Source organism: Ambystoma mexicanum, chromosome 2p, assembly GCF_040938575.1.
Source record: "Ambystoma mexicanum isolate Mex_15411 chromosome 2p, UKY_AmexF1_1, whole genome shotgun sequence".
Classification (NCBI taxonomy): Eukaryota; Metazoa; Chordata; class Amphibia; order Caudata; family Ambystomatidae; genus Ambystoma; species Ambystoma mexicanum.
Genome location: NC_090923.1, coordinates 634,962,940 through 635,107,118, shown reverse-complemented (window position 1 = coordinate 635,107,118; position 144,179 = coordinate 634,962,940). Strand labels below are relative to the sequence as shown.

General features: G+C 46.9%; 1 protein-coding gene across 1 annotated transcript; it reads right to left on the bottom strand.

Annotated features, from left to right (window-relative positions):
* Positions 1 to 23,777: 23,777 nt before the first annotated feature.
* TCTA (T cell leukemia translocation altered) lies at positions 23,778 to 104,589 on the bottom strand. The gene is made up of 3 exons (XM_069644167.1): positions 104,272 to 104,589; positions 97,906 to 97,960; positions 23,778 to 25,629 (listed from the first exon to the last, which is right to left on the bottom strand). Exons 1-3 carry the CDS (start codon positions 104,480 to 104,482, stop codon positions 25,587 to 25,589), a joined length of 309 nt encoding a protein of 102 aa, XP_069500268.1. The 5' UTR covers positions 104,483 to 104,589; the 3' UTR covers positions 23,778 to 25,586.
* Between the last annotated feature and the right edge of the window lie 39,590 nt (positions 104,590 to 144,179).

Here is a 144,179-nt window from a genome sequence, read left to right as displayed (position 1 = left end):
CTCCTCGGAACCAACTTGAGCGCCCTTGGGGCCTTGGAGACAGAGGAGCAAATCCAAAGGCAGCAAGAAGTTCAAAAAATTAAATACCCAATGACTGAAATTAGTATGGAGAAAGTAGTGGGCAAACATGGACACGAATGAACACTGCCGGGCTGGGCACCTCAGGAAAGTAGACAACGAGCTTCCACACTGTCATCGAATGTTTAGAAGCAACTGAATCTCAAGGGACGCCAGGGCGACACCCCCAGGGCATCTCTACAGTCATGAGGAGATTGTGTGGATTTTCTTCTTTTCTCGCTAATGTGCTTATCTTCTTTCTAGGGGGAGAGGGGTGGGAGGGTTCCCGGGGGTCCTACAGAGCTAGATGTACAGCTGACTATGTGCACTTGAGAGGCATAAATCAAGGAAAATAGAATCTTTCCCCCTACGACTGGCCATTGGCGATGTATGCATTGTGCTTTGATGATGGGGTGTGAAGCTATTAGGGTTGGGTCCCTGAATGTTAAGGGACTAAATTCCCCGCAGAAGAGATCCATGCTATTCCGAACCTTTAAGCAGGCAAACTTAGACCTTCTCTTTGTCCAGGAGACTAAATTCAAGCAGAGGGGTGAATTTGACTTATGGGGAGTACAATATGGGCCTCAGGCCAGAGAAGAAAGGAGGCGTGGGTATTGTTAGGGAGAATTCTCTGTTTAGGCTGAATTTCCTAACCTAGTGAGTCCCCCAGCAGCTTTCTGGATTTCTGGAGTTTGTTTTTTCCATCCTGCCAAGAGTGAGACTCTTTTTCTCCCACTCTTGGACATGAATGTGTGTAATTCCTTTGAATGTTCATGTGTTCTATGGGGTCTTTTACTCCATAGGGTCTCATATGTTTTGCTATGTGTGTTACACTGCACCCTCCGTGCCGGAGCACTGGGGCATCCTAGCGGACCTCCATCATAGACTCCATACCCGGGGACTGACTACTGTCTCCCGGGCATGTAAAGTCACCATTGGCTTTACTAGACCTAAATTTACTAACAGAACTAGTACAAACCATCCTAGTGTGGACGTACTAGTAGGGATAATTCGATTACTCCTGGTTCTGTTATTCGAGGGGGCACTGTCCCGTCCCCCCTCGTCGAGTTTTGGCTGGTGGCAGTGGAAACTACTTGTTATGTTCGACCCCGAATATAACCCTATGGGATTCTTCCCATTGTTGGAGATTCATACTTTTCCTTGTTAATCTCTAACATACCACCAGTTTACTTATCTTAAATAAGTCTATTGGATGGTATTTTCTGCCAGAACTCGGTTTTTAAAATGGCGTCTGTGTTCGTCTCTGTAACTCCTAAACCAAAGGTTGAGCCCTTTGTTCCACTTTTGGCGGGCTTCTGTACAGAGACCCTCCAAAGTGGTGCCATTCTGTCTGGGTTACCACAGGGGTGTGGGAGGGGGTTTAGGCACCCTGGACCTAGTTGCCTTGCCAACTCCGGTCGCACTCTGGTGTGATTGGCCCAAGTGGTGCGCCTCCCCGCACACCACTTAGCGTGTTTTGATTGACAGCTAGGCTGAATGAATGGGGGTTTTCTGCATAAAAGCAGGGCTTTTGGGACTGGATCTTCAGAAGTCGCCACAGGACCTACGAATCCGACGAGGGTAAAGCTGAGCCGACCTGCAACGACGGCACCTCCGGTGGAGCCCTGTGGAACCGACTCACCACTTCCCGACGACAGAGGAGATTTCCCTGCCAGAGAGTCTCTTCCCCTGACTGGTGGGAACAACCAGTCCCCTTTGCTTTTTCTTCGCTCCAGGACGCAGTGGTTGAATTGCCATGCAAGCACCTTGGCAACCGGATAGCCACTACCCCTGTACCGCGACCAAAAGGTGGTGCCTTGTGACGGAGCACTCCGCGGCTGGTCTCTTCCCTGGTGGTGCACCGAACTTCACTTTTCTTCTACGACGAGATCATCTCTACTCTTGGCAAAGACCCGACGTGCATCTACTACCAGGAACAACTGCCCCCGCCGGAGCTGTCTCTCCACAAACAAGGTACCGTGTCCCCCTGGCTTCCCTTTCTGCCGGATCGAGTGAGGTGTCTTAATCCTCGCCTTTCCATTGGGTCACCTCCAAGTTTTCTTTAACGTGTTGTTCTGAACTGGTCCAATCTTTCCATAACCATTTTGCGATAAAGACTCGAAGCGCATTTCCACTGAGACACTTTTTGGGACATAACGCCTTGCCTCTCTCCGAGTGGGCCTGGCCTCTGAACTTTGTGATCTGCAGTAGACCCTGCCTTACTTGCCTTGCATTTGTCCGAAAAGTATTGGTACCGAGTTGACTTCATAACCTGCCTTATTTTTCTCTCCCGTCCTAACGAATACTAGAGTACCATCTAGGTTAAAGCATACACCTCAGTCTGCAAATAAGTGATGCCGGTGAACCTAGACTTGGCAAACTATTGTTAGGGGGATTGATCTTTTTCTTCGTATAGTAATTGTGATTGAAGTTGTTTGCCGTATTAGTGCCAGAGTGTTTGCCATAGATGTGTTGTTATAAATAACTACCTTTATATCTTTACACTGCAGCCTTGTTCCGTGTTTGCTTGTTCTACTGTGTAGATTGCCCTATATTGTATACTCCACATGCTGCCTAACTCTTCTTGAGGGAAGTCTGACTGCTCAGCCACATCTACCAAGTGAATCTGTGTGGTACAGACTGCTACCAAGTGGGTTTACTGCCAAACACCTGTAGTCCTAAATCTTTTGCAGTGGTCCCAGAGGGAACTGCACAGGTATCCGCCTAACAGGTATCCTCTATCGCTCCTCCCTTGGTCTCCAAATCTCACACATAAACAGGGACCCAGCAGGGAGAGTGCTTGTGATACAAGGTTCCATAAGTTCCACACCAATTGTGCTGTGCTCAGTTTATGCGCCCAACACTCAGCAACTATCCTTCCCGAAAGACGTCTTAGCAGCGCAGGAGGGTGTAAGAACGGGGCCTCTGATTTGGGGGGGTGACTTCTACCAGATCAAAGATCTGGTTCTTGATTAGAGATCATACAGGGAGGGTGCCCTCTCTCCCCCCAGACAACAGCACCTTTCAACACTTAGTAACGACACACCACCTGATAGACGCCTGGAGATCCACGCACCAGCACAGTAAAGCCTTCATGTATTATTCCCATCCCCACCAAACATACTCCCGAGTAGACTATATTTTCTTAGTAAGTCATCTTGAACACTTAATCCTAGGTTCAGCCAATGAGGTGGTGGGTTGGTCTGACCACAATATGGTAATCCTTGATCTGGATATGGGCCGAAACACACCTGTTAACAGACGTTGGATATGTAATGACACATTGTTTAAAGATGCACTTTTTAGGGAATCTCTAAATGATGAGATTAGGGAGTTCTTTAAAAGGAACAACACTGGAGAGGTTGCCCTTTTGACAGTCTGGGAAGCTGCGAAAGCGACGATAAAAGGCTTGGTAATCGCCCAAGGGGCCTCAGTAAAAAGGCTGAAACTTTAAGGGAGACCCAGGTAAAGCGGACTATAGAAATAAAGGAACAAGCTCTAGCGGGTGAGAAAGGAGCAGCATCGGTAACCAGCGCAGAGATCGGGAAACAAGCTTAAAGAAATATGGACTGAGAAGGCGCTAACCCATTTACGGTAAAACAGGCACCAATGAGACCTTGATCGACCCAAAAGATATCACAGCCCACTTTGCCCAGTATTACAAGTAGTTCTAAACGGCAGACACGCACCTTCCCCCTGAAAGTACAGATGACTATATGGCTAAAATCTCCTTCCCTTTACTGTCAGTGGTAGATTGAGAGCAAGATCCAAACATAAGGTGGGCTCAGCGCCGGGCTTGGACGGTTTTACTCCTGCGTTCTACAAAAGATTTAGTGGGGGTCTGATTCCTTTCCTGACGCTCCTTTTCAATAGCATATGATCATCAGGTGAAGCCCCGCCCTCTCACAGAGGCCAGAATTATTGTCATTCCAAAGGAAGGAAAGGATAAAACTGAGTGCAGCTCTTATAGGCGGATCTCATTAAATGTGGACGCCAAGATTTACGCCAGCATTTTAGCGAATAGATTAAACAAAGTGCTCCCCTTACTCGTTCACAATGACCAGGCCGGATACGTCACAGAGAGGCAAGGAGCCGATAATATATGCAAGACTCTAGATTTGATGGCCTTGGTCACGGCTACAGATACTGATCCCACGCCGATCTCGGTTGACGCCGAGAAGGCATTCAAAAGAGTCAAGTGGCGCTTCTTGATTAACATCCTGCAAAAGGCAGGCTTGGGCGCAGAGCGGATCAGGTGCGCGTAGGCATTATACCAAAACACTAGTGCCAAAGTAGTAGTAAATGGGATTGCCGCGACCCAGTTTAAGCTAACAAAAGGAACGAGACAGGGGTGCCCCCTCTCCCCGCTCGTTTATGTGTTAGTCATGGAACCTCTAGCTCAAAACATTAGAAATAACACTAGGATTAAAGGGTTTCAGAGACACAGCAGTGAGCACAAGCGTGCACTATTTGCTGAGGAACTGCTGACCTATGTCGCTCACCCCACGCAATCGATCTCAGCGCTGCTGCAGGAAATAGAGGAGTTTGGCTCACGATCGGGGTTCCACATAAACCAGGCTAAAACAGTAATTCCCCCCCTCAGAGAGGGTAGCACCCAACCGGCACTAACCCCACCCCCCTGTCCAGGGGACTGCAAATTGCACAATCTAGCATTCGTTATCTGGGGATTACAATCACAGAAAGTCTGCAAGACCTGTACCAGGTGAACTATAAACCTCTGGTCAGCAATCCAGTGCAACCTAGATTAAATGGGAGAAGCTGAACCTCTCATGGGCGGGTAAACTAACCGCTATTAAAATGAACATTTTCCCTCGCCTTCTCTTCTTGTTCCAATCACTCCCGATCACACCACCAAAAGAGTACTTGACTATAGCCAAAAAAGCCTTACTAGCATTCCTCTGGGAGAGGAAGAAACCAAGAATCGGGTTCAGTACGCTTATTCTCCCTAAAGAAAAAGGGGGCCTGGCCTACCCAAATATCCATGCATACTATGCAGCTGCTAAACTACGCGTCCTGGTGCACCACATGAGGGAATCCAAGTCTAAACAATGGGTCAGCCTAGAGAACAGCCTCTTCGCCCCCGTTACTCTGGGTGAGTGGCTTTGGGCCCATCGAAAGGCAATCCCGCGCAGTGCAAGAGAATACCTGATTCTAGAGGCACTCTGGGCAATATGTTATGAGGAAAAACCCTGAAACGATGGGAATAACGGCTTGGCCTTCACCACTCAGTTGTATTTGGGCCCCCCAATTAGGGACTCCATTTTGGAACCCCTCCATTTTCAGCCCGAATATGAGCAGGGTCTATTGAGGGCTGGCCAAATGTGGAAGGATGGGACGTTCCTGGCCAAGGAAGATTTGGAAAATGCACAAGATGGCTTGCAGATCAACACCCTACCATATTTACAAATAAAAGGTGTCCTCGCAGACAAGAAATGGAAACGCCAGCTACAACGCCCCCTCGCCCCTTTTGAGCACGTATTGAATACACATCTAGGAACCAAAGGTCTTATAACATGTATTTACAGGGCACTCATCGGTAGAGGCCATCTCCCAACTCCAAGCACAAAAGGGAAGTGGCATTCTGAGCTAGGCCTGGAAAATTACCAGAAGGGTTGGGATGCCATATATAGGGCGGTATGGAAGTCCTCTATTGCTGTACAATACAAGATGCACAACTGCAGGATCCTGACTCAATGACATTTAACCCTCACCCACCCTCTTCCCCCCCCCCCCCAAAATGTACGAAGGGCTGTCCCCATATTGCTGGAAGGGGTGCAAACAAGTGGGTTTCAATTGGCACCAATGGTGAGGTTGCCCCTGTATGCAGTTATTCTGGAAAGAGTTGCTGGGCTGGATCCATCAAGTGGAAGGTATCCAGAGCCTTAAATCTGCTTAGTCCTCTTTGGGGTTGATTTAACGGGAGACGAGTACACTCTTCTCCCACACATGCCCAGAAATCTACTGCTGGCAGCTCGGGTCTGCGTTACGATACAATGGAAGGATCCAACTCCCCCATCTAAATCAGCCTGGCTGTGCAAGGCGAAGGAAATTTAAGAAATGGAAAGCCTAACAGCCCAGAAAATGGAAACACACACACACACACACACACATATAGACCAAGAGTGGCTCCCCTTCCTGCAATACTTCGGGGAAGCGCAGGCAAACCCAGAGTGATACCCCAATGAAACTCCACAAGCCTGAGCAAGATACACAACCACCGTCACTCCTACCCACAAGCTATCGCCTGCCCAGGGGAGGAAGTGACCCAACCGTAGCCCAGTCAATACAACCCTCAATCTGGTTAAGGGGGGGGGGATAGAGAGAGGGGAGGTAGATCGTTAAACCTTGTTCCTGAAAATGTCTTCATTGGTGATATGAATGTTCATTTGACTTACTGCATTATGTCATAATGTTGTTGTACTTCTAGATCACAATAAACAAATATTTCAAAATAAATAAATAAAGGAAATAGACCTATTTGCAACAGTCTTAAACAGAAAACACCCAGGGGTGGTGCCAGAGGGCCGACCAAGATGACTGCGTCTCTCTGAGCCTGGCTGCACTGAGGGAACCACTCGCTTAATATCCTGTCCAATCTTTGATCACCGGACACAGAGGAATAGCGATGCACCCATGAGCGCCTGCAGCACGATCAGCGAGAACTTCGGAGGGTTGTAGCCACTTTTTCTTCCCCACGCTGACTTGACTGTTCAGAGGGATCTGCAGTGATAAAGAAAGGAGTGGCACAGAAGCAGAAAGGGACACAAAAGGGTCCCCCATGCCAGCGGCGCAATCTAGAAGAGGACACTGCGGTGCTGTGTACTGGTGTGGTCGTTGCCGTATCTGGCTCGGCATTGGTGGATTCCATCACTTCAATGGAATCCGTAGAAAGCTGCAACAGTGCGCAAAAACTGAGTGGGTGAAGGGCATCCCACATGGATGCAACAGGCCACACCAGCCCTCAGTTAATGGATCACTGTGTATTTCGGCGGAGGTCGGATCGAGGAAACTGAGGGGGTGAAAGCGCACAGGGCCATGTTGTGAAGGCTGTGCATTTACTGAAGAAGCCGGGCACCGTTGAAAGGAGCCGACAAGCCCAGCATAACAATCAGGGAGGAGAATGCAGGTTAATCGGGGGGGGGGGGGGGGGGGAGGTAGAGGAAAAACAGGGGCGGGAATATCACAGCCCTGGCTGGTCCAACGAGGCACATGCCAAGGGTGCCGCTAACTCCTATGCTCTTTGCGCTGGTTATTGAACCGCTGGCACGGGTAGTTTGTAAGATGCTTGAAGCAATAGGTTTGTGGATTTCGGAGCAAGCAATATGCAGATGATGTGTTATGTACAAGACCCTGTGGTTAATTTGGGCTGAGTGATGGCGAGTTTGGGAAACTATCAGGGTTGGTGGTGTATCACTCCAAGTCTGCAATACACATGTTACCAGTAGGAGTGGGTAGGGAGTTGGAGCACTTAGCGATGGAAATCCCAGAAAGGGGATTTCGATATTTAGGTGTAATGGTGACGCGGATTGGGACTGGGTATACCGGCAGAATATAGACAAAGCGATGTATGCCCTCAGAAAGCTGGCATGCTGCCCTCGCGAAGAGGATTGTGTTCCCTAAAATGCTTTACGTATTCCAGGTGATGCCCATGATCATACCTGCGTCCTATTTCCAGGCCCGACACGGGATCATGACTGGATTTCTGTGAAAAGGGAACGTATCGACGGTGGCACTCGCCACACTACAACGGCTAGCGGGGAGGGGTCGAAAGGGGGCACCGGACTTTAGATCATATTACTTGGTGTCCACCATGCAGCACATGGTGGGCTGGTTTACCACCCAACACCAGGACCAACTCACGACTTTGATCATGGCCGAGCCGATTCATTCATGGGTACTAGAATTAAGGGCACGAGAAAGAGATTAGACACCTCTTAACACCGATAAGTACCATTATTCACACGTGGTGGAAGGCCACCAAGGTGCCAGGACAGTTTCCCATTTCTGGCTGCAATACCTCAAACATTTGGCAAGCGGGGTCAGGCAGCAGAATGGAGTGATATACGTAGAGCAAAACAACTGGGTCGAGGGGGTATGATTGGGGATATCTACAGGGAAGATTAAGCCTGTACTTTTGATCAATTTAGGGGGGCCCACCGGACGGTACGTCTGAACTTTAGAATGTTCAACTCTAATGTTGAGAGTGAAACAACGTGGGAGGGTTTTCCCGGCAGACCACGTGCACAAAGTGTAAATGTCACAATGATACAACTGGCAGATAGTGGCAGGACCGTCTCAGAACCATACGCGGCAGACAGAGCCAAGCAGGACATTAAAGTGTAGAGGAGCAGGTGAATGCCTAGGCAGGAAGTCCCGCCCCCCCCCACCTCCTGTATGTTGGAAGCCTGAGATTGTGCCATGTTTGACACTAGCAGTTGTGACCATACCCCAGAGAATATTCAAAAGAAGATACCCTCTGAGAAAGCCCCATCAAGTGTATTTTCAAAGAAACGATAATCTGAGGGAGGAACTCCCCGAAGGAATATGAGAAAGAGCAAAAGAGGAGCTGGTGAAGTCATAAGAAAGGAGTGTGATGCCCTGAGAAGACTGGTTGGAGAGAATGTATGGATCTCATAGAAACGGATGACGAAGTCAAGGATCAAGTAAACTTTCATGTGCGTGAAGAAAATTGCATATGTGTGACGCACTACAGAAAATGCAAACCGTTCAATAACTGTACAGATGCAGCAACGCAAGTAGACTTAGAAGCTGGCTATATGTAGTGAATAGACTGCAGGCGGAGCCGCCATTGTATATAAACTGGACATCGGTGTCACAAATTTAGTAAGCCTAGACCCATGAAGAGAAAAGTTCGAGAGTTGTGTCGCAGCAAGAATTAGCTGAGATAGCGGATACGAATGATGAGGCTGTCTGGCCTGGTACCAAAGTAGAAGCAAGCCAAGGCTGGTTATCTATTCTTGTAGGTGGTGAACGTGAGAAGCTGAATCATCCCTCGTTAAGGTACAAAGAAAGAACACCATGCGTGGCACGTTTTATTCATTTTAAGACATTTAAATGCTGCAAAATGGACCAAGGTAAACACAGGGGGTCTGTTCTGACGTATATAGTTCTGTGGACTACTTATTGACTGTAGTAGGCCTGGATTTTTTCTATTATGCCAAAAAGATGCAAAAACACTTTGAATGTGGAAATGCTCATAGAGAAATTCAGACAAAAATAGATATCAAGCTTGGAGCTTTTAATTTATTTTGCTGTTGGGTGCATTTCATAGTCATGCATTAGTTGTTTTTTCGAAGTATTTGGTAAATAAACAATGGTTCACAGATACAGTGTAGTTAATTTATAGTCTTAACCAATCCCTAATACAACTGTTTAAGCAAGATTAATTGCAGATATCCAAAGATAAAACAGGATAGTGCTTTGATAACACTGTAACCACCACCTATAGTGACAAGTGATTTACATGTATTTAATACACAACAACCAAACTGAAAGCAAAAAATGATGAAACACTTGGTTGTATGTAGCCAGCCTAGAGGGTGACCTAACACGTGGTCAGGTCACCCTCTAGTATTAGGGATTGGTTAAGACTATAAATTAACTACCCTGTATACACTGTATCTGTGAACCATTGTATGCACCATGAAATGCACCCAACAGCAAAATAAATTAAAAGCTGTAAGATTGATATCTATTTTTGTCTGAATTTCTCTGAGCATTTCCACATTCAAAGTGTTTTTGCATCTTTTTGACATAATAGAAAAAATCCAGGCCTACTACAGTCAATAAGTAGTCCACAGAACTATATACGTCAGAACAGACCCCCTGTGTTTACCTAGTATTCCCAGCCCATTGTTCTGCCGTTTTCAGGGCTGTCCCTCCAGTTACCAGCAAAACGGACCAAATCATGGTCTCTGGTCACGTGAATCAAGGATGAAAAAGTGTTGAGCGTTGAGTTCTGGAACTAAGATAATGCGTGCTCCCACTCACTTATATTCCCTGGGACAAGAATACACTGCAAGGCCAGGTTCAAAGACAATCTTCATGACAGAAGGCTTGAGTGATGAGACGTGCTAATTGGGTGGGGAGGTCACGTGCTGCTAAGGGTTACACTCACCTGGCTCCCACAGGGGTGTCGAGCGGAACTGGACAGCCACGGTCTCCACCAACGTGATGCGTAGTGCAGAGATGACTGACTGGACTGGCCCACCTAGCTTCGTCTGCTTGACCCGTAGAAGTAGTCTTCTAAAGACTGGGAAAGGGAATTAGCCACCTGTGGATTTGAGTAGTAACACCTCACTGCATCCCTACTTATCACTTCTGACACTCCCTTTCACAAAGCTCACCTTATAGTTTTGTATGATGAGCTCTCCATCCTGCGAAGATGGCTTGAGGCTACTTCACTGGCTTGAGGTTATAGGAAGAATTTGGGACAAATCTTGGATCCAAACCTCTGGGTGAAAGGCCGCAAGTATATAGTTCTAAAGAGTTCAAAATATCCGAATATTCACTCTTGTCCAATTCCTTGTTTCTTTTGCAGCTTAGACCCAAAAGATGATCGTCTTGTGGCAGCTGAAAGCGTTCGGGTAAGAGTCTGTGTTTTGTAACACTGTCCGGTAAATGATGCCAAGGTTCAACTCGCTGCTTTCTCTTTTCTTGCAGGTGCAGCGTAGGAAGATTTGGCGTGCTGGTGGATAATACCTCCTGCGGTAAAATCAGGTAAGCATATGGTGGCAAGAGATTGTCCTTGTTTGTTCCCTTGGCTCACCTTATTGTTTTCTTGTCCCCCTTAGGTGCTGGAATGCAGCAACCTGGTGATGGAGACAGCACCGGATCGTAGAGATGCTGCGAGGAACAGTGAGTATGGCGCGGCGCTGCTGCTGGCGATGCAACGCGTTTAAAATGAAGTCTGTTTCTGGTTCGAAGATGCGGTGAATCCGAAATCAGGTAAGAAATCCAGTAAAGTTCTTGTTCTAACCTTTCTTCTTCTTTCCCTTCTTTCTAGGCGCTCTGGACTCGAGGCGGGCGTGGCAGGATGCTAGATGCAGACTGCAGACACGGTGAGCGTTACGCTGCTGGATGCAGAATAACGCGAAGCATGTGCTGCTCCTCGGGCGTGGTTTAAATAGCCTTCAAAGTAGTCCCAGGTAAGTATTCCTCCACAACCAAACCCAAGTAACAAAATAGTTCCTAAGATGAAATAGTCCCTTCAAACCTCACATGGGCTTGGATGCTTGGATCCCTTGCAGCATGGTCTGCATCAGGTAAGTTTTAACATATGAGCCTGGTGCCTATGGCGCCAGGACTGATGTCCCATATGAGCCTGGCGCCAGGACTGTACCCAGATAGCCCCCAACAGGGTTTGCTGGGTTTGCTCCAGGTAACATGATGCCTGCTTCCGGGGTTGATGGACTTGGTCTGGATGCCCGGGGGTAGACATCATGACAGCCCCCCTCCCCTCCCCCAAGGCCCCTCCTAAAGTCGTTCCTCCCCTTGGCCTTGGTTTGTCTGGGAAATTCCGGTGGAATCTTCTCACCAACCTAGGTGCATGAACTTGGTCACTAGGTTCCCATGACCGTTCTTGTGGTCCGTAACCTTTCCAGTCGATTAAATAAAAAAGTCTTGACTTAACCATTTTGGAGTCCAGGATACGTTTCACTTCAAATTCGGGTTCCCCGTCTATAAGGACGGGGTCAGGTGGCTTGGTTAGTCTCGTCCCAGGTTATACTGGCTTCAGAAGTGACACATGGAAGACGGGGTGAATTTGCATACTAGCAGGTAATTCCAATTTGACGGCCACCGGGTTGATAATGCCCTTAATAAGGTAAGGTCCCAAATATCTAGGGTTAAAGGTCCGCTTTCCTTTTAGAGGCATGTGTTTTGTGGCCAACCAAACTTGATCCCCAATTTGGTATTGTGGAGCATCACTTCGATGCTGATCAGCATTTTTCTTGTACTTTTCTTTCGCATGTTTCAAATGTTTAGTTGCTTCCTTAAAGGCTTGTGTAATAGTAGCGTGCAGATGGTTCATTGCGGGCATTTCTAAGTGTTGAGGCGAGTCAAGTTCTGAGGTTCGAGTGTGGTGCCCGTATATAGTATAAAAGGGGTTTTGTCCAGTTCCAGAATGTACAGCGTTATTGTATGCATATTCGGAAATCCATAGAATTTCCTTCCAATTACTTTCAGTTTGGTGTAACATACAACGCAGGTACTGTTCAAGAGTCTGGTTGGTCCTCTGCGTTTGACCATCGGTCTGGGGATGGTGACTGGTCGATAACCTCACGTCGATTTGCACCAATTGACAACATTTCTTCCAAAAATGTGAAATGAATTGACTACCTCGGTCAGAGACCAATACGGAGGGAAATCTGTGTATTCGAACAATGTTTTCGAGAAATTCCTTGGCCAGAATTGAAGCAGAAGGTTATCCTTTTAAAGGAATAAAGTGGGCCATTTCGGAAAAAAGATCCACAATAACGAGAATGGTGTTAAATCCATTACATGGAGGTAGGTCTGTAATAAAGTCTAACGATAAGGTGTGCCATGGTGTAGGTGGAATATCCAAGGGTTGTAAAAGGCCCGCTGGTTTTTTCTTCTGACGTTTGTTTTGGGCGCAAATGCCACAGGACATTACAAATGACTTTACGTCTTTTCACCAGGTGGGCCACCAGAATTGTCTCTTAATTTTAGCTTCAGTTTTTGCGATACCTGGGTGCCCTTCCATCAGGGTGTCATGACAATTGGAGCTGACTACTTCTTGTAGTTCCTTATGTGGTAGAAATAGACGTCCTTGATAATAAGGTAGGTAATTGATGACAGAGTAGTCTGAGCCTTTCTTTACCCAGTCCTGCAGGGCTGTTGGATCGAAGAGTTGTTGGATCTTTACCTGAATATCTTCTAGGGTTTGTAAAGTAGTTATATCAAGAATTCTTTGTTCTGAAATTACAGGCACCGGCTCTGGGTTCGCATATACTTCTTCCATTTCTATTCGGGATAAGGCATCTGCCTTGCCATTTTTACAGCCTGGTCGATAAGTGATCACGAAATCGAACTCGGCAAAGAACAATGCCCATCAAAGTTGGCGTGATGATTGGGTTTTGGCTGTCTTTAAATACTGCAAGTTTCGGTGATTACAGTATTGGTATGCCTGGCACCGAGAAGATAATGCCGCAAAGCCTTGAAGGCAGATTTGATAGTTAATAGCTCCTTATCGGTAACCGCATAGTTTAACTCGGGTGCCGAGAACTTTCTGGACCAAAATGCAACTGGGTGAAGTTGACCGGTTTCAGGATCCTTCTGGGACAGGACAGCTCCCATGGCTAAACTGGATGCGTCGGTTTCAACTATGTATGGGAGTTCAGGACGCGGATGCTTTAATACAGGTGCAGACGTGAATTTCGCTTTCAGTTCTTGGAAGGCATTCTCAGCTTCTTCAGTCCACAAGAAGCGTTTGTTTTTTTGCAAGAGCGCTGTGATAGGGTGTACAACGTGCGAGAAATCCGGAATGAATCTGCGATAGAAATTATCAAATCCGAGCATACTTTGTATTCCTTTAACTGAACTGGGTGATGGCCGTTTGAGAATTGCGTCCACCTTTCAAGAGTCCATTCGAACTCCTTTTGGAGTCAGGATAAATCCAAGAAATTCAACTTCTGTAGTATGGAAAACGCATTTTTCCAATTTTGCATATAACTTGTGCTGGCGTGGTTTCTCAAGGACTGCACGAACGTGCTTCACATGGTCTGATTCTGAAGAGTACACTAGAATATCGTCTATGTATACGACAACGCAGACGTCAATGACATCATGAAGGACATTGCTCATAAAATACTGGAAGGCTGCTGGTGCACTGCACAACCCAAAGGGCATCCCCTGGTATTCGAATAACCCTCACTTAGTGCGAAAAGCAGTCTTCCATTCGTCGCCTTTCTTAACACGTACCAGATGGTATGCCCCTCGGAGATCTAATTTAGTGTAGATGCAAGCGTCGTTTACTTGGTCTAGTAATTCTGGGATCAGAGGCAATGGGTATCGGTTCTTAACCGTGATCTGATTTAAGGCGCGGTAGTCTATGCACGTTCTGAGATCACCTTCCTTTTTTGGCACGAAGAACAAAGTTAAAGATGCAGGAGACTTGGATGGACGAATTAAGCCATTGGCAAGGTATTGGTCCAAGTATTGTCGTAGGTGAAAGTTCTCGGGTTCCGTAAGTGCGTAGATCCTACTACATGGAGGTTGTGCACCAGGTATGAGATCAATTTGACAATCGTATGATCTGGGAGGTGGTAAGGTGTTTGCCTGTTCTTTTTGGAAAACACCCTGGAATTCTTGATATTCGTGCAGTAACTGCACAACTGGAGTAGCGACTGTGGCCAGGTCCTTGTTCAAGGTTTTTATTGGGTAACAAGTATGTGCACAATCCGGGAAGGTTATTCTCTTCTCTCGCCAATCAATACAAGGATTATGTGTTTCCAACCAAGGTATCCCCAGTATCATTTGGAACTGCGGGGCTTTGATTAAATCAAACACAATAGTCTCTCGATGCCCATCCTGACCCAATAATGTCATTTCTGCGGTGGAATGAGTTACAGGTCCAGAGGCAATTTCAGTTCCATCGACTGTGGTGATGACATCCGAAGTGGTCTTTCTGCAGAGAGGTAGATTCATCCTAGAAGCCAATTTGTGGTCCACATAGTTTCCTATGGCCCCGCTATCAATGTATGCCCTAACGGCGTGCAAACGTGATGGCTGCATTGGATCTATAAGGACCATTGCTATGATGAAATGCGAGGTCCGAGTATCCTTCTTCAAGCTTGGCAAGCTGACCTCTACGCTTGTCGGGCGTGGTCGTTTCCCCGAGTCAGGCTCCATATGGCTTTTATCAGCAGCTCCTACCACCTTCTTGGGTGGTTTTACAGGGCAATCCCATAGAAAATGTCCCGAAGTTCCACAGTATAGACATAATAGCATTTGCCGCCTCTTTTCTCTTTCCTTCTGTGTCAAGGGTCCGTTAACTCCTCTGATTTGCATGGGTTCTGAGGCATCTGTTCCTTTTGGGGTAGCGTTGGGTTGAACCACCACCCGGTTCTCGAACTTGGCTCAATCAGCCTTTCGATTCTGAAGTCTGTGATCTAACTGGACCACTAAATCTATATATCCAGCACAGTCTTGAGGTGGGTTCACAACTTGAGCCAAAATATCTTTGAGTTCTCCTCAAAGTCCCCGATGAAACAACGTAACCCGTTTTCCTTGGGCCATCCAGTTTCCACCACCAACCTATTAAAGGTTGCTATGTAGGTTAGAAGGTCTTGGTTACCCTGTCGTAGGGACAAACGTTCGTTATCCAGGGCCTGTCCTTGAGAGTGCCGGGCAAATAGTCTTTCCATGCTCATTTGGAAACCCTGAAAATCCCGAAGAATAGGGTCATCCTGATTGACTAGTGGGATGGACCAATCCGCTGCACTGCCGCTGACATAGGATAATACAAAGGCTACTTTGGCTTGATCATTTGGAAAGGCTCCAGGTCTGCATAAAAAGTGCAAACGGCATTGGTTCATGAACACAGCTAATCTTTTCGGGTCCCCCGCAAAGCGTTCTGGCGGGGCTAAAGGGATATTGCCTGGTAAAATCACTTGCACAGGGTTGCTTTGTGAAACAGGGTTTGGAATGGCCCCCACCCCCTCTCCCTCCTTCCCCCCCCCAATCCCCCCTCCCCCCCCCCCCCCGAGTCCCGGTAGGGGTGTTTGTCCCGCTTGGTTTTGCAGTAATTGTCAAGCAAGGGCATCAGTGCGTTCCTTCGAAATAATGAACTCTCTACTGAGTGTATTAGTTTCTTGGCAAGCGGCATGTACTTCAGCCCTAAGTTCCCCTAATAATTGGGTCAGTTTCTGAGGTCTCCATGACACCCGGGTGAGAATTTGTAAGAATGCTTCGCGTTCTGTCATGCTCACCTGGCTTCCACAGGGGTGTCGAGCGGAACTGGACAGCCATGGTCTCCACCAACGTGATGCATAGTGCAGAGATGACTGACTGGACTGGCCCACCTAGCTTCGTCTGCTTGACCTGTAGAAGTAGTCTCCTAAAGACGGGGAATGGGAATTAGCCACCTGTGGATTTAAGTAGTAACACCTCACTGCGTCCCCACTTATCACTTATGACATTCCCTTTCACAAAGCTCACCTTATAGTTTTGTATGATGAGCTCTCCATCCTGCGAAGAATGCAGGGGCGCTTTGATGGCCAGTTACTTCACTGGCTTGAGGGTATTGGAAGAGTTCTGGACAAATCTTGGCTCCAAACCTCCGGGCGAAAGGCCGTAAGTATATAGTTCTAAAGAGTTCAAAATGTCCAAATAATCACTCTTGTCCAATTCCTTGTTTCTTTTGCAGCTTAGACCCAAAAGATGATCGTCTTGTGGCAGCTGAAAGCGTTCAGGTAAGAGTCTGTGTTTTGTAACACTGGGAGGTAAATGATGCCAAGGTTTAACTCGCTGCTTTCTCTTTTCTTGCAGGTGCAGCGTAGGAAGATTTGGCGTGCTGGTGGATAATAACTCCTGCGGTAAAATCAGGTAAGCAGATGGTGGCAAGAGATTGTCCTTGTTTGTTCCCTTGGCTCACTTTGTTGTTTTCTTGTCCCCCTTAGGTGCTGGAATGCGGCAACCTGGTGATGGAGACAGCACCGGATCGTAGAGATGCTGCGAGGAATGGTGAGTATGGCGCGGCGCTGCTGCTGGCGATGCGACACTTTTAAAATGAAGTCTGTTTCTGGTTCGAAGATGCGTTGAATCCGAAATCAGGTAAGAAATCCAGTAAAGTTCTTGTTCTAACCTTTCTTCTTCTTTCCCTTCTTTCTAGGCGCTCTGGACTCGAGGCGGGCGTGGCAGGATGCTGGATGCAGACTGCAGACACGGTGAGCATTACGCTGCTGGATGCAGAATAACACTAAGCATGTGCTGCTCTTCGGGCGTGGTTTAATTAGCCTTCAAAGTAGTCCCAGGTAAGTATTCCTCCACAACCACATCTGAGTAACAAAATAGTTCCTAAGATAAAATAGTCCCTTCAAACCTCACATGGGCTTGGATGCTTGGATCCCTTGCAGCATGGTCTGCATCAGGTAAGTTTTAACATATGAGCCTGGCGCCTATGGCACCAGGACTGATGTACCATATGAGCTTGGCGCCATAGGCGCCAGGACTGTACCCAGATAGCCCCTAACAGGGGTTGCTCCAGGTAACATGATGCCTGCTTCCGGGGTTGATGGACTTTGTCTGGATGCCCGGGGGTAGGCATCATGACACTAAGTGACCCGAATGTTCCAGACATGGCACGAGCATGCCAACCAATTGTAGAGGGCTGTATAACAGAGGGCCTTATAGTTTGAGAGCCAATGAAATACTGTGTATTTAATAATGTTGAAGATGACACATTTTAGAGGTAGGCATAAGTTGTCCACCTGACAGTAGATGTCCAATCACAATCCCACCCCTTATAGAAAGTATACTTGGATGTTCCCCTTGAGCCTATAACAACCCCTCGTAGGTTTCTCATTTGCCACGTAGTATGATGTCACTTAGGATGAATTTTTAGTATATAATGTGTTTATGATAAATTCACTGAGAGAACTGAGCAAATGTCCGTTGTAACTCCCGCTTTTAGATAATTGATATTAAAGACAGAACCTTTGCCATCTTCCTGAGTTGGTTCGATTATTTGGTTTCAGTGTTATTCTGCATCTCATCCATTGTATGCGTGTTATCCAAAGTGCTCCAAGCTCAAAAGCGACAGGTTTGCAAGGTAACTGGAGAGTGATTATAGGGGAGTTGTTTTTGGATGGCAATTGGAGTAGGGTTCTCTTGTATGCCAAGCAGGTTTCTAGGAATGCACAATTCAAGTGGATACAGTATGAGATTGTGAGGAGAGCATATGTTACACCGGTGAGGGTGAATAAAATGGTCTCTAATGTGAACCCAACCTGCTGGAGGTGTCAGACAGTTGTTGGAACCTTTCTGTATGTGTGGTGGAACTGTGATGGGGTGAGAGGGTTTTGGGAAGAGGTCCACGTTGAATTGTCTCGCTTGGTGGGTGCAAGGGTGCAACTCTTGGTACAGCACTGTATGCTGGGGCCAATCAAGAAAAGTAAGCAGGTTAAGGCTATTCTTAAAGGGTGACCGCTGGGGCTTTTACTAGCCAAAAGAGCCATTGCAATTCCTTGGAAGGCAGCCATGGGACCCAGGATAGGTGACTGGTGGAGGGAATTGTGTAAATGTGTGAAATGGATATAACCTCACAGTTGCACATGTTGGAGGGAGAAGGAATGCAATATATGGTAGGGAACAAGGTTTGGTATAAGCTTAGAGTGCATTCCGACTTATGCCCACCATAGATCCATGGGGTGGAATGGGAATATGGAGGGGCAAGGGAAAATTGATGTAAGAGGGTGACAGCGGCTAAATCATTGGAGAGGTGGAGGATAAATAACTCACTTCCAACTACGATATTGTGACCTGAACAAGTGCATGGACATGGTTATCTGATGACTAAATGTTTGGAATACTAATTTGTATTAAAAATGTATGAAGTTACATTTTTTTTAAAGAAAATGCCCAAGCTTTGCATCCAGGTATCCACAACCAGAATCCCTAGGCAATGCTCTATGAATGAGCTGGTCAGGGATCCTTGCATGCACTTTAAAACACCACTTCTCCGGAAAGAAATTCACAAATCTCACTGGGAAACTTTAACGATGCTACAGTGGGCTCCAACATGGGGCAAGACAGCTGTAGTGCTCACGCCTGCTAAACAGTTCGGTCTCTACACCAATCAAACTTTAGTCAATTCACAATATTCTCATGCAGAGGCATATTCAGATAACACTCAAATCTGCAGACAACCAACTAACAGCTTGGCTCCTACGGTCAAAGTAGTTGGACACTTACAACTACCCACGCAGTGTATGAGTATATTTGAAGGAGGCAAGAATGCCAAATACCAGACATTATTATTCCACCAAGTGTAAAAGATTTGTAATCTGGTGTAAGGAAGATCAATCCAATTGATTGTTCTGCAATGGAGGTGGAGACCCATCTGCTTGACCGGTTACATTCAGGTCTAGTTTACAACTCTGCCAATGTATACTTAGCAGCTTACACTACATCATAACATCAAATATCATGGCAGAGAGTACCAGTAGTTAAAGCTTTCATGGAGCGAGTCAAACGTCTCTATCCACCATGGCTCACCCTTCACCAGGGTGGGATAAACACAATGCATTTTTAAGATTAATGGGCCCTCATTTTGAGCGTATGCATAAAGCTCTAATAAAAGGAGCCTTCATATAAAGTAGCCTTTCAATTGAAATCAAATCAATCAAAAGGATTAGATAGTTAAAAGCCCTGTAGGTGCCTGTAACACTACCATATATTTATGTGTTGTAACAAAAGATTCAACGACATCCTAGGTTTTCACCAAATTTCATGTTAAAGTGTTATGTTAGCAAAACAATTGAGTTGCCAGCTTTCTTTCAAAACCCACAAGGCAAAGGGGGGGGGGGATGGGGGAAGCCTTACAAGCACTTGACGGTCATCAGGCAGTCGTGTACTATCTGGATAGAACCAAGGCAATTAGAAAAACAGATCAATTCTACGTATCGATGGCAGAGAGGGTGGCCCAATCACGAAAGCAACCATTGCAAGATGGATTGTTCAGTGCATCAGTGCATACAAATGTGCAACATATATATACATATATATGTATAGCAAACAAGACACGTCCATTCATGCCAAGAGCACACGCAGTACTGGGTCAACTTTAGCTTTCATTGCAAACGTACCATTGGAAGCCATTTGCAAAACAGCAACATGGAGTTCCGCACATACATTCACACAGCACTACTGCATTGACACACAAGCAAGATCAGATTCTCAAGTGGGTCAAGCTATCCGCTCATCCACCTCCTAGGAGATACTGCTTGCTAATTATTCAAATTCACAAGCCCCAGAATGAAAACATTACTTACTAATAAAAGGTCTTTGTGGCTTGTATCTGCTTCGAATCACACATGCCAATGTGGGAGCAAAAGGAACATGGATATATGATGAGGTTACATCCAACTATTATGTCATGTGTCTTGTCAGAAATGAGAAAGTGTGATGGAATAACAGTACCTGCACACGTAGAGTAGGGAATAGTTTCGCAGTTATGCCCCAGTTAATGCCCATTTTTTAATTTGAAAAAAAGATCAAGCTATAAATAGTCTGGTGGCCTATGCAAAGCATGTGATTCTAATCGGATACAAGCCATGGAAAGAAGATGAATGGTAAGTAATAAATGCCATATACGATGTGTGCCTTTCGCTTTAAAAACATGCACACGGTTGGTTCTAATACACGCAAAGCTCAGTTTAGCAAAAGACCAGCGAGGGCCTCAATTTGTATACGTAGCAGGGAAGGGTAATACAGAAAATGACATTGCACCTTCGAAACGAGTGACATCACAGGGAGATGCATTAGAATTTAACAACAAGAGACTAATAACTTTGGGATGTGCATATGAAAGGTCATTCATATTTTTTTTATATATCAAATAGTTTCTATGGGCTCACAATTTCAGAAAATAAGGTACATTAATAATAATAATTTAGCATTTATATAGCGCTACTAACCCTAAGGTATCTGAGCGCTGCTTATTATTACCCACAGTGTGTGGTGCTCATTTATCGACCTCAGAAGGATGAAAGGCTGAATTACCCACAGTGTGTGGTGCTCATTTATCGACCTCAGAAGGATGAAAGGCTGAAGTTGGCCCTGCCAGGATTCGAACCTGTGTCAGCAGGCTCTGCAGAGATGCCAAAGCGAGCGCTCTACTCGCTGTGCTATCAGACTGGCTACATTAAGTGAAAATGATTTGCCCGAGATCACAGTCCAAGTGGAGAGCCCAGAATTTAAGCCCATTCGAAAATGTAGGTTCTTGACTGACCACATATGTTCTCAGCTCTGGTTTGTAAAGTTATATAACAAATCAACTGAAAAATGGATGAATCCATCAAGAAATACGTAAAATAAAAAGGAGTAAGATTGTAACTTCATATTCCCTGCTGTGTGAAATGCGCTCTCAGCCACCATGTGGTTGGTGGGAGAGATTCATACATTAGTGTATGGAAGGGCGCTGACCAGCACATCCTTGCAGTACTGTGCAGCCCCCTGAAATGCACAGGTGACCTTTGAGATGAATTTGACCTGCACGTTTCTATAATGAGCACAAAAGGAACAAAAAGGTGTATGCTCTGCTTTTTCATTTCCACTCATTTTTGAGAATTAGGCCAATTTTATACCACGATTCTAAAAAGTATGTGCAGCTTGGATGGCCTTGTAACTGCCTTATTTTTCTGAATCCATTCAACATCTGTTTTTTATGCCCGAGATCACAGATGTGGTTTATAAGCTCATGACATATGCAAGTATACACAATTGTGGGAGCCCCTCTACTGAGAACGAACACGGTTCAAATAACCAGTTCTATGGGAGCTATCCCACTCAGGAAGGTCTACACACTTTAGCTCACGGTACCTTTTACAGAGGAGAAATGTCCATTTACATATCAGTCTGATCCAACCCACCAGGGCAGTCCAGCAACCCTCCAGATAATCGTTCAACTGCCAAGCCATTACAAAAGGGAAAAGACCATATGCAATCAGGCTTGGTCCCACCTAAAAGTGGCAGTCCAGCCCGAACTGTTTGGTCACATCCCTTCTGCAGGAGACCACAAGCATCCCCAAACATGTTTGGCCTCATTGGGCATCAGTGAGGAGTAGCTTGGCTCTCTAGGCCCAGCAGCCACGGGACCCAAGACTGGGCATACCTGTCCCACTCGGGTTGACAATAGCAAAACAAAAGAGGTGTTGGCTGGAAGCTTTAGAGTAAATCCTAACCTCTGGCATTGCTCTGGGCAACCCTCCAGACCATCGATTTTCGCCTGCCAGGATTCATACCAATGTACTGGTTTCTGACGGATTGCAAGGTGTATGCAACTTGTGGCTGTTCTTGGGTACCCGCCTCATGTGCACAGACATGCCTTCATTTGGGGTTTCTTTAGGTTTAATCTCTGGAAACCTGGCGCTCCGTGCGTCTGCAAGGGAAATGCTCTCATAGCTAAACAATTGCAATTTTGGAACAAGCAGAGATGAAGCCCACGAATGCAGACTGCACGGGTGCTGGGTCTGGCAAAAAGGAACAAACGGGGTCACGCATCTAAACGATGCCACCTGCAAACGGCAGTATATGGAATGTGGTAGATCAGAATCAGGAGATTTGCACCTTAAAACTTGCTCCACACCTGGAGAACTATGGACAAATCAAAGTTCAGTCAGGCCTCCAAACATTCATGTCGTACCAAAACTATTTTATCAAACCTCAGAGAAGAGCTGCTAACATTCTTAAGAGGGTCTTGCATGCGGTCTTACATTGCCTAAGTGGATTGGTAGCAATAGCAAAGGCCACAGCAAATGGAGGAATAGCCCTATCCGCGCACATAAACCTCATTCAACAAGTTAAACCAGACTTTGCACATAAACCTACCAGCATCATCAACGATGTACCAGAAAAATCACCTTCACATCTAAATGGCCCATTGGCCTACATCAAAGCATAAAACATCCGCTCTCACACATTGTAAGACAAAGACCTACATCTCCACCTTAACCCAAAAGCATACTGTGGGGATTGATACCAACTGACGGGCTGACGGAACCGCTCTACATTCCAAAATAGAGATCCTGCCTATGGGTTCAGTGGTCCCAACAATCCTCATGTCAATGTCCAGACACAGTTGAGCCTCCCTTCTGTGCCCAAACTGTAGGTACATAACTTTGGTGTACTGCTTGACTGACACTCCCCTTCAAAATCAAATCAAAAAGCAGTATGACATTTGTCAGGCACAAGTTTTCCTCTTGCTACTACAGTTGTCACATAAAGTGCAGTAACCCTTGCAGTGGTAATGTCCTTGAACAAATGCGATATCATCAACACAGGGCTCCTACTAGCACCCAGTCCTCTACTGGCCAGTTAGACACCCAAGACAGGCGATCATTATTTTCTCACAATCTTAATAAGCACAGACCTGGTGGGTTTTTTCTCCCGATATCAAGTCTTCTCCCATCATAATCCACTACCATGTAGAATACTTCTGAAAGGACCGAGCAGTCTTCCCTCCATTGTGTCCCTTCCAGGACTTGGGAGCGTGGGAGAAGAATATTACATAGGGAATGGGATGAGTGACAATAGGAGCAGTGAAGGGTAGAAAAGGCACACAATGGCTCCCCACAGGTTATTTGTATGCTGGCGGTAAGCAGTCTACCCTCTTAAATAAAATACACTCCCCAGGCAACGCTCTACAAAATAAACAGAAATAAATATAATAAAGTTTGTTTAGATTTACTACCAGAAAACACTATGCTGAGAGCATTATGTGATATTGAAAAACAGAAATGTTTTGGACTTGTGGCAGAATAGATGACTGTTGTCCTTGTTTAAATCAGCGCGAGCTCAGGGTTACTTGGGCAAGAACTATTTTTCAATCCTCATACCCGTGAGCCCACCTTCACACAACAGGGATCAAGGCACAAATAATCCTCACGCTTCGAAGCAGCCTGCTTTCATGAAATAAATATAACTTCCGTGTGAAGAAGTTTAAGGAAATGCACACGACTTTATTTACAATGTTATTTTAATATATTACATTCAACACCAAAACTTTACATACATCAATTCTGACTCCCACAGAAAGTCAGTGATACACAGAAGGTAGCCATGTAAGGCAGATCTAAAGGCACATCCGAAAGTGAGGTCTACACCGAGTAGTAAAGCAGTTTGTCATTTATACTATTACATTTTTATTCAGCGGTCATGTTTTTATAAGATACAAAATATGTTTTGCTTGCGGGAGGGAGCGCATTTGTAAATCTGGTATGACATCCTGTATACGCAAGTACCACCAACCTGGGGACAGGTTAAAGTCTTAGATATCCCCAGTTTGGGGACTCTCGCAGACAGGGTGGCAAAATGCAGGCACTCCAACAGATCCTCCTGTTTAACTTGAACAAGTAGTCATTTGTAGTGTGCTAAACTGAATTAATTTCAGACAGCTAGAGCCCCTCTTGGCTGAGATGTAAGGGGAGAGCCCGAATTGCAAAGGCCAGCCCGCTGGCCTTAGACAGGCTAAGGGGACAGTGACAGGTGCCACTATTAAGTCAACCGCTTGCATCAGATTCCACAGCTGTGAACAGTTGGAAATTCCTCAATAACTTAAGATAAACACAAAATTCTTTATTGTTAGGCAAGGATTTTGAAGGTTTGTAAGTAGCAGATTTGCAAAGAATGTTCTATGTGTATTCTAGAAATACATATCTCCCATTATTACTGTATTACTGTAACTAAAGCGGTCTGTTGAGAGAATGTACACCAACAAAGGGAAAGTGAGATGAGCAGATAAAGTTGCATGACATAGTGTATCCTGAATTGCTTTAGTACACACCTGAAAATGAATTCCTTCTTTACATCGTTACAGATTCTACCTTTTTGTAATGCAACTATTTCCTTCAATTATCTTCTTCAGAAGAGTTTGTGTAAAATTTGAAACGGCTGTAATCATGAAAAGGGCTTCAAGAGTGCCATTAACTTATGAATCACTACAAGCAGTTACAATAGTGGATCCCCTGATCAGCAGATCGGACGGAGCGAAAAGGTAAGAAAAAAAAAAAGCATCGCTCTCAGGGCCCAGCTGAGCTTCTGCTTAATGTGCACGGATGGATGTAAACAAGGAACAAGAAACATGTCTGGTTATTAGGCGACAGGATATCTCATAGAAGCCCAGGGACACGATTGCAGAAAACTCGGTGTCTGGCAAAAAATAGGCAGACTTCAGTAACCACAAATTTTACTTGGGCAAGTGAACTGGATACTAACACCAATTACTTTCACTGAAATGGGCTAGTAGATGTTTTATTAACAAGCAGCGACATTTAGTGGCCCAATAAGCAGGATTAGGTTTGTACACATCAACGAATGTGTGCTGCTGATTTACAAATCATAATTGCAAAATCCAAGAATTTGTGACCTTGCTGCAGCCTGAATTTACACTTTTCTCTCCTGCCTTTGTTAAAAAACATTTTTTAGCAGAACCCACAATGCACAACGGGAACAAAGGCTTCCGTCTTCTCATACATTCAATCTGGTTTGGAGGAGCAGCAATTGGAGAGTTCCGAGCACTTCCCACACAGCATGCAAAAGATATTGAATCGGAGATTGCATGCAGATTCGGCCTCTTCTAAACACACTTCAATCACTGAGCACAAACAAGGCCAAGCTCATGTCCTTAACACTGCTCAAGTCTTGGCCTCATGCCTCCAGTTAGAGAGTTTATAACGATGGAAAGGATTGCTGAGGCGGCCATCTCAGGATGAAGCCAGCCCAGAAGCAGTCCTCACATCAGCAGCTGTTCATTCTCGATGCCTTTTTGAGCTCTCCGTGCTTGAACTTTCCCTGATAAAATATAAAAAAAACAATTAAGTTGACAACTTTTTTTTTTTAAATCAAATTTTATAACAAGTAGTTAAGGCACTTGAAGAAAAAGAGTAAAGATTTTCAAAAAACGATAATCGTCTTGTCCTTACTGTGTGTTCTTTACACCCCTGCCTCCACTACACCCCTCCCTCGGCATGTAACCCTTACAACCACACAAAAACCTTCAGAGGCAAATGTGTGCTCCTACAGGATATACACCAGATTTTGCAAAAACCGGTTACCACATTTCACCAACTTTGACCCTGGATTCATTGAGAATATATGTCAAGTATTCCATCTCTTAGATCGTTCTGACCTTCCTTGGCCATTCCCTTTCCGTGGGGGCTTTGTTCCGCTTCCAGAACTGAGCCACACAACTTCTGGCTGCCACCAGGAGAGTACGGGTCATGTGGTTGCCCTGATCCTCTCCCATACCCCAAAGAGGAGCCCCCGCCCCCCCATGGAGATAGGCTGCACGTGATCCTGTCAACCCCCTAATCCACGCGAGGAGCTTCACCCCCATAGGTTTGCATATGGGTGCATCCCCACACGTGGTAATCTCTGCCAGGGGTTTGGCACTTCCAGCATTTTCAGTCTGCTCCTGAGTACATTTTGGCCAAGAGGGCGCGGGGGGGGGGGGGGGGGTACAGGGTGTTGCCAACGGTGCAGGATCTTGATTGCCTGCATTCTGAACTGGAGGGAAGCCGTGGATTGGGAAGCCCTTCTACACATGGAGGCCCATAATTCATCCAGTATCTTTTTTTGTAGTTCCTTGGGCCATCTCTCCCTGGCTTATGGATCCTGCGGGGGCTCAGACTCCAAAAACACTTTATAGATGCTTGCTATTCGGCCCTTTGTGACCCGCCCCCTGCAGGGGCAGAGGTTCAAAGGTTGTAAGGTCCCTTAGTCGTGTCCCCGTCGTGAGGCCTTGAGAGCTCCTTCAATTGCAAATAACAAAATGGGGAGAGCTGGGCAATATGGAGGCGTTCCTCCAGGGTTTCCATAGACAGAAATCACCCCCCCCCCCCCCCCCCGACACCTGTCCTACTGAGCCCCGCATCGTACCATTCCTGAAATTGCTGTGGGTCCGCTAGAAGATCCCTTAATGGTGGCACCCAGATACAGCTGAGGGGGTTGGGGGGGGGGGGGGGGAGGGCAGGTCGTGATCCCTCTCATGTCGCTCACCTCCTTCCAGATTGACCACAACACTTCCGACAGAGAGCGTCGGAGGACCCAACTCCAGATCTACCAACAGGCGGAACTGGTTTGCTCTAGAATTTGTCCCCAGGTTCGGAAGATCCCCCCCCCCTTCCCTTGAGAGAATGAGAGTCCTAGATGCTATTCTGGGCCTCTTTCCCACCCACCGGAATTTCAGTAACCTGCTTTTGAACATGTTTAGAAAGTGCATGGGGACAAGCACTGGAAGCATCCGAAACGGGAATAAGAATTTGGGAAGGATGACCATTTTGATACAGTGGAGTCGCGCCATCCATGACGGGTTCAATCTAACCCATTGGTCAATATCCCCATTTATTTTCTCCCATAACAGGGGAGAGGGGAGAGCGTTCCTGTCAAATAGACCAAGGTCTCCCGGGATCTCCACTCCTAAGTAACGGAACCCATCCCCCAGCACCCAGAAACCAAGTCCCTTCATGTATTCCCCAATCTTGGGTCCCATTGGGTATGCCACGGACTTGCGAAGGTTCACTTTAAAACCTGACAGTTGCCCATATACCTCAAGCCTTTCAAGTAGTGCTGGGAGGGAGGACTGGGGAACAGGTTATATAAAAAGGAGGGTATCATCGGTGAATAGACTTAATTTATATTCTTCCTCCCCCACTTGCACCCCTCGGATTTGGCTGTCGGCCCTGACATCCATTGCCCATGGTTCCATGACCAAAGCGTACAGGAGCGGGGACAGGGGACACCCCTGTCTGGTTTCCCTTCCCAACCCGAAAGGTTGCGACTCTTCCCCATTCACCACCACTCTTGCCTTGGGACTGGAGTACAAGGCCGCTATCCAACGCTCCCATTTCTCTCACATTCCCACCGATACCAGTACCCCCTTTTAAGACTAGCAGCTCACGCATTCGAAAGGCGTCTAAGGATAGCATCAAGGCTCCCCTTTATTTAACCATAGGTGAGTGTAGCACATGAAGGGTTTTGCGTAGATTTTCCACCCCCTTACAATTCTTAATAAAACCGGTCAGATCGGGGTGGACCAATACAGGGAGAACCCTCTTGAGCCTGGTAGCCAGATCCCTCGTGAAAAGCTTAGCTTCTACATTCAGAAGCGCAATGGGCCTGTATGCCTGACAGTACGCGGGGTCCTTCCCTGGTTTGGGTAGCACCACTATTCTGGCCTCCAGAAAGGACACAGGCACTTTGCCAATGGTGCTACCAGAAACTCCTGAAATTGTTTGAAGAAGTCGGCTGTGTACCCATCCTCCCCCTGTGCTTTACCAGAATTCAATCCTCCTATGGCAGCCACTACCTCTTTTGCCGTCACCATTGCCTCCAGGGCCGCAATTTCCTCGGGGCTAAGCTTTGGGATCGCCAGGTTTTCCAGGTGTGTCTTGGTCACTTGGTCCCCCGGCTCCGGTGCACTCCTATATAGCTCCTGGTAGTACTCAGCAAAACACCCAGGGATACCGTCCTGTTGGCCAACCATACCACCTTTTTTGTCTCAGATCTTCTACATCAGTCTATCCCCTCTGCTCCCATTGACCCCACCCGATCTCCCCTTTCATAATACTGTTGCTTTCTGCATCTCAATTTCTTTAAGAGTTCACCCATAAGCATGGCATGTAAGGCCAGCCTCTTGTCTCAAATGTGATGTAGCAAGTCTGTCCTGTCCCCCATTCAGCTGAACTCTGAGCCCCTGGATTGCTTACCGTAACTTACTCTCGATGAGCCCTCTCCTGTTTTTTCCAGGCCCCGTCCGCTATTAACAGGCCTTAGCAGCGTCCGACACAATGTTTGGGTGGACCTCCCCGGTCTCATTGACCTCATGAAAAGGATCGGATTTCGTTCCCCAGATATTCTCTGAAAACCGGGTCCTGAAGTAAGACATTATTACAGCGCCACCCTGGGTTGACTCTTCTCTTGGCTTCAAATTGCCAGGATGCTGTCACCATTTCGTGATCTGACCATGTGACCGTTTCTACTGTGGGGGTTGCAATGTCCTTCACTTGTTCCTGTGGGATTAATAGATATATCCTGGTGTAAGTAGAGGGGGGAAGAAGAAAGTATATCCTCCTTCATGGGGGTGAGAAGCCCTTCACACATCTGCCCAAAAGTGGTCCACGAGGAGGGCAGCAAATTCTCGGTTCTCCTTACCCACCTGCTTAGTTGCTCCCCCTCTCGCTGACCACCAGTCCAACCTGGGGTCTGCCACGAGGATGAAGTCGCCCCCTACTAGTACGTGTCCCTCCCCCCATTCCCCCAGTGCTGGAAAGACTCTTCTAATACTGAATCTGGCCCACGTTGGGTCCATACACCGTGGCCAAGGTGAACAGGACTCCATCCACGTGGCCCTCGAGCGCCAGGAATCTACCTCCAAAGCCCCTCTTGATTTGAAGCCCCTTCATGCAAAAGCACCATGCCAAGACAATTCCTACCCCTTCCTTTTTATGGCCTCTGTTGGAAGACCAGAACATTTGTCCCACCGTCCCTTTCCATAGGAGACTCCCATCCCCTGTTTGAAGTGAGTTTCCTGCAAGAACAAGGCGGATAGCTTGAGGGATTGGAACATATTGTAGGTCAGGGTCCATTTATTTGGGGAGTTCAGTCCCTTGAGGTTGATGGTCACAACCTGCAGATCAACCATATCCCCGTCTAGGAAATTTCCCTGTGCCTGGGGTCGTTGCCCTTCCATATGTCACAGATGCCCCTTCCCTGTTAATGCCGGACCCCTCCCCACTCCTTTGCCCCCCCCCCCATGGTTCCCTCCCTAACCCACAACATCAATCCCAACCTCAAACCCCAAAGAAACAGGGCATAAAGCCCAAATCAGAACAGACACCTGAGTTTCACCAGGGTGTGTGGAGATTAGCCGTCGGCATGCCTGTCCTTTGCCCTTGACTGAGCCAGCCCTTATCCGGCGGCATACTGTCTCAATGACCACCGTTACTCCAACAGGTTATTACAACTACAGTTCACTTGGGAAGGTGGTGAATCTTGGGCCCTTGGCTTCCTAGAACGTCTAAAGCTCCTGTCTCTTATTTCCTCTGGGTTGGGCAAATGCACTCTTGAAGCGCTCCCTCAGCTGCCGCGGATTCTTTCTCTCCGGCTGCGCCTCCTCGCTCTGCAGTTCTTTCAGGAGATTGTCCGCGTCCTCGCCTTGATGCAGAACAGTTTTCACACTCGTTTGAACAGGAGAGTGAAAGGGAAGCGCAAACGATACCTCACTCCCTTATCTTGAAGCCATTTTGTCTGGGGCCTACATTTGCGACGTTGGGCCAGGGTGTAGGCCGATAGGTCTTGGAAGATCCAAATCTGCGCTCCTTACCATTCAATCGTGCCCTGCTCTCTTGCTCTCTGTAGGATTTCTTCTTTATCGGTATAGTAGTGGCACTTAGCGACCACCGAGCGTGGTCCCTCACTGGGCCCTGCTCCACTATAAACCCCATCAAATGTAACGTCCCTCTCGGGGGCGGGGGGCAACAGGTTATGCAATAGACACAGAAGGGACTTTTCCCGTTCCTGTGGTGTTTGTCTCTCGGCCTGGGAGCCCCCAAACGCAGAGATTGTTCCTCCTCTCTCTGTTTTCAATGTCATCCACTTCAGACCGCACCTCTATGTCCCTGCGCTCAAGCTCCTTCAGCTGCATCCCTACCTCCACGTCACCCATGTCTGTGGCACGGTGCAAATGCTCCAGGGCTTCCACTCGGTCCTCCACCTTCGTGACCCTCAGTGAGCGCACTCAACAAACCTTGGACCTCTGCCCTGAATGCACGTAGTTCTCATAGCACAGCGTGTATGCCTTGCTATATGCCCCCTAGTTCCCCCAGGTCTACTCCAGCTCCATACGCCATACTGCTTTTTTTGCTCTGCTGCGCACCTCCTTGTTCCTCCACTACACACTGCTCCCCCTTCAGCACAGTGCACAGGTCTGGGGCCTTCTCCATGGCTTTCCTCCCAGATCTCCTTTTTTGCAGGCTTGTCCTCGGCCCCAGCCCCTGTTGGCAGGGCCTGTATTGTAACTCTGCCCCCCTAGGGCACAGCAGCACCTCTAGTTAAGTGCAGCAGATTTTGTGGTCAAGGGTCCACCTACCTCCCCAGCGGTGCCCACGATTTATTTTTTATTTATTTAAATTTGTATAGCGCGCAAGCAGCCCAGGGGCATTGAGGCGCTCCTCTATCGTCTCATTTGCTGGGGGTAGCCACAGCCCAGTGCCAAGCTCTGTGCCTGGATCCCTCCAGGCTCGCTTCTGCGAGCTCGTGCAGGCAATGGTGTGGTATTGGGGGGGTAGGGGCGTCCGCCTTGCCGGCTCCCGGCCCTTATTCCCTCCTTGTAACGGTGCCAGCGCTTCGCCACAATAATTTCTATGCGGAGGTGTTGTGTGAGCGGGTCTCGCCCGCTCTCCGTTTCTATGTGGCTGCGATGTATGTTGGGGGAGGGGCGCCTGCTTTGCCACCACCCAGTCTTTGTAACGGTGCCAGCACTTCCTGCTGTTTCTGTGCAGGGGGAGGGGGTGTCGGCAGGGAGACTAGTGCCTTACTAGTTTATGTTGGCGGGTCTCGCCCGCTCTTCAGTTTTAGCGGAATCCGCCGCCAGTTTTCCCTCTCCGGCTCTCTGCGCAGTGGTGATGGCGCTGGTGCCCAGAGCCTCTGTGCCGGCGTTACCAAACTCTGGGCCCGCTGGTCTCTGCTAGCCCTCCAGGACTTGAGCCGGAGTGAGGGTTGTGTTCCCACTGCAGATCCCCCAGCTATCGGTTGCGTTGTCTTGCTCACAGGGGTATTCTTAACTTAAAGGCCTGGCCAAGCGTGGAGCGCAACACTCACGTGGCCATCTTCATCCGCGCCCCCTGGTGGTCTCAGACAACTTTTTAAAATCAAAATCTTTCATAATGATATAACGGGAAGGCTGTCAAGATCATTATTCAGTGAAAATGTTGCCAACTAAAATCTAGTTAGTAAAAACATTGCGGTGATAATACCTATGCAGTGAAAAAGTAGCAAGCAAAAATGCAGTTGAAAGTAGACAAATATATTTCGGCTGGGCAGATGAGTTTTGGGGTCAAGGAGGGTTAAATGATGCGATTGCTTTGTTTAGGGTTAGGATAGGGGTTAAAGATTTTGTATAGGGCCATGTTGGTTGTAGGATGGCTGGTGATGTTTGGGTGTGGTAAGTGTCATGGCAAGTATTAGGGTTGGGGTTATGCTAAGGCTAATAGAATAATGGTTTGGGTAAGTGTTAAGGAAAAGGATAGTGAGGCTGGTGACGTTGGCATCTGATAGTGGTTAGGCTATGACGAGTTCATGCTCACAGAAGTTTAGTATACTGAATAACAAACAATCTTTTTTATTTTTATTTATTGACTCTTGGCAGGTACAGTGAGAGACACTGGGCATCGGATGATTACTATTGAGGCGATAAAAACCAGTAAAGCGAAGCAACCCTGCTGGTAACGGCCCCACCACACTAGCGAAGTAAGAGTTCATTAACACGGGTGGCAGTCACATTACCAGCAGAGACTATGCGTCATGCCAGTTGACATTTGCACCCGTGAATTTAGGATGCATAGGATTATGTAGTTTGAAAATATTTTGTTTGATGCAGTGCTGCGTGTGGTGCACCGTGTCGCATGAAGAGAAACTTTTTCCCATTAGAATATAGTCTCCATAGGAGAGGGGAAAGGGCGCTCTTTACTGTGCCCCAATTGACATGCCTTAAGAGGGGGCGGGGGATGGGGCGAACTGTGAAAGCTAAAGTAAGGAGGATGAACACTTGGGAGAAGGGGGGATGTGTTAGTGGTAGAGAGGACAGCATGGGAAGGAAGAGTCAGCGCTGCAGGTGTGCACTGCCAAGCAGAATGTGGCCGATTGTTCGAGAATGTGGTGTAAATTTACAACCAGTACAAGCCAGCACTCTGTCTATATGCACCACACAAGATGGTAATTTAGGTTATGTGGAAAAGGGCGTAATGTTATAGGTGATCAAAAGTAAATGAGATTTACGAGATAGACTTGCAAATGATGCATGAACAATGCAGTACTCTGAAGCAAAACCAATGATGATGATTTCTTGAGGGAGGTAACTGAATGGAAAAGGATTGTACCGTGTATGCTGGAGAAGGGATAAACGTGCTACTCGGACTACAATTACACAAACGCTTGTAAAATGCCCAAGTATAAACGAGTATGCATCAATTTTACACTATGTGTGCATCACAGCATAACCTAATCTTCAAGCAAGACGTCTTGTCATTTATTCCGCTTCGCCAATATTTTACCAACGTTTATAAGTTCAGGTTTGGCAAAGATGCCACGCCACTAAAACATTTTCGACTGGGAGTTTACCTGCCATGTTAGCATAACATTTAAGTTCACCATAAATCTGTGTTTTCGATTCAATAGATGAATTTGGAGATCATCCACTTATATGGATATCAATAAACCTTCCAAGTTTATTTGAAATATTTTATTTTCCCTCAATACATTAATGTGTTAATTGCTTTGGTAATTTGCAGACCAAATTAAGCAAGCCTATTTCAGCCTCCCACAACTCTTCATGAAATGGATGCATGGTAGTTTCGCAGACATGCAATTTTTAGTGGTTATTTTGATCAACCTAATTTTGGTTGTCGATTTTCTTTTAATAGTGGGAGGAGGGTCACATATATATTAACTTGTTTCAAGGAAACCACCAGACTGCAAAATGCAGCATACCGCCTTCTGTTCGGTTTGTGGCATTTTGAACACATCGCCAATGCTTTGCGTAGCCTTGACAAGGTGCCAGTACAAGGGTGGGCGGGGGGGGGGGGCTTCTCACTTAATTCATATTAACTTAATTCACTTAATTCATATTATGTAAAAGGGCTGCCCTTGCATCTTCGTCTCATTCCCACAGTACTAAGCTTCAGAAAAGCTGCAAACATTTTTCTCTGCACGTTATCAATTTAGGAAACAGGGCTGCTACACATTCTTAACCAATCTGTCAATTGTATAGTGGTGTGCTTTGTAAGTAGCCATTTTGGTACCCCTTTGGCAATGGGACCAGATTTTGGCAACTATAGTGCCCTGGGTTCCATCCACCACCCATTGCTGGTAACACCTAGTATCTACTTTCTGTAAAACCCCAGTCTATACAGAAATGAAAGAATTTGAATCAGACTTCTGTAAATGCAGCAATCCTTTGTGCATTTACTTTGAGTTTCGTGCTATCTGCCGGCAATGTGCCCTGGCAAATGTTTGAGTGCAGGTTATGTTACAGTTGAATGCAAAAAGCAGACAATCCAGCAAATAATGTGCCTTTTGATGCAGAAGTTGAACTTGAAAGTGCTCACTTGCAACACAGATTTTTGGCTATGTAGGGTGTGGCTATACATCTGTGTATGCAAAGGGAGCGGCGGGGGGTGGTGATTGGTGCTGTAAGCCCATGCAGGATGGCAGGATGCCGTTCGGCCTTATGAGCCTGGTTGGGGAAGGGAAGTGGAGCTGTATGCCAAAGCAAGCAGGCTGGGCAGGGTTGTATTACAGTGCAAGTACGGTGATTCGGCCCACTAACACACCACCAATGTGTGTAGGTGGGTGGGCAGCCGGGCAGTTCCATCTGGGCAAGATTCAGGTTACTCCTTCACCCTCCAGATATTTTGGTCCTCATGCCCCATGATCCCTCACCATGGTCTATGCTGGAGCGGGATTATGAGAGTTGTAGATCAAAACATCTGAATGAGCAACCTGTCACCAAGGAGGGTTGCTGGTTATGCAGGAAGTGTGCGTCAGCTGAGAAGCACAGACGAGTAAGGTTTGTAGGTGTCTTGGTCCACCCATCAAGCCTGCCAGAGTATGGTGGGGAAAGGAGAGACCTCCCTCTTGATGCAAATGTGGTCACCTGTGCAAGCAACATACATTAATGAATTCCTACACAAGCAAGGTATGCAGTCTGAACACCTTTTTATACACAATGGGATGCCGCTAAGTCAGGGGTCTCCAACCTTTTTGTTGGCAAGAGCTACTTGTAGTTAAGGGCCAATAGGCGGGAGCTACTTGGGTGTTGATATTCATGAGCTTGAGAATTTCGACTAAGATTTTTGGCCACTTTATTTGCTCTTCATATAAAAAAGGAATATTGTATGTATTTACTGTGATATTAATATATCAATAACTTCGAAAACTTTTTTTTTATTAGATGCCGTTTCCTAAAAACAGTAGGAAACTAATTGGGACATTCAATGCAAAGGCTTAACCTGCATGCTATCCACCAGTGCTCAGTAATCTGGTGTGAAGCTTGAAACAGCAACAGCAGTCAGATGCTGTCGGGCAGAATCAAGGTTTTGATTTCAGGAAGTTCATCTTTTTCTTTTTACACTTGAACAAAACAGTTTCATAGTGGCAACTTGTAGCATGCACATAAAAGAGAACATATTAGTCCTTAAATTAACATTTTGAGCAAAGAGTATGGTTGTAACAAGGGGCGACTTAGTCAGAATGGATGGCGACATGCCATCCTGCTCCCTTTTATGAAGGAGGCAGTATAAAAGTGAACAGCTCACAGGATCGCTGCCTCTACCTGCAGGAATCATGTTATTCTGGTGCATGACCAATGGGCCATGCTTGGTTTGCACATGCAACTCTCCGACATTGGAATTGTTCATGTATTAGATAATTACTTATTTAGCAAAAACAGTGCTCATAAATTGCACCAATTCAGCCCAGTATTGAAAGACTGGAAATCCCTTGCAAGAATTTGAACATGTGTACAGGTTCCCCATAGATCTCTATAGATCTCCCGATTTGTGCACATAGCCAAAGGGGATCAGCCCTGTTAATTGTTCTCACATCCCATGTCTCACCTCTATGTTCTCTCCCTGTATTCACCACCCTATTCTGTACTGTGCTCTGTTACTTAGTAAGTAGGTTTAAGCTAAATGAATCCTATGCATCTCGAAATATATATATGCAAACCACTGCTCACATTTCCCACTTAATTCCAACTATCGTTTCGTAAAAACATCTCACATAATATTTTTCTAAGTGCTGGTATTGATAGACATGTCACTTTACATTCCTATTTAGTTTTATAAATATAAGTGGACAAACACCAGAATGCAGTGCAGCTAGAACTGGGAACTCGATATCTGAAAAGCGAAAAAATTATTCACAGTTTTACCATAAACACGCAAAGCGAGATGTACCTTTTTTCTTGCAAGCTGGGACTCACACGGATTTTTATTTTTCAATGCACACACTCACGCTAAGCAAACAATTACAGCTGTATCTTTCCCTTATTCTGATTGAAAGCCTACAATTACCAGCATGCAAAGTAATGCTAACAGAAATTAATCTAAAGAAACACAGTGAGGCTGAAACAATCACAGCCCAAGCTTTGTTTTACACACCCAGGCCCTTTCTAGTCCGCCATCATTTGCACCTCTTGGTGACAATTGCCACAACCACAACACACATTTGCCATTTACTTTTGTTATTGATAGGTAGCCCCATGTTGGGACGCTGGCCAAGCCCTTCAAGCCCAGATGCAACACCTACTCTCTACACACAACTTTTGACTCTTTACTTTACAGGAATAGGAGTGGGAGGGGCGGGGGAAAAGTCCCAGGGACTTCAGACACCAAAATATAAACACAGTGCTCATTCTGGTGTCTGATCAAAGAGCTACTGGGAAGCCTCAGGCAAGCTACCAGTAGCTCACGATCTACTGGTTGGAGACCACTGCTCTAAGTGTATAGATGACTCACTTCCGAAAGGTGCAAATGTTGACCATGCAAAGTGTACTGCAAGCAAAGTGCTTGTTGTTAGGAAAGATTTCCATGTATGTGTAATTTTCCCTCCAGTTTTGACCCCCCCCCTTTACCCCCACACCATTTTGCTGTGGTCTGACAAGCCAGGCCTGACTTTTTCCAGTGGAGCCCAGCCTTCTTTTGTGCTCCGCTGGGCTTTTGCTCTTTTTGTTATGGGGAACTGACATGCAATAGATAGTAAGTACTGGGAGATGTTGTTTCCCTCAATCTTTCACTTTGTTGCAATTCTTTAGCAACATTGTCACAGTGTACAATGTACCTTACAGTACAGTGCGCTGGGGTCTTCCTTTCATTTTCAAAGGCCATAGTCACCCTCAAAGTATTTTTCGGTGGAAGTACAGATGTGCTTTGGGCAGAGCTGGTGGCAGCTTATCGCATATTTTTAACACTTTCCTATGGTGCAAACAGCATTTACAGCGGTTGGCCCTGGATAGTGGCCTGTGCCCAAAAGGGCCATGCCACGAGGTTCTTTGTTCTGTCCAATGGCCATCTTGTCCCTTTGCCTTCCCCAGGTCAGGCAGAACCAGGAAAGTACTTATTGGTCATGCAGACCCCCCTCAACCCCACCCCCACGCAAACCAAAGCTTTCGCAGGCTTCTGCATGCATTGTGTGTGTGTCCCAAGGATGTGGGCTGGACCATTTAGTTCCAATACAGATCCTGGGTGCCAGAGAGAATAGTGTGCTTGGAATGACTGGGACCACTGTGGTCCGCGATTGGCCTGTCTAGGATGACTGTATGTGAGCAGATTTCTCATTGGGTCCTCTTCGTTTTGGCGCAAAGGAGATTCTGGATAAGAGAAGGCTTATAACACTCATTCCAGGTCGATCTCTTGAGTTCACACCAAATTTAGGATAGGAGCCAAGTCTCCTGAAACTACAAAGCAGAACCGAGGAACCGCTGGAAGGTTTGCCACCCTGAGCGCGCTGTTGTCCTATTGGACCCCTTGTTTCGGATTGAACTTAGAAGGTCTGCAAAGGCACTTCGACCCACTTGAATAATGGGACCAACTATTTACGGCACTTCCACCGTAACCTGAAAGCAAGCCTTCTCAGAAGTGTTCCTGGGCCAGCCAGTGAACGGACCAGCTTACACAGGATCTTTGCTCTGGAACCACTGCCGTCTTGAGCTGACACTTGAGACTTTGGGGATTGTAAGCATTAGCTATAAGGGACTCTCCTGCACAGTTTCGTACAGCTAGGCATCCTAGATCTGGAATTAGGAGAGTACGCCTGAACCAAAATGCATGTGGTCACCGTGTTGCCCAGCCATGGTGACGAACTTTGTGGGTGCCTTGCTGCTGTGCCCCCGTGCCCTCAGACGAGCTGCAGTGGAATCAAGCTCATCCCTTCATCAGGAGCAGGAAATCACCACTGTCCCGCCATGGAATCCTCCCTGGAACCCTCCCGCTGAAAGCTGCAGAGCCGCACAAACGCAGGATTTGAACCTGCATCCGAAGTGTACTCGACTACCGAAGTTTGGTCCAGAGTGCGCAGAGAGTCGGTGAGCAATTGCAACCCTTACCGGTGGCCCCTGGTGCATCCATCCATTTTTACACACGAGTGTCCCCTGAGGGCCACTCACCTTTATCGAGGTAGCCTGTGCCAACGTCCTATTCCCAACTCTTGGATCCTGTTCTGCCCTCTTGGGGCGACCCTCCTCGAATAGTGGGACCTTATTCTTCACCACCTCACCCACCTTACCGAGTTGATACAGCCCCTGCAAGAGACCCCGTTTTTCATTCGACCGCACGATTGGGTGCACCAGCACCGAATGTACTTTTGAGCACAAGGCTCCACTCTTCTTAGGGATTGGACTACCTCCCAGTTAGGGTTTGATTTGTGAAGGACTTCCTAAAAGATATTCACACTGTATGCCCTCTTTTCCTTACACGTTATGGACTATTACTGTGCACCATCCTTTTAGTCCCACTGGCTACTGTATATATGTTTGATATTAGTGTTGTGTTGGTTTAAGTATTTACTGCTGATCTTTACTTGCATTTGATTTAAAAGACCTTTAATATATATGTATTTTTGATATACACCGGATAGAGTAATTTGTAGTGTCTTTGCTATGTGTGCTCATTGTGGGCTTTCGATCTCCCTCACCCATCCTGAGACCTAGTCTCGACCACCAACAATGTGTACCTTGATTGTGCTGGCCTTCTGAACCTCTACCCACCAGGTAAGAGTTCAGAAATCCATCTTAACACTTGCGAACGTATGGTGCATAAGTTCTGCAAGGTGAGCAGACCCATCTTGGTGTTACGGCTTCATGTAGCGCAAACCTAACTTGAGATCAAAGGCACACTGTGCATGCATTCGAGAGAGCAAGAAGGATGAATTCACAATCCCAGAGCAATGGTAATGCGGGGACAGTGGTACCTAAGTCGCACCTAGGAATTCCCTATTAAAAAAAAAAAAAACACACTAAAAAGCAGGGTCTTCATTTCTTTTCTAAACTGCAGGCACGCTGGAGTGGTTCTGATCACAAATAGGATGGCATTCCAGTATGCTGAGGCATAGCAGGAGAAGGCCAGTTTCATGGTCTTCTCCCGGCGTGCTAGTTTTATTATGCAAATATTGTTTCAAGTTGTGTGATGGTCTGGCTCCTGGAGGAGCATGCATCAACGGAGGTAGTGAATTTGGCAGCAACATAGGCAAGCATGCGGGTGGTAGTTGCCTGGTCTGTGATGCACATGATTTTGAAGAGAATACTGGCGGGGGGAGGTAGACTGTGTAGGCGTAGATCACTGTGTAGGTGACCGTGTAGGAAACCCACTGTTCAGATTCAATAACATCTCGTTCCATGACACCCTACATATACTAAAATGCTTAAAGCCATCCAGATGTAAAGGGGACATCTGCCTGGCCCCACATCAAAGAATGTGGTGAAGCACTAGCGCCTTCTATCACAGCAGTCATCAACTCCTCTTTTTCCTCCTGCCTAGTACCATCCAGCCTCAAGGAAGCATGGGTCTTACTGCTAAAAATAAAAAAATAAAAAAAACAACCCTCGACCCTGCCATACCCAATAATTACAGGCCCATCACAACAGTTCTATTCCTACTAAAAATACTGGACAGAGCAGCCTATGTCAAAATTCAACATCACTTAGAAGCAAACCATATCCTGGGATTCCGTCAATCTGGCTTCCGCCCAGGGCATGGCACAGAGTCGGCTCTACACGACCTGAAAAATCAAATGGATGACATAAGGGATCAGGGGAAACCGGCCTTACTGCTCCTCCTAGACCCGTCCACAGCCTTCGACCTAGTTGATCATAACTTCTTGTGCCACCGTCTCACCTCTACAGCCTCCTTATCCCCTGAAGCAACATCCTGGATTGCATTCTTCCTCGAGAGCAGAGTAATGAAAGTAGTCTCAGAATGCCAGTGCTGCACCTTCTCCCATCAATTGTGGTGTACCCCAAGGGTCCTGCATTTTGCCCATTCGCTACAATATATTGACAAAGCGACTCTTTGCATATGCTATGCCAAGAGAGTCTAGGTCAAATTACACGCATGATACGCACATTCTCCTCCCCCTCTGTGGTTCTTATACCGATGATGCCATGACCACCACTCTAAACTCAACATACGACACCATCCAAGCATGGATGGCCACACATGGCCTCTACCTAAACTATGAGAAAACGGAACTTCTCGTTGTTGGGCAACCAGCTGTGTTAATAAAATTTGACCCGAGTACTCGGCCTTCTTCATTGATGCCACTAAGATCCTAGTCTCACCAGCTGTCAAAACCCTTTGAGTGTACCTTGAGCATCACTCTCCCTTGCCAGTCAAGTCAATGCTCTCTCTTCATCAGCAGCCTACTCCACCAAGCTTCTGAACGGTGCCAGACCTTTCCTGTCCACAAACAGTTGCCTAACTATTGCCCATCCAGTTGTGGGTGCAAGGCTTGACTACTGTAATGCCTGGTTCACGGACACCTCCGCAGAACATACAAAAACTCCAGACCATCCTGAACAATGCCCGACGAGCTGCACTAAACCTCCCTAGATCTGAACACATATCAATGGCCCATAGATCAGTTCACAAGCACCCTATCCGCGAAAGAATCACCCTCAAAACACTCACCATTACCCACAGATTTATCTCCAAATCTGCCCCGCTGTATGTAACAAAGAATTACCAAGTCTCACTCCGACAGGCCCACCAGAACCCCTTACACACAAACTGGTTCAACCAATGTTGAAATGCACCATAGCAGGTGGGACATGTTTCCCAGTCTTTGCAGTCGAGCAATGGAACTCCCTACCTCATGCGCTAAGAGCAGAGGAATCTTACTGGTCCTTCCGGAAAGCCCTCAAAACGTGGCTGTTTAATTAGTGCTGAAAGCCTAATGCCTGATATTGCTGTATTTGACAAAACTCAATACTTGCGTAATGTAACTACTTTGTGTATTATGTTTTCTACCCTGCCTCCGGGTGACATGCAACTAGTCCTCCCCAGCGACCTGATGCCTCAGGGTGTTTGTGCCATATCCAAATTAAATAAAAAGCGGTCAAGTACAATAGGGTGAGATGTTGAATCTCTTCCATACTGTTATCTTGTGTGTCCAAGCATGATGAACTGCCTCTAGGGGCCAGGTACATAGCAGGGAGCGCAGCGAGCAGGGCATTTACACCCAGTTTATGTGTGCAATCACAATGCCCTCTACCGTGCTCCAAAAGTCCTGTGGTGGGAGGACGGGCTTAAACTTGCAAAGCAGTCTAGCCAGAGTACAATGGTGAGTGCAGTCAGCTGCATGGACCTTTGAGCTGCAACTTGCCTGGGAACACAGTTTAACATGACAACGCTGCCTGTAAAAGCTTCTCCCAATGCAAAGTGTGAGTGCAGTTAGCTGATGCAGATTCTTCTACTTTACCTAAACTACACCATTCACGGGTGAGTGGATAGCTCTGCATAGGACAACCATGTATACCTCTTTCCCTTCCTTGCTAATCACCCCACTGCCGCTGTAACTGGTGGCCGGATCCTCCTGAACCTCACAGGCTATCGGTCCCTTCCTCCCCATCATTACCAGCACCCACCCAGACTTCACTGCTCTGCAGGCCCCTCCCTGGTGGCTCCAAATGCCACCCTTTAGAGCTGCCTGTACTAGCACTTAGCCTGAGGTGCTGCTCCAGACTCCCTTTAGCACTTCCGATTTGTCCCCGCCACCAGCACTTGTCCACTCCTCTGCTCCCCCTTCCATCCCCCTCCCCTGCACTGCTCATCAATGCACTTGCATGGCCGAATGCCACAAGGCCTAGTAGGACAATGAAAAAATATATATATATTATTGTTGCTTTTGGTTTCTTGCCACTTATTTCCCCCTGGTCCCTTCCCATTTAGCCTTGTGGTGCTTTGAAACACCTACCAGTACAAAGGTTGTCCCTGTTCATGCACAGGTGCAGGTTACGAGCCACGAGGTTCCATTGAAACCCGACCCCAAGGAAAGTTTTACTGAAGGTTTCAATTCCAGCCCTGCATACTGTAATCACCCCAGTATTCGGCTGCTTGACTCAGTAAACCACTCAAAAATCATGTCCTTTTCCAAAAAGGGGACACTACCAGAACAGGACGTTATGGCTCCTAAAATCCAACCTTCTAAGATGGCAGTGTCCCAGGCTCCCATCACCATATCGTATGACGAACTTCTTAACATCTGTCAATCTGACTCGTGCTTACCTGAAACCTTAAATTCTCTTTCTGGGAATCTTTACTCTGCTACTCGAATGGTTCCATCACCAGAGCATTGCCTGGTGCTGTTCCACCAATCACGGGACGACAGCCATTCTCTGCGTATGTCCACTCCCCCCGCTTTTCTCCCCTCAAATGATGGACAGTTCTAGGTCTCAGCCACCATTTGCCACAACTATATCAGCGTTAGATTTTGTGCTGTACTCTTTGGTCAGGCTATATGAAAATGTATACCAGTATAAATGACCAAAAATGTGTTCGGTCTACAATGAGCTCTAAAATTGCATTTTTTTGGGAGGTTGTATTCTCTCAAACAAAAAGCGTGATGAAATGTCTATTGCCACAACCTTCACATAATGTATAAACTGATTTGCGCTGCTCGCCCGCCCGCACCCCTCAGCCTCTCCCCCAGTTCTGGCCTTGCTCTTGCATGACCCAAGCAATGGCTGACATAAAAAAAACTGCAGAATTGAGTGATATGCCACCCACTGATTGATTGATATTTTATTTCTATCGCGCTCGTACACAAGTGTTTCAGAGCGCGACAAGGCAAGGGAGGGGAACAGGGGAGAACAAAACAGCGATCTTACTGGGCCCAGTGACATTGAGAACGCGCAAATGCATGGGAGAGGGGGAGGGGAAAAGTGCATGGAAGGGGGGAGAGGTGGAAAGTGCGAAGCAGAGGAGAAACAGATAAATAACAATAAATAAATAATAAAGGCAACAAACGGTGGTAATGCAACCAGCAATTTGTAAGTGCTAGGTTTAAGGCAGCAGGCAGAGTTGGTCTGATAAGTGCAGGAAGAAAAAGGGGGGGCTGTATGGGTACAGATACAGACCCCAGTGTAAGGGGTGGCCCAGAGGCAGTGCGGGAGGGTGGCAGGATGAGAAGGTACCTGGGCCCAAAAGACGGAGGGTGGCCAGGTGCACGGTGCCTAGAGAGAACAGATCAGCAGGGGAGAGGGGGAGTGAAGGCAGAAGAAAAGAGGAAGGTCTTGAGGTGCTTCCGGAACCAGAGATGGTTCTCCTCAAGTTTTAGAGTGGCAGGGAGGCTGTTCCAGAGGGAGGCCCCAGCTGAAGACAGATCTATCCCCAGCTCGTTTCTTAGAAAAACGACTGACCCTAAGAGAGTTGGAGGTAGAGGAGCGAAGAGCTCGAGAGGGGAGGTATTTGCGGAGGGTTAGCTGAAGGTATTTTGGACCCAGGCCCCAGAAAGCCTTGTGGACAATGCAGAGGGTTTTGAATTTAATCCTTGCATCCACTGGGAGCCAGTGAAGAGATTTCAGAGCTGGAGTGATACGATCCCAGGTCTTGAGGCCAAGGACAAGTCTTGCAGTCCTGTTCTGGATTAGTTGCAGAGGGCGGAGAGTAGAGGCAGGTAGATTTAGAAAGAGGCTGTTACAATAGTCCAGGCTAGAGAGAACCAGAGCTTGAGATACCATGAGCTACTGGGGGAAGGAGAGGAAAGGCAGAGTACCTCTGAGGAGGTGCAGTCGGAAATTGCACTTTTTAGGGACCTCAGAGATGTGGGTGGAGAAGGAAAGGGTGGAGTCAAAGATGACCCCGAGGTTAAGCCTGAGACAAGATGGGGGTAGGAGGAGGGCCAAGGGATGCCGGCCAGTGAGTGAGGGGAAAGGATGGTGAAGGTGTGCCGATGAGGAGGATCTCCGTCTTGCTGGCATTCAGACAAAGATCATTGGCGGCACACCAATCTTGAATGGCAGTTAGGCAATCAGAGATGAGAGAGGGAGAGGAGGTTGCAGAGGGCAGCCTGAAAATGAGTTGAGTGTCATCAGCGTAGCACTGGAAATGAGAGCAGAAAATGGCAATGCAGTGGGCGAGAGTTGCCAGGTATTGGTTGAAAAGGATGAAAGGAAGGACCCAAGATGAGTCGGAGGAGGGTTGAGGGGGGGCCTGCAGCACCCGACTGTTTAGAAACAGCTTTTTGTTTGTAGAAAATGGAGTAGTTCAAACTTCTAGCTGACCAGAAAAAGAAACCCAATAATATTAAATCTATTGCATTGAATAATAACTGTGGTCCGAGGAAATTCCTCTATAACATCCAGTTTCCTGCTGCGGCTGGCGGGAGTTCCTCCATATCAAAAGTTAGGAAAATAACAAGAAGGTTTCTGATAAAAGCACCACTCGTGTACTGCCGAATTCCTCTGGTATGGTTCAAGTACATGCAGGGGACTCTCTGGTCAAACCAAATTAAGCTAATGGTGCTGCGCAGGACGGGATTGTGATTTTTTTGTGTGTAACATTCGGATGTACTCCAACAAGGAGAGTGTTCATAATCATTCCAAGGGCTGACCTCGGAGGTGACCGTGAAGCCCTCACCAGCTCGTCGCTCTTCATGCAATCCAGTGCCTGACAATGTAAACTAATTGTAACTAACAAGGATCTTCCTTTAACTACCACCACGTGTAGATTGCCACAGGAGATCCATATTACCACTCCTTGTGACTGCATTTCTAGCACTGGAACAAACAAGAGCAGCTTCTCTGGCTAAAAGATTTTAAGAGGGGTCCTCTTCGAGAGGCCCCACATTCAGACCTCCTTCTAATGGGCCTCTCTAAATTGCTTACTTCTGGAAAGAATCCCAATATTGAACTGGAGAACTTCCAGTCCTTTAAGATGAGGCAGCAATACTCTGAGATGAATGGGGATGCAGAGATTACTCAAAACATCAATAATCAAAATGACTCAGGAAATAGGCAAAAAGATAACGGTTTTCATATCAATTATCTAAAACAGGGAGTCCAACGAACGTCATTCGGCGCTATCATAGCAAGGTCTCAAGGAACTTCACAAAAAAGCACTCTTTTATACTAAAATCTTATCATAGGTGATGTACAACCTGCGTATCACTGAAGTCATCCTACGTGGCAAAACTACAAAACCTACTAGAAAGTGTGATTGGGTCTAAGGGAACATCTAACTATATAATCCATACTAGTCTAATGGGCGTAAAAGAGGTGATAGGTTCCTTATCGGGTTGGGAAAATAACCCCTTCCCTCAAAACAGGTCACTATGAACGCCCCTAAATACACAACGTCCTATTGGCTACAGGGATCTTAATCATGCAGCCCTCTATCATTGGCTGATTTCTAACCTCAGTCAGCTCTCTTCCACCCACGCTAGCAGCACATAGGCCAGACTGCCAGGTGCTTGGTGAGCAGGTCAGAACCATAGCTTCTCACCAATTAGAACATCATCCATCATCACCTCAGTGGTCTGCTGTCAATTAACTTTTGAACTTATCCTTGAAAATGTTCTTTTGTTCTGGAAGATACAGGGGAGTGGAGGCACGCTGTGCCCTTGTGCGTAGGTGTGACAATTCTGGTCGTCCAACTTCCTCCCTCCACGCGACTGAAGACCACAACAATCGAGCTAAGGCATATTAAAAAGACTATTTTCCAATGAGCCTCGGACTTCTTTTTTGTTGTTAGCCACGCCTTCAGAACAGGTGGTTCATTCCTTCACAAATTGCAACTAATTCCTGTTCCTTCCATTCGGAAACGACCTTGGCTTCTTGGCTCATTCAACCTTGGAAAAGAACGTCTTTCTTCCTTAAGTCCTGCTCTGCTATAATGCATGGTTGAAGACTCAATTTCTTATTATATATAGGTTTATAGTCACTTTTTCGAATGGCATTTTTTCGAGTGCCATTATGTCGAAAAAATGTCACAGAACAAAATATTTCGAATGTCTTTTTTTTTTTTTAAATGTGGGGTTCCGGGGGGGTCCCCCCAATCCCCCTGTTTTTTTTAAACACTTTTTTTTAACTTTACAAACCCAAAAATAATTAAAATTATATATATATATATATATATATATATATATATACACACACACACCAAAATCTTTTTTACTATAAAGCTAGCCTCATGAAAACTTTGTCTGCTTGGGTTACTTTGCATCTGTACGCGTGTGAACTGGTTTTACTAATAATTTCTTAAGCATAAGCCTCTTCATCTTGAGCCCAAGGTGTTGCTTATCTTTGATACTTTCTTGATGCCTTATAGAATATCTGCATTCTCTCATGTCTGCATCTCTTCTATTGTACATCAGCGCGACTCTTGCATGACATCACCAATTTGCTCTCTTGTGCGTTCATCCTTTTCCTTCTGGGCTTCCATTCAAATAGCCATCATGCTGTCTTGAAAGGTATGGTTTTCACAACAGGAACCTTGCCTCCAGGATTCTCTTGGATATACGCACTTCCCCTGGTACTGCTCGAATTTCACACGCTGGTATCCAACATACAGGCAATATGGGCGAGATGGTGCGGGTGCTCCTTCTCTACAGTCCCCCCCCCCCGGGGCGATTCATCTACCACTCTCACCTCATCCTTCACATCAAGACATCCTTGTTTGAAGAAATGCTTATTTGGGACCCATATCTTTATGACCAACCTCCCCCCGGCATCCAGCTACCTTCATGTGCTCATCCTTGTTGCAGGTCATATGCATGCACTGTCCACTTGGACTGCAGTAGATCCATCTTGCCACATACCTCCTATGGTCCTTTGGATACAGGAATTTTGTTCCCTGAGGTGCATGAATATTGGTCTTTCGAAGTCTCAGATTTCTTCATCTGCCTTTCCATCATGACTCAACATTGATCATTATCTTCTTCCCTATGGCTTTCTTTGCCGACTTCTTGCATAGTGTGATTATTATCTTGATCACACAGAATCCTAGCAACACTAACAAGATCAGTGCTCCACGAAATTTGAACAAATCTGCCATCCATTGTGGCAACCTTCCAAGTTTATTTGAAATATTTTCTTTTCCCTCAATACATTAATGTGTTAATTGCTTTGGTAATTTGCAGACCAAATTAAGCAAGCCTATTTCAGCCTCCCACAACTCTTCATGAACTGGATGCATGGTAGTTTCGCAGACATGCAATTTTTAGTGGTTATTTTGATCAACCTAATTTTGGTTGTCGATTTTCTTTTAATAGTGGGAGGAGGGTCACATATATATTAACTTGTTTCAAGGAAACCACCAGACTGCAAAATGCAGCATACCGCCTTCTGTTCGGTTTGTGGCATTTTGAACATATCGCCAATGCTTTGCGTAGCCTTGACAAGGTGCCAGTCCAAGGGTGGGCGGGGGCGGGGGGGCTTCTCACTTAATTCATATTATGTAAAAGCGCTGCCCTTGCATCTTCGTCTCATTCCCACAGTACTAAGTTTCAGAAAAGCTGCAAACATTTTTCTCTGCACGTTATCAATTTAGGAAACAGGGCTGCTACACATTCTTAACCAATCTGTCAATTGTATAGTGGTGTGCTTTGTAAGTAGCCATTTTGGTACCCCCTTGGCAATGGGACCAGATTTTGGCAACTATAGTGCCCTGGGTTCCATCCACCATCCATTGCTGGTGACACCTAGTTTCTACTTTCTGTAAAACCCCAGTCTATACAGCAATGAAAGAATTTGAATCAGACTTCTGTAAATGCAGCAATCCTTTGTGCATTTACTTTGAGTTTCGTGGTATCTGTCGGCAATGTGCCCTGGCAAATGTTTGAGTGCAGGTTATGTTACAGTTGAATGCAAAAAGCAGACAATCCAGCAAATAATGTGCCTTTTGATGCAGAAGTTCATCTTGAAAGTGCTCACTTGCAACACAGATTTTTGGCTATGTAGGGTGTGGCTATACATCTGTGTATGCAAAGGGAGCGGCGGGGGGTGGTGATTGGTGCTGTAAGCCCATGCAGGATGGCAGGATGCCGTTCGGCCTTATGAGCCTGGTTGGGGAAGGGAAGTGGAGCTGTATGCCAAAGCAAGCAGGCTGGGCAGGGTTGTATTACAGTGCAAGTACGGTGCTTTGGCCCACTAACACACCACCAATGTGCGTAGGTGGGTGGGCAGCCGGGCAGTTCTATCTGGGCAAGATTCAGGTTACTCCTTCACCCTCCAGATATTTTGGTCCTCATGCCCCATGATCCCTCACCATGGTCTATGCTGGAGCGGGATTATGAGAGTTGTAGATCAAAACATCTGAATGAGCAACCTGTCACCAAGGAGGGTTGCTGGTTATGCAGGAAGTGTGCGTCAGCTGAGAAGCACAGACGAGTAAGGTTTGTAGGTGTCTTGGTCCACCCATCAAGCCTGCCAGAGAATGGTGGGGAAAGGAGAGACCTCCCTCTTGATGCAAATGTGGTCACCTGTGCAAGCAACATACATTAATGCATTCCTACACAAGCAAGATATGCAGTCTGAACACCTTTTTATACACAATGGGATGCCGCTAAGTCAGGGGTCCCCAACCTTTTCGTTGGCAAGAGCTACTTGTAGTTAAGGGCCAATAGGCGGGAGCTACTTGGGTGGTGATATCCATGAGCGTGAGAATTTCGACTAAGATTTTTGGGCACTTTATTTGCTCTTCATATAAAAAAGGAATACTGTATGCATTTACTGTGATATTAATATATCAATAACTTCGAAAACCTTTTTTTTTTATTAGATGCCGTTTCCTAAAAACAGTAGGAAACTAATTGGGACATTCAATGCAAAGGCTTAACCTGCATGCTATCCACCAGTGCTCAGTAATCTGGTGTGAAGCTTGAAACAGCAACAGCAGTCAGATGCTGTCGGGCAGAATCAAGGTTTTGATTTCAGGAAGTTCATCTTTTTCTTTTTACACTTGAACAAAACAGTTTCATAGTGGCAACTTGTAGCATGCACACATAAGAGAACATATTGGTCCTTAAATTAACATTTTGAGCAAAGAGTATGGTTGTAACAAGGGGCGACTTATTCAGAATAGATGGCGACATGCCATCCTGCTCCCTTTTATGAAAGAGGCAGTATAAAAGTGAACAGCTCACAGGATCGCTGCCTCTACCTGCAGGAATCATGTTATTCTGGTGCATGACCAATGGGCCATGCTTGGTTTGCACATGCAACTCTCCGACATTGGAATTGTTCATGTATTAGATAATTACTTGTAAATTATAGGTTTTGCTGAATATTTAGCAAAAACAGTGCTCATAAATTGCACCGTTTCAGCCCAGTATTGAAAGACTGGAAATCCCTTGCCAGAATTTGTACAGGTTCCCCATAGATCTCTATAGATCTCCCGATTTGTGCACATAGCCAAAGGGGATCAGCCCTGTTAATTGTTCTCACATCCCATGTCTCACCTCTATGTTCTCTCCCTGTATTCACCACCCTATTTTGTACTGTGCTCTGTTACTTAGTAAGTAGGTTTAAGCTAAATTAATCCTATGCATCTCGAAATGTATATATGCAAACCACTGCTCACATTTCCCACTTAATTCCAACTATCGTTTCGTAAAAACATCTCACATTATGTTTTTGTAAGTGCTGGTATTGATAGGCATGTCACTTTACATTCCTATTTAGTTTTATAAATATAAGTGGACAAGCACCAGAATGCAGTGCAGCTAGAAGTATTCCATTTTTACTTAAATGTAAAATTGCAGTTATCGCTTGAATTCCTGTTTTGGAGCATCCATAGAGGTGAGCTCCCTCCATATCACAGCATATTCCATCCTAAGCTTTAATACAGTTTGGGTGCTAGAGCTTTAAAACTGGGAACTCGATATCTGAAAAGCGAAAAAATTATTCACAGTTTTACCATAAACACGCAAAGCGAGATGTACCTTTTTTCTTGCAAGCTGGGACTCACACGGAATGTTATTTTTCAATGCACACACTCACGCTAAGCAAACAATTACAGCTGTATCTTTCCCTTATTCTGATTGAAAGCCTACAATTAACAGCATGCAAAGTAATGCTAACAGAAATTAATCTAAAGAAACACAGTGAGACTGAAACAATCGCAGCCCAAGCTTTGTTTTACACAGCATGCAGATTTACACACCCAGGCCCTTTCTAGTCCACCATCATTTGCACCTCTTGGTGACAATTGCCACAACCACAACACACATTTGCCATTTACTTTTGTTATTGATAGGTAGCCACATGTTGGGACGATGGCCAAGCCCTTCAAGCCCAGATGCAACACCTACTCTCTACACACAACTTTTGACTGTTTACTTTACAGGAATAGGAGTGGGAGGGGGCGGGGGAAAGGTCCCAGGGACTTCAGACACCAAAATATAAACACAGTGCTCATTCTGGTGTCTGATCAAAGAGCTACTGGGAAGCCTCAGGCAAGCTACCAGTAGCTCACGATCTACTGGTTGGAGACCACTGCTCTAAGTGTATAGATGACTCACTTCCGAAAGGTGCAAATGTTGACCATGCAAAGTGTACTACAAGCAAAGTGCTTGCTGTTAGGAAAGATTTCCATTTATGTGTAATTTTCCCTCCAGTTTTGAACCCCCTCTCTTACCCCCACACCATTTTGCTGTGGTCTGACAAGCCAGGCCTGACTTTTTCCAGTGGAGCCCAGCCTTCTTTTGTGCTCCGCTGGGCTTTTGCTCTTTTTGTTATGAAGAACTGACATGCAATAGATAGTAAGTACTGAGAGATGTTGTTTCCCTCAATCTTTCACTTTGTTGCAAATCTTTAGCAACATTGTCACAGTGTACAATGTACCTTACAGTACAGTGCACTGGGGTCTTCCTTTCATTTTCAAAGGCCATAGTCACCCTCAAAGTATTTTTCGGTGGAAGTACAGATGTGCTTTGGGCAGAGCTGGTGGCAGCTTATCACATATTCTTAACACTTTCCTATGGTGCAAACAGCATTTACAGCGGTTGGCCCTGGATAGTGGCCTGTGCCCAAAAGGGCCATGCCACGAGGTTCTTTGTTCTGTCCAATGGCCATCTTGTCCCTTTGCCTTCCCCAGGTCAGGCAGAACCAGGAAAGTACTTATTGGTCATGCAGACCCCCCTCAACCCCCCCCACAAACCAAAGCTTTCACAGGCTTCTGCATGCATTGTGTGTGCGTCTCAAGGATGTGGGCTGGACCGTTTAGTTCCAATACAGATCCTGGGTGCCAGAGAGAATAGTGTGCTTGGAATGACTGGGACCACTATGGTCCGCGATTGGCCTGTCTAGGATGACTGTATGTGAGCAGATTTCTCATTGGGTCCTCTTCGTTTTGGCGCAAAGGAGATTCTGGATAAGAGAAGGCTTCTAACACTCATTCCAGGTCGATCTCTTGAGTTCACACCAAATTTAGGATAGGAGCCAAGTCTCCTGAAACTACAAAGCAGAACCGAGGAACCGCTGGAAGGTTTGCCACCCTGAGCGCGCTGTTGTCCTATTGGACCCCCTGTTTCGGATTGAACTTAGAAGGTCTGCAAAGGCACTTAGACCCATTTGAATAATGGGACCAACTATTCACGGCACTTCCACCGTAACCTGAAAGCAAGCCTTCTCGGAAGTGTTCCTGGGCCAGCCAGTGAATGGACCAGCTTACACAGGATCTTTGCTCTGGAACCACTGCCGTCTTGAGCTGACACTTGAGACTTTGGGGATTGTAAGCATTAGCTATAAGGGACTCTCCTGCACAGTTTCGTACAGCTAGGCATCCTAGATCTGGAATTAGGAGAGTACGCCTGAACCAAAGTGCATGTGGTCACCGTGTTGCCCAGCCATGGTGACGAACTTTGTGGGTGCCTTGCTGCTGTGCCCCCGTGCCCTCAGACGAGCTGCAGTGAAATCAAGCTCATCCCTTCATCAGGAGCAGGAAATCACCACTGTCCCGCCACGGAATCCTCCCTGGCACTCTGCCGCTGAAAGCTGCAAAGCCGCACAAACGCAGGATTTGAACCTGCATCCGAAGTGGACTTGACTGCCGAAGTTTGGTCCGGAGTGCGCCGAGAGTCGGTGAGCAATTGCAACCCTTACCGGTGGCCCCTGGTGCATCCATCCATTTTTACACACGAGTGTCCCCTGAGGGCCACTCACCTTTATCGAGGTAGCCTGTGCCAACGTCCTATTCCCAACTCTTGGATCCTGTTCTGCCCTCTTGGGGCGACCCTTCTCGAATAGTGGGACCTTATTCTTCACCACCTCACCCACCTTACCAAGTTGATACAGCCCCTGCAAGAGACCCCGTTTTTCACTCGACCGCACGATTGCATGCACCAGCACCGAATGTACTTTTGAGCACAAGGCTCCACACTTCTTAGGGTTTGGACTACCTTCCAGTTAGGGTTCGATTTGTGAAGGACTTCCTAAAAGATATTCACACTTTATGCCCTCTTTTCCTTACACGTTATGGACTATTACTGTGCACCATCCTTTTAGTCCCACTTGCTGCTCTATATATGTTTGATATTAGTGTTGTGTTGGTTTAAGTATTTACTGCTGATCTTTACTTGCATTTGATTTAAAAGACCTTTAATATATATATGTATTTTTGATATACACCGGATAGAGTAATTTGTAGTGTCCTTGCTGTGTGTGCTCATTGTGGGCTTTCGATCTCCCTCACCCATCCTGAGACCTAGTCTCGACCACCACCAATGTGTACCTTGATTGTGCTGGCCTTCTGAACCTCTACCCACCAGGTAAGAGTTCAGAAATCCATCTTAACACTTGCGAACGCATGGTGCATAAGTTCTGCAAGGTGAGCAGACCCATCTTGGTGTTACGGATTCATGTAGAGCAAACCTAACTTGAGATCAAAGGCACACTGTGCATGCATTCGAGAGAGCAAGAAGGATGAATTCACAATCCCAGAGCAATGGTAATGCGGGGACAGTGGTACCTAAGTCGCACCTAGGAATTCCCTATTAAAAAAAAAAAACACACACTAAAAAGCAGGGTCTTCATTTCTTTTCTAAACTGCAGGCACGCTGGAGTGGTTCTGATCACAAATAGGATGGCATTCCAGTATGCTGAGGCATAGCAGGAGAAGGACAGTTTCATGGTCTTCTCCCGGCGTGCTAGTTTTATTATGCAAATATTGTTTCAAGTTGTGTGATGGTCTGGCTCCTGGAGGAGCATGCATCAACGGAGGTAGTGAATTTGGCAGCAACATAGGCAAGCATGCGGGTGGTAGTTGCCTGGTCTATGATGCACATGATTTTGAAGAGAATACTGGCGGGGGAGGTAGACTGTGTAGGCGTAGGTCACTGTGTAGGTGACCGTGTAGGAAACCCACTGTTTAGATTCAATAACATCTCGTTCCATGACACCCTACATATACTAAAATGCTTAAAGCCATCCAGATGTAAAGGGGACATCTGCCTGGCCCCACATCAAAGAATGTGGTGAAGCACTAGCGCCTTCTATCACAGCAGTCATCAACTCCTCTTTTTCCTCCTGCCTAGTACCATCCAGCCTCAAGGAAGCATGGGTCTTACTGCTAAAAATAAAAAAATAAAAAAACAACCCTCGACCCTGCCATACCCAATAATTACAGGCCCATCACAACAGTTCTATTCCTACTAAAAATACTGGACAGAGCAGCCTATGTCAAAATTCAACATCACTTAGAAGCAAACCATATCCTGGGATTCCGTCAATCTGGCTTCCGCCCAGGGCATGGCACAGAGTCGGCTCTACACGACCTGAAAAATCAAATGGATGACATAAGGGATCAGGGGAAACCGGCCTTACTGCTCCTCCTAGACCCGTCCACAGCCTTCGACCTAGTCGATCATAACTTCTTGTGCCACCGTCTCACCTCTACAGCCTCCTTATCCCCTGAAGCAGCATCCTGGATTGCATTCTTCCTCGAGGGCAGAGTAATGAAAGTAGTCTCAGAATGCCAGTGCTGCACCTTCTCCCATCAATTGTGGTGTACCCCAAGGGTCCTGCGTTTTGCCCATTCGCTACAATATATTGACAAAGCGACTCTTTGTATATGCTATGCCAAGAGAGTCTAGGTCAAATTACACGCATGATACGCACATTCTCCTCCCCCTCTGTGGTTCCTATACCGATGATACCACCACTCTAAACTCAACATACGCCACCATCCAAGCATGGATGGCCACACATGTCCTCTACCTAAACTATGAGAAAACTGAACTTCTCATTGTTGGGCAACCAGCTGTGTTAATAAAATTTGACCCGAGTACTCGGCCTTCTTCATTGATGGCACTAAGATCCTAGTCTCACCAGCTGTCAAAACCCTTTGAGTGTACCTTGAGCATCACTCTCCCTTGCCAGTCAAGTCAATGTTCTCTCTTCATCAGCAGCCTACTCCACCAAGCTTCTCAACGGTGCCAGACCTTTCCTGTCCACAAACAGTTGCCTAACTATTGCCCATCCAGTTGTGGGTGCAAGGCTTGACTACTGTAATGCCTGGTTCACGGACACCTCCGCAGAACATACAAAAACTCCAGACCATCCTGAACAATGCCCTACGAGCTGCACTAAACCTCCATAGATCTGAACACATATCAATGGCCCATAGATCAGTTCACAAGCACCCTATCCGCGAAAGAATCACCCTCAAAACACTCACCATTACCCACAGATTTATCTCCAAATCTGCCCCGCCGTATGTAACAAAGAATTACCAAGTCTCACTCCGACAGGCCCACCAGAACCCCTTACACACACAAACTGGTTCAAACAATGTTGAAATGCACCATAGCAGGTGGGACATGTTTCCCAGTCTTTGCAGTCGAGCAATGGAACTCCCTACCTCATGCGCTAAGAGCAGAGGAATCTTACTGGTCCTTCCGGAAAGCCCTCAAAACGTGGCTGTTTAATTAGTGCTGAAAGCCTAATGCCTGATATTGCTGTATTTGACAAAACTCAATACTTGCGTAATGTAACTACTTTGTGTATTATGTTTTCTACCCTGCCTCCGGGTGACATGCAACTAATCCTCCCCAGCGACCTGATGCCTCAGGGTGTTTGTGCCATATACAAATTAAATAAAAAGCGGTCAAGTACAATAGGGTGAGATGTTGAATCTCTTCCATACTGTTATCTTGTGTGTCCCAGCATGATGAACTGCCTCTAGGGGCCAGGTACATAGCAGGGAGCGCAGCGAGCAGGGCATTTACACCCAGTCAATGTGTGCAATCACAATGTCCTCTACCGTGCTCCAAAAGTCCTATGGTGGGAGGACGGGCTTAAACTTGCAAAGCAGTCTAGCCAGAGTACAATGGTGAGTGCAGTCAGCTGCATGGACCTTTGAGCTGCAACTTGCCTGGAAACACAGTTTAACATGACAACGCTGCCTATAAAAGCTTCTCCCAATGCAAAGTGGGAGTGCAGTTAGCTGGTGCAGATTCTTCTACTTTACCTAAACTACACCATTCTCGGGTGAGTGGATAGCTCTGCATAGGACAACCATGTATACCTCTTTCCCTTCCTTACTAATCACCCCACTGCCGCTGTAACCGGTGGCCGGATCCTCCTGAACCTCACAGGCTATCGGTCCCTTCCTCCCCATCATTACCAGCACCCACCCAGACTTCACTGCTCTGCAGGCCCCTCCCTGGTGGCTCCAAATGCCACCCTTTAGAGCTGCCTATACTAGCACTTAGCCTGAGGTGCTGCTCCAGACTCCCTTTAGCACTTCCGATTTGTCCCCGCCACCAGCACTTGTCCACTCCTCTGCTCCCCCTTCCATACCCCTCCCCTGCACTGCTCATCAATGCACTTGCATGGCCGAATGCCACAAGGCCTAGTAGGACAATGAAAATATATATATATTATTGTTGCTTTTGGTTTCTTGCCACTTATTTCCCCCTGTTCCCTTCCCATTTACCCTTGTGGTGCTTTGAAACACCTACCAGTACAAAGGTTGTCCCTGTTCATGCACAGGTGCAGGTGCAGGTTACGAGCCACGAGGTTCCATTGAAACCCGACCCCAAGGTAGGTTTTACTGAAGGTTTCAATTCCAGCCCTGCATACTGTAACCACCCCAGTATTCGGCTGCTTGACTCAGTAAACCACTCAAAAATCATGTCATTTTCCAAAAAGGGGACACTACCAGAACAGGACGTTATGGCTCCTAAAATCCAACCTTCTAAGATGGCAGTGTCCCAGGCTCCCATCACCATATCATATGACGAACTTCTTAACATCTGTCAATCTGACTCGTGCTTACCTGAAACCTTAAATTCTCTTTCTGGGAATCTTTACTCTGCTACTCGAATGGTTCCATCACCAGAGCATTGCCTGGTGCTGTTCCACCAATCACAGGACGACAGCCATTCTCTGCTTCTGTCCACTCCCCCCGCTTTTCTCCCCTCAAATGATGGACAGTTCTAGGTCTCAGCCACCATTTGCCACAACTATATCAGCGTTAAATTTTGTGCTGTACTCTTTGGTCAGGCTATATGAAAATGTATACCAGTATAAATGACCAAAAATGTGTTCGGTCTACAATGAGCTCTAAAATTGCATTTTTTTGGGAGGTTGTATTCTCGCAAACAAAAAGGGTGATGAAATGTCTGTTGCCACAACCTTCACATAATGTATAAACTGATTTGCGCTGCTCGCCTGCCCGCACCCCTCAGCCTCTCCCCCAGTTCTGGCCTTGTTCTTGCATGACCCAAGCAATGGCTGACATAAAAAAAAAAACTGCAGAATTGAGTGATATGCCACCCACTGATTGATTGATATTTTATTTCTATCGCGCTCGTACACAAGTGTTTCAGAGCGCGACAAGGCAAGGGAGGGGAACAGGGGAGAACAAAACAGCGATCTTACTAGGCCCAGTGACATTGAAAATGCGCAAATGCATGGGAGAGGGGGAGGGGAAAAGTGCATGGAAAGGGGGGAGAGGTGGAAAGTGCGAAGCAGAGGAGAAACAGATAAATAACAATAAATAAATAATAAAGGCAACAAACGGTGGTAATGCAACCAGCAATTTGTAAGTGCTAGGTTTAAGGCAGCAGGCAGGGTAGGTCTGATAAGTGCAGGAAGAAAAAGGGGGGGGGGCTGTATGGGTACAGATACAGACCCCAGTGTAAGGGGTGGCCCAGAGGCAGTGCGGGAGGGTGGCAGGATGAGAAGGTACCTGGGCCCAAAAGACGGAGGGTGGCCAGGTGCACGGTGCCAAGAGAGAACAGATCAGCAGGGGAGAGGGGGAGTGAAGGCAGAAGAAAAGAGGAAGGTCTTGAGGTGCTTCCGGAACCAGAGATGGTTCTCCTCAAGTTTTAGAGTGGCAGGGAGGCTGTTCCAGAGGGAGGCCCCAGCTGAAGACAGATCTATCCCCAGCTCGTTTCTTAGAAAAACGACTGACCCTAAGAGAGTTGGAGGTAGAGGAGCGAAGAGCTCGAGAGGGGAGGTATTTGCGGAGGGATAGCTGAAGGTATTTTGGACCCAGGCCCCAGAAAGCCTTGTGGACAATGCAGAGGGTTTTGAATTTAATCCTTGCATCCACTGGGAGCCAGTGAAGAGATTTCAGAGCTGGAGTGATACGATCCCAGGTCTTGAGGCCAAGGACAAGTCTTGCAGTCCTGTTCTGGATTAGTTGCAGAGGGCGGAGAGTAGAGGCAGGTAGATTTAGAAAGAGGCTGCTACAATAGTCCAGGCTAGAGAGAACCAGAGCTTGAGATACCATGAGCTACTGGGGGAAGGAGAGGAAAGGCAGAGTACCTCTGAGGAGGTGCAGTCGGAAATTGCACTTTTTAGAGACTTCAGAGATGTGGGCGGAGAAGGAAAGGGTGGAGTCAAAGATGACCCCGAGGTTAAGCCTGAGACAAGATGGGGGTAGGAGGAGGGCCAAGGGATGCCGGCCAGTGAGTAAGGGGAAAGGATGGTGAAGGTGTGCCGATGAGGAGGATCTCAGTCTTGCTGGCATTCAGACAAAGATCATTGGCGGCACACCAATCTTGAATGGCAGTTAGGCAATCAGAGATGAGGGAGGGAGAGGAGGTGGCAGAGGGCAGCCTGAAAATGAGTTGAGTGTCATCAGCGTAGCACTGGAAATTTGAGCAGAAAATGGCAATGCAGTGGGCGAGAGTTGCCAGGTATTGGTTGAAAAGCCAGGGCGAGAGGTTAGACCCATGGGGAACACCAGAGGTACAGAGGAAGATAGATGAAAGGAAGGACCCAAGATGAGTCGGAGGAGAGTTGAGGAGGGGCCTGCAGCACCCAACTGTTTAGAAACAGCTTTTTGTTTGTAGAAAATGGAGTAGTTCAAACTTCTAGCTGACCAGAAAAAGAAACCCAATAATATTAAATCTATTGCATTGAATAATAACTGTGGACGGAGGAAATTCCTCTATAACATCCAGTTTCCTGCTGCGGCTGGCGGGAGTTCCTCCATATCAAAAGTTAGGAAAATAACAAAAAGGTTTCTGATAAAAGCACCACTCGTGTACTGCCGAATTCCTCTGGTATGGTTCAAGTACATGCAGGGGACTCTCTGGTCAGACCAAATTAAGCTAATGGCGCTGCGCAGGACGGGATTGTGATTTTTGTGTGTGTAACATTCGGATGTACTCCAACAAGGAGAGTGTTCATTATCATTCCAAGGGCTGACCTCGGAGGTGACCGTGAAGCCCTCACCAGCTCGTCGCTCTTCATGCAATCCAGTGCCTGACAATGTAAACTAATTGTAACTAACAAGGATCTTCCTTTAACTACCACCACGTGTAGATTGCCACAGGAGATCCATATTACCACTCCTTGTGACTGCATTTTTAGCACTGGAACAAACAAGAGCAGCTTCTGTGGCTAAACGATTTTAAGAGGGGTCCCTCTTCGAGAGGCCCCACATTCAGACCTCCTTCTAATGGGCCTCTCTAAATTGCTTACTTCTGGAAAGAATCCCAATATTGAACTGGAGAACTTCCAGTCCTTTAAGATGAGGCAGCAATACTCTGAGATGAATGGGGATGCAGAGATTACTCAAAACAGCAATAATCAAAATGACTCAGGAAATAGGCAAAAAGATTACGGTTTTCATATCAATTATCTAAAACAGAGAGTCCAACGAACGACATTCGGAGCTATCATAGCAAGGTCTCATGGAACTTCACAAAAAAGCACTCTTTTATACTAATATCTTAATATAGGTGATGTACAACCTGCGTATCACTGAAGTCATCCTATGTGGCAAAACTACAAAACCTACTAGAAAGTGTGATTGGGTCTAAGGGACCATCTAACTATATAATCCATACTAGTCTAGTGGGCGTAAAAGAGGTGATAGGTTCCTTATCAGGTTGGGCAAATAACCCCTTCCCTCAAAACAGGTCAGTATGAACGTCCCTAAATACACAACGTCCCATTGGCTACAGGGATCTTAATCATGCAGCCCTCTATCATTGGCCGATTTCTAACCTCAGTCAGCTCTCTTCCACCCAGGCTAGCAGCACATAGGCCAGACTGCCAGGTGCTTGGCGAGCAGGTCAGAACCTTAGCTTCTCACCAATTAGAACATCATCCATCATCACCTCAGTGGTCTGCTGTCAATTAACTTTTGACCTTATCCTTGAAAATTTTCTTTTGTTCTGGAAGATACAGGGGAGTGGAGGCACGCTGTGCCCTTGTGCGTAGGTGTGACAATTCTGCTTGTCCAACTTCCTCCCTCCACGCGACTGAAGACCACAACAATCGAGCTAAGGCATATTAAAAAGACTATTTTCCAATGAGCCTCGGACTTCTTTTTTGTTGTTAGCCACGCCTTCAGAACAGGTGGTTCATTCCTTCACAAATTGCAACTAATTCCTGTTCCTTCCATTCGGAAACGACCTTGGCTTCTTGGCTCATTCAACCTTGGAAAAGAATGTCTTTCTTCCTTAAGTCCTGCTCTGCTATAATGCATGGTTGAAGACTCAATTTCTTATTATATATAGGTTCATAGTCATTTTTTCGAATGCCATTATGTCGAAAAAATGTCACAGAACAAAATATTTCGAATGTCTTTTTTTTTTAAATGTGGGGTTCCGGGGGGTCCCCCTAAACCCCCTGTTTTTTTTAACTTTACAAACCCAAAAATAATTAATAATTTGTATATATATATACACACACACAAAAATCTTTTTTACTATAAAGCTAGCCTCATGAAAACTTTGTCTGCTTGCGTTACTTTGCATCTGTACGCGTGTGAACTGGTTTTACTAATAATTTCTTAAGCATAAGCCTCTTCATCTTGAGCCCAAGGTGTTGCTTATCTTTGATACTTTCTTGATGCCTTATAGAATATCTGCATTCTCTCATGTCTGCATCTCTTCTATTGTACATCAGCGCGACTCTTGCATGACATCACCAATCTGCTCTCTTGTGCGTTCATCCTTTTCCTTCTGGGTTTCCATTCAAATAGCCATCATGCTGTCTCGAATGCAGGTATGGTTTTCACAACAGGAACCTTGCCTCCAGGATTCTCTTGGATATAGGCACTTCCCCTGGTACTGCTCGAATTTCACACGCTGGTATCCAACATACAGGCAATATGGGTGAGAGGGTGGGCGTGCTCCTTCTCTACAGTCCCCCCCCCCCCGCCGGGCGATTCATCTACCACTCTCACCTCATCCTGCACATCAAGACATCCTTGTTTGAAGAAATGCTTATTTGGGACCCATATCTTTATGACTAACCTCCCCCAGCATCCAGCTGCCTTCATGTGCTCATCCTTGTTGCAGGTCATATGCATGCACTGTCCCCTTGGACTGCAGTAGATCCATCTTCCCACATACCTCCTATGGTCCTTTGGATACAGGAATTTTGTTCCCTGAGGTGCATGAATATTGGTCTTTCGAAGTCTCAGATTTCTTCATCTGCCTTTCCATCCTGACTCAACATTGATCATTATCTTCTTCCCTATGGCTTTCTTTGCCGACTTCTTGCATAGTGTGATTATTATCTTGATCACACAGAATCCTAGCAACACTAACAAGATCTGTGCGCCACGAAATTTGAACAAATCTGCCATCCATTGTGGATTCCAAGAACAAAGAGCGATCTAAACCAGATGTCATCAACAATATCTTCTACTTCTTCAATCATATGGCTAAGCAGTTTTGTCAGCATTTATACGGACTGTCAAAGTGCTGTTGTCATGAGAAGGTATGAATGTGCAGCATGATTCTCCAATTTCTGCACAAACACCTCCATCCATAGCTGTAATCATATCCAAGAGGTATCTGTTCTGAAGAGTCATCAATCTTACAGCTCTCAGTTCTTCCCTGATAGCAGTGAATCCCTTTATAGTCATATTGATCGTCTGCAGCAATTCCCATCTCGTGATCTGCAGCCATTTGGTATTTGCTCCAACCTGGATTCCCAGCATGAAGATCATCGTGAATACTGACGAAATATGGCTGAACAGTCTGTGCTCATATGGAATAGAGTGAAAAGCTTCCATTGACTTGGCCAAGAAATAGTTCTCTCTCTTCATTCTTCTTATCAGCTCTACAGATCTCTTCTTACTCAGGTGAGCGTCTGCTTTCAGGAAACTGTCAATGTTCAAATCACTTTTCGGAAATCACCAATGCTGGAACATTAACATTCACCAGTGTGCATATTCCTCCCCGGCCTTTTGGCAGCTTTGTGTAAGCCTTAGTTCTGCATGCCCAATAGTGATCCATGATCACTGCAGTCCCAACATGTATTCCTGTTGCTTCAAAGATCCGCCCACAGTTCCGATTCTCTCCCAACCTTTCTGGTGCCATTATTCTTGAAACATAGTTTTGACTTTTCCAGAGGCACTATCTGCAAGGGTCCTCCTCTGTCCTCAACCCAGGTCCGTAGCTTAGCACGTCTTGCCCACATTGACTTACATGCCACTTGTGCATTACAAACAGTTGATTCAGGGTGATTAGTTATCATCCAAGCTCTACAGATAACTACTCCTTCCCAGCCATCTGGCGATAACACTGATCCTCAGACCTGCATTTGGCTTCTGTTTTTCAATATCTGAATGTCTTCAGCATTCTTTCCTGGACTCAAGTCTTCGGTGGACTTCCCATCCGATTTCTGCTCCTTTCACTTCAGGCTCTTCATACCAGATTACATGATTCTTGGTATGTGCCCCATTTCTTGTCTTTGTATTCTGGACATAATCATCTTCTTTTGGATCTGTCCATTCGGTTGCCCATTTGAGATAGGCATCTCCACCCATAAACTGGCCTCTTGTACGACAGAATGCAAGATGTGATAGACAATGTGCAGTCAGAAAGTCTACCTCATTCAGGTCTCAGTGTTCTTTCAGAGTAACGATTCACCTGCACAACAGTGTCCCTTAGCAATTCAACAATGCATTATTGGCTGGGTCTCTCAGAAAAGACCGGACATCAGTCGAACGTCCAACGAGATGTGGGCATTCCTCTATAAAATAATAGAAGACCATACCAACCAGTCTCTGCGCATTGTCTGCAGATAGGGGCATCTGTACTATTTTTCAAACGATACTCGGGAAGCTGGAGCACTTGCTCTATAATGGGCGCAAGCAGTCTCCTCACAATTGGGCCATTTTTAGAATCTTGCAGAAAATATCGTACGTCAAACGTTCTTCCCATGAATGAAGGATAAGAGCGCAAAATGTAGATAAATATAGCAAGAACCATCCAGTGTGCATTGTCATTGGGTAACACCATGGGCATCTCCAAAGAGTTTCAATGGAAAAGGAATCAGGGTACCGTACAGTATCCTAGTCGTCGAAAAGGGAGTTTCTTTGAATTTTGGCAAACTCTCCTTCTCGATCAAGACGTAAGTACATTTTATTCCAATGTCAACAGGCTCCTATGGCTCAAGAACAAATAACTTTCCTCACTCTCTTTGCATAGCTTTAAAAGAGTCCTGCATCAAGCCATAGTCCAATATACTCTATTTATTTAGCTGCTTCTGCGTCCTTCTTCCTCGTCATTGACCTAGTCTGCATGTGCTGATGTTTACTTTCGTTGGGGGTGCGGGTGACAGGGGTTCTCCAGTGTAGATCTTTGTGTCGCCGAGGAAGATCCAAGTGAGTCTGTCTTGTACTTTGACTGCAGACAGTGACGTCTTCCACAATGAAAGGTCCATAGAAGCGTGGTTCATGCCACTTCCTCGTGAAGTTGCGAATAAAAAATTTTGTCTCCAAGCAAGAGCTTTGGAAGACAGTCCTTTAACTCTGGTCATTGATCATCTTCTTCTGTGTTCTGCGCTGCCCTACACCTTTGTCGCTGGAGCTGGTCCGAAATGACAGATGCTTGCAGTCATACATGCAAGATACTCACGTAGCTCCTTTCCTAACAATTCTGCGGTTGACTGGGCATCACTTCTAGTTCTAGACTGAGGTGTGAGGTGTCCTCATTCGTCTCCCTGTCACTATCTCATGGGGGTAAGATGGTGGTTTGACCCTGGTTGATTTCTAAAACGCATACAATGCCAGTGGTGGACCATGCAACCATCCTTTCTTCAGGGTCAGCTTCAATTTGGCTATTCTCTCCTTAAGCAAGCCATTGAGTCTCTCACAGATCTCATTTGCTTGCGGGTGATAACCAGACAAGAACTTCTGCTTTATGGCAAGTAACAAGCTTATCTACTTAAATGTCATTAACAAAATGAGGGCCATTATCTGATCTTAATACTACATATATTCCCCATCTAGGAATCACTTCTCGTACTTAATGTTTAGCAGCACAGGTGGCGTCTGGGTGAGTACACGGCCCAGCTTCGATCCACCTGGAAAAGGGGCAAACTGCTACAATCATGTATTTATATCCATTACAGATTTGCAGCATGTTGATATGTAAATGTTGAGAGGGGCCATTAGGCCTCGGAATAACTCCCCTTACTGTGCACCCAGCGGGAAACTTGACATACAATGCAGTTTACTAAATAAAATGCAACGTGTTCTACCAAATTTGGAACAAACCTTTCCTTCGCAATAGTTGCAACAAGGCTCTCTCTAGTGACATGCACAGCGCAGTGCAGCTGTTTAAACGCTCCCCTCAATGAGGCTACAGGAAGCACTGGATACCCGTGTTGTTCCGACACCATAGTGCTTCGGAAGGGGATAAAGAACACCCCCTCCGTGTCCACCGGTCTTTCTCATCCTGAGACGCTTCCCCTTGGACCTACATAAGCTGAGTTTTAGACAAATTACTATAACACTCAGGCACGCTCATCGTTATCACCATTCTTTCATTCACATAAGGGGTTTCAAAAGTCATTACATTATCTGTACATGCAATACATTTAGCTTCCTCATCTGCCCTTTGATTTCTAAGGGAAATAAGATCTGATCCCTTGGTGTGTGCAGCACATTTAACCACTGCGATAGCTACTGGGAGTTGCAGCGCTTTAATAAGTCTATCCAATAAAGCTTTGTGTTGGACTTGAGTGCCGTCCGCTTGGAGGTAGCCCCTCCATTTCCAACGTGCTAGCCCTGCGTGCACCGTCAACGTCACATAGGAAGAGTCACTGTACACTGTTAGTTCCTGGTCTGCATGTTTCTCGAGCACGACAATCAGCACCACTAATTCTGCAGCCTGTGCTGAAAAGTGAGACAGTAGTCTTGCCACAGAGTCACCTGTATATCTTTGCCCATCATTTTGATCGATTTGTGAAGAAAGTCAATAAAAAGAATCTCCCCAGCAGCCAATGCATTCTCTTTTATCCTCAGGAGCTCATCATAGAATTCTTCGTAATTCGAACAATCATGTGCCTGTTCACCTTCTGTCAGTGGTTCTGCTACAAACAGGGCAGGGTTCATGATCTTATATCTGATTACCTTGATTGCTGGAACACCTAATATAACAAAGCCCTTTGAGATGTCAATGTACCTTTAGGTTTTTCCAAAATGGCAAATGGTGCATGTTCAACAAATAATGTCATGGAACATCCCATTACCATACTGGCTGCTCTCGTAATGGCGAAAGCAGCGGCTGCCAAAGATTGTTTGCATGGAAAATGACCCCTCATTACTGGATCTAAGATTCCACTGTAATAAGCCAGGGGCTTGTACAGCAACGTGGTTCTCTGCGTGAGCACAGCCGTCATCACTGTACCATTCGTATAAGAGAATAAAAAGAATTCCTCCGCATAGTTGGGAATCCCTAAAATTGGGGCTGTGCAGATTGCCTTTTTTTTTCAACTCATCAAACCCTTCCTACATTTCCTCAGTCCAGATCATTCTGTCCCCATTTGCCTGTGCTTTCTTTAAAGCTTGCAATAAGGGCCTTATGTAGGTATTGTAATCAAAGACCCAAGCTCTGACATAATTACACAGTCGCAAACATTTCTGCATGTGCTTTATCGTGTGTGGCTTTGCTGTTTTCAAAATAGCCTCAGCCCTCTCTAGGGTAATCGTCTTTCCATCATGTGAGATTAACTACCCTATATACAGCACTTCTTCCTGACAGTACTGTAATTTCTCCTTGTCTACTTTATATCATATCCTTTCTCTGCAAGAATAATCATTAGTTGAATCGAATCATGTCGGCACCCTTCTTCTGTGAATCAATATTGCTCAAGTCATCTGCAGGACCCTACTGGGGAAAAGAAAAAAAAATATATATATATATATATATAAAATCAAAAGCGATGGAGACTCCCAAGGCAAGCAAGTACTTTTCAGTTTAGTCTGTCTAAACGTAAATGACATTAGATACTGTGGGTCTTTATGCAATGGTATTGAGAAAAATGCATTTTTCAAGTCTATCACAGTGAAATACTGTGCCTCAACAGGGATATCACGCAAGATCATGGCAGGATTAAATAATAGAGGGAACTCTGCCTCTACAATCTGGTAATCGGTCTTAAATTAGACGCCATGACCCTCCCCTCAATTTCTTAAAAATCGGATAAACTGCAGTATTACACAGTGACTCGGACGTCACTAAAATACCTTGTTCCATCATGGCAGATATTTTAAAAATATCTTTGTCCGGCTCTCGAGACATTGGATACTGTCATGCTCGAGGTAAAATTGCTCCTGGTTTCAATTGAATTTTTACTTCTCCAACCCCCTTCAATAGGCCTACACCATACAGGCCTGTGGTCCATAATGAAATTGGCACTTCGCCAAGTCTACCTCAAAATACCCAGGATGTTTCCGCACTTCCATCATTTTCTGAGGGACCTCTCGTCTGATGTCTTTCACCCAATAGGTAATATCCAGTTGTAGCTCATATAATATGTCGTCATTTGCCGGGTGGTCACCGAACATATCCTCATCAGTGACATTGGTTAATCTGTAACCTTCCCCTATGGCAATTACTGCGTGCAATCGCCTACCCTCATAATCAACTCCATCGAGCATAGCTAGTTCTCCCCGCACTATAGCTGCTTCAATATCCAAAAGAAAGACTCGTCCTTCCTCTTCATCCATTAGGTATCATTGGCCTAAATAAAATTTCATCAGGAACCCTCACAGTTTTTCCCACTAATCCTGGCAACCAAGTTAACAGAATGCGCACTCCATAGAGAAAGACTTCTAGTTCTAGTGATATGGTTCGCATGGCCATTCGTCCTGTAAACGCCTTGATCATTTCGCATAGGTTTAAATAATTCATTCCTGGTGTCGAACACACTATGCCCTCATCAGTAAACAAAATTGTCATATTTAACATAGTCATTAAATCTCGACAGGTGTCTGCCTTGAATATAACACTGCAGACATGTCACAAACTCCTATAGAGATCAGCACGTTTTCAGTAAAAGGAACTCTACTTGTAGCTCTTGTGAAACCTTGAGTATTCATGGCATTTCCAGACATACAAAATTTCCGCTCTCGTATACACGAGCATGTTGCCCCCCCCCCGTGCCCACTAAAAACGAAAAAGATTTGCCCCCTATATTGGCATCAATACTGGTTTCTTCTTGAAGATTTCGGTCAAAGATAGTACTCAACACATCAAGTCTCCCAGTGAGCTGTCCTATTGTGGATACAGTTTCATCCCTGTAACTGTGAAGAGGTTCCCATCATTGACAGCAACACCCCCTATTCTAGGAGTCATTAACTGTCCTGTATATGTGCTCTGCTGTATCTGCAGGGGCGACTGCTGCGACTATCCTTGTGGCGGATTTACTGCTGTGTTTGAAAGCCTTGTTGCACGCTTGGCCCTTGTGGTTGCTTCGCTGTCTGATCCTGAACAAACCCCTCTACATTCTACTGTTTGAAGTCCCCCTCCGTCTTGAAAACTGCCCATTTTGCACGTATCCCTGACTTCTACACATGCGAGCAAGGTGCCCTGACATACCACACGTCCAACATATAGGAGGCAGTCTCCTAACTTGCACCTCCTGCATGTTATGATCATTATTCTGAAAGTTTTGAAACCCACCTGGATTATTCTGGAAGTTTCCCCGATTATTTAGGAAGCCTCTGCCTCGAAAGCCTCCCCTTCCTTGTGGAATAAATCCACTAATTCCTTGGTCGAACTGGCTTTGGATATTCATCTGCAGCATATTTGCTGCTTGCAGTGAACTTGATCCGTCCCCACTGGTCAACATTGTCTCTTCAATGGCATACTTAGATAACTTTCTGCACTAATTTTGCTTCTTTGCCCTTTCTAGTATCGTCTTTCTTTTGGTTCTTTTCTTGCAGAAGCCTACAACAGTAATGCGCAATGGTCAGCTGTATTTCCGACCATGGTTTTGCCTCCATGCCCACTAACTTCTTGAGCTGCTTTTGTACTGCTTCTGGCAGCCCTTGGCACAATATATAATAAAACGCAGGTATAGATTTCCCCCAAGCTTCTTGTGTCTCCAAGGACCATGCCTCTTGGAAATTCTGAATGTAAACAAGAGGATCATCCCCTTCCTGCATCTTTTTTGTCATTATAACTCCCATATCGGATGTGTCTGGATACAATATAAGCGCTCTCCAGACTGCTGCCCTACAGTTCGTGAACGGTGCTCCGTCATGTGCAGTGTTCACTATAGTAACACTAGAATACCCTGCTCTCGACCAGCCATCATCAGCTCTTTCTGCAAGAATGGCAATCAGAAGATCCTTTATGTCCCCGATAACAAAGGTGGATCCTCCAGTCATTTTCTCTAGCTCATGTATCCATTTCCCAGCACCAGAAGTTAAACCTGGGAGTTTGCACCTCAAATTATCCTCATCCATTTGTGGCCATGGTATGTACTGTGGTCTGGCCCCACCCTTTTATAGTATTTATAGTAAAGGAAACTGAGGAATCCCAAACTCGCATTTGTCCCCTTCAGTTAATTTTTCCAAACCGGTGACAGTGGCTCCGCCTTGCCTTCTACCTGGCAGTGATCGTAAGCTGCTCAGATAGGGTGGCGAATCCTCCCTCTCACCATGGGAACGTCCTCTAGATCGACCCACCTGCATCAAGGACCTTGACGCCCAAGAGATGGGGAGGCCTGGATCCAATACACGTCTTTAGGGAAACCCAATAGAACTACCTAAGTAGTCGTTCTACCTTATATTGGGGGTGGGTCAATATTTCAAAACATCAGGAGGTAGTAACACATATCAACAGTTTACAGTTGTGTTCATTAAATCAAAGCTGTAAATGGTATATTTAAAGTCATATTTTAATTCAATAATTTGTAGAAAAAATACATTTTGAGTTAAGAAATGATGGGACGACCCCATTCATTTGGTACAATAAAACAAACACAATGTCTAAAAAGAGAAAGACTGTTTAGTCGTGACACATTAATTTGTATATTTTGATATCAAATATCTAGAATCTTAAAATAGATATGCTGATCTATGCAGAAAAATGATTTTACACTTGCAAAGATCCTCAAGCCCTATTATGGGGCAGTTATTTCGTCAAGCTAGTAGTTGTTACACTAGATGGTTAGATAGAATTCGACATGTTTCAGTTCTCTGGTGATTTTGGGAACTTTCTTCAGGAGTAGTGTCACTGTATCTAAATCATTCCTTACAGTAAAAACAAACATCAGTAGGAGGTGTATTTAATACATTTGTCATCGGATATCAATTCCTATTACTGGTATTGCATGGCGGGGTTGGATCTGCCTTCTGCAACTAGTCCTGTCAGGAGCGAGTGGCTCTTGAGGAGGTAAGGATCCTGAGTTAAGCAGGTTTTCGATCTCCTAAGTCTATTAACTCCAAGTTCAATTATATTACGACCTCATAAAATGAGAATTTGGAACTTCAAAAGTCGTTCTTTATGGATAGGGGCTTCGAATGTTCAAGCCGCGTCTAATCGTTTATGTTAAGCGGGTGGGAACGGAATGTTCCCATTAGTCAGTAGTAGGGGCCAGAGCCTGTATTAGTTATCGGGTGGTCTTTGGCTCATGTATGGCTCAAGGCAGGTGTGTCTGTATTCTTTTTTCCGTTTTCTGAATGCGGACAGTTCAATTTAAGGTCTGTGTAGACGAGATCCTCTATTGAATCTGTTTTAGTTAGTCTGTGCACTAGCGTCCTTCCTTTTCCTGGATCCTCTGTCCAGGCGTGTGTAAACTGTTGATGTGTGTTAACTACCTCCTGAGGCCTGGATCCAATCATCTAATTTCCTTATCCATAGAAAAACATCTTTCAAACCCACCTGTGTCCTCTTCCTTTCCCCCCCACGGCTTACTTCCGCAACTTTGTCCGACATCTCCTGTCCCCAACTCGTGTGACATCTTTCCTCTTCGTCTCTATTCAGAGTCAGTCTATCTAAAGACAGCTCTTTGGGCTCAAAACTACATGAGCCTCCCTCTTGATTGTACAGCTGCGTACTCTCGAGTCAATAGTTTTTGCCTTTCCCTTTTAAATCCTTCGCCCTCATATCATGATAGACTTTATCCATTGTGTCCCCAAGACTCCGAGTCGAACGCATCCTCCAGATTTACTCCAGATGGACCTGGTAATGGTTCTTGTGTTGGGAAGAACTAGTCTAAATCTTCCCATGATACAACTGGATCAGGATCCATTACTTCCTTTTCCAGGCGATCAATGTTGCGTGCTCTTGGCCTTCTCTTTCATTCTATGTCATCATCAATTTATCTAAGCTTTCTTGCTTCCTCTTGCTTTTTCCTCCTTTTCTGTTCAGTTCTCTTCTCTCATTCGCCCTTTGTATCTCCTCATCTCTTTGCCTTTGTATTATTTCTCCCTTAATCTTTGTTCCTCTTTCTTTCCATCTTTTCTCGTTCTGTAATTGCCCTTTGTTTGCTATCATATTTCTTCTGCTGTTTGGCCTTTTCCATTTCGCGCTGTTGCTCATCTTGCCACAGTTGTTCACGTTGCCTTATGTCATTGATGCTCTCACCATCGAGTTTGAGCAAAATCTGAACTCAAAATCTGACCTCCCATTCATTTTGTAAAAGCACTACCTCATTAGCCTTATTCTTTTCCCCCCCTTTCCATCTTTGTATCTCTCTTCCTATATCTAGAGATGTATTTGGTCTATCACTTTTCTCCTTGTCCCGTCTCTCCTTGTCCTCAGGACCTTGGAGATTATATCTCTGTCTCAGTATTTTTCTCCGGGCCCTCGTTGCTGCTTTGCGCAGGCGACACATATGCCAGGTTACTATATCCTATTGCTGCCTTGAGCTCCCTTAGTGGGTACAGCCCGTCATCTTTCTTACTATTGCCATCTGCTTCAGGTTCGGCGGGTGGAGCGGAAGGCTCTTAACCCCCCTCTGTGCATACATTAAGTATCCGATCTATAGGAGGCGGTTCTTCTCTCTCCTGGTACATTTCCGGAGCTCTAAAGCTCGCTAGTCGTTACTGCCCCTCACCCCCATGTACGCAGCATACAAATATGTCGTCATATGCTGCAAAACCGCTTTAGATAATGAGGTCACGACCCGTGACCCAGAACCCCACTGGCATGGTCACATGCCAGGTAGGGTCAGGACTCAGGGTTCATTTAGGGCCCCAAGGGCCTTACATTATCATCATAGACTCTCCTGGAGTCAATCCTGGCGCCCATACCGTCTAGTTCCTAGGAACCAGACTGTGTGGTGCAGTGTTTTAGGGTGTGGGAGCCTGGACTACTTTACAGAGGGCTATATAAACCGCACCCAAGCTACAGAACTTGCTTCGCGTTATTCTGCAGCCAGCAGCGTGACGCTCATCATGTTCACATACCAGCACCTGGCGATCCTTGAAAAGCGGACCTGCAGAGGAGACAAAAGAACATCATTAGCAGTATCTGCTTACCTGCAACTTTCCATCCGTCGTTTCCTGCTGCTCGCGGTCTTCCATCCAGTTGGCAGCATCATCAGGACACCACGCTCGCACCGGAACGAAGCACCTGAAGGAAGAGAGAAAGAAGGACAACGTTAAACAGGTTACTCAGGGCATTCACGGCAGTAATCACAAATTCCTCACCTGGCAGGGCAGTTCTTGACTGGTTCCACTCCGGAAATCTTCACACGCCCAGAAAGACCATTGCGACCTGAAAAGGAATAAAGAATACAGGTTAGCAAGAAAAGACATTACTGCGCCGCACTTCGCGCTTAACCATCCATCCATCCATCCATCCATCCATCCATCCATCCATCCATCCATCCTGGCAAGAGCCTGATCCAAGTAGCGCACCCACCGAACCTCCGTGCACCTAAGGGGAAACAAACAAGAAAAGAAAAGCAAGGACATTTAAAGACTGCTATAACCAGACTTACCTCCTTAAAGACACTTGAATGGGTTAGCACCAGTGAAGTTAACTCGGTCGCTTCAACCCGCAGAAGACTACGTGCCCCTGCACAGAAGGCAGGGCAGAGAGCACGCCAGACATAACAAGGTGAGGAGTGGGCCATCAGGTCAAGTCCAGGGGGCTGGTGGGAGGAAACGAAGTCTGTTCCTGAGCCCAGTCCTCCTGCGTTTTCAGGCCTGACCGCCACAGAAGGCATCGTCCAGAATTGGGAACATCCAGGCTGAATCCGGCAACCAGGGCATAAGGGCGTCCCCGTGGATACCAGGTGAGCGTAACAAATTATCCCCCTTGTGGCCACATCATAGACATTTTATCTGCCGTGCCCTTAACCCATTCCGCACTATACGGTCTAAGCTTGGGTGCATGCTCCGGAAGCTGTTTACACAGGTGCGTAAACAGATTAATATCCTCCATGTTGACTCGTCAGACTTGACTGTCAATACTCATCCGTTACTCTTTGCAATTTCATTCAACAAATACTTTTTCTGAAAATACAATATGAGCTTGCGTCAATCATCGCAGGCCAAACCCTCTATCACTTTTTTCTCATTTCACTAAACACCGTCAATTAACTGCCAATAAATAAATAATCAACTTTTCCAACTCTCGTCTTTCCTTTCCACATTTACTAATTCCTCTATATTTTTATCACCATTACACAATCACATAAAACAACAGACAAACTGACATACTCGACCGGTCACAATCGGTCTATATTTCAAGACTCACCTTCTTTATACCCCTAAAAATACTGCGATTGAGTGTGATCGTTCCTCTTTAAACTGTGCTTTAAAACAAGTTTGTCTCCTGCGTCACCAGTAATAGGGATCTAGGAAATAGATCCTGCTGACGTTCTTTAAAACTCAGGAAACAGGGTTTATCCCACTGCGACGCTCGTCATCTCACAGGGTTTGTTGCTTGACGCTCATCACCTTAAGTCAACCTTAAATTACTCGTCGCCCATCATCTCGAGTAAATTATCCCCATTCAAACTCGACGTTCATCGTCTCGAGTTGTCCATCCCTTCCAACCCACTGTTACTTATTTGTCTCTTTTCACCATCTTCCCTTACTGCCCATTCACACTTTTTCCCAACTCACTCAGTTTGTACTCATCATTTGCGTGATTTCATCTTCAGATCTCGACACTCGGGATCATCAATCTCTTTTATTCGCCTCTTCAACCTTTCGCCCCATCAGCTTCCCATAGATGCTGGGAGGGGTTGTCCTTCAAAACGGGGAACCCTTCTACCCTAGCTTGCAAGCATTTGCATTTATTCTAATCCGCCATCTATAGGGAGCATCACGTCCTTTTAGCCAAATGGCAGAGGGCGTCCGATATTGCCGGGAACCTCAAAGCTTACTTAGGTCGATAAGACTTTAAACCATCCTCTGCTACCATGTGAACTGGAGAACTTCCAGCCCTTTAAGACGGGGCAGCAATACTCTGAGATGAATGGAGTTGCAGAGATTACTAAAAACATCAAGAATCAAAATGACTCAGGAAGTAGGCAAAAAGATAACCGTTTTCATATCGATGATCTAAAACAGGGAGTACAACTAACGTCATTTGGACGCATCATAGCAAGGTCTCAACGAACTTCACAAAAAAGCACTCTTTTATATTAAAAACTCTCGTCATAGGTGACGTACAACCTACGTATCACCAACATCATCCTATGTGGCAAAACTACGAAACCTACTAGAAAGTGTGATTGGGTCTAAGGAAACTTCCAAGTATATAAGCCATACTAGTCTAATGGGCGTAAAAGAAGTGATAGGTTTCTTAACATTAGGTGGGGCAACTAAGCTGTTCCCTCAAAACAGGTCATTACGAACATAACTAAATACACAACGTCCTATTGGCTACTTAACTATAGGGCTCCTAATCATGCAGCCCTCTCATTGGCTGATTTCTAACTTCCGTCAGCCCTCTTCCACCCACGCTAGCAGCACGCAGGCCAGACTGCCAGGTGCTTGGCGAGCTGGTCATAACCATAGCTTCTCACCAATTAGATCCTTAGGCATTTTGAACTTGTCCTTGAAAATGTTCTTTTGCTCTGGAAGTTACAAGGATGTGGAAACACGATCTGCCCTCGTGCGTAGGTGTGACCATTCTGCTCGTCCAACTTCCTCCCTCCACGCGACTGAAGACCACAAAAATTGTGCTGTGGCGTATTAAAAAAGACTATTTTCCAATGAGCCTCTGATGTCTTTTTTTGTTCTTATCCACGCCTTCAAAACAGGTGGTTAATTCCTTCAAAAATTGCAACTCATTCCTGTTCCTTCCAGTCAAAAACTAACTTGGCTGCTTGGCTTTTTCAACCTCGCCTTTCTGAAACTCGTCTGTATTTCACTTATTTTCTTACTGCGACACACTTGGAAAAGAACGTCTTTCTTCTTCTTTAAATCCGGCTCTGCTATAATGCATGGTGGAAGACTCCATTTCTTACTCTTGTACTAAAAAATTATGGTTAAGTAGTTGCTGTTTCCATAACTCGCCCCCCCCCCTCCCACGGACGAATCCTCACCAAACTTTGCAAAAAAAAGTATATGGGCCACTCTGAAGATGGGCGATGTTTGGTCCAGGGGAGCAAAAGTTATAGGGTGGGTCCCAAAACGTCTTTTTTCCCCCATAGACTGAATGAGGGAAAAACTTTGCGCACGCCTACAGGTCAAACCGCTGGATGGATTTTCACCAAATTTGCGGCAGGGGCAGGGTCTTGGTCCTGAACGTGTGCTTTTGTAAATTTGGTGACAATCCGTCCAGTAGTTTCCTTTAAAACAACCAGAAAATATGTGATATCTATGTCTGCTCCGCAGTCACACTTCCCTGTTCGCTCCACGGACAAGATACCGATTGGCTATGGAGGTGGAGTCATGACCGCGGAGTCTTCGCCGATTGGCTGCAGAGAGCCGTGATAGAATGTGTGGATGCACCCAACATCTTGGATCCGACGACAGTGCAGTCGCAACCAGAGGCAAAATGCTGTTTCGGAAATTGTTTTGTCTGCTACAGTGTTTGAGGAAGTCCAGAGAGTAAGAGATGGAAGAAATACTGAACTTGTTTAGGCGGCAGGTGTTAATGATGTATTCGCCATGCCCACTTTGCCGGGATGTTTGTAAGTACTGAAAATGAGGGGTCTCTTAAGGATAATACTTCAGTCTGTGCTGTGCGCATGCAACTTCAAAATGTTCCAAGGACACGCGTGGTGTCAGCGAACACTACAATTGAGTATATGCTGTAGTTTCTATTTTTGTTTGTATGGGTGTGCTACTAATTTATACGCCGCCATGGGTGTGATATGCTGCAGTGGTTGTGGCCAGGGCCTAGAGTTTTGGGTGCATGGCCGTAGGCCATACTCCCAAGATGCTGGGCCCTGGCCACAACCACCGCAGCATATAGCAGCTATACCTACACCCGTAGTCTTGCTTATTGATCAGGGGTTTGTGGGGAGGGACTAGAGTCTTGGATGCATGGCCAAAGGCCATGTACACAAGATCAAATTTGTACTTAGAGAATTTATAAGGCACTATGGGTGCGGTATGCTGTGGTAGTTGTGGACAGTACGTAGAGTCTTGGCTGCATGGCTGAAGGCCATGCACCCGAAAACACAGTTATAAGCACTGCAGTTATAAGCCACTATGGGTTTCATATACTGGACACCCATGCATTCACATATATGCGGCCTTACACCCAAGACTCTAGCCTCCGGCCACAACCACTGCACCAGATCACAGCTATATATACACCTGTAGTATCAAACATCAATTCATACATAGTGGACTTACAAGCCACAATGGGTGCAATATGCTGTGGTGGTCATGGCCAGGATGTAGAGATTGGGGTGCATGGACTTTTTATAAGCAGTGAAGTTATGAGGCACCATGGTTTTCATATAGTACATTGATTGTGGGCAAGATGCACATTTTTGGCTGCATGGCTGCAGGCCATAGGCCGTGCGCCATACTTCTAAAACTCTAGGCCCTGTGCACAACCACCACACCATAGCACAGCAATGCATACACCCGTACTATCGCTTATTGCTCAGATGGTTCTGGGGAGGGTGTACAGTCTTGGGTGCATGGCCAAAGGCCATGCACCCAAGAACGAACTTATAAGCCACTGTACACCCATACATTTAAATATCTATGGCTCGAGGCCCTGCGCACAACCACTGCAGCATATTACATATCCACGTTAGTGGCTGTGTACTTATGGTGAAGTTGCTGTTTCCGTAGGAAGAGTACTTTTTGGGTGCCTTATAACTCTGCTTCCCATGGACGGATGCTCACCACAGTTTGTAAGAAACATTTATGGGCCACTATGAATTTCTTTGGAAAGTTTGGTGATGTTTGGTCCGGGGAGGGAGGGGGGGGGGGTCAGTTATAGGGCGTTGTCTAAAACGTCTCTTTTCCTGAATAGACTGAATGGGGAAAAAAAAAACATTGTGTCCGTTGACATGTGGCGCTTTCCCCGATTGGTTGTGGAACAGCGTGAAGTACGTCAGCTTTCTTCGGTGCCCTGGCCATCTTTTATTCATGTTTTGGTGTATGCGGAGATCGCCAGTAACACATACAAAACAAGACAGCATTGCACTTGTCACACTTATGAAACTAACCTTTAAGGAGGGTGGGGTGGGATGTGGCAGCACAAGCTGAAAAAGTGGAGTTTTCTTGTCACCAAAGCTATTCGATTAGATGGAAGTTAGTGCTCACTGTACAAATACCAGCTAGTGCGTCTGGGTTACAATGTTTTTGTAATAATATTGCCGTCAGACTGGCGTATTAAGTTTTGAAAACTAAGCCCGCCATCTGCACGGTTTGCTGGAAACAGTGATTCTGGAGGTGTATGGGAATAGCGGTTCTCATAATTGCATTTCAATATGTTGTTGCAAAATAAGAATATATTTGCCTTCTGAGTGAAGGTCACATGAGTTGCTTTTTTGGTTGCACGCTCAATAGGCCCACGCATCCGAGTGAATGTATAAGGGGCAATTGTTTTTTGACCTTGAGCGAAAGGGAAACTTTAGAAGCAATTCAAGGAATGAAAGGTTCGAAAAAAATAGCAATTGATAAGGTTACGTTTTAAAAATGTTTGTAAGGCACATGCAAGATCAGTCCACAAAGATTCTTCGGTGCGAATACGTTGGTGTCTGACTTGGCGAAAAAGAATGGCAGCAGAACATATTATGTAAGTTTACATTTCACCACTCTACACCGACCCGCGTTTTAATTTTAAATTAAAAAAACTCTACTTGTGCCAATATAACTTAAGTATTATCTTTCTGTGCGGTTATATTTTTCCTCCAATAATGAAGAGCGCAGTTTTTCCACGTTTGCAGGGTATGACTACACTCACCCTTTTTTAGCGTTAATATTTCTTGTTTGAAACGTTATGTTTGCCCACATAGCTTTGTGTATCACTTTGCACGTTCTTTTGGTCTTGTTTGAAATCACGAGATGCAATTCTTTTTTACGTGTTCATTCATTTTGCCTTCAAAACTCATTTATCATCTTCCTGTGTAGTTGCCATTTACTTTTTACCTTACGGCCCATGCAGAATCTTGGCGTTTGTAGCCTGTTACTATATTTACACATGGTCAATAGTAACATTTCACTAAAATGTCATGTTTCACCACTTACATTTGTGTATTACCTAGCACATTCTTTGTGTCCTTTTTGCAATTTTTTTTCTACTGGTTGGTTATTGACACATATTTTCTGTTACGATTTCCGCCCAGGTACATCTTGCCGTACTATCCGTGCCATGTTTTCCAGATGCCGAGTGATGGCTTTTTTGGACGCCAAATACAACTGCTAGTGAGCGGTTGCCTGTCCATCACAATTATGTGGGATGACAGCCCAGGCCCAGTTTGCCCATACCATGAACTCGCTATTCGGAGCAACATAACATAATTTATGGTGCTGTCGACATAGGTCATGGCGCCTTCTTGGAAATCACTGAGGAAACAAAGCGGCTGCTTTAACCAAGAACGCATCATTTTTGTATGGGAAAAGACCAACATGTGCCTCATCTTTACCATTTGCAATGACGCCCTTAGAACCATTGTGATCATTCAATTGAAAATGGGATTACTCCGATGGTCTCTGACAGTTTCTTGTTAAATAAACCTACTTTACGAACTTTAAAATGTTAACGTTTTCTTTTACAATCCAGTCTATTATTTCAAAATATAAGTTATTACGTTGTACGTCGCTGTATGTTTATTTACAGGTTTTGCGTTACATCACGTACTTGTGCTTTTTGCAGCGTACCATGGAAAGGGAAGAGGGGCTGTGTATGGAATAACCGCCTTCCCTTTCTATGGCGGCCATCTTGAAAGAGGATTTTGTTTTGTAATCCGAACTGCAACCGCCGCCCCGGATTACAACTAATCGTCCTTTACAGTAGCACGTGTTACTGCTTTGCTAATTTAGAGTATTACTGGCAAAGATTATAGCGTCTATGTACTTTACTTAGAAATATGCAGTATTTGGAGTGTATGCACATTTTTTATTTTTGTTTTCCTTACACTGTGAAAGGTTGTTATTAACGCATTATTATCCTCGTTTACGGGTGGGTTTATTTTTTGGCACAGCAGGCAATAAGGGAATTTGCGAATGGCAATGAGCAAAAAGGCAATAAACGGTAATATGGGTTGGTAGCTGTACGCCGATACATTTTGTCCGTTTGTTGTGTGCAAGGTAGCGCCACTGTTTCTTATGCTTTCTCATAACACCAGTGCTGCAGTTTCTTAGGGAGGAAGGATGCATTTAGCAGATGTCTTTTTCAGATAAGTACAACTTTTGCTAACGAAATTTAATGTGTAGTGCATTGGTAATCCCTGCATACAAATACATGTTGGTGTTGTGTACGGCAAATGTTGAGGGTGGACGTTCCAACATGAATATAAAATCTATTTCCACACTGCCCACGAGGCATAGATGGTACCGTTAAGTGTGTACTAATTCCGGGACATGTCACGGTGCTGTACGCCAGCATACTTTCATGTGGCATTCTTCGCAAGTTGTATACTGTTTTCCAAACGACTCTTGGTAAAGGGACGTTATGGTTACGTTGCCCACAGTGCTGCGGGGAGTTATGGTTGCTGAGTGTACCTGGCAAATTGCAAGGGTTTTTCGCTTTTACTTTTAACCATAATTAGACTTTTGTATTATGTCCCGTTTGTAAAAAACTTTTAGTGAATTTCACAGGTTTTTAGTAGCGCAAGTTAACCATAACGTCCCCTTAAATTTTTTTTTAGTGATAGATGTATATATTATATACATACACACATACACACGCTTGCCGCAATCTATTTTACTATAAAGCTAGCCTCATGAAAACTTTGTCTGCTTGCGTTACTTTACATCTGTACATGTGTGAACTGGTTTTACTAATTTCATCATTTCTTCAGCATAAGCCTCTTCATCTTGAGCCCAAATATTGCTTATCTTTTGATACTTTCTTGATGCCTTATAGAATAGCCGCATTCCCTCGTGTCTGCATCTCTTCTATTGTACGTCAGCTCAACTCTTGCATGACGTCACCAATCTGCTCTTTCGTGCATTTGTCCTTTTCCTTCTGGGTTTCCATTCAAATAGCCATCATACTACCTCGTATGCAGGTATAGTTTTGTCAATGGGAATCTTGCCTCCAGGATTCTCTTGGATATAGCCACTTCCCCTGGTACTGCTCGGGTTTCACACTCTGGTATCCAACATACAGGCAATATGGGCAAGGTGGTTGCGGTGGGAGTACTTAACTCCTTCTCTACACCATCCTTGGAGAAAAAAACATTCTCAATAGATCAAACCTTTTAGCTCCATTTAGCGCGATCCCTGTCTTGGATCACTAATCTCTAGCGATATAGACCAAGTCGAGTTTGAAATGACTGATAACTGTGGGATACTTCATGTTCAGGATCATTGTTGGAACCCCGTTATTATCGGCTTCTAAACTACTGGCCCAGGGTTATGATTGAACAGCAAGCTTCAGGCACATGGTTGCTGGGAGTTCACCTGCAACAAGGGTATCCTTTAATAACTACCTAAAAATCAACCATCAAGGGGACTCAAACAGCAGATTGTGTCACTAATGGTTTCCATCATAGAAAGGTTCTGTATGAAGGTCCAAGTATCTCCTCTTTCTAATAATGTAGAGAATTGGTCCTGGTTGGCTAAAACTCTCCAACCAGGATGCACAGTTCAAGGTTTATCCAAACTGTATCTTGAGTGCCCGTCATGTAAAGATTATTTCATGGAACAGTAGGGTTTTTCTCACATCTTTTCCAATCAAGCAATATCTCTTTAGCTGCTTATATTTTTCTATTCCAGGAGGTTTGGCTCCAAACGAAACCCCTTTCAGATCGTCTACACCTTATTTCTAAATGCCAACAAGGAATGCTTCTTTGGCTGTCCCTTTGGGGGGAGGAGGGGTCTCCTGATGGGCATCAGAAATGGTATAGGGATTTCTGCAATCAGTTGGTCGAATCAGAATCCTTTTATCAAGTGGTTGAAATTACTTGGAAGTGTGATCCGGGTTTGAATTTCTCCCTCTTAACGCTTGCTGGAACCCCAGGAGTATTGCCCACAAGTCCTTTTTGGATGCTATGAAGGTAATACTGGATAGTTGGTCCGTAAATCAAATAGTGTATTGATTTGCAGTGCCCTATATTCTACCTGTTTTGACCAGAATGAAGGCCTCCAGTTACCCCGACCCTCACTCGTAAGGGTCTATCTGAAGCTCTAAATCGAGGTAATGCCTGGATGTCTTTAATGCATATTTGGGGGCTTCAGAAACGTAATGGTAACATCACTGGGGACATCGCTACACATCACACTTGGCTCCTTCCAGGGCTACCATGGATTGCATGTTTGTAACAGATGTTATCTTCCAAAAATGCAACATATTTAAAGTTTGTAACCTGAGCAATTGCGATCATTTTGCAATGCACACGGAATGGTCAATTTCTGGGCAGGAGGAGCCTAAATGTATTGTGCCAGTAATCTAGGGGCTAACAGGTTGAAATGCAATGTCAGAACGACCATGGTGTTTACATCTGGAATCTCTCTACAACTTATAATTATGCAAGGGTTTTGGTAGAATTCTACAATCTATCCCATCTAGCAACGAAAACTATGCATAACTGGAAACATATTTGACAGATAAATCCAGAGGGAAAAGAGGAGAATTACACTCTAAATTGAGAGCATGGTGTTCCTTTACTTTACTTCTTATCAAGCCAGACGATAAGAGGCTTGGATTACACTATAGACACTGGCTATGTAATCATGCAAAGGGACTGAGAACATGCCGACTGTCCCTACTTTGACGAACCCTTCAGACTGGACATGTCTTGACTAACTCCACACCCAGCTCCAAACAAATCCAAGCCCCAAAAGTGATTTGATTAATCATTTTCAAGTCAACTATTCCCTGGGTAATGCCTCCATCTACGCTGCGAATTTCCCCCATTTTGACGCAGAGGACATCCATAATCAAATAGTTAAAAGTAAAAGCACCCGTGCCCCTGACCAGGATGGCCCCTCAAATGTTACTTTGAAGATCATCCTTCTCTCTGGGCATACAGATTATCAATTCGTTTGAAACATATTTAGCACTCGCACAATTCGAGTATCCTTGAAAACCTCTCATGTTGTTCCCATCTATAAAAAGGGTAACAGAACTAATCCTCTGAATTAACGCCCAATTGCAACACTTGATGTCCCTACCAAAGTTTTTGATTCACTGGTGCTAAAACAACTTTATAAGTGGGCTGTCAAAACAGGGAAATTTGACATCATCAGGTGTTATTCGAGGGATAGGGATCTCACGAATGGCTTTTTATTACATCTCTTCAAAGATAGAGCAATTACCAAGGACCAGCCAACTTATGTAGCCTTTGTGGATTTTGATATGATATGATAGGCTATTTATAACACGCTTAATACTCTGAGGTTTCTAAGCATGGACCCTGGGATCAAAACTGTGTTGCTACATGTCGTCTTACTTCCAAGGCGGGCACGTTGCCCCTGTGCTATCCTCCCGGGACCGTTTAAGTGAACCGCTCCCTCCTATGGTACTAATTTTTAAACTGGGGTTGTCCGCCTTTTTTAGTGGACATTTTAATATATCCGCACTTGCACACAACCATAGAGGTACAACTGAACGGAGGTGGTCTATTATCCACCTAGCTCAGAGCGAGGTCTCAACCAGACTGTGTGCCAGCCACTATTCTTTATTACTTATTCATCTCAGATATTGGAGACATTTTGATGAATACAAGGACTTTTCCTCCAAAACTGGGAATGTCTCCTGGGAAACCGGCTGGCTCATGCAGACCACCTTGTGATCTTAGACCACACACCTATTAGGCTCCAGAAGCAACTTTGTACCCTGGAACTTTATGCAAGATAATACAGATGCTTAACTCTACTAAAACCAAAACCAAATCATGAGATCGCCTTAAAAAAAACAAAAGATTAATTTCGAGTGGAGACAGAACCAGTCTGGCCTGGGGGTGTTGCAGTCTTGTTTACCTAGGCTTCTTTATTTCAGTGGCAGGTAACAAGTTGAACTTGATTACTATTCTGAAGCAGAAAACAGTTGCGCTGGAATCTAAAGCTAGAAGCATTAATTTTATAGGGGTTGCGGGTGGGGAGAAATGGGCCAGCTGGGGCATGCAGGTTTGATGGCCGGGTTATAAGTGTTGGGAATTCTGAAAGTCTCTAGGGATATTGGTATCCCCTCTAGCTTCAGCCTGAAGGCCGTCTTATTCCTCCGGGGGAATGGATTTCTGGGAACAAGGTTGAATAAACACCTACAGGACCCAATGAGATCAGTGAAATACAGTATGGCAACAAATATACAGATTCGTATGCACCGAGAACAAAGAGCTGTGCTGTTGGTCTCAGGCGGGAGAAAGATAAAGGGTGTCTCTCACCCAGGCGTCCGAAGTGAAGGGCAAATGATGAACAGGCCAATTCATGTTTTGACCAGGAGGACCCAGGACCAGAAACCCTGCCGCTCTCATCAGGTAGTTGATCTTGAATATGTGTTTCACCTCCATCCCTCTCTCAAAAGCCCAACCCTACCATTACCACTCATCACCAGCGACATTCTCCAGTAACATCATAGACACAGTATCGGAGCAACCATCACCATACACCCCATCCACAACTACACGGAAACTGATACTCGCCAATGTCTGCTCAGCAATCAACCATGCAGCTGGCATCAATCACCTCACCAGACATGACTTGGATACCATCCTTTTAATTACGAGACCTGGATGATATCCACTACCACCCACATCTTAGATGTCCTCATCCCCAACGGCTACAGAATTCTACAACGAGAATGCCCAAAAAAGATCGGTAAATGCCTCACCATCATTTGCAAGGAATCATGCATATGTAGCCACGATTGCCTCCTTCAAAAACCTATCCTGCCGCTTCCGGCTCTCCAAAGGACACAGTAACGTATCACCAGATCTACAGAACAACTAAACCCAACACCTTCATCAAAGCCTTCGTGGACTTGGTCAACACCATGTCTTTCATGCCAACATCTTCCTTGGCTAATTCGAAATCCCTGGCAACCAAGTCAATAAAGAAAGCTCTCCACTGCCTACTCAACACACTGAACCTCACACAGCAAATGAAAGACCTAACTTACAGGAAAAGTAATATCTGCACCCTCATCACCACCCTGCCCACCCTCCATCACAACTCTCCTATTCCACTCAACTGGTCGGACCATCTGACAATCCCCTTTGAGATTAGTAATGCCACACCTCTCAAGAAAGCCCATTGAGACCAAGCAAAAAAGCCTTCAGATCCCTCAACAACTTCCCAGTGGAGGCTCTTGCGGGAGACCTCACCAAACTCCATCCCACATGGGCTGATCTACCTCTGACGTACCAGGATTGCAATTGGCTTCTCCAAGAACTCAACACCACCCTCACAAGCCACATTAACAGCCATGCCCCAGTAAAACTGTGCACCCTCAAATCTAGACCTTCCACACAGTGGTACACTCAAGGACTCAACCTCAACAAACGAACCATCATAAAACAAGAAAAGAATTGGCAACAATCCTGCAGCGCATCCTACCTTGCACTGCTCAAAGAACTCTGTGCTACAATCAGACGATTTGTCAACATTGCCAATTCCAACTACTATAAAAATGTGTCAACATTGCCAATACCAACTACTATAAAACCACCATAGCCAAGGCCAACAAAGAAAGCAGAGCCCTCTTCAAAACCATCAACCACTGCATAAACCCTCTACCAAACCCAAATGTAGCACATGCCATTGAAAGTCATCAACTCTTTCTTCAACAAGATCAACATGATCCGCCAACACAGACACCAATGCCACAACTGGCAGCACACTACACATCCCATCTTGCAAAACCACAATTACCTGGACAACTTTGAAGACACCATCAAAGACCTCACTGCCTCCTTAGCATCCCTCAAGGCCACATCTTAAGCGGACAACCTTCTCCCTGCCTCCGTACTCCAGACCATTCCGACTGAAACACTCCTCCATTACCCAACAATCATGAACAGCTCCCTAAGACAAGGCACCTTCCCCTCGACCCGCAAGACCGGGAAAATCCTCCAGCTTCTTAAGAAAACACTTGACCCGGACGATCTCAGTAACTACCACCCATCTTCCCTTCCTAAGGGAGATACTTGAGAAAGCAGTAGCCCCGCAACTCCTCCAACACATCGAAGCCAATAACCTCCTTCAGTCCTACAATCTGGCTTTAGACTGTCAGGTTTCCTTAATTACTGTCATCAGGTTTCCTTTAATTAGTGTTAGGCTCCCTTTAATTATTTCCCTTTATTTCTGTATGGGTTTGGCCTTCACCTTTTTAGACAGATTCCTGGCTCTGGCCCAAGGCAAGATGGAGTTTTACAATAGAACCCTTGATTGGCTAGAGAGAACTGCAGGACAACAATGAACGTTCTAAACTGTCACTCTCTGCCTTTCATCGTCATAACCCCAGCTAAGAGGACGTGTCTGTAGCTGCTCCTGCTGAAGTCTTGGGCCTAGTGGATTTGAACTTTCAAATCTTTGCAGTCGAGCGGCTACTTATGCGGGGTTGTTCAGGAGAAGAATTCAGGAAGTTCTTTTGGAGAAGAAAAAAATTCTTAAGCTAAGTGACTTTATTTGGATATGTAAATCTTTGCTCAGATTCATTAGAAACTTTAGGAGATTGTAAATGAAAATTCAAAAGAAGAACTGACGTTACTCTGTTTATAGTTCAACGTTTAATTTTTAAACGCGCGCGAGCAATGTTAGACTGTTACATGTGATCGTAGCGTGAGTAGAGACTGCTACGTGAGAACTACAGTGCGTGAATTCATTGCGCGTGTACGCGTGCGCGAGAAAAGACTGCTACGTGATTTCTACAGCGCGCGTGTTCCAGCGCGAGTTTTCAAAGCGCGTGTGTTCATAGCGCAGGTAGTCATAGTGCGAGTGCGGGTGCGCGAGAAAAGACTGCTACGCGATTTCTACAGCGCGTGTGTTCATAGCGCGGGTGTTTAAAGCGCATGTACGCGAGAGTAAGAAAAGACTGCTATGTGACTTTTTCAGCGCGTGTTTTATTAGCGCCTGTGTTCCTCAGCGCATGTTTTATTCTCTGGCGCGTGTTTTCTTCAACGCGTGTATTGCGTGGGTACATTTTTGCGCGTGTGTGCGAAAAGGTTTTCAACGGACTTGGAAAAGTTTGCAAGTTCTTCAAGAGACTATGGACTCTATTTATTAAGAAGAAAGAACAGGATTCATCCAAATCTTCTTAACTGGAACATTTAACAGTTTATAAGGCAAGAGTCAAGGTTCTTAAGTGTTCAATAATCAAAGGAGTTGCTGTTATTTTCAAGACCTTCAAAGCCACAAGAAAGGTAGAAATATTTTATCAGCTATTACTCCAATCTTCTCTAAGATCTAAAAAGAGAAGAACCAGGTATGATTCTTTACATTTTAGTTAAGGATATAAAGTTTTCATAATTTAAAGGTAGTAAAGTAATTTGAGGATTCTGTATGTTTTTATGTATTCACTGCAGGTTCCACATCAGCTAGTCAGAACGTCGCCAGCCTGGTGTTTCTTATGTTATCCACTTCCCCCTTTCCCTTTGGGGTGTAGTTAACAGAGCCGAGAATTATCGGGTTCTGAGGATTACACTTCAGGGGGATTGTCGGGGGTTCAGCAGCTTCCGCGGACACAGGATAACTCTCAGCCTGACAGAATGAAAGGCCTTTAACCTTAGTCCGCCTGAGCGGTCATGAACCCCGACGAGACCTCAATGGAGGCTTTAGGATCTTTAATCCGGGAGTTACGGGAAGAGTTAAAGATTTCTCATAGTGAGAATGCTTCACTTAGTCAAAAGGTGGATGATTTAAATGGAAAAGTGGCACAAATTCAGCAGATGGCAGCAAGGAGAGAGGATGAGATGGCTGGGGGTTCAGGTTCTCCACCTGTGTTAGTAAGGGAGGGAGGTGACCGGTTATCACATTTATTACGGCCCTCACATGCTAGTGAAGGAGTTAGAAGTTTAGTAATGCCGGTTCCTTTTGCGCCCCCTGAACGTTATCAAGGGGACTCTAAGAGGTTTATGGTGTTCTTAACTCAATGCGAGTTACATTTCATGAGTAGGCCTGAGATTCTTCCTACAGATACTTCCAAGGTAACTTTCATGTTGTCTTATCTCTCGGGGGAGGCTTCTGCTTGGGCGGGGTTGTTGGTGACTCAAAGGAGTGAAGTTTTGAGAAATTATTCTAGTTTCCTGGAAACTTTCAGAAAAATGTTTGACAGAAGGCAGATATCTTTGGAGGTGGATGGGGAGCTTTTAGAATTGAAACAAGGCAATAAAGAATTATTTGCTTACATTACTCAATTTAAGTGTCTGGTTTTAGAAAGCAGGTGGCCCGAGGATAAACAGGCCTCGTTGTGCTATCGAGGTCTTAGAGAGGCGTTAAAGGATGCTTTATCAGGAATTGTAGATCGGCCCTCTACTTGTGATGCTTTAATAGATTTAGATATTCAATTAGATTTTCGCTTGAGTGAAAGAAGAGCGGAACGGCGTCATAGTCAGAGTGATTCTAAGTCTCTAGTTAAAGTGGATAAACCTAAAGTGGATATGAAGATGAAAAGCAATGATTCACCTTCAAGGGCCCGGGGTCCTTTAACTAAAGAAGAAAGGGCTAGGAGAAGAGAAAATCATCTGTGTTTATATTGTGGAAGAAGTGGACATTTTTTAGGAAATTCTCCTTTCACACCAAAAAGAAATTCTACTTCAACTGGCAAGGTGCAGCAAATCGCCAACACTGCACAGACTGCTGTTCCTCATATCATAAATGGATTTATCCTTGTTTTTGGAGAGGGAGTTTAAGGGAAAGGGTCCAGATATGGAAGATTCAGGAGCCACTGGGAACTTCATGGATTGGGGTCTTGCTAAATCTTTGGGAATCCCCATTATTCAGAAGGAGGTTGTGGAGCAAGTTAGAGCAGTTGATGGGACTTCTCTTTCTTCAGGTCAAATTACTCACAGAACTAGTTTTTTAATTCTGGAGTTAACAGGAGGTCACAGTGAGAGGATATCTTTTGAGTTGATTGATGCCCCTTTGTTAAAGATGATTTTGGGGATGCCTTGGCTTACTCTGCATAATCCTTTGATTGGAGTGCTATGACAATTGACATGCAATCTGATTTCTGTAAAGAGAATTGTTTCTCAGGAAGGTCTATTGAGGGAGAGGTTAAACAGATAAATTCAGCGTCTTGTTTCTTGGCCGAGTTTGGAGTTGGAGGTCATGATGTTGGAGCAGTTGTTGGACAACTTCCACAATGTTATCAAGATTTTTGGGATGTTTTTGATGAGAAAGTAGCAGGAGAATTACCACCTCATAGAACTTTCGATTGTAAAATTGAGTTAGAGCCAGAAGCAATTTTGCCTAGTAGCAGAGTATATGCTCTCACAGAGAAAGACAATGACTATCTAAAAGAATATTTAACTGAGAATTTGGCCAAAGGTTTTAGTCGTCATTCTCAGTCTCCTGCAGCGTCACCTTTATTTTTTGTACCTAAACCAGATGAACCCTCCAAACGTGCATAGATTATCGAGCAGTTAATAGGGTCACAGTTAAAAACCAGTATCCTCTTCCTCTCATCTCAGAAATGCTTAATCAAATTCAGGGAGCCACCATTTTTACTAAATTAGATTTGAGGGGAGCTTACCATCTAGTGCGTGTGCAAGAAGGAGATGAATGGAAAACAGCGTTTAAGACCAGGTTCGGACTATATGAATATCAGGTGATGCCATTCAGACTATGCAACGCTCCAGCAGCCTTCCAATATTTTATTGACAAAGTTTTTAGAGAATTCGTGGATATTTTTGTAGTTGTCTATATAGACGACATTTTGACATGTTCGTCTGATTAACAGAGCCGAGAATTATCGGGTTCTGAGGATTACACTTCAGGGGGATTGTCGGGGGTTCAGCAGCTTCCGCGGACACAGGATAACTCTCAGCCTGACACAGACCCTTATGAAGCACATAAACTGCTACCATCAAGGTGATTGATGATGCCCTTAAAATCCTTGATGATGGCCATCCTTCCTCCCAGTCGTCCATCTCTCATCAGAATTTTAAACAGTAGACACCAGACACTCCTTGACAATAAACAATCACTGCATGGGGAAGAGAGAACAATAAGATAGTCCTCAACTGGTTCAAATCCTACCTTGCTAATCACCAACAGTTCATACAAATGGATTCTTGCAGATCACCAACTCTACCAATCACCTGTGGAGTCCTGCAAGGATCGTGTACTTCAACATCGACAGATACCTCACGTTCAAACAGCACATAGCAAGGATGACACCAAAGGGTTGGTACTAACTTTCTCTCCTGTTGAAAATCAAGCCCTTCATCCCAGAAAAAAACTTGGCTGTCCAAGCCTTGGTCCTCTCCCACCTGCATGTGGGCAATGTTCTTTTAGAAGGCCTTCCAGCAACTACCCTGGCAGCCCCAAGAAGTGTCCTGCACGCTACAGCAAGACTTCTTAAAGGACTCCACAAATTCAACCACATCACCCCGACCATCATCGAACAGCACTGGCTCTCGCTGCAAGCGTGTATCCTCTTCAAATCCTGCTGCATCATCTTCAAGGTTGTCACCCTGAAGTCCCCAAGTTACCTCACTGAGAAACTCAGCATCTCCAGAGGACAGTGATCCACCAGAAGTAAGGAAATGTGCAGACTTGAACTCTGATGGTGCAGGAAGGGAAGAACCAGAAGACCGGCCTTCTCTCCAAGACTATGGAACCTCCTCCCCGTCGGCATCAGACTCACCCCTACAATTCAGAAAAGAACTCAAGACCCACCTCTTTGAGAAATCACTCCACCTCAACGCCATCACATCGCCCCATGGTGCCACCCGGCTTGCTAGACGCTGCCCACCCCGATCCTCCCAGCCAGCTGGTACAGCTCTACCTCTTCCTCAGTGCCCCTCTGTATCCCCACCCCCCCGCTGTACATATGTTCTATTACTCTGAAAAGGGCTCCATTATGCATCTGTACTGTTGTATACCTCTGTTGCTTCTCGAAGCCAAGTCCACGCTCAAATAAGGATAAAAAACAATTGCCTCTTGTGCTATCCATGAAATTCTCCACTCTCATACTTCCAAATTAATGGTTTAAGTTTTGCTGAACTTAATGTTTGTCTATTATCACCCGTTGAGATGAGGGAGGGTGGAGGGGGATGGCTCCCCGCCAATCGGGAGGCTCAGAACGGGGCCTTTACCTCATGGTAAAGCCCCTGCTACAGGCCTCCTTGGAAGCAGGAGACCGACATCTTCCCCGCCAGGATTTGGGTAAATGGGCCCCTGCAAGACCCCTTCCCACACCACTCCCATCACCCTGTCTCCATTTCCACCACCTCACCCGACCTTATATTCCAATTCCGTCCCTGGGCCCACTCCCCTGACCCTATAAGAGGGATGTGCAGCAGCAAGGGGAAAAAGCTCCCCAAAAATGTGGTCTACTCCAGTGAGGGACAGAGGAGCTACCCTGAAACCCAACAAGGGGTGTGCTCTAGTGAGGTGAAGAGCCACACTGGACCCCAGAAAGGGGGTATGCTCCTGTGAGGAAAAGAGGCCTTTGGGACCAAAAGAAAGACCCCAGACCTAAGAGACGGGGAAGGGATATGTAACCAAAGAGCCTTGTAAACCCAGAAGAAGGGTGTGCTAGAGCAAAGAGAGTGAGCAGGGTACTATATCCCTAGGTGCAGACTAGTGAGCAGGACCTTTAGCCCTGTGAATGGAAGGGTGAGCAGGGAACCATATCCCTGAGTAAAATACAGAACAAGAGCCCCAATGAATGGGAGGACTTTTGGGACACTTGGCAAAAGGAGGAAGCCATAAACTCCAAGAGAGGACTTGTGGTCCCCAAGTGATGAAGACGAAATGCTAGAATGGCTTAAAACCGGAGAACTTCCAGTCTAGATCTTTGTAAATGCCTTTTGGCTTGCGGTCTGATTTAGAAACCAGAGTTTAAGGACTACAACATTAACGTTAGAAGTAGAACCATCCTGAAATAATTTCCATGCAATAGTGCAATGTTTTACTTTGGTTTAATAAAACCCTCTCCCAATTCTGGGGTCAGTAGTTGTTTTCTCCTCAGCCATGCTGGACCAGTGCACCAGATGCAGCCCGACATCTGTTCTTCCCGTTAGCTCTGGGGTGTTGAAAAGTGATATTGTTGCAGGTGGCGCCTAATGCATAGCCAATAAATAAATCAAGTAATAGAGTTTAAGCGCATAGAATTTCAAATTGCTGGGGCCTGCTTACTTCCCTTAATCTGGGGAATTCCGAATTGGTGTTGCCATAAAGGTTTTAAATGGGAAATATGTAATTTGAGTGGTAAGGTGTTGCATTGCACTTTTTTGGCTCAGTAAGGGGCAGTAGTATTGCTTGTGTGAGAAAGGGTTGCATGGGCTACAAGTTCTTTACCCACTGTCTGGTGTACTTCATCTCCATTCGCTGGGAGCATGTCCAGTGGTTCCATTTAAAGCATGGCATTGCTCCCAATTAAGTTGTGAGGGGGGGGGCTTCTCCTGCCACCTTAAGTGGCCTTGGGACGTCGTGTTTGAGAATATCCTGACTCAAAACCACCAACATCCCCGATCTTCCCTTAAAGCAGAAGTGGGGTTTCATTTAAAGTAACATAGCATGATTGTTGGATTTTGGAGATATGGGAGAGGGACTCTCCTATAACCTTCCAAAGCATCTATGGATCCTTGTAAACCCCAGGTAAGGTTAAAACGCACAGCAGGTGCCATCCTTTGGCCCCCCAATAGTATGACGTTTCCCTGTAAGCAGTCCCGAAATGTGGCTTAGCTTTGTTAAAAAACCAGTAAATTCTATACTAAATATCCTTTTACTGACTGTAGGGAACACTCCCACCTACTTGCACGTGAACATTGAGTGGGTCTCCTTTCCGTGACTGCCTGTGGATCTGTGAAGAATGCCGTGACCGCTGAGCGCAGGCTGCATCGGGTTGGACGAGGAAGAGACCTTTGGAGCTGGAAACTCTCATCAGGCAATGCTCTTTCTGCTAACCTGGGAAGTCGCAGGAGGCCCTGCGTTTGTTGGCAGGGACAGATCTCCTACTGGGGTGAGGATAAAGCGAGCGGACCGAGGCTTCCCAGCACTGTGCTGGGAGATGGACTATAGGTTCCAGTGCATCTCCTCCGAGCTGACTAAGCCTCCTCTGCGTGCTGGGTTAATTGTAGAGCCAAGGCAGAGATACTGAAGGCCTGCTAAAATATAAGCAGTATGTTTAAGTAATCCCACCATGGGTTTATATAGTTGTGGTTGAGAAGGCTTAAAATTGTTTAGCACGGTGAATGAGTGTCCTTCAATGTTGCTGTGGCGGAGACATTACATACTGGATAGAGGGATTAGAGATTACAAATTATAGCCCATGACAATATTGCTGGCTTCCTCCGCATTATTGTGGTTTGGCCTTACTGCAGCTACAAATAAGTAATCCTACCTGCGCATTAGGGACATTTTAAATTGTCTACACACCTAGATCTTGACAGTCATTCCTAGTTCATAAAGGTGCCTGAACCTTGTCAATCAACGGCAACAACTCAAGGAAACATAAATTAGGACAGGATGGATATATATACTAAATATTTGACTAAGACTGGAACCTCATCTACTCTCGTGTCTAAAAGAGAGCTGTAGTCTGTATGTGACGTGTTGTATTCAACTGTAGATATCACAGCATGCAAGATGAATTTGCCTCAAAAACAAATCTATATGACATCACAGCTACAAATGGCTCGAACATAAAAGACAAGCGTGGAGCGACGCACATCATTACACGGGGTGGGGGGGTGAGAGGCACACATTGAACAAAAAGGCTGTTTGGAAAATGGGACACTTCAAATGATGCGAAGAACTGGGAGTGAGGAACCTCAGCGATGTGGTCCAGGACAGGGCGCTCATCCCGAAACTGCAAGACACATTTGGAGTGCCGGGGAGGGACTACTATAAATAGATGCAGTTAACCCATGCAATGAGGTCTCAGTTCCCTGCTCTGGGTGAGATACCTACATGCTCTCACATAGAGGCAAACTTCTTCCCCCGAACGCATGCCCGCAAAAGGTCACATCAACCTTATACCAGGTACTAACTGCCTTCAGATCTCCATAATTGTCCCGGCTCAGAGGCAGGCGAGAAGGGGAGGTGGGGATACTAGATTCAGAAGAATGGGTCGAAGCACTTATATTCCCCACGAGAAATTGGGATGGCTGCCAGGTTACGCCCGATTCAATACACAATATTCCATAGGGTATATTACTCGCAAACATCACTAGTGCGATGGGGTGAGACAGACCAAGATAACTGTTTGAGGTGCGGGAGAAGTGGGAGTACTTTTTTTCTACACCCTGTGGGAATGTGCAATGTTTTGTGGGAAACGTATTCAGAAGTTGTCGGCAACCATTGGGTCAGAGGTCCCCTGTGTTCCTTAACTGGCTATACTTGGAATCTAGGGGGAAGCTGGGTTCACGAGACATGAAGGGGTTTGTCCACTGCACTAGGACTGTAAAAAAAAAAATAATTAAAAAAAAATCATTGCACCAATGTGGAGGTCTGCGGATCGCCCACGACTCAGCCAAAGGATATCTGAAATGGATAGATGCAGGTCTCTCGAACGGCATATCCATGCCAGAGGTTCCCCACAGAAATTTCAAAAGGTGTGGGGCACATGGGTTGGGGAGGTTTACTGACAGGTGAGAGTTGAGAGGCGTGTCCCACCCCAGGTTAGCCGCAGTGGACTATGCTTTTATGATCACTTTTACAATATTGTATACGATTCCCGTGTATACGTGATTGATGAACCAATGCCGACATGGCCAAGTGTTTTTCTGTAATGTTACAAAATACAAATGGCTCAAAGAAGTTGTGGTTCAAGAAGGAGAGCGCGACAATAACGGCAGTAGGGAATAGAGTGGTATATCGCTGAAGACAATAACTAACCTCCAGGGCCCAGTAGCTGACCAGTCTAGAGACCTAAACCAAAACGAGGTTTTGGAATTGCATTCCACCAAATTCCCTTTTCATACCGGGCAGTGCCGCAGAACATAGTCAAGGTAAATACAGACGTTTTTGTTGAGGATTTACCGAAAACAAATCAATGGCCCTACACTCTTTCCATACTTCTTGGTTGAGAGGATGCACTAATCTCTGCTGCCAAGATCATCAGAATCCTGAATTACAAACACAGATATGCTCCTGTAGAGTGACAGGGAAGAGTGAGCTTCCCAAATTCCAGCAAGGCCCTTCTAGATGCAAATTTCTCTGAAGCTGCTTAGGTAGAGTGCACAACATTTACAAGGGCTAAAACGTTAGAGAACAGAATATCACATACATTATGTTTTTTCCAGCTACGCTTTGCTTTCAAAGCAATGACGAGCCTTCTCTTTTCACCATCCCAGAACAGGCCGTATCCTTACACCAATCACAGGAAGGTGATCTCCAAACCATGTTCCTCAGCAAGCATACTGACTCTTGTACCCTATGAATGAAGTGACCTAATGCTCTAGTCTTTCTTGAGATAAGCACATGAATAATTGACAAAACTATGTATATGCTAGTTTATAGAGTATGTTTGATGGGATTGAATACACTGAAAAGGTTGGGGATGCAGCCAGAGTAGGTAGAGGTTGCTTTGTTTTTTTTTAGATCTTAAAAGTTTAAAATGTACTTGGCACCTACAATACATGGTAAAGCATTTCTTGATGGACACTATATAAAAGGTTTATAATAGTCTTTCATTTAGGGATGAAACGATTTAAGATCTTAACCTGGGGAAAGTGCATCAAAGTGATCTTTGCAACCTCATTTCCCTCTATAAAACGACATGCTCTTTGTTCAACGTCTCGGTTTCTTCTTCTTCTACTGTTCCACCTTATGCACCTTCTCAGTTTCGTTCTTTTCAACTTCTGGCCCCTAAACTTTAGAATGCGTTACCTTTTTATGTACATTCCTCTCCTACTCGTTCACATTTAAAAAATGATTAAAAGCACACTTACTAGCATAGGCTTTTTATTCATATTTATTTTTTGAATCAATACAGTCATTGTTGAATTATCCACTGAAAGATTGATATGTTGGAAGTTGCAGGAATTTGGCAATAATTTCAAAGAATGTAAGCTAGTTTCACACCTAGAGCGACGTGGCACAAACATCATTCTGCTTCAAGAGACCAATGTGATGGGCAAAGTAGGAGAGTTTCGCCAGGCATTCCCTTCTTACGGCCCCCCACCCCCATCTCTCTGCATCATTTCCTAAACTTCTGCAGTATTAAAGCAATTCCACATCATCAAGCAAGTATGCGATACTACATGGGAAATTGCAAGATTGTGAAATATTACTTTACTCTTACGGGCAAACCAAGATGTGCCCGATTTGTATAGATCACTTCTTAACAGTATAACAACATTTAGCTATGTTCCTGCTATCCAAGGTGGGAACATGAACATGATATTGGAGGTCTCCCACTTGATCGTAGCAGCGATGTCCCCTAGACCATTTTCAAGGGCAGCCCGTACTTAATTGAAAATGTGAATGTGCAAGATTTAGTTGATGTGTGGAGGATGCTTTATCCGCATAGTCATACGTTTACTCCTTGGCGCATTGCATGCCATTTCTTTGTTATCAGATTCAGAGTGTTCAATACTTCCGACCACTTTCCTTTTGTTTGAAATCTGCATGTTGACACTGAACTACACCATAAACTACCTTTGTGTTTCAAACCTGCTATACTACTTAAATGCAGAGGTTTATGACAAAATGAAGATGTACTTCGAAATGAAGGCTCAGTGTAGACAGTAGGTGCTCTCTAACACACCATTAAAGTACTCATACGAAGAATGGGTATTATCAGACGAGTGTGATGTCCTTCAGTGTATACGTAGAGGCATAGAAATTAAACAAACTGATACCCCTAGTGGCACAATATGCATACCATGCATCCTCGTGTTTGATGCTCAAAATTCTTTCAGCACTCCATACTTTTCACAGAGCTGAAGGGGAAGTAAAATACTTTGCTGTTATTACTATGGCAAGGCCCTATGGAAAGGTCGACAGGTCACTAGCATGCTTGATTATACATTTAAGGGGCTGAAATGTAATATCGGCAGTTCATAACAGGGAAGGTAATGGGTCTACTAAAGCTTTTTTGTTTTAGTCATCTCTTTATAGAGAGAATGTCATTAAAGCTGATCAGCCTTCCTTGATACCCTCCCGATATCAGTGATGCCCACCTAGTCCCCCCCTCCCCGAGATAACGGCACAACCAGAATAGCTTCTCGCAATTGAGAAACTCCTCTGTGTAAGGTTTATCGCCCTAATGGCAAGGTCACTAGGGTCAGATGTTAGGTACCAGAGTTTTGCAAGGAATTTACGGTTTATTGGCCAACTATCTGTTGAAAATGTGGGTAGAGGCACTTGTAATGGGATCACTGCAATCTTCACTTAGTGAAATGGTCATTACCTGGCTCCTAAAATCTAAAACAGGAAGGCTGCTGGTCTTCGCCCACTTTCTCTTATTAATGTAGGTGTCGTTTTGTTTGCTGCTAGAGCATTGCCCACCCGCTTTTTATCGTTTATACCCCAATCCTAGGCAGAATTCATACTTAGTTGCTCAATGCCACTTAACCGACATCGATTGGTTCACGTGTGAAAAGATGGAACACAGTACTGACGCCATAGCTGTCACTATGGATGCGGAAAGGGAATTTGGTTCAGTCCCAGTGATGGGGCAATGTGGATTTGGACCTCATTTGAGAAATTGCATTGGATTATGAGAAATTGCATTACATTACTGTCCAATGAATCCAGAGCGAGAGTGTGCATAAAACGTTCTCTCACATTGTTCTTAAAGCTGGAATAGGGTACCAAGTAGCGATGCCACCGGTCACAACTGTTATTTGCTTTGGTGATACAGCCACTGGCAGAGAAAATTAAATCATAACATTCGCATAGTGGGTTGGATCCACCGAGATTATTGTATGGGGACAATTGCCTACTGTACAAAAGGGATCTATCGTTATTTTGGTTTACATTCTTGCCTCTGCATTTATTGGACTTATTCTGAATGATTCCTGCTCACTGCAGCCGCATAAGCAAACAAACCTACAGAGGATTTGCTGAGTCCAGACTCCATTACCCATCTGTGGGTTACGTAGCTAGTTTACAAGATCCATCATTTACCGATAAGCTAGGGGCGTACCTTACCAAACTTGTACTTAAGACTGCAGAAGTGGATCACAATCCCAATGTCCATGATGGGTAGGATTTCACTATTACAAACGATTATTCTGCCTAGGCTACTTTATTATTTTCGAGACATCCCAATTTGGTTGAGATACAAGTTCTTTACTGGATTTAACTATATGTTCTTGAAGATCATTTGAGTTCCCAGAGCGGTCCAGATAAAATGGTTAGAATGGCCACGCCTTATGCTTAGGTTGGAGTCTAGTGAGCTATCATACTTAGTCTCACATGCTCTGTTCTACTCCTTTTGTAGAACACTGGATAGGATACTTCCTGATGGGAGACTCGCACAAGGCCAGTTAGATTTGCGAGCAGGAGTGCTCAGTTTACAATATGCAGGTTCATGCTCATTTGATCCTCTCAGGGCGTCACTAGATGCTTGGCGAAGAACGGATTGCATATTAAATCTTACTGGGCCTTACAAAAAAGGATATATTCCACTGGGGGCACCCAGATATTACCCCCACTTTGGGCAAAGTGCTTGGCAAGAGGCTCGGATACACACACTGGGTGATCTATTCCCAGAGGCCTCATTTTTCTGTCTGTACTTGGCTCAGAATCAAGTGTGAGGGCAGGTAAGGGTGAAGGGGGATTAACGGATGAACAATGACAAAATATCTATACACTTAAAGGAGGTTACTCAAATCTTTGTCTATAGAATTGAAAGTGCTCCATATATTATAGCTAAATCAAAGTGGTTTAATTCAAACCAGTTTTCCCCAGCTTTGGATCTGAGGATAGCTGCAAAGTATACAGTCTTGTTCTCCCTTGGCTGAATTCTGGAAATAGGTTTGTGGACACAAGGTCGACCATTACAGATATTCCGTAAGAGGCTCCTGCGTGTGGCCCCCTTGTTGCACTGAGACCAATTTCCATTGTTAAAACGAGAATTGTGAACCTTGGTTTTCTGATGTCAATGCGATGTGTTCAAGAAATAAAAGCAGAACGTGGCACCATTGGTTGGTATATGGTTCTGGGACCAGATTTGGGTCAATAACAAAGCTGTGTACTCCTCTCTTGTAACTCTAGGTTGTCAGACAAATTATATTTGAATAGACTTGAGAGCCTATCTGAGAGCTCCCATGGAGGGCAGAACGCACATTAGTAAATGCTGGTTCCATCATTAGTCCTAGATTGAGCTCGTCTCAGTTTACTTTTAATTAATGTTTGTCAAATCTTGAGATGTGACATGTACAGTCTATTATGCTTCTGATAACTGTTTTTTTTGGTTGCCAAGTTCATAAGTGAAATTGCAAAATGCAGTCAATTACTCTCAAATTCACGCCTTCCAGCTCACCATATGGGATAATTTGTAGTATAATCTGGAGTCCCTCCGTTCTGTCCACCCATACCTGAAAAGTAGAAGGAAGAAAAGGTTAGCAGAATGCTGCTCGCTGGTAGACATCACTGCAATTCAATACTCTTCACGTCCTTGGATAGCTGCAAACCCTTCACAAGCACAGCTCCCAGAGAGATCGCTAACTCAACAGGCTAGCACTACAAATCTGTGTGCACTGCTACTTATTTCCCCATTGTGTATTTTCTGCAACTACTTTCTTACATGCCAAGATTATACTCCAATATCCAAAAAGCAAATATCGCTGCTACTCCTGATTTGATTACACCGTTTTAAAACAAATGCAAGTGTTACTGATGGCATGCACTGTAGGTTTGACAGTTGTGATCATATATAGCAAGCTTATTCTATTGGAATGAATTTGAGCAACAACATGCTGGAATACGAATTACATGACGTTTGACCTTTCATGCCCACTCGCTTTCAGCTATGTTTATCCATCGGGTTATACGCACAGGCGTTATACCCAAGGCATATCTCAAATGTCCCCCTTGGGGGAACCTCGTGTGGCTCCACCTATGGGTATGGAAAAACATGCCCCCAGAATCAAGCGACCTGCTGGAAATAACCCTTACTAAATAAACAACTTTCCAACTCCATGTGGGCATGTATTTCAAAAAATGTAAACAATACGGTGTCGGTTACAACTATTGTCATATCCGGAATCTGAAGCTTAGGTGTGGTTCTTGAAACAGAAAGTTTGGCGTTTCATCAATCTATATTACAACAGACTGCAACTGAATGTCAGTGCTCCCATTCCCCAATTAAATGTACTGTCCGTGGTTTGGTAGCCTATAAAAACTTCATAACACCTCCTCTACCTGGCAGCCACCCTCAAACCTGCAACTAAGGTCATTACCTTCCTTAAGCTCAACTACACCCTGACTGGCACAGTCAACACCCACGCACCACTGAAATCCTCCAAACTGTGGCAAGTCTTACAACTCCCCAAACCGTGTGCTGAAAAACCCCAAAACAGAAATCCTACAACACCTCAGTTCAGCAAGCAGGAACCATGTAAAGTCAGCCACTACTCACCACTGTTTCCTGACCATTTGTAAGGCACCCAACAAAAGCAAAGACCTCAATATGTAGAGCTGGCAGAGGGTTGGTGCACTGTTTGACAAATACACCAAAAACAAATCCTTCATAGGTACAACGAGATGAGGAACCCTATTGGCTGTTTTAACCTTGAAACACATTGTGTATAGGCGCATTTTAAATACCCAATAAATAAATAAGCTATCAAGATCAAGAATACTTGACCGTTAAGATTGGTTGCAGTGGAAAAAGGGTAATTCCCTGAAGAACTTTAGGAAGGTGAACGTTGAAGTGGGTGTTGAAGGAAATACGGTGGTTCAAGAATCATTCCACCCTGCCGCCTCTGCTCCAGATTGATGCCAAGGCACCCGAGGATCATTTAAGTCTCAATGAGACCAAAGGAATCCTATTGTCAGGCCTAATGGTGACATGGAATGGATGTGGCGAATAAGATACTTGCAAAACCTTGTCAGATTTGTAATTAGAGAGAGTGCTTCAAGTCAGGCAAGAGCGTTAGACTACATCCACTCCCAAAAAGGCCCAGAAGAGGAGTCTAGGGCTGCACACAATGAATTCCATTTTGGTAACCTGGACGGAACTAAGATTTTCAGTAGCACTCATTGATTTTTACTGGAAATGGTCAGACGTGGAAGTGAAGAAACATGTTAGCACAAAATTGCTGTTTAAGTGCGAGTGTTTTGGAGTGAGAGACTTCCCAGTAAACTCATAATAGACAATGTAGTTCAGGTAGTCGAGAGAAATTGAGACATTTCTGTCTAGTAATGTTATTAGTCACAGTAGGACCGCATGAGATTATCACCAAGCTAATGCTGGAAATGAAAGGTTCAATATGACATCATTGAATGGGTTTGGTATCAGAAGTGGGAGCCTACTGGTTGGCTCCTCATTAAAACTACTGGTCTGGTTTCTTTTGTAGACAGGAAATAAACCATATTCCAAGCTTTGCCCTAGTTGGATAGATTGTACAAGTCTGGTCATTGTCCCAGGTGTGGGTTTGAGGGGAAAGATTGAACATCTCCAAATTAGTGGTAATGCACAGTATGCTGCTAGGTTTGTGTTGGATGAAATAAAATGACAGGTGGGTTAGAATACTCCCTCGGCACGTCACAAGCGGTATTGGAGAATGGGGGGGTTATTGTTCTTAGAAACAGTCAGTGTGCAGTCACAAGCAGCAAAAAAGTTAATGATTGCTCAAACAGGTATAATCCCCAGGCTGTGTGTTGTTAATTGTAGGTTGTGACCAAAAAATAAATCTGTAAAAGAAGAGATGTGTGTAGTCTCCTGTCTACTGTATGCAGATGATTTAGTTATCCTAGACCAAACAGCCATCGGACTGCAGAGACAACTAACTGCTTGAACAACGACGCCATGATAAATGACCTTCAAATTAACACTGCAAAAATAAAAACCCTAATTAAGTAGGGACAGCCTGCTAGGAAAAGCATGTTTAGATGGTTTTGGGGTCTGAGGAGATTAATGGCGTCAACTCCTTTAAATATCTAGGAAATCACATCTCGAGCAGTACGGTGGAAACACATTTTTGGTTAGCACTAAAGGGGAATGTCATTGGCTTGTCAAGCCAGGCTCCGATTATGAAGCGCAGATACTGTCGGTACCCATCATCTACAAGGCAAATGTGGTCCCAGTGCTAATTTACAGACCAGAGGCCCTGCTTAGGTTGCCTAAAAAGCACTGGGTTCTCTTGGAGGAGACCTTCTGGAAACTGGTACTGGGTCTCCCAATAACAGTAACAATCCAGGTAATCGGACGATAGCTGTGTTTGGGCTCCCTGAAAGCAGCAGCCGACTGGAAACCTCTAAATCTTTTCGGTAAATGTATGGATGAGAACTTGCCCCCAATCCTGTCCATCATAAGATCAGAGCTGTTGAAGGAAGATGAAAGTGACCTTGCTACGTGGAGAGCAGACTGTAAAACCAGGTTAGACTATGTAGGTATCTCAGTGGAAGACCTTTGTTGGAACCCGGCGAAGGCCAAGAAGAAGCTGCAGACCCTAGACTGGATAACCACAAAAAAGACCAGGCAAACAAGTACAGACTCTTTAACAATTTAGTGAAAGAATCTAGATGTAGGGGTAACCTACTAGATTACCTGAAGATGTTCCCGGATTCCATCTTTCTGTGCCAGCTGTATGAGGATCAGACTGAACCTATTTAAAACTATGGAAATCCTGTCAGCTAGAACTGCCACGAGTTCAAAGGCCCTATGTTGTAGGTTTTGCAAAAACACTGACATGGCTGAAACCCTTCCTCATTCGTTCATTGACTCTACGGCCCCAACACTTACAAGGACAGGACATTTTGGATGCTTCCTCAAAGGTTACAGATCACTAGTAGCAGCAGCAGAGTGGTGGTCCATGTTGCTGAGAAGGGAAGGTTTCAGGACTCTGCCTGACGACGGACTAGTGAGGGCACCAAACTAAAAACTTGGGGACCCTGGAAGAGAGTTTCCCCATAAAGGCCCAGTTTCTTTTTGTTTGGGAAAACAAGGCCATTTTTGCTTATTTATAAACTAGAAGCAAATAAAAAAAATTAAAAGTGTGTTGAGTCCTTAACTACACCTCTCTTGCTTTCCTTTCTTCCCATGTCTCCATCCCCATTGTCTCCCCCAAGTCCCTCCTCCTACATCCTACCAACATTGTTTCTTTTCCCTGCCTCCATTGCTGTGGTCATCTCCCAGTAATGTCATTAGGTTTCACCGATATCAGGGAACCCATTTGTAGTGGAACCTGAGCTGCTTGGTGGATCCATTTTGAGCAATTCAATTATACTGGAGTTCAGGATGTGCATCAGACCACAAGATTTTCAGAGTATCGATGCCTTTCCCATCTTGGACACCTGCATTCTTGTCCCCCTTGACCTCTACACCACCTTAGACAACAAATCATTACTGAAATTCTTGGACACATTTGTGTGTTTTGACAAATCTTTTCTGCTATGGTTTGCCTCTTACCTCATGGACAATCACTAGGGTGCCCGGATGGGTGTTGATATTATGCAGAGTCATCCCTCATAACCCCTAATGTCCAACAGAGGTGAAGCCCGTCACCAGTCCTCTTCCGGCAACAAAGTGACGGGGTGAAATCCTTGCTGATGGCAATACAGAAAAATATGCAGATGACACAGAGTTCTATAAAGTTCAACTGTGCCAGCGATATCCATCGACTGAGACTACTTCACCTGACAGACATGGATGTCTTACTTAAAGCTAAGTAATTCTGATTGCGTACTCCACCAAGCTCGCACAAGTGCAAAACTTGCTGACAGAAATGAAGCGCCATTGATTCAACCTCGACCCCATTCCCAGAGGACAGCCACTTGCATTCATCAAAAACCGAAACTTCGCTTTCATTGGCTTAATCCGAGAAGAATACCCAAACTACCTGGTACCATGACTGCCCTTGCTCCTACCAATGTTTGCTGGCCTAATGTATTTGAAATACCTTATACCAGCTTGCTTTACTTCAGTCAAGCTATTGTGCGTATAAGTATAATTAAAAAACAATGAGCCAATATTACGCAAGTGGCTTGAAAACTGCAGTCCAGGAGGAACAGCCTCACCTCTCGCGTTTCTCCGGCAAATTTATGCCAAGAGGGAGGCAGCAGCTGGGAGCTCACAAGCACAGAATGAGTATAGAAGAGGACCATCTTGATTCCAATAGGAATCACTAAAAGCAGAAGCAAAAACTCCCAATCACCAAGTTACAAATATAAGCAGAGGCAACACAGTCAAAATAATTAAACAATGCGCCAATATTGCTCAAGTGAGTGGCTTTACAACGGCAGTCCACGAGAAACAGCCTTACCTCTCAGTTTAGTGTGCATTCGGCATAGTAGATTAGATCTTTTGCCCATAATAACGAACAGAGGAGCTGTTCGGTATTATGGGCTTGGGTGGTTGAGGGGGGGAGGGGTGTCCGCTGCATACATTAAAGTCAGTGCGGGGGACAAATGGGCGAAATCCCAAAACATCAAATTACAAAATACGGGCAAGTGGGCTCCGTGATTCTGTAATTCGATCTTTTGGTATACTTTTTTTTTTAACGTACATGCATCTTGATTACTCCTACTCGTCACAGTACTGATGTCCCTCCTCAACCTCCCACATTGGTAAGGATCCATGTCTCGGCAAAGTAAATAAAAACTGAGGATGATGAGTAAGGGGGGGGGGGGGTCCATAAGAACAGTCTTGGAAAATGGAGTTCCTGGTGGGAGGACAAGCCTCATAGGCAAGTATTATGGCAAAGGGTAGGACTAGGAGAAATTAGGATTACCAATAAATAATCCAACCATTACTGGTAAGTAATGAGGCCACTGTCTTGTGCTTCCAGCCATTGACAAGCATACATGTTAGGTTTTGTACCACACCAGCCTCTAGTTCGGAAAGTGGCATATTGTCTCCCTGCTCAGGGGGAGCTGGCGGGTGGTCTGTAGAGGAAAGGGCAACAAGCGAGAGGATGGAGAAGCAGCATTAGGATAGAGACACAAAGGCTAAAAACTGGAAAGCTACAATGAGGTTGAGGGAGAGATGCTTATGAGTGTCCTTGAAGCGTGGAAGCTAGGTCATGTTTTACGTGTCCCCTTGAAAACCCCAGAGATAATCTTGGAATACCAAGGACAACTGGCAGAAAGAATAGGTGGGTTTTCAAAGGGAAACACGAACAACATAAATAAAAAACGGGGGTTGGGGGCAGGATTAACCAAACCTTCCAAAAGCCATAAACACCTAGCCACCAGATGAGGACAACCTCACTAATGAGAACTGCGCGAAGACTGACTTGAAATGATAGAGATGTGAAAGTTATTACAGAACAAGCTACAATTATAGAACTGTGGGCATTTTCTACATGTTGCAAGCAGGCCAAAAATGACCAAAGAGATTCCGAGAGAACCTGAAAGGGACATCAACTGCCTCTCTACCGTCGCGGATGGAAATTAAAAAATAACACTGCTCCACTAAATTGGCAGATTATCCAACATGAACGATGAAGAAATCAAATTCGAGAAACTTGTGATTTTTGCAAAGTTGTGCACCTCAAACATACATTAAAGGGTGCGTTTTTTAAAGGCTGCCCGTCATTATTCTAGACACAGTAACCAATTATGGCACTGGGGTTGTTGACAGATTAATGGTCATTGTTGAGAAATACTACGACCCCTCCAGTTGTAAACCCTCGAGGACGGCTACTTTCATAATATATTTGCTAAGCCATATGCTCTGCCTCACCTTGTCGGTAGTACATGTTGTTGACGGTGGAACCGTACACCCTCCAAGCAAGGTGAATAGCCAGCAGACCGAGTAACAGCCAGCCCAGCAGCAGCTTGAAGATGGCTACTCTCATATCGTTCTGGCCCCAATCATGTAAGAACTCAGAACCAAGCGATGAGAGATATTCCATCAGCTGTGAGCCCAACTCGAAATCCCATGGCTCCTCCATGGCCAGCACAGCAGCATCGACTGTCAACCCAGCACTCCCAGCCAGTTGCTAGTACGGTAGCGACTAGTTCCCATCCGAGAAAAGGACCATAGCAACGGCCCGCCCACTCTTCATCACGTGGTCTGTGATGTCATCCCTGCGATTTCCGTCGGAGCAATGAAGCGGTTCCGGGGCACTTTCTTGCTCGGGATGCAGCGGGATTCGGGAATCCCGTTGGTACAAGGGCACTGAATGCCTTCGGCTTGTATTGGGCATTTTATTTTGAATACCGGAACGTTTCTATGAGATCCTGGAGCGTCGGACTTCGTCTTGTCTGGGCAAGGCTCAGGCTGCAGAAGCAGCTGCAATCCGTGTGCTGTTGGCTGGCTGCAAATACAATTAGCATTTTCTTTCGAGATATCGTGAACGTTCCTGCAAACCACCAGATTTCCTCAGGGAAGCGGGAAATTGCATTTATTTTAAAAATCACGTTCAGCTATTCACCATGGAAGGTATGGAGGGCTAAGAAAAGCAACAGGGAGACAGTGGATTGTGGTGTTTAACTGATCAAAGAGGACTAATAAAGTAATTTAATCTTTTATGAGGGTGTGTTTAGGATGGGTGGTTTTAGAGGGGTCGACTGCGGCTGAGCATCTAGTGCAAGGGGAAGGGGCATCTTGTTATGGAGGGAGGATGGGGCATTATGGTATTGGTCTAGACTAGAGGGAGGGATGGTGGGGCATCTTGGTGGGGCCTGAATGGTTGGATAGGGCACGCTGGTGTAGGTCTGGTGGGATGGGGCACATTGGTGTGGTTCTGGAGGAAGGGGGCACATTGGTGTGTGTCTGGAGTGAGGGATAGGAACATAGTGGTGTGGATCTGGGAGGAGGGATAGGGACAGTGGTATGGGTTTGCAGGGAGGGTTGGGGTACATTGGTGTGTGTCTGAGGAGGGATGGGGGGACATGGGTGTGGGTCTGGAGGGTGGTATGGGCCATCTAGGTGTGGGTTGGGAGGGTAGGATGGGGCATCTTGGTGTGGCTTTGGAGGGAGGTGGTGGGGCACATTCATGTGGGTTTGATGGGAGGGATGGAGCACATTGGTGTGGGTTTAGGGGGATGCATGTGGCACATGGGTGTGTTTCCAGAGGGAGAGATGGGGCTCTGGGTCTTGAGGGTGGCATGGTTCATCTAGGTGTGGGTTGGGAGGGTGGCATGGGGCATCTTGGTGTGGCTCTAGAGGGTGGGGGCACATTGGTATGGGTTTGATGGGAGGGATTGAGCACATTGGTGTGGGTCTGGGGGTAGGGACTGGGCACCTGGGTGTGTTTCCGGAGGGAGAGATGGGGCACAGTGGGTCTGGAGGGTGGCAAGGGTCATCTAGGTGTGGCTCTGAAGGGAGGGGGTGGGGCCACATTGGTGTGGGTTTGATGGGAGGGATGGGGCACATTGGTGTGGGTCTAGGGGCAGGGATGGGGCACATGGGTATGTTTCCGAGGGAGAGATGGGGGACAGTGGATATATTTCCGAGGGAGAGATGGGGCACAGTGGGTCTGGAGGGTGGCATGGGTCATCTAGGTGTGGGTTGGATGGGGCATCTTGGTGTGGCTTTGGATGGGGGCACATTGTGGGATTGGGGGGGTGTTTAATCTAGGTGTAGGTCTGGAGGGCAGGATGGGGGCATCTTGCTGTGTGAATGGAGGGATGGTGGCATCTTGGTGGGGTCTGCAATGCATAGGGGCACGTTGGTCTTGTGGCACATTGGTGTGGGTTTGATGTGGGGGCTGGGCACATTGGTTTGGGTTTGATGGGAGGGACGGGGACATTGGTCTGGGGAGGGATGGCCGCATATTGGTGTGGGTCTGGAAGGAGAGGATGGGGCACATTGGTCTGGGGAATACTAGGATGGGTGGTTTTAGAGGGAGTTGGCTGGGGCTATCTGCGTGTGATTCAGTATCGGCACATGGGCATCTGTTGCAAGGGGCATCTTGCTATGTGTAGGGAGGATGGGGCATTATGGTATTGGTATAGAGGGAGGGATGGGGCATCTTGGTGGGGTCTGGATGGATAGGGGCATGCTTGTGTGGGTCTGGCAGGAAGCAGCACATTGGTGTGGGTCTGGTGGAAGGGGCACATTGGTGTAGGGCTGGAGGGATAGGAACGTGTGGGTCTGAGCAGAGGGATAGGGACAGTCGTTTGGGGTACATTGGTGTGGGTCTGGGGGAGGGATGGGGGACATGGGTGTGGGTCTGGAGGGAGAGATGGGTCTCAGTGTGTCTGGAGGGTGTCATGGGTCATCTAGGTTTGGGTTGGGAGGTTAGGATGGGGCATATTGGTGTGGCTCTGGAGGGAGTTGGTGGGGGCACATTCGTATGGGTTTGATGAGAGGGATGAGGCACATTGGTGTGGGTCTGGGGGATGGATGGGGCACATGGGCGGGTTTCAGAAGGGAGAGATGGGGCACAGTGGGTCTGAATGTGGCATGGGTAATCTAGGTGAGGGTGGGATGGTGCATCTTGGTGTGGCTCTGGAGGGAGGGGGTAGGGGCACATTGGTGTGGGTTTAGGTGGTGGGATGGGGCGCATGGGCATGTTTCCGGAGGGAGAGATGGGGCACAGTGGGTCTGGAGGGTGGCATGGGTCATCTAGGTGTGGGTTGGGGCATCTTGGTGTGGCTCTGGAGAGAGGGGATGGGACCACATTAGTGTGGGTCTAGGGGAGGGATGGGGCACATGGGTGTGTTTCCGGAGGGAGAGATGGGGCACAGTGGGTCTGGAGGGTGGCATGGGTCACCTAGGTGTGGGGTGGGATGGGGCATCTTGGTGTGGCTTTGGAGGGAGGTGATGGGGGCACATTGTGGGACTGGGGGAGGGATGGTTCATCTAGGTGCAGGTCTGGAGCGAGGGATAGGGACACAGTGGCGTGGGTCTGGAGGGAGGGATAGGGACACAGTGGTGCAGGTCTGGAGGGAGGGATAGGGACATGGTGTGTATCTGGAGGGAGGGGAATTATGGGTGTGGGTCGTGAGGGATGAGGACATTGTTTTGGGTGTGACGGCGGCATAGGACACATTGGTGTGGGTCTAGAGGGAGGGATGGGGCATCTTGCTGTGAGGAGGGGAGGTTGAGGCATCGTTGTATGGGTCTTGAAGGGATTGGGTATCTTGGTGGAGTCTGGCTCGGAAGGGGGGCATTGTTCTGGAATGGCGGGACAGGGCATATGATGGGGGCAGGTCAGGGAATGGTGGAGCATTTGGATCTCAGTGAGGGCTGGAGCACTCTGTTGGGATGGAAGGGGGGCATATGGGTTTGAATAGAGGGATGGGGTATGTATGTCTAGATTGAAGGATGTTGGTTTATGGGAGGGGTGGGAGCATGTGTATGTTGAAGGGATGGGGTAATCGGGTGTGGGTATAGAGAGGGTGGATGGTGCCATCTGAATGTGAGTCTGGAGATAGAGGGTGAAGCATATGGGTGTGGCTCTGAGAGGTGGAGCTTCTTGGTGTAGGTATGGAGGGACGGATGTTGGTGTCTGGGTTTGTAGGGAGGGATGGTGGCATTTGAATCTTGAAAATGTGTTTGGAAGGAGAAATGGGGCATTTGAGTGTGAATTAGGACATGTAGGAATGGGGTATCTGCTTGTGAGTGGGGGCATGAAGGAACATGAACAGCGGAGCAGCCGGAGGGAGAGCCACAGCCGGACCTCGGTTGCATCCCAGGTGTGCACTCACACAGCCCGGGGCAACTCTCGCAGAGAGATCCGGGGTGCGTGGGCAACCAGGCGCCGGCGAGCAGGGATTCCCTTCCACCATTGGGGGGACCGCAACCCAGCAGATGGATGGGGACACCTGGCAGGGTTGGGTTAACCTGCTGGGGATGTCCCAAACCATGCACCAGAAAGGAAGCCCTGTGCAGACCCCTCTCGTCACCAGGCAGGCCGCTGCACTGGCTGGGGCCATGCACTCCACTTTCTGACCGGCCAGTGGGTGGGCATTGGTGCACGCACCCCGGTCAGCAGGGAAGCCCCGAATGGGGGCAGCCGGGAGCCAAGGGAAACCTGACTTCTCTCACAGAGCGCTTCCCCCAGGCAGACAGGGGCCCAGCACGCCAGGCGCGAGCCCTGAGCCATGGCACGAGCCCTGAGCCATGGCGCAGCAGGCTTACACAACGGGCATCGAGTTTAAACCACAATGGTCTCGGCTGAGCTGGACAGGGCGCTGGACTGTCTCGCCACAGACTGCCTCTCCTGCACCTGGCCATGCTGTGTGTGGCTGTCTTTGGTGTCCAGCGACTACCGGCGCAGGATGGCCATGGAGCACGGGCCTTGCGACCATGTGGGCTTCGGCCGCAGGTCGGGACAGTGCACACTCTGCTGCGCCAGAGGCACAGGGCTGGGAAGTACAGGCCTGAGGCCAGCTGCCCTGAGCTTTGTGCTCCCCCCCGACTACGGCCTGAGATCAGATGTGGGGACCTGCTGAATTTATTACTAAGCGGAGGAAAAGAAACTAACCAGGATTCCCTCAGTAATGGCCAGTGAAAAGGGAAGAGCCCAGCGCCGAATCCCTGTTCAACGGCAGGTGTGGGAAATGTGGCATATAGAAGATCGACTCCCCGGCATCGGTCAGGGGACTCAAGTCCTTCTGATCGAGTCGCATCCGGACAGTGTTAGGCCGGTAGCTGACTTTGGCATGCCGGGATCAGGTCTTTTTGGAGTCAGGTTGCTTGGGAATGCATCCCAAAGCCTGTGGTAAACTCCATCTAAGGCTAAACATGTGCACAAGATAGATGGTTAACAAGTACCGTAAGGGAAAGTTGATAAGAACTTTGAAGAGAGAGTTCAAGAGGTTGTGAAACGGTAGAGGTGTAAACTGGTGGGGTCTGTGCAGTCCACCCACAGGATTCAACATGGCAGGCAGGTCGGTCGCCTGGAACGGTGGATGCCATTGCGGGACTGTGGCCCGGGCAGACCATCTAGTAGCTGGTTCTCTCTGGAGTTTCCCCTCAGGATAGCTGGCACACGGAAACCACAGTTTTATCTGGTAAAGGGAATGATTAGAGCTCTTGGGGCAAAAATGAATTCAACCTAATGTGTACGAAGCCTGTCTCACTGGCGTGGAGCCAGGCATTGAATGTAAGTGCCCAGTGGGCAACTTTGTTAACCAGAACTGGCGCTGCAGGATGAACCGAATGCCGAGTTAAGGCACCTCATGCCGATGCTCATCAGACCCCAGTAAACGTGTTGTTGGACATATGGAAGTAGGAATCCGCTAAGGAGGGTTCTCTTTTCTTTGTGAAGGGCAGGGCACCCTGGAATGGGTTCGCCCTGAGAGGGGGGCCCGAGCCTTGGAAAGCATCGCGGTTCCGGCGGCGTGCGGTGGGCTCTCGCTGGTCCTTGAAAATCTGGGGGAGATGGTGTAAATCTCGTGCTGGGCCGTACCCATATCCGCAGCAGGTATCCATGGTGAACAGCCTCTGGCATGTTGGAACAATGTAGGTAAGGGAATTTGGCAAGTCAGATCTGTAACTTCGGGATAAGGATTGGCTCGGAGGGCTGGGTCGGTCGGGCTGGGTAGCGGGGCAGGCCGTGCGCCGCGGCTGGAGGAGGCGTCTCATTCCCCTCCCCCCCTGGGGCTGGCGCTGACTCTAGTTGCGAGCCAGGCCCTGCCTGTGGATCGCCACAGCTGCAGTAGTCGCCTCTCTCAGTTCCCCTCCCAGGGTTCGGGCCTGACGTTCTGCCTAGGTTGATGCCTAGCAGCTGACTTAGAAATGGTGTGGACCAGGAGAATCCGACTGTTTATTTAAAATGAAGCATTGCGAAGGCCTGAGGTGGGTGTTAACGCAATGTGATGTCTGCCCAGTGCTCTGAATGTCAAAGTGAAGAAATTCAATGAAGCGCAGGTAAAGGCGAGAGTAACTATGACTCTCTTAAGGTAGCCAAATGCCTTGTCATCTAATAAGTGATGCGCATTAATGGATGAACTAGATTCCCACTGTCCCTACCTAGGAACCACAGCCAAGGGTCAAGCCCAAGACTTTAGCAGGTCCCTTTCCTCCATGTTGGGGTAAATGCACTCACAATTGCTGGCCTTGCCTTGAGTTCCAAAGTGTTTGTGGGTTAGTCCCAGAGGGGAAGGCTCTAATGTGGTGGGAGAAGCTCAAAGGGCGGGCCTGGCCAGAGCTCCAGGAGAGTGCTGCCCCCCCCCCCGGCCTTGGGCGCCTGTCTCACGTGTGGGTTGACTGTCCCACACCGGAGGGATAAGCTCCAAGGCGGTCGAGAAACCTCTTATGTGGAGGGGGGGAAAGCTCCAAGGTGTCTTGGCCAGACCTCGAAGATGACCATTGGTGCTGGCCCATGCCCTTGGGGACCTGCCGATCCTTTGTCAGGCGGGGGCCAAAGGCCCTTCCCATCCAGGCCCATTGGAATGCATTGCCCTACCAGATGGCCGCTCTCCTAGCCCGGCCATCTGGTCGTTGGCAATAGAAATGACTGCAAGGACAAGATGGCCGGGCTGCTCTGGAAGTCCTGATGGAGGTCAATTTAAAAATGTTCTCCAGTTGGGTTTATAAGGAGCCCGGACGCTTTTGCCGAGAGGTCCCACTCTGTGACTCTGGGTACACAAATTACAAGAAAGCTTAGTCACCTTCCTCCGGATTACTAATAGACTGGGTGAGGGGGACCTGTCTGTGCTCCTCTTCGTTCTCGCTGCCCGACCCGGGGTCTGTGGCGAAACTACCGTACCTCCAGCAGAGACTGTCCTGCTGGGGGCACTCTTCTGAGCACTCCATGGGATCCATTTTGTGCACTTGGTCCGTCTAGGGTTGGACTGCTTGGCCAGCCTCGGCTGTTTCAAGCAATTCACTTCCACCTGCCTTGGGACCGTGGCAATGGTATGCTCCCCTCGGGGAGGTCCCCCTCGTGTGGGCGGCTCTCCCCACTGAGCAGAGCAAAGGCCGAGCAGCCCGGCAGCTCCCCAGTGGTCAGAGCAGCCTGGCATCTCCCAACTGGTCAGATCAGAGTGGATGGGGTCCCCCTGCAAGCCACAACACGGCCCCTCCTCCACCAAGCATGTTTCTCCAGCAGTTCGGAACGCACCTTCCGTGGGGTGCTGACCCCCTACCGCTACAAGTTGTGCCTGAGCCTGGCCTTGTCCCTCCCACCCATCACGGGGCAGAGCAGGCCGTGCCACCCATGTGACTGACCTGTCCAACCGACCCGCACACGTTGGGGGGCGCTCTTTGACGCTCTGGTCCTGCATATAGACCCAGAGGGTGCGAAGGTCGGCTCTGAGGCGGGCGTGCGGCCCCCCCATTGCCACTCTCCAGCAGGTGCGGCTACCTGGTTGATCCTGCCAGTAGCATATGCTTGTCTCAAAGATTAAGCCATGCACGTGTAAGTACGCACGGCCGGTACAGTGAAACTGCGAATGGCTCATTAAATCAGTTCTGGTTCCTTTGATCGCCCCATCTGTTACTTGGATAACTGTGGTAATTCTAAAGCTAATACATGCCGACGAGCGCAGACCTTCCAGGATGCGTGCATTTATCAGACCGGCTCGCCAGCCCCTTTGGTGACACTACATAACCTTGGGCTGATCACACATCCACATGACGACGACGATGCATTTGGATGTGTGCCCTGTCAACTTTCAATGGTAATTCTGGGCCTACCATGGTGACCACGGGTAATGGGGAATCAGTGTTCGATTCTGGAGAGGGAGCCTTAGAAACGGAAGGCAGCAGGCGTGCAAATTACCCACTCTCGACTCCGGGAGGTAGTGACAAAAAATAACAATACAGGGCTCTTTCAAGGCACTGTAGTTGGAATGAGTACACTTTAAATCCTTTAACGAGTACCAGTTGGAGGGCCAGCAGCCACGGTAATTCCGGCTCCAATAGCATATATTAAAGCTGCTGCAGTTAAAAAACTCATAGTTGGATCTTTGGATCCAGCTGGCGGTCCGCCGCAAGGTGACTTACCGCCTGTCCCAGCCCCTTGCCCTTGGCGCTCCCATGAAGCTCTTGCCTGAGTGTCCTGGGGATTCCGAAGTGTTTACTGTGAAATAATGTGAGTGTTCAAAGCGGTCTAGTCGCCTGATTACTTCAGCTAGGAATAATGGAATAGGACTCTGGTTCTATTTTGTTGGTTTTCAGAACTGGGGGTGTGAGACGGCCGCAGGCACTCGTATTGTGCCACTACAGGTGAAACGAACCAAAGCGAAAGCATTAGCCAAGAATGTTTTCATTAATCAAGAACGAAAGTCTGAGGTTCGAAGATCCATTGTAGCTCCGACCATAAACTATGCAGACTAGCGATCTGGCTGCATTTTTCCCATGACCCGCTGAGCAGCTTCTTTGGGTTCCGGGAGAGTATGGTTGCAAAGCTGAAACTTAAAGGAATTGACAAAAGGGCACCACCAGGAAACCTCGCCCAGACACGGAAAGGATTGACAGATTGATAGTTCTTTCTCGATTCTGTGGGTGGTGGTGCATGGCCGTTCTTAGCTGGTGGAGCGATTTGTCTGGTTAATTCCGATATCGAACGAGACTCCTCCATGCTAACTAGTTATGCAACCCCCCACTCACCTCCCCTCAGTGGTCAGCGTTCAACTTCTTAGAAGCACTAGATGCGTTTCACACTAGATTGATCAATAACAGGTCTGTGATGGCCTTAGATGTCCGGGGCTGCACGTGCGCTACACTTCCTTTGTCTACCCTTCGCAGACAGGTGCAGCTAACCCGCTGAACCCTGTTTGTGATAGGGACCCTCATCCAACGTGGTGTTGGCGCCCTTCCCACTTCAAGACAATTCCAAAGGGGAATGTCCACCTGGATCTTATCTGGGCTTTGGTAAGGGCTTTGATCACTGGGCCCATTTGCCGCCTCATTGTTAGCATGGATTTGGCTAGGTCCTGGAAAAGGTCTATGACGGCACTGTTCACCTTTATCAGGGTTGCTTTCCTCGCCACTTGGAGGATCAATTCGTTTTGGTCGTATTGCTGTAAAGCCATCACCACTTCTCTTGGCCTGGCCCCAGGTTCTTCTCGCTGCGGACCCATGCAGTGAATTCTATCTATGAGAATTTCTCCCCCAGCCATGTGCAGCAAATCTTTGAACATGTGCTGCATTATTTCCCTGAGGTCGGCATTGCTCACACTTTCTGGCAGCCCCTTCACCCTCATGTTGGACCTTCGCAAGTGGTTCTCCAAGTCCTTGGCTTGGAGCTCCAGGTTGTGTGTTGCTACCGCCTGCTGCTTCGATAATACATCTATCTTCCGGGTGTTTGAGTTCTTGAATGGCGTTTTCATTTGTATCAATTCAACTGTCGCCTTCGATTTCCTGCAGGGATTGTGCAAGTTCTGTGGGTATTAGGCTTAATTGTGTCTGAAGGGTAGCCATCATTTGGTCACTGAATGCCTTAAAGCACTGTTGCAGCACCTTACTCGTGACCTCTTGCCCCTGTGTCAGCCTCAGGGGTTCCTCTGACTGCTGTCTCCCTGTCACTGCTGGATCCTCTTCCTCCGGGGCTTCCCCCTCATTTCTCCCTAACTGTTGGAGGGTTCCTTCCTGTTTTCTTGGCCCTTGAGGGGAGCTTTTTGGCCTCATTGGGCTTGTTGTGCAACATTGCCTTGTGATGGCGAGTGCCTGCCTGCACCTTACTGTAGGGGGCTTCTTCCCAAGCCTCTGAGGTTCCTCTTGACCCTGGGGTATTGGCCAGGTTTTCCGTATGAAGGGGATGCTTCTCTCTCCCTCCTGTGTGCAGTGGGGGTCTAGCTCCCCTTTAGAGCCTGGGTTGGTTGCCCCTTGGGGGCTGTGGGGCTAGTACGCTCAAAGGTGAAAGTGGTCAAGGTCGCGGTGTCGCACTGGGCAAGAAGCCCAGGAGCTTCTTGAATTTCTTCCTGGGGTGCCCCTGGGCTCCCACCGCTCCTGAGCCTCTAAGTACTCTCTTGGCCCCCTGGAGGTTCCTTCTTGGTTAATCTTACATGGCAGGGCTAGTTTTCATAAGGGTGGACGGTGGAGCGAAGCAGCGCTCTCCTGCAGAGTCAAATGCTGGGGGTTGGGAGCATGCGCCGCCCATCCCTCCCCCGGGTTCCTTCCCTGCCCGTTAGCGGGGGGGTGCTGCAGGAGACTTAGTGCTGTCACAGTTATATTACTGCAGTTTGCCTCTGATGTTGCTGAATGGTATGGGCTTGGGCCTTAGCATACCTGGACCCAGACAGAGGGTCTCCTGCTGTAGGGGGTCCCCTTCCAAGTGTAGGTTATGGTGTGCTGAGGCAGATGCTTTCATAAACCTCCATGTCCATTGTTTGGGAGGGGAGCGTCTTGCGTGTGCCTGCTTCATGGCTGCCAACTCCCTTAATTATGCCTGCTTACCCTCTGCCAGCTGGGGCGCATCACAGCTCATGGGGGCCCTGTGCCACGTGGAGCTGGGCTTGCTGTATGGGGTAGAGGCAGGCACAGGATTTCAGGGGAATACTAACCGCTCCCTCGGATTTGTAGCTAAGTGTCCATGCCGTGCCGGCTCTGCTGGATTTCCGCACTGCGGTGCTTGTGCCATTGCGTCCTGGTGGGCGCGCTGGTCCGGCAGCTTTGTCTCCCCCAGGTCGGCCGCTGGGGATCCGCGGTGGTCCGCTTACACTCCCAGTCTCGCCTATGTTGCTGTGACTGAATGGGCACCTTGCATCTTCTGCACCACCCAAGTGGGTTCTCTCTGATCTCCTCCGGCTCGGCTGCCAGTCCCCACACAGACATCGCTGCTGGCGGCCTCAGGTCCGCTCACTCTGCCCCCGAAAGCTCCAGTTGGAGTTTTCTTGGGGACCACTCGGATCGCGGGTCGTCCCCTTTGCTTTTGCTGCCGTAGGGTCTTGTTTTTAACGCTGCTTATTGCTTCTTATTTGGGTGGCCGGGGAGTAGCGCGCTCCTCATGGTGGAGTGGTCACGGGGGCCTTCTTGGAATCTTCTTATGAAGCTTCTTGAAGCCTTCGTCTGCCCTTTCTTGAGTAATCTTTCTTCTTCCTCACTTCTCAATCAATTTTTCATCCAGGACATGGCACACAGGGGGTGCTGATCTCCAATGTTGATGATGTGGCTTGGCTGCACGACTTGGGCAGCGTTGGTGCTTATTACTTGACTTATCTGCCGCCTTTGATACTGTTGACCATGGTCATCTGGGCCGGCCTTTCTGGTGCTGTTCTTTCCTGATTTTCTTTGTTTCTCTCTAACCGAACAGTCGATTGCCATCCCCCCTTTTCACTCTGTGCTGTCTGCCTTGAGATGTGGAGTCCCTCAGGTTTCCTCCATCTTCCAGGTTTTGTGTAACATGTATGTGAAACCTCTTACCAAGCTTATCTGCTCTCACGGCTTCCAATGTTATTCTTAACAGATGACACAGATCCTGGTCCATTTAGATCTCTCTTGTCGAGACAGCAACCAGGTCTAGGGCCTGTCTCGAAGCTGTGGGTGCATGGATGTGTAATAGCTGTTTATGGGGAAACAATTGAGGTGTTGGTGTTGGGCCCTCCTTCCTATGCCTTTTGGACCTCCTCTTTTTGGCCATCTTTAAGGGTAAATATATTGACTTTTCTGTCTGCAGAATCTCTGATAAGTCCAGTATGTCAAAGGGGCTATCTTCAACTGAAAACCCCATAGTAAGGTTCTTTGTTCACTCCTTTCTCAGTTATGTGCCCCCTGTGGTGTCCTTACTTGTTATGTCCTCCATGGACCAATGCAATGCCCTATTTCTGGCACCAACTGTCTACTTCTTATGGCACCTTCAGGTCCTGCAGAACTCTGCAGCCAGAGTAGCCACTTACACACCTAGTTGTGCTCACATTACTCCATTTGTGCACCATCTTCATTGGCTACCCATGGCCAAGCCCATTCAGGTCAAGGCCTAATGTCTAGTTCATCATGCCTTTTATGGAATGGGGGCAGAATATCTACAGGCCAAATTCTGTTTGGACATTCCTGCTCAGCCACTCCGCTTGGTAAATGCCTGATGTTAAATACGGACAAAACTGCCTTGTACATATAAATCCATTGTACATCCATATAAAAGTGTTGTGTGCAAAATGCATCATAAAGTCAAAGCAGAACCATATTACTTCAAGGGAAATCGTAACTATTGGAAATGCCAGACTAAAGTGCAAAGAGTATAACGGATTCAAAAAGTGCCAGGTGTGCTTGAGAAAAGTGTAAAGTGTTTCTGAGTTCATTCCAGTCTAATTGCATTTTTAATTTTAGGCAGTGCAAGTTGCTTTTCGTGTTATTTTATCTCACTGTCCTATAAATCCATATTTTTTGTGACATTGTTAGCTTGGAAATGTTTTCTGAGATCTTTAGTTATCTATAGTTTACCTGTACTTTTTCACACTACAGCACCATTATTAAAAGCAAATAATATATAGATCGATAATTGCGTCACAAACCTCCGGCACTGTGTATCAGCATGCCCCTGCTGAAGGTGTGAAGTCATGATATCTGTTGAGCCCTTACAGGAAATATTGTGACAAAAGATTGTGAACATTTGCAATAATAAAGTTTCCTTTTTCTGATATCCAATTCTTGCACGTGCAGTTATGAGAACTGTTTTTCCATAAATGTTTCACTGTTCGGCTTCTTTTTCTTCCAATCCCCCCAGGTAAAGCAGGTCACTCCATATGGCTCACCCAATTTGATCTTTGGTTTACACATGTATATGTAGTATTTGTTGCTTTACAGTGTAAGCACTAGGCAAAATAAAAACACTTCAATTACAATTTCAATTGTCTATTTATTTCTTTAAGCTAATGTGTTTTGTTTTTAACCCCTTAACTGCCAATGCCCCCCCCCCACGCCAAGCCCTTTTTTGGTGGTTTCAGTATGTCGCCATTCAACTCCTTGTAACTTTTTATTTTACATGCAATATCTCACCCACATTTGGACCCCTTTCTTCCCACATGTAGGTAGTCATAACGCCACCTAGGAATACTAGTTTAGAGAAAATAACCAAAAAAGGAGCACATTTTGTGCTTTTTCAGAAAATTCCAATAAAATGATGTACAAAGAAGCCTGTGGTTGTTTCCTTGTAAGAGCTAGGAAGAAATGGTTTGCTGTGTTGAATTTGCCATTTTCCAGGCTTTCAAGAACAGGTTGAGTGGAAACCAAAAAATAATACATTTGTATTAAGTTACCATCTGAGATCTATGCGAGTTTACCCCTTCTCCCCCTCAATAGTCCATGCGTGGACGGAATGGAAGAGCAGGGTAGGAAAGCTCAAAGGGAAGACCAAGGCATACATTTCTGAAAAGTAGACCAAATTCCAAGTTTAGGAAAGGGTGATTTGTGCAGGCCAGGCTGCGTCTATGTAGGGAAACTGCCCATAGTTTGGGGAAAGGTTTAAAAACGGACAGTTAAAAAAAGGTATATGCTGGACATGGTTAGACCTGTAAGGTAATGGCTTCTGTGAATATTGAGGAAAGCAATGTCCTGCTACATTCCCCTGACCTTTCCAGTTAGGAAATTGGAAAGCTTTTGTATTGTTTCACAAAACTACAGGCAATACTACAAGCCACAAACTGAGCCATGGTACACAGGAATTGTATGCTGACGGCCTAAACAGACATACTTAGCATGTGTAAATAAGGAAAATAAATGTGAGGAAAGGCAAGCATACAATTTTTGATAGAGCACAGGCAGACCTTATGAAGGGTAGGTGACTTGAGCAGGTTACAGAAGCATACAGAGCCTAAATCAGCAAATACATGTAGTTAACATTTGGGAAATGAAAGGGTTGTGTAACAAAGTGCAGTAGCAAATGTATGAAAATGTTATGAAAACCAAGAGAAGAAAACACATGTCCTACATTCTCATATGTGTTCCGATAAAAACTGTACCTAATGTGTGAGTGCACCTACCTGGGTGCAAATGGAAAAGGCTAAACCACTGGTAACCCAAGTGTTTCAGGAGAGCAGACTCCCGTAGGAACCCACAGAGGTCTGAAATTGCCCTAGAGTTTATTGCCCAAAAGCCTGGCAAAGTCTGAAATTTAGGGTGAAAAAACACAATTTTCAGACATTTCCAACCTGGAAACTACTGAAACATACCACCAACAACACATGTCCTACCTTCCCACAGGTGTCTGGATGAAAACAGTACCTCATGTGTGGGTGTACTTACCTGGGTGAAAAAGAAAGTGTTGACCGTCCCCAAGTCGCTCGGCAGTCTCAAGGAGCACCAGCAGGGTCTCCATCTGTTCCCTGAGCGGGAATTCTGTAATGCTGCCTAGCCAGAGCTCCAGGATGGTCGGGGGTGATTGGCCTTGGACGACTCTACCATGTGGGGCCACCATCCCCAAGCGCAGCTGCACTCCCAGGGAGCCCCGGCAGGGTCCCCGACCTTTCCCTAAAGGAGAAGCTGTAACAGGCAAGCCAGAGCTCCAGGGTAGTTGGGGGTAATGTTCCTGGTCTTGGGCAGTTGTCTCCCATATGGTGTGACTATCTCCAAAGTGCAGCGGCTGTCCCAGGGAGCCCTGACAGGGTCCCGTTCCCTAAGGGAGTGGGACTCTTCCTGGAACCGCTGCTGAACTGTGGGACGTTCAACCCACATGGGAGACAACCGCCCAAGGCCGGGGACATCACCTCCAACCATCTTGGAGCTCTGGCTGGCCTTTGTTACAGCTTTCCTCCACCAGGGAGCCCTGGCAGTGTGCCAATACCTCCATTAAGGGAAAAGCTGCAATGCAGCCCAGCCAAAACTCCAGGACAGCTGGAGGTGATGTCCCCGGCCTTCGGCATCCGTCTCCCATGTGAGTCCAAAATCCCCAAGTGCAGTGTCAGCCAAAGGAGGCCCGCCAGGGTCCCCTTCACGGAGAGAAATTGTATAATGCAGGTCAACCCATAGCTCCAGGATGGTCAGGGGTGCTGTCCCTGGCTTTGGGTGGCTGTCCCTCGTGTGGTATGACTGTCCACAAACCCAGCAGGGGTTCCAGGGAGCCTCGGCAGGGTCCACGTCCTTCCCAGGAGGTGAAGCTGTAACTAAGCCCAGCCAGAGCTCCAGCACGGTTGGGGGTGCTGTCCCTGGCCTTAGGCATTCGTTTCCCTTGTGGGTCTACCGTCCTTGAGCACAGTGGCTTTCCCAGGGAGCCCTGGCAGGGTCCCTTTCCTTTCTCGGAGGGAGAAGCTGTAATGCAGGCCAGCCAGAGCTCCAGGAAGGTGGGGGTGATACCCCTGGCCTTGGGTGGCTGTCTCCCATGTGGGTTGACTGTCCCAAAGTCCAGCTGTAGTTCTGGGGAGCCCTGGCAGGGTCTCCATTCCTCCCCGGAAGCAAAATCTGTAACACAGCACAGCCAGAGGTGCAGCCTGGGCTTGCAGTCAACCAACCCACATGGGAGACAGTCGCTCCCAGGGAAACACCAATGTTTTGCTGGCATGGGGGGAATTTGTGGCCTGACCCTGCATTTGTGTCGCAGCCCACCAAAATATACCTCCCAGACTGCCTAACCTCGTAGAATAAAAAAACTACTCGCATAACGTTGGAGCTCCTTGCGTAAAGAAACCTGCAAACAAAACAAAAAACATGCATTACCTATGTTCAGCCCAGCAAAAACAAATAACTATCACGCTCTGATCACCGCCCCCTTTCAAGCCATCCCTTGTGGTCTAGTGACCCTCGCACCCCCAGTAAAAACACATTTGCCCCTTCCTAGGGGCCGATTTTTATTAAGACTATTAGTGACCATAACACAATTTAACTGTATAATTATAGGTTTATGGATTTTGGTCGACTGTCCCCCACGCCGCCTCCCAACTGGTTGAAAATCCCGTGCCCCTTCCCCTCATTTTCTTAACATTTTTTAAACCACCGAAAGTAGATGGTGGGTTGGGGTCAGGCCATATTGGATTGTGTAAGATGGTGGCGGGGCGATCTACCCCAAAATCTGACATTAAAAAAAGTTGGTTCAAAACATTTGGAAAAAATTCAACTAGTTCAGGTTCAATTTTAACACACAGATCCATAATTATGCCAACGGCTATGATCACTTTGGTCCAATTAAATGGCTATAATAAATCTTAAAACATGAACTGATAACTCTAGTAATATAATACATGAAAATAAGGCCTACGTTAACAATATAAATACTTTCATGGAATATACATGACTGAAAATATGAAACTGTCAATGAAAAGAATGACATATTGAGTACAACAATGAGCTGAGTGACGGCATAAAAAAAAGGAGAGAACTTTGACCATGTTTCTAGGTGGACACATAGGAATGGAGCTACGAGACCATGGGTGGGGGGCTGTACCTTCACAAAGATAATAGCCAGCATACAAGGCCTCTACCCTATCCACGTTATCCTTTGCCAGGTACCAGTCTGTAATTCAAGACCTGGTAGAGTTTTGAAGAATGAACAACTCTGCATTAGAAGGCCAAAAGATCTGAGGGTATTGTCTTTGATCCAACTAAAAGTACATTTGAATACACAGTCTGCAGGATGGATTGTGGAAAAGACCTACTTGAGCTTGGGTATGCAATGAAGTTGGCAGATGAGGTTCAAGGTTGGCAGAGTTATTGTGCAGCTGCCTGCAGGAGGCACCATGGTGGTGGTCAGGCAGCTACCATGTCAGCGCTGCTTGACTTCAAGTTGGCAGCTGACAATTTATAACTGATACAAATCGCTAGATCTGAAGATGGTGAGTTACTCAGAAAGCCAATCACTTTGTCACGTACACACAAGGACTTGGGCCCATTCATTAATACGCTTCCTTTTCCAGTATCAAAAGGGGCAGGACTATACAGGGAGGCTTTGGTAGAAGGCCTAGTATGGGAGTTTGCAAACAAGTGTTGCAGAGTAAAAGAGGAAGAAGGAAGGCAAAGGGGGTGGAAGGAGAGTAAGACTTGAGGTGGATGGGAGAGGATGGTGAAGATGCGTCAAATGAGGGGAAAGGGAAGAGCAGTGTGAAGGGGGGGAAAACTAGCAAGGGGGAAAAGGAGAGATGGAAGGTGAGACGCAAGAGAAAGGAGGAAATTACTTGGAGAACAGTTTAAAAGGTACAGACAAAATCGGTGTAGGAAGGTGAGGGCCACCAATAGAGGTACATTTTGGGAGAGGTAATGAGGAAGAAAAGGAAGGTGGAGGAAGGAAGAAGTGCAGAAGGTGGACCCTGAAAATAAGGTAAATGCTGTGGAATTAGGCCTGTGTCCATTCAGAAGTATGCTGACTGGCGCCCGGTTGTACATCTTAACCTAATAACTAGCCCATCAAAAGTAGAGAGGGGTAGTGGAAAGACTAGGACGAGTGCAGTACTCTGGGTAAACCAACTTAACTCTCAACACCAAGCCAAGTGGGCCTCTCTTCGGTTTCTGGCCCTGCCAATGCATCACATCATCAGTTTCTGGCCCCTGGAAGGGCCTATCTTTGTCTTCAAGCCCAGGACAGACAAATGGTCTTTCTGGCAAGGAGAGCAAACAAATCTTCATGCCTTATTGGGCCAATGCGTCATCAATCCTAGGAGGGTCAACCCATGCTCATATAGAGCACCAGAGGGGGACTAACTGAACTATTCACACTTGGCAATACAACACTAGTTGAGTAATATTAGAATACGGAAAGTGGCCATGGGAATAAAGTCCTCTATAAGAAAGGGGGACTCCTTACGGTGTTAGGAATGTCAGCAGGGGGAATGTTATGGGTGTGGAATGCGAACAGAGAACACTAGTAGAGAATGCAAGGCAAGTTGTACGGTGGTTGGTGTAAAGGTGAGGACAGAGAGAGTTGTTACAGCATAAAGATGAACTTAAAAGAAATTAAGTTACACATACTGGCTGTGTTCTGGTTCACTTCCTTAACTGGTCATGAGTTGCAGCAATGACAAAGAGCCTGCACTTGCCATAGATTGTGGTTGCCCTGGCTGAGCAGGTACAGGGTTAGTTGCACAGTCGAATAGTGGCTCACTCTTCAGATATGTATTGGGGTGTATCTGGGCTGTGCATGAGCCCCTGAGGACACAGGAAGCACCCTAGCAGCATAGCCGTGCATGCACACGACAGAACACGTGATCCAAGGACGCATTGTCCGGTGTTGCAAGTTGTTACCTGTTAATTTTAGACATGATAAGGAGTTGACATGTCTGTTGCTTAGCTATGTAACAGGCTGAAGGCCCTCACTGTGGGTCCTGTTCTCCGTGCTGTGCCCGTCCCACATGCAGTGTAGTGACTGAAAGAATTACTTGCACACATAAAGAAGGGAAAATGCAGTAGCACAATTGGCTGTTACTCTGAAAAGGTTTTTTTCATTGCACCTTAAAACGGAGATTACAGACATTTGTCCCTGTGAACAAGGTGACAAAATACCAAGAGCACGAAAATAGGGAAGCAACAGAAACTAATTTAAAGATTATGAAACATATACCAGGCACTGGGTTATTCCTAGGTTATTAAATGGAAAGAAATATTCCAGAAGTATATGTTGGCAGTATATGGTCCTAATTATTTGAGTAAAAAGAAAGAGGCACTGTTTCATTGTCGAGGTCTGGCTGGACAACAATTTCTTAAAACTAGCTGAATGCATCAAGATGGGCAACCCGTTTTATATATGCATAGCCAAGATGGACAAGCATTACGAGGTGAAGGGGAATAACATTTCTGCTTGTTATCAATTTGCCAACAGACCACAGAAATATTGTGAGACCACTGAGGAGTTTGTTACAGCACTGTGAGGGTTGGCTATAAAGTGTTGTTTTGAACATTATCAGAAAGAGTACATTCTGCACAAGTTGATGATCAACAGGAGATCAAGAGGTCCCCTCGTCTAATGGGAACTAGCCCACTCACACTTAAGCAGCTATTTCCCATTAGAGAAACGGCCCTCCGACGTGGAGAGGCAGAAAAGTCAGAGGGCCGTTTCTCTAATGGGAAATCTGACCTGGAAAGGCAGAAAAGTCGGAGGGCAGTTTCTCTAATGGGAAATAGCTGCTTCAGTGTGAATGGGCTAGTTCCCATTAGACGAGAGGACCTTTCTGCCTCTCCAGGTCGAAGGGCCGTTTCTCTAATGGGAAATAGCTGCTTCAGTGTGAATGGGCTACTTCCCATTAGACGAGAGGACCTTTCTGCCTCTGCAGGTCGGAGGGCTGTTTCTCTAATGGGAAATAGCTGCTTCAGTGTGAATGGGCTAGTTCCCATTAGACGAGAGGACCTTTCTGCATCTGCAGGTCGGAGGGCCGTTTCTCTAATGGGAAATAGTTGCTTCAGTGTGAGTGGGCTAGTTCCCATTAGACGAGAGGACCTTTCTGCCTCTCCAGGTCGGAGGGCCGTTTCTCTAATGGGAAATAGCTGCTTCAATGTGAATGGGCTAGTTCCCATTAGACGAGAGGTCCTTTCTGCCTTTCCAGGTCAGAGGGCCGTTTCTCTAATGGGAAATAGCTGCTTCAGTGTGAATGGACTAGTTCCCATTAGACGAGAGGATCTTTTTGCCTTTCCCGGTCGGAGGACCGTTTCTCTAATGGGAAATAGCTGCTTCAGTGTGAGTGGGCTAGTTCCCATTAGACGAGAGGACCTTTCTGCCTTTCCAGGTCGGAGGGCAGTTTCTCTATTGGGAAATAGCTGCTTCAGTGTGAGTGGGCTAGTTTCCATTAGACGAGAGCACCTTTTTGTCTTTCCAGGTCGGAGGGCCTTTTCTCTTATCAGAAATAGCTGCTTCAGTGTGAATGGGCTAGTTCCCATTAAACGAGAGGACCTTTTTGCCTCTCCAGGTCGGAGGGCCGTTTCTCTAATGGGAAATAGCTGCTTCAGTGTGAATGGGCTAGTTCCCATTAGACGAGAGGACCTTTCTGCCTCTGTATGTCGGAGGGCCGCTTCTCTAATGGGAAATAGCTGAGTGGGCTAGTTCCCATTAGACGAGAGGACCTTTCTGCCTTTCCAGGCCGGAGGGCCGTTTCTCTAATGGGAAATAGCTACTTCAGTGTGAGTGGGCAAGTTCCCATTAGACAAGAGGACCTTTTTGCCTATCCAGGACGGAGGGCCGTTTCTCTAATGGGAAATAGCTGCTTCAGTGTGAATCGGCTAGTTCCCATTAGATGAGAGGACCTTTTTGCCTTTCCAGGTCGGAGGGACGTTTCTCTAATGGGAAATAGCTGCTTCAGTGTGAATGGGCTAGTTCCCATTAGACGAGAGGACCTTTCTGCCTCTGCAGGTCGAAGGGACGCTTCTCTAATGGGAAATAGCTGCTTCAGTGTGAGTGGGCTAGTTCCCATTAGACGAGAGGACCTTTTTGCATTTCCAGGTCGGAGGTCCGTTTCTCTAATGGGAAATAGCTGCATCAGTGTGAATGGGATAGTTCCCGTTAGACGAGAGGACCTTTTTGCCTTTCCAGCTCGGAGGGCCGTTTCTCTAATGGGAAATAGCCTTCTCAGTGTGAGTAGGCTAGTTCCCATTATTATGCAGGACTTGGCCAATAGGGGAGCAAAAAGGGCCATTTCTCTAATGGGAACTAGCCTTCTCTGTGTGAGTGGGCTAGTTTCCATTATTATGCAGGACTTGGCCACTAGGGCCAAAAAGGGCAATTTCTCTAATGGGAAAGAAATAGCACGACTTGGCCACTAGGTGCAAAAAGGGCCATTTCTCGAATTGGAACTAGCCTTCTCAGTGTGAGTGGGCTAGTTCCCATTATTATGCAGGACCTGGCCACCAGGGGAGCAAAAAGGGCCATTTGTCTAATGGGAACTAGCCTTGTCAGCGTGAGTGGGCTAGTTCCCATTATTACGCAGGACTTGGCCACTAGGGGAGCAAAAAGGGCCATTTCTCTAATGGGAACTAGCCTTCTCAGTTTGAGTAGGCTAGTTCCCATTATTATGCAGGACTTGGCCACTAGGGGCAAAAGGGCCATTTCTCTAATGGGAACTAGCCTTCTCTGTGTGAGTGGGCTAGTTCCCATTATTATGCAGGACTTGGCCACTAGGGGGCAAAAAAGGGCCATTTCTCTAATGGGAACTAGCCCACTCACACTGAAGCAGCTATTTCCCACCTGAGAAATGGCCCTAACAACCGATGGTCCATTTCTCGAATGGGAACTAGTATCCTGGGAAACACTGCTCGGTCATAAACACAAAGTGCAGACTGCGCTGACACTTCAGGGAAATAGAGAGGGTAGAACCAAAACGCCCACAAAGACGAACTACTATTTATTGATGCAACTATATTTATTGTTGCATCAATAAATATAGAGCGAGGACTAATTACCTAGAGCTTATCGCCACCCCCTGTAGATATAGACGGTGATCAATTAAGAATAATATTTTCTGGTTTTATTTCTACCTTTCTACCACGATGTCTGTCGCTTCGCTTTGCAGTGATTCATAGGTGATACTGTGAAAATGGTACGCCCCTCACAAATGTAGGACCAACCCGGCACATCCATGGAAAACATAAACATTAAAAGAAGACTACACAAATACCCTCGGAGACGAAACTGATCTTCATTTTTCCTAGGCATACTCTTCCTCGTCAGAGTACTTACTTTTGCGGTCACAATCGCCATGCCAGGAATCCAAACCATCTTTCTATGACCCATTCTTTTCAACCGGGGGCATAACACCCCCAGCTACCAGAATGGATCCGTTCAATACCATTTTATAGAGTTGACAACATTGTCTATTCCACTATGTAGGTGCTAAGCCAGTCATGGGGTTTTCTTTGCATTCTAGGACTTGTAGTTCTGCTTTTTTCATACCTGTTAATCTTACATTTTTGTTAATATCCAGACATGCCAACATTCCGACTGTAAAGATGTGGATGAGCCTACAACATGCTCCGTCTTGCCTATCAGTGCTCTCTCTCAAATAATGGACGGACGCAGGGAGACTCGATCAAACACGTCTTTATTCAGTAAACACTTCTCAGGAACTGTCTGAGCTTAAACACATCTCGCCCCTCCCCTTCCCGTTGCCCCGTGTTCCTCTCCACGTGACACAGGAGTTGGTGACGACATCACACCCCCCGATACTAAACATAAAGTTCGGGATCATGGCATCTCCTCAATGAGACGATGTGGTTTTCTTCGAGTTCTTTGCGGCCTCGTGCTATTTCGATCACTCATTTCCTGCGATAGGCAACGTGGCTCATCTGTGCCAGAATCTTCCGTATCTCCTTCGTAGGGTGCATCTCGTTCCCAGGTGTCTCTTGGTGTGCAAGGCTCAACTATGGGTATGACCCCCTGGCAGTCTTCTGAAGTGAGAGCTGTTTCTTGTCATGACACGGGTACTGCCTTCAGCCGTGATGAGGGACCCTTTTCTTTGGGTTATGGTGAGGGGTTCTTCGTTGAAAGCCGCCATGTTCTTGCGGTTTTGCGGCTGTCGTGTAATGACGATGTCTCCTTGTTCTAAAACATTCTCTTCGGCCCTTCTTCGCTTGTCAGCCGTTTCTTTCATGTCCATTTTTCGTGACGCATCCTGCCTTCTCATTTCAGTGTCACCTTTGTACCTTTCCTCTTCCAGACCTATGTGAGGTAGTCTGGTTCTTACATTTCTTCAGAACATGACTTCCGATGGTGATTTGCCTGTGGTACTGTGTGGGGGTGTTGCGATAGTCCCTCATTAATTGACACAGTAGTTTTTCCACTGATTCTCCAGTCAGGCGAGCTATCTGCGTGGTGCGCTTAATGTTGCCCATGAATCATTCAACTGAACCATTTGTTTGGGGCCACAACGGTGTTATCTTACGGTGATGGAAACCCATATATTCTGCAAAGTTTCTGAAGTCTTGTCCCGTAAACGGTGGCCCATTGTCTGATTTTAGTACTTTTGGAATGCCATATGTGGCAAACATCCGATCCAGCGCAGGGATGGTATGATGCGCCGCCTTGGATGGTACGATTTGCACGTCAGGGAATCTTGAATATTCATTGATGGCTACAAGGATGTAATCGCCTCCTTCCAGAGGGCCATAGTGATCTACTGCTATTTCTTCCCAGGTAATTAGGTAATTCAGTCATTCTTAGTGGTTCTGGTCTGGTCTGAGGGTTAATGACCGCACAAGTGGGGCAGTTCTTGAGTAGTTCTGGACTATTCGAGAGAATTCGGGGATAAACCTGCGGTAAAAGTTAGCGAAGCCTAACATGCTTTGAACACCTTTTACGGAGGATGGCGATGGCCATTTGAGAATTGCATCGACCTTCTTTGAATCCATACGCACTCCGCTAGGTGATAATATGAATCCCAAGAATTCAACTTCAGTCACGTTGAAAACACATTTTTCCAACTTAGCGAAAAGTTTGTGTTGACGCAATCTCTCGAGGACCATTTTCACGTGTTTCCGATGTTCAGTTTCCGATAAAGAATAAACGAGGATGTCGTCAATGTAAACAACAACACACACATCTATGAGCTCTCTGAGGACATCGTTCATAAAATATTGAAAGGCGGCCGGGGCATTGCAAAGTCCGAAGGGCATGACCTGATATTCAAATAGCCCATACTTGGTGCGGAAGGCCGTCTTCCATTCATCGCGCTCTTTTACTCGTACCAAGTGGTAGGCTCCTCTAAGATCCAGCTTTGTATATATGCATGCTTTTCTGACTTGGTCCAGGAGTTCAGGGATCAAAGGTAACGGATATCTATTCTTAACAGTGATCTGGTTCAGGGCGCGATAATCTATACAAGTTCTACGGTCCCCTTCTTTTTTTGGAACGAAGAACAAAGCTGAGGAAGCAGGGGACTTGGAAGGACGAATAAACCCATTCGCTAGGTAATGATCCAGGTATTGTCGGAGGTGAAGATTCTCAGGCTCGGTGAGGGCATAAATTCTACTACAAGGAGGAGTAGATCCAGGTATCAGGTCTATCTGGCAGTCATAAGACCTATGAGGAGGTAGAGAGTTAGCCTGATCCTTCCGGAAAACATCTTGGAATTCTAGGTATTCAGGAGGTAACTGGGGAGCCTCCGAGGAAATTGCTGCCAGTGCAACACCAGGTCGAGGGTGACAAGTAGAGACACATTCTGGAAACTGAAACGTTCTTGCTCGCCAATCGATCTGAGGATTGTGCTTCTCTAACCAAGGAATTCCTAGAATAATCTGGAACTGAGGGGCCTTGATCACATCGAACACGATCTTCTCATGGTGTCCATCTTGACTTACTAGCGTCACTTCTTGGGTGGCTTTGCATTCTGTAACGCTCACCTGATTCCCGCAGAGGCGCCGGTCTTGACTGGGTGAATGCCGTATCTTCAAAGGTGATGTATAACACACGGTTGGCTCTTTGGGCTGGACCTCCGTGCACTGTATGTCTGACTCGAAGAGTAAGATGTCTGCAGATAGAAAATATGGGATTAATGAACTGGGGTTATTGGGTGCCTCTCTCCTCTTCCCTTTCTCTTCTCCTGTAGAACCCCAAAGGTTAACGCCCTCACCTTAGGTAAGTGAACGCCGAGCTCTCCATCTGCCTCGGGGCAGGGTGCCGTAACCAGTTTCTTCACTGGATAAGGGTGCAGGCCTCTTGACCTCAGAGGACTGCTGTCCGTCGTTAACTGCACGAACGGTAAGTTCTGGGCACTTCAAATGTCTTAAAAGTCTTTTGTAATGCTATCTCTTGTTTTGCAGGGTTCCGGCGATGGCGGGTGGCGGGCTGATGAGAGTTGAGGATCGAACCCGCGTGAGGAATAGAAGCGCCTGGAAGCACGTAAGTAAGCGCTTGTAGCCTGCTTCACGATGCGCACTAACTGTCCCTTTTATCTTGCAGGTACAAGTTCGGAGCTTTAGAGAAGCTGAAGGGTGCTGGAATACCCACTGGATTCGGCGTGGGAAGGAGTAATGGCACGTGAGTAATAAAGTTGCCGAATGTCTTTAAACGCACCTTCTTTTGTCTTTCAGATGCGGGATGCAGCGCCGAAGGCCTCCGGAGCGTGCGAAGAGCTGGTAAGCTTTTGTCTTTCAGATGCCGGAATGCAGTGCGAAGACCTCCGGAGCATGCGAAGAGTAGGTAAGCCTTTGTCTTTCAGATGCCGGAATGCAGTGCGAAGACCTCCGGAGCATGCGAAGAGTAGGTAAGCCTTTGTCTTTCAGATGCCGGAATGCAGCGCGAGGCGTTGGTGACAGCCGATGGACCAGGTAAGAGATGCGCTGCCACTGAAGACCGTAGTGCTAACCTGTTCTTTCTTTGTCTTTACAGGTGCTGCTGAAGACTGGTAAGCCTTTGTTCCCTTAGGCCCAGGATCAGAAGCAGAAGACACGATGAGCGTTCTGCTGCAGAGAATGCAGAATAACGCAAAGCAAGATTCATCCATCGGGTGTGGTTTAAATAGCCTTCTGTAGTGCTTAGGTGTCTCCTTCCACAGCCTCGCCTAGGTGAGAAAAGAGTTCCTGCTTTCCAGAAGAGTTCCAGTGTTCTGAACCTAGGGAGTGGCTCCTGCCCCACCCAACAGGAAAAGTAGTCCCCAAACAGAAGAGGATCAAGGGCTCAACTGGCAGGTAAGTAAGCAGCATGGTCTGCTGCAGGTAAGTCCACCCAAGCATTATGAGCCCGGCGCTTCCAGCGCTGGGACTGGGCATCTTTATGAGCCTGGTGCCACTGGTGCCAGGACAGGGTCCAAAAGGTCCCAATTGGGACGGTCTGGCACTCGGAACCGGGGTTATGGGTCTGCTTCCAAGGGAGTCGGGCAAGTCCTGATCTTTTGGAAGCAGAGATCATGACAGATTCGCACTTTCCACTTCACCCCTCTTCCATTCACTTTTCCCCTCTCCCTCTCCCATGCACTTGTGCGTTCTCAATGTCACTGGGCCCAGTAAGATCGCTGTTTTGTTCTCCCCTGTTCCCCTCCCCTCCCTTGCCTTGCCGTGCTCTGACACAGTTGTGTACGAGCGCGATAAAAATAAAATATCAATATCAATAGCAATGGTAGGCTGATCGTTCCTGCCTCTCTCTGCATTTATTCCAGAGCCGCACGTTGAAGACTCACTTTGTTGCAACTCGAGATGCAACCCAACTATGACGTCCCAGTTTATGGTAGCGTGCATGCGCGGGCCTCGTTGTGACCCGCGCATGCGCCGTAGGAATAAACTGCCTCCGTGAGGCAGTTGCCGCCGGGACGCGCAGCAAGCAACATCGCGTCCCGTGTCCTCATTGCATGAATGTGTGTGCGTGTGCCTGCAAGGGCCGTGGGGCCACACACAACAACTGGCGACGAGGCGGGATTGCCGCCATAGCGTTCGCCCAACACACGTGGGCGTACAATCCGCATCATTACGCAATGGCACGACACGGACCTAGCGTGAACGTTCTTTTCTCCTCAGAGCAGTAGCGGCCTGAAAAGGTGCTCGTGCGCTGCTACCCAGAGAAGAGAAAATCAATTTTTGGAACATTTGACTGTCCCCAACAACCTGGGGACAATCTGGAAAAACAGACACAAGGGGAAGAGGCGACAGACAACAGCCGGAGGTACGTTTAGCCCTACACCAGCCAGGTTTGCGGCCTCCAACACACCCAGAGGTGCCTGTGCGACCTGTGAAGATGGCCAGTAGCGACGAAGAAACAGAAGTAGCAACAAGAGCGGTGAGGACACAACAGGGGTCGCTGTTACCAATGCAGGAGTTCAATACGTCGGGGCCCCTGTCCAAACTAGGCCCCAGGTGGCTACTATGGGTAAAGAAGCTCGAGATGTACTTCACAGCAACCGGAACCACCAACGATGATGCAAAAAGGGCCACCCTTCTGTATTCGGCCGGGTTGGACGTAATGCGCATCTACGAATCACTCACCCTGCCAGTGGTCACTTACACCACTGTCAAGACTGCGCTAGAAAACCACTTCATTCCACAGTCGAATATCGACTATGAAAGATTTTTGTTCTGCAGAGAGAAGCAAAGGGAGGAAGAATCCCTCGATCAATTCTGTGCCAGACTGAGGCTCATGGCGAGCACATGTCGCTGGGACAACTAGGAGTTGATGATAAGAAACCAGGTCCTCCAGGGCTGCAGCTCAGGTAAATTGCGGCGACAAGTGCTGAGAGAGCCGGGGTGGACACTACAGCAGATACTAGATAGTGGCCGGACGTACGAGCTCGCAGAATCGAGAGGGGCGAGCATGGACGCAGCCGTTAGGCCAAGCGCGCGGGAAGAAGCTTTTGCCATGAACAAACGGACCAAGCTGAAGGATAAGTGGGTCCCGAAGACAACTGAGAACCGACATCTTGCAGCACCCGGATCACTCTGCCAAGACTGCGGATATGACCTGCCACATGTAGAGGAATGCCCTGCTAAAACAAGATCCTGTGGATGGTGCAATGGACCGGGGCACTATGCCCGCATGTGCCGCGCCCCCGCTCCTGTGCCTACACAGAGAGGCCCCGCGAGAGCACAGGGCAGCGGTTTCAGAAGGCAGCGCAGCATCGCAGCTCTCGAACAAGAGATACAGAGGTTGCAGCTTGCAGAGGAAGAGGAAGAGGAGGAGGAGGACGAAGAAGTATTTTTCATTTCAAACATTGCCTCAGGAAGCAAACGGAAGAGACAACCCAAGTGTGTGGTGAACATATTGGGTGTGCCGACGCAGATCTTCATCGACACCGGAGCATCTGTATGCGTGCTGGCGGAGGAACATTATCAAAGACTCCCAGGCCCCCCGGCACTGGACAAATCCATGGCGAAGATATTCACTTTTGGAGGTGACACCCCGTTGCCACTCAAGGGTGTGTTCGTGTCACCGGTATCGAGAGGGAAAAACACCATCAAGGCAGGGTTCTTTGTCACGGACGTTAGCCCTCACTCGCTACTCAGCTGCGCTGCATCGGAGGCCCTCAATTTGGTTCATTTTGCATATGGAGTCTACCAGATTGACATCGAAACGCTGCTGGACAAGTTCTCAGGCATCTTCGAGGGAATAGGGAAGCTGAAAGCACCCCCAGTGCGCCTACATATCGATGAGTCCATCAGACCGACAGCCCTTAAGCACCGTAGGATACCATTCCACCTCAGGGAGAAGGTGGAGGAAGAACTCCGATCACTCGTTAACATGGACATTATTGAGAGAGTGGAGGGGCCGACACCCTGGGTGTCACCGATTGTGGTGGCTCCCAAGCCGAAACAGCCCGGTGCGGTGAGAATTTGCGTAGACATGCGCCTTCCAAACGCCGCAATCAAGAGGGAGAGGCACATTACTCCAACTCTAGATGACATCATCGGAGAGCTACAAGGGGCAAGAGTATTTTCAAAACTGGACCTACGGGCGGGCTACCACCAGCTTGAGCTGCACCCGGACTCCAGATTCATAACGACCTTCACGACGCATGACGGCCTATACCAATTTAAACGCCTGAGCTTCGGAGTTTCGTCGGCTGCCGAAGTATTTCAGAACACCATCAGGGGGGCGTTGGCAGGCCTAAAAGGTGTATTGAACATGAGCGACGACATCTTAGTATTCGCGGATTCGGAAAGGGAGCACATGAATAGACTGGAGAGCACGCTCCAGAGACTGAAGAACTTAGGGCTCACCCTACATCGACAAAAGTGCGAATTCTTCAAAGACCGCATTGGTTTCTTCGGCTTCATCTTTCACGCGGCCGGTGTGTCACCTGACCCGGCCAAAGTCAAGGACATTAAGGAAGCTGCCCCCCCACGGAAGTAAGGAGTTTCCTGGGGATGGTAACCTACTGCGGGCGTTTCATCAAAGGGCTGGCGTCGCTGGCAGAAGCGCTCAGGGTGCTAACAAGGAACGACGCAGTGTGGAAATGGGGTGCCAGTGAACAAGAAGCATTTCAGGCCCTGAAGAACGCCCTGTCTGATGGGGACACCATGGCATACTTCAACCCCAAGGTGGAATGGGAGGTGGTGGTCGATGCGAGTCCGGTGGGAGTAGGGGCTGTGCTGCTGCAACCCGATGAGCGCGGGGACATGCGTCCCATCGCCTACGCAAGTAAGGCCCTTTCAAACACGGAAATGAAATACTCGCAGATCGAACGGGAGGCGTTGGCCAACCTGTGGGGCTGTCGCCATTTCCGCTTATACATCTTGGGCAAACCCGTCGTGGTGGTGACCGACCACAAGCCGCTACTGCCCATACTTGCAGGCGTGTCATCCAAGCCGCCCCCCAGGATCGAAAGGTGGATGCTGGCCCTGATGGAGTATGGTGTGCGACTAATTTATCGACCAGGAACAAACAACCCGGCCGACTATTTGTCGCGCCACCCCAACAAGGAAAACACCGTCACTGACATCGGGGCGAACGAATGCCATGGGCTGCTGTGTCAAGTGGTGGAAGGGTCCCTTCCAATGGCACTCTCAAGAATTTCAATAGCGACGGAATGCTCCAACGACAAGGTTTTTAGCATCATCAAATCCGCAGTGAGGAGCGGTGATTGGAGGGAGGTGTGATGCTGGAAATGCATCAGAGGGACAGTGCCTCTGAATCCTTGTCCTTTACTGCTTTTTATCGTGTGTTCTGTCATGTTTTCTGTCCAGGAGTCCATGTGGGACTCCTGACAGTGCAGCTCTCTCTTTTGGTTTGGTGAACAGACCCATGGGATACCCTTATCGCACCCATGGGTAGGGGTACAACCCTGTGCCCCTAGTGTATGTTTTTGGGCACCTGTGGGTGGCCCACAGAGCAGGGTATGGGCTGGTGGCAGCTCCATGCTGAATTTGACAGGTGCTCTGGGTGTCCTCCATTTTGGGATACCCAGGCCCTGCCATTGGGATCAGTTGATTCCTGATAGGAAACAAGATGGCCCCTGTGGCCTCTTGCTTTCTATTGCCTGTTACCTTGATTCCCAAAGTCCTGGGAAGCCCTGACTCTGTCCCTTCCCCCTGACTGGCTGTTGGGTGGAAGTTCCATATATGGTGTTGTTGTGAAGGCCCAGCTAGACTGACTGGAGCCTTCCCAGTGACTGTATGTTGTGGGTACCTCCTGTGGGTGGGACCTGGGTGAATGGAGTGTGTGGCCAATATACACTCCTTGTTGTGGTTGTCTGGCTTCTGGCATGAGAGACAAAGACTGAGACAGCCCTGCCCGAAACTGGCCTGAATGCAGTGTGTAGTGTTGAATGGCGGGGTACTTGTCCCAATCCACATTCCTTGTTGTGAGTGTCTGAAAGGGAGGAGTGTGGCCTGGATGCACTGTGTGCCTGATTGGCTGACTGACTGCATGAATGCCCTTCTATATGATTGGCTGCTGAGTGTGTGCCAGCAGTGTGGATGAGAGACAGAATAGTATATCTGGGGACCTCTCACCACTGGTAATTGTTCAGAAGCGTTCAGAAGCTGAGTCTTCACTCTAAGAGTAACTGGAACTGCTGATCCTCGACGCCCAGCTGGAAGAAGAAGACTTGCTGCTGCATTTGCTTCGACCGATCTGACGGCTGCCGAAATCGTCGAAGACTGACCCGAGAGAGGACCTGGTAAGGCGCCCTCTTCCCGTGCTCCGAGGGACCATCGAGCACCGCTCCATCTTCGCCGAAGCGCCCTGGAAGACAGACCCTCGAAAGGCTGCCGACCCGGGACAGGTCCGCCGAGGAGATCGAAGCGAAGCACCCGGAAATCGCTGCCGTCGAAGTCCATCGCCGTCGACCAGGGTTCGCAGGTTTGTGTAACCGCTGGAGGCCCGTCGAAGTTGTGTTGCCCAGCCGTGGGAACCACTTGACGCCGTGCCGCCGACGACCGGAGCCGTCCGCTCCTTGCCTAAGAACATTTGAATCAAAGGACTCCCTCGTCCGCACCGTCGACCGCTTTACCCTGCCGGAGAAAGTCGAGGACGACCAACGCGCAGAGGAGAAACCTGCCGGTGGGTTTCCTGCCACCCGAAGACCACAAAGACTCGAACGACTCGACGCCCTTGCTGGGCCTCCGTCTCCACAATCTTTGCGGTCCAGAACTATTGTCATCGAGGTGCCCCGCACGCCTCTGCCTTGCAGGACGCCGACGCTCCGTCGTCGACGAGCACCGCTTGGATCGAAGCTGCCGCCTCATCGACGCCGTTCTACCCTGTTTGTTGTCAGACGTTCGACGCCCCGTGTCTCCCGCTTGAAAGGGAAGGCATTTAAGAAGGGCCGTCGATTCCCCGACGCCGAACGCCGAGTTCCTCGACGCTTCTCGACGCCTCTCAACGATCCGTGACTCCCGCTTGAAAGGGGGCCGCGCAAGAAGGATCTGTCGACACCTCTTCGAAGAACTCGACTCCACCAGGTACATTGGGGGGGTAAAAACATTATAGGAGGGAATAAGACTTGCAGAACAATATATGGACTGGGCTTGTGCTATATCTTTATTTTACAGGTTGCCCAGGTGGGGGGATCTCCACACAGAACTGTGTCTAGTGGTAGGGGCCAGTATTCTGCCTATTGCTCAACCATCTTATTTTCTCTCCTCTCTCTATTGCTGGTTTCACTCTATTGATCTGTGTGACATTGTTACAGTATTGTTGATGCACTTTAATGAGATCTAATACAAAGGGTGGTACCACTTTAGAATTGTATATATTTGCCATGGTTGATTTTCCTAAGTACAAAGTGAGTTATTATGATAAGTGTACATAACCTTGAATATTGATTATATAGAGAAGGTGTTCTAACCAATACAGTGTGTGGACATTCCTTTGTGGGGGCTTGGGGACTACACTGTACTTAAGAACCAGCCTGCATCACCTCCTGAGAAGCTAGGCCTTGATTGCTCGTGCATTGCTACCGTAATAGAGAATCTTGGCTGGGGTCTTCTGTGCCTCTCTTCTACTATATAGAGAGCAGAAGTACAGACACCCCCTACCGGTCCTTTACACTGGTGGCAGGGGTGGTATCCTTATGGTTTTAAGAATCAGTGTATACCGTGCCACTTACAAAAGATATCTGCACTTTATTAAATTAAGGTTTAGTTGTGTACAAGATAACTGCATTACAAACAATGGAGTCTATTGCAAATGGCAAATTGACTCGTTTGAGCTTGGAGGCTCTCCAGAGTGCTTGTGAAGCCAGGGAGTTAGACTTTGTGGATAAGTCTAGGGCTGAGCTGATAGCTGCCCTGGTGGACTACCAGACTGATGGTGAAACTCTTGATGAGGGGGGGAATGCAACCAATGAGGACTCTGCCCCTGGGGTTTCTGCTGAATCTGTTTCTGGGAATGCCGCCATTCCTGCTGCCTCTGTTCCAAACCCCAGCAATTCCTTGGAGCTTGAGTTACTAAGGATAAAATTGGCCTTTGAATACCGCAAGTTGGAAATAGATGCTGAACTTAAGAAAGAGGAGTTGGCTCAACAAGTGGAGCTCAAGAATAGGGATCTTGAACTCAGAAATAAGGACCTTGAACTCAAGAGCCAGGAAACTGAATGTCAGAGAATCCAGCTAGAGAAAGCTAGAGTGGAGACTTCAGCTAAAACCAGTGAGAGTGTCAGGTCCCCAGCCACCAAGTTTATGAAAGATTTGGTTGGTGTATTTGTGGAGGGTTCAGATATCCTCCAATGGATTGAAGCGTTTGAAATGGCTTGTGCGATTCATGATGTTGATAAAAGAGATTGGGCTAAGTGTTTGTTAAGCAGAGTGCCTCAAACTGGATATGACTGTATTCTGAAGCTGAGTGCGGAAGAAAGGGGTCAGTATGAGTGTATGAAGTCTGCTTTGATTGCCAAGTTTGGCAAGACACCTACCCAATACCTTAGAAGGTTCAGGGATTTTAAGAAAAGAGAGAATGTGTCTTGGGTTGACTGGGTGAGTGCTGCGCACATGAACATGATGGGGTGGATCGATGGATACAAGGTTAAGACTTTTGTTGAATTGTCCCACCTCTTGTTTTTTGAGCATTTTTCTGAAGCCTGTTCACCAGAGCTGTGTCAGTATGTGGCTGACCAGAACATTTTGGACCCCTTTAAGCTGGCTAGGTTGGCTGACAAGTGGGTCTCCCACCGGGTGTCCCCTAAGGACTCCAGTGGGAAGGACAAGGACAAAGAAAAGGGGGCCTCTCAGAAAGCTGAGGAGTCCCACAAGCAGTCACAGTCGGGTAAACCTAAACCTTCCTCTCCCAAGACCCAAAAATCTAGTGGGGATAAGTCATCTGTGGGTGGGAATAAGAGTGGTGGTCCACCTGCTGCAAAGCAGGCTCCCAGTGGTTCCAGTACCGTACCCCGCACTCCTGGCGCTTGTTGGGACTGTGGGGCTCTGGATCACAAAAGGGGTGACTCCAAGTGTAAAGGTAAGGCACTTGGCGTACAGGCTGTCAGCCTGACCTACCCTTACCCCGTGTCTGAGGTGGAGGCCACAGTCCTCCCCTCCTCTACCGGGATCACATTTGGTGCTCCGGTAGAGATTTCCTTAGTGTCCCTTGGGGCCTGGGACCAGTATGCAGAAGTACTGGCGACTATCCCACAGAACACCCGTAGGTTTTTGAGAAGTGTCCTCTTGAATGGCCAGCCTTCTACCGGTTTGAGAGACACTGGGGCAAGCTTGACAGTGGTGGACGAGACCCTGCTCAAGCCAGAGGACTATGAAGGTGCTCCTCTGCAAACCACCAGGTTAGCTGGTGGGCCTCCCAAATTATCACCTGTAGCCTTAGTCACACTCATGATTGGAGACAAGACAGCAAAGCTTCCTGTCCTGGTTCAGGACAATGTCCCTGCTAACATTCTGTTAGGAAATGATCTAGTAGAGTTGGGGTTGATCTCGGATGGTCTTCCCATGACTGCTGCTGCAGTCACTAGGTCACAGGTGACACCGGGTCTGGCTGTGGGTCAGGTACCCGAGCCAAAGGCGAGGCCTAAGGCAAGAAGAAGGAAGACCAAGAAGGCCACCTCTGTGGAGGGAACATCTTCTCTTCCTGCTGTTCCAACAGCACCCATTGGGATCCATGCTCCGGACGGGCTGGGTCCAGTGGAAAACCCAAACTCAACTCCTGTGGGAGAAGAGACAGAAGACTCTCCTGTGGGAGAGGTTCTCAACCCGGAGGATCATACCGACCTTCAATGCTTGTTAGCTGAAGGGGGACCCTCCCGGGCAGACTTCTGTAAGGGACAGAGAGAGTGCCACTCTCTCGAGGGACTGAGGAAACAGGCCCTGTCCCAGGCACAAGGAGAAGTGCCTAGGACATTCCGGATTTATTGGGAGGGTGAGCTCCTTGTTAGTGAGCCCACTAAGCCTGAACCTGGTGCCCTCAAGAGGTCGGTGGTACCCCAGGTTTACAGGCCCTTCCTACTGCAGTTGGCGCATGAGGTGCCCTTGGCTGGTCATCTTGGGACCAAGAAGACTAAGCAGAGGCTCTCTGCCCATTTCTACTGGCCACGGATGGAGTAGAGGTGGAGTCCCACTGCAGGACCTGCCCAACTTGTCAGTTGTCTGGCAAGACTGGAGGTAGTGTCATTGCCCCACTGCAGCCATTGCCAGTGGTTGGCACACCATTTGAGAGGGTGGGCATCCACATCGTCGGTCCCCTTGACCCTCCCACTTCAGGTGGACATCGGTTCATCCTGGTCTTGGTAGATCATGCCACCGGGTCCCCTGAGGCAATACCCCTTCGGACTGTTACTGCCAAGGTGGTTGCCAGGGCTCTCCTGGGCATTTTCACCCGTGTTGGATTCCCCAAGGAGGTTGTCTCTGACAGAGGATCCAACTTCATGTCTAGTTACATGAAAACCATGTGGAAAGAGTGCGGGGTAACCTACAAGTTCTCCACCTCTTACCACCCCCAGACCAATGGTCTGGTTGAGAGATTTAATAAAACTCTCAAGGGCATGCTAGGGGCTTTGGAAGAACCCCTAAGGAGGAAATGGGATCTCCTCCTGCCATGCCTGCTGTTTGCTTACAGAGAGGTACCTCAAGAGGGTGTTGGTTTCAGCCCCTTTGAGTTATTCTTTGGACATCCCGTGAGGGGGCCCCTCGCCTTGATCAGAGAAGGCTTGGAAGCCACCCCTCCAGGTCCCCCCAAGCAAGTGGGGGAGTATGTGTTAGGCCTCAGACGGAGGATGACACAGATGATGGGTCAGGCAACAGCAAATCTCAAGGCCAGCCAGGAATTGAATAAGTACTGGCATGACCTTAAAGCCTCGCAAGTGGATTGGACTCCGGGACAGGAAATCCTTGTGATGGAGCCTACCAAGCCTAGAGCTTTGGCAGACAAGTGGACTGGACCCTTCAGGATCATCTCCAAGATGGGCGAAGTCAATTATCTGGTTGACATGGGAGCCTCTGGGGTAGCCCCTCAGATATTCCATGTCAACAGGCTCAAGCCTTTCCACCGGCGAGCAGAAGTCTCAGGTCTCTTGCTAGCTTCAGGGCAAGAAGAGGATGAGAGTGAGCCCCTTCCTGATTTGCTGCATAGCAACCCTCAGGATGGCTCAGTAGAGGGAGTACATCTCTCTCCGGATTTGACAACAGAGCAACAGAGGGCCTGCAGGGCTTTACTCCAACAGTATGCCTCTCTGTTTTCACTGACGCCAGGCCTTACACCGTGGTGTAGGCATGAAATTGACACTGGTGACAGTGTGCCTGTCAAAAGCAGGTGCTACCGTATGTCAGATACCGTCAAGAACCACATCCAGGCTGAGGTCGCCAAGATGTTGGATCTGGGTGTTATTGAACCCTCAACCAGTCCCTGGTCCTTGTCCCCAAGGCAAGTTCCCAGGCGGGTACCAAGGACTGGAGGTTCTGTGTGGACTACCGAGGAGTCAATGCCGTCACCACAACTGACGCGCACCCATTGCCCAGGGCTGATGAGCTCCTGGACACCATAGGTGCTGCCAAATTTGTGAGCACCTTTGACCTTACCTCAGGCTATTGGCAAATAGCTCTGACGGACCATGCCAAGGAAAAGACGGCCTTCACAACACCTGACGGACTCTACCAGTTTAGGGTCATGCCTTTTGGGTTGAAGAATGCCCCTGCCACCTTCCAGAGATTGGTCAACCATGCGCTCAGTGGGCTGGAAGCCTTTTGTGTGGCTTACTTAGACGACATTGCCGTCTACAGTTCCACCTGGGAAGAGCATTTGACACATCTGGATAAGGTGTTGCAGGCCTTGAAAAGGGCTAACCTCACTATCAAGGCCACCAAGTGCCAGATAGCTCAGGGGAAAGTTACCTATCTTGGTCATGAGGTAGGAGGGGGTCAAATCCAACCTCTCTCCAGTAAAGTACAGGATGTACAGAACTGGGAGACTCCCACTACTCAAACCCAGGTGAGAGCCTTTTTGGGCCTCACTGGGTACTATCGCAATTTCATGGCAGACTATGGAACCATAGCTGCATCCCTGACAGCTCTAACTTCACCCAAACAGCCTAGGAAGGTTAATTGGACCGAAGACTGTCAGAGGGCCTTTGATGACTTGAAAGAAAGTCTGTGTAGGGCACCTGTGTTGTGTGCACCTGACTACAGCCGACCCTTTATCGTCCAGACGGATGCCTGCGACACCGGAATTGGAGCTGTCTTGTCCCAGTTAGATGGCAAAGGGAGGGAACATCATATCATATTCATCAGTAGACAACTCAAGGGTAGAGAGCTTAGGTGGGTTACTGTTGAAAAGGAGTGTTTTAGCATAGTTTGGAGCCTTAGGCGTTTTAGGCCCTACCTTACGGGGTCTACCTTCAAGGTCCAAACAGATCATAAGCCCCTGAAGTGGCTTATGCAAATGAAGGGTGAGAATCCGAAATTGCTCAGGTGGTCCATTAGCCTGCAAGGGCTAGACTTCACCATAGAGCACAGACCAGGGAAGAGTCACGATAATGCAGAGGGCCTTTCCAGAAGGTATGTTGACCGTCTGGATGAGGGTGTCTATCCCGTGGGAGATTAGACACCCTCCACCTCAGTCTGGGGGGGGGCGACTGTGATGCTGGAAATGCATCAGAGGGACAGGGCCTCTGAATCCTTGTCCTTTACTGCTTTTTATCGTGTGTTCTGTCATGTTTTCTGCTCAGGAGACCATGTGGGACTCCTGACAGTGCAGCTCTCTCTTCTGGTTTGGTGAACAGACCCATGGGATACCCTTATGGCACCCATGGGTAGGGGTACAACCCTGTGCCCCTAGTGTATGTTTTTGGGCACCTGTGGGTGGCCCACAGAGCAGGGTATGGGCTGGTGGCAGCTCCATGCTGAATTTGACAGGTGCTCTGGGTGTCCTCCATTTTGGGATACCCAGGCCCTGCCATTGGGATCAGTTGATTCCTGATAGGAAACAAGATGGCCCCTGTGGCCTCTTGCTTTCTATTGCCTGTTACCTTGTTTCCCAAAGTCCTGGAAAGCCCTGACTCTGTGCCTTCCCCCTGACTGGCTGTTGGGTGGAAGTTCCATATATGGTGTTGTTGTGAAGGCCCAGCTAGACTGACTGGAGCCTTCCCAGTGACTGTATGTTGTGGGTACCTCCTGTGGGTGGGAAATGGGTGAATGGAGTGTGTGGCCAATATACACTACTTGTTGTGGTTGTCTGGTTTCTGGCATGAGAGACAAAGACTGAGACAGCCCTGCCCGAAACTGGCCTGAATGCAGTGTGTAGTGTTGAATGGCGGGGTACTTGTCCCAATCCACATTCCTTGTTGTGAGTGTCTGAAAGGGAGGAGTGTGGCCTGGATGCACTGTGTGCCTGATTGGCTGACTGACTGCATGAACGCCCTTCTGTATGATTGGCTGCTGAGTGTGTGCCAGCAGTGTGGATGAGAGACAGAATAGTATATCTGGGGACCTCTCACCACTGGTAATTGTTCAGAAGTGTTCAGAAGCTGAGTCTTCACTCTAAGAGTAACTGGAACTGCTGATCCTCGACGCCCAGCTGGAAGAATGTCATGATCTCTGCTTCCAAAAGCTCAGGGTTTTCCCAACTCCCTTGGAAGCAGATCCATAACCCAGGTTCCGAGTGCCAACCAGTCCCAATTGGGACCTTTTGGACCCAGTCCTGGCGCCAGTGGCACCAGGCTCATAAATATGCCCAGTCCCAGCGCTGGAAGCGCCGGGCTCATAATGCTTGGGTGGACTTACCTGCAGCAGACCATGCTGCTTACTTGCCTGCCAGTTGAGCCTCTGATCCTCTTCTGTTTGGAACTACTTTTCCTGTTGGGTGGGGCAGGAGCCACTCCCTAGATTCAGAACACTGGAACTCTTCTGGAAAGCAGGAACTCTTTTCTTACCTAGGCGTGGCTGTGGAAGGAGACACCTAAGCACTACAGGAGGCTATTTAAACCACACCCGATGGATGAATCTTGCTTTCCGTTATTCTGCATCCTCTGCAGCAGAACGCTCATCGTGTCTTCTGCATCTGATCCTGGGCCTAAGGAAAAAGGCTTACCATCCTGAATCCAGTCTTCAGCAACACCTATAAAGACAAGAAAGAACAGGTTAGCATTACGGTCTTCAGTGACAGCTCTTCACTTACCTGGTCCATCGGCTGTCACCAACGCCTCGCGCTGCATTCCGGCATCTGAAAGACAAAGGCTTACCTACTCTTCGTGCGCTCCGGAGGTCTTCACACTGCATTCCGGCATCTGAAAGACAAAAGCTTACCAACTCTTCGCACGCTCCGGAGGCCTTCGGCGCTGCATCCCGCATCTGAAAGACAAAACAAGGTGCGTTTAAAGACATTGGGGAACTTTAATACTCACGTGCCATTACTCCTTTCCACATCTAACCCAGTGGGTATTCTGGCACCCTGCAGCCGCTCCGAACTTGTACCTGCAAAATAAAAAGACAGTTAGAGCGCATCGTGAAGCAGGCAACAAGCGCTTACTTACGTGCTTCCAGGCGCTTCTATTCATCACACGGGCTCCATCTTCAACTCACTTCAGCCCGTCATCCGCCATCGCCGGAACCCTGCAAAACAAGAAACATCATTACTAAAGACTTTAAAGACATTAGAATTACTCGAAACTTACCGTTCGTGCAGTAAACGATGGACAGCAGTCCTCTGAAGTCAAGAGGCCTGCTCCCCTTATCCAGTGAAGAAACTGGTTACAGCACCCTGCCCCGAGGCAGATGGAGAGCACAGTGTTCACTTACCTAAGGTGAGAGCGTTAACCTTTGGGGTTCTACAGGAGAAGAGAAAGGGAAGAAGAGAGACACATTCAATAACCCAGTTCCTTAATCCCATATTTTCTATCTGCAGACATCTTACCCTTCGAGTCAGACATACAGTGCACAGAGGTCCAGCCCAAAGAGCCAGCCGTGTGTTACACATCACCTTTAAAGATACGGTATACGCCCAGTCAAGACCGGCGCCTCTACGGGAATCAGGTGAGCGTTACAGAACGCAAAGCCTACCACAAAACTCCCGTCCAGGCGCTATGGAAACCTCGGATACCGACCAGCTAGCCCAGTTACTTGGGGAACTAAGGGCAGAAGTGCATGCAGCCCGTCAGGAAACGAACGCTCTAAGAAGGGAACTGATTATTTCCAAGGAGCGAACAGATGATCTCGCTAGACAATTGCTACAGTCACAAGCCGGACAGACCCCGTTACCCGCATCTGGGGGAAATCTTCCTTCTACATCCTTTATGAATCCAGTGCAGATCAACCTACCTGGGAATGTACCTCTGGCTCCGCCCGAACGATTTTCTGGTGACCCAAAGAGGTTTGCAGTATTTATCAATCAGTGCCGGTTGCATTTCTTATGCCGGCCAGCAGCCTTTCCAACTGATCAAGCTAAAGTAGCTTTCGTGCTTTCGTACCTTAGTGGCAATGCGGCAGACTGGTCGATCCCTCTAGTAAATCAAGATGATCCGGTCCTCCATGATTTTCAAGCTTTTCAGCTCAGTATGGAAAAACTGTTCGCAAGACATTCACAGGGGCAGGCCTTGGACAATGAGCTTCTTTCG

Excerpts from the sequence above, each read along its gene's own strand:
- TCTA (XM_069644167.1), bottom strand. The coding sequence starts at position 104,482 with ATGGAGGAGCCATGGGATTTCGAGTTGGGCTCACAGCTGATGGAATAT. Across the intron at positions 97,961-104,271 it reads CAACATGTACTACCGACAAG|GTATGGGTGGACAGAACGGA; the intron begins GTGAGGCAGAGC and ends TCTACTTTTCAG. Across the intron at positions 25,630-97,905 it reads ACTACAAATTATCCCATATG|GGAAAGTTCAAGCACGGAGA; the intron begins GTGAGCTGGAAG and ends ATATTTTATCAG.